Source organism: Danio rerio, chromosome 14 (assembly GCF_049306965.1).
Source record: "Danio rerio strain Tuebingen ecotype United States chromosome 14, GRCz12tu, whole genome shotgun sequence".
NCBI classification, from domain to species: domain Eukaryota; kingdom Metazoa; phylum Chordata; class Actinopteri; order Cypriniformes; family Danionidae; genus Danio; species Danio rerio.
In genome coordinates this window covers 14,779,892-14,924,070 of record NC_133189.1, presented here as the reverse complement: position 1 = coordinate 14,924,070, position 144,179 = coordinate 14,779,892, and positions in this window count along the sequence as shown.

The window sequence follows — 144,179 nt, the reverse complement described above, 5'->3', positions numbered from 1 at the left end:
GATCTGGTTTTATCACATTCTGAATTGAACGTTGAAAATGAGCTTTTCAGAGCCAGCAGAGGTCAAAATAAGCAGTAATGCAAACTCAGTCAGAGACATAGATTTTCACTTGCAACTTGCTTTAACATGTTTAACAGTGCATGAAATGTTGTCTAAAACAAAAAGAAAATGCTTTTTTGTGGCTGGATCTGGTTTTATCAAATTCTGAATTGAACGTTGAAAATGAGCTTTTCAGAGCCAGCAGAGGTCAAAATAAGCAGTAATGCAAACTCAGTCATAGACATAGATTTTCACTTGCAACTTTCTTAAACATATTTAACAGTGCATGAAATGTTGTCTAAAACAAAAAGAATGATGCATTTTAGTGGCTGGATCTGGTTTTATCACATTCTGAATTGAACGTTGAAAATGAGCTTTTCAGAGCCAGCAGAGGTCAAAATAAGCAGTAATGCAAACTCAGTCATAGACATAGATTTTCACTTGCAACTTGCTTTAACATGTTTAACAGTGCATGGAATGTTGTCTAAAACAAAAATAAAATGCTTTTTTGTGGCTGGATCTGGTTTTATCACATTCTGAATTGAACGTTGAAAATGAGCTTTTCAGAGCCAGCAGAGGTCAAAATAAGCAGTAATGCAAACTCAGTCATAGACATAGATTTTCACTTGCAACTTGCTTTAACATGTTTATCAGTGCATGAATGTTGTCTAAAACAAAAAGAAAATGCTTTTTAGTGGCTGGATCTGGTTTTATCACATTCTGAATTGAACGTTGAAAATGAGCTTTTCAGAGCCAGCAGAGGTCAAAATAAGCAGTAATGCAAACTCAGTCATAGACATAGATTTTCACTTGCAACTTTCTTAAACATATTTAACAGTGCATGAAATGTTGTCTAAAACAAAAAGAATGATGCATTTTAGTGGCTGGATCTGGTTTTATCACATTCTGAATTGAATGTTGAAAATGAGCTTTACAGAGCCAGCAGAGGTCAAAATAAGCAGTAATGCAAACTCAGTCATAGACATAGATTTTCACTTGCAACTTTCTTAAACATATTTAACAGTGCAAGAAATGTTGTCTAAAACAAAAAGAATGATGCATTTTAGTGGCTGGATCTGGTTTTATCACATTCTGAATTGAACTTTAAAAATGAGCTTTTCAGAGCCAGCAGAGGTCAAAATAAGCAGTAATGCAAACTCAGTCAGAGACATAGATTTTCACTTGCAACTTTCTTAAACATATTTAACAGTGCATGAAATGTTGTCTAAAACAAAAAGAATGATGCATTTTAGTGGCTGGATCTGGTTTTATCACATTCTGAATTGAACGTTGAAAATGAGCTTTTCAGAGCCCCAGCAGAGGTCAAAATAAGCAGTAATGCAAACTCAGTCATAGACATAGATTTTCACTTGCAACTTTCTTAAACATATTTAACAGTGCATGAAATGTTGTCTAAAACAAAAAGAATGATGCATTTTAGTGGCTGGATCTGATTTTATCACATTCTGAATTGAACGTTGAAAATGAGCTTTTCAGAGCCAGCAGAGGTCAAAATAAGCAGTAATGCAAACTCAGTCAGAGACATAGATTTTCACTTGCAACTTGCTTTAACATGTTTAACAGTGCATGAAATGTTGTCTAAAACAAAAAGAATGATGCATTTTAGTAGCTGGATCTGGTTTTATCACATTCTGAATTGAACGTTGAAAATGAGCTTTTCAGAGCCAGCAGAGGTCAAAATAAGCAGTAATGCAAACTCAGTCATAGACATAGATTTTCACTTGCAACTTTCTTAAACATATTTAACAGTGCATGAAATGTTGTCTAAAACAAAAAGAATGATGCATTTTAGTGGCTGGATCTGGTTTTATCACATTCTGAATTGAACGTTGAAAATGAGCTTTTCAGAGCCAGCAGAGGTCAAAATAAGCAGTAATGCAAACTCAGTCAGAGACATAGATTTTCACTTGCAACTTTCTTTAACATGTTTAACAGTGCATGAAATGTTGTCTAAAACAAAAAGAAAATGCTTTTTAGTGGCTGGATCTGGTTTTATCACATTCTGAATTGAACGTTGAAAATGAGCTTTTCAGAGCCAGCAGAGGTCAAAATAAGCAGTAATGCAAACTCAGTCATAGACATAGATTTTCACTTGCAACTTTCTTAAACATATTTAACAGTGCATGAAATGTTGTCTAAAACAAAAAGAATGATGCATTTTAGTGGCTGGATCTGGTTTTATCACATTCTGAATTGAACGTTGAAAATGAGCTTTTCAGAGCCAGCAGAGGTCAAAATAAGCAGTAATGCAAACTCAGTCAGAGACATAGATTTTCACTTGCAACTTTCTTTAACATGTTTAACAGTGCATGAAATGTTGTCTAAAACAAAAAGAAAATGCTTTTTAGTGGCTGGATCTGGTTTTATCACATTCTGAATTGAACGTTGAAAATGAGCTTTTCAGAGCCAGCAGAGGTCAAAATAAGCAGTAATGCAAACTCAGTCATAGACATAGATTTTCACTTGCAACTTTCTTAAACATATTTAACAGTGCATGAAATGTTGTCTAAAACAAAAAGAATGATGCATTTTAGTGGCTGGATCTGGTTTTATCACATTCTGAATTGAACTTTAAAAATGAGCTTTTCAGAGCCAGCAGAGGTCAAAATAAGCAGTAATGCAAACTCAGTCAGAGACATAGATTTTCACTTGCAACTTTCTTAAACATATTTAACAGTGCATGAAATGTTGTCTAAAACAAAAAGAATGATGCATTTTAGTGGCTGGATCTGGTTTTATCACATTCTGAATTGAACGTTGAAAATGAGCTTTTCAGAGCCAGCAGAGGTCAAAATAAGCAGTAATGCAAACTCAGTCATAGACATAGATTTTCACTTGCAACTTTCTTAAACATATTTAACAGTGCATGAAATGTTGTCTAAAACAAAAAGAATGATGCATTTTAGTGGCTGGATCTGGTTTTATCACATTCTGAATTGAACGTTGAAAATGAGCTTTTCAGAGCCCCAGCAGAGGTCAAAATAAGCAGTAATGCAAACTCAGTCATAGACATAGATTTTCACTTGCAACTTTCTTAAACATATTTAACAGTGCATGAAATGTTGTCTAAAACAAAAAGAATGATGCATTTTAGTGGCTGGATCTGGTTTTATCACATTCTGAATTGAACGTTGAAAATGAGCTTTTCAGAGCCAGCAGAGGTCAAAATAAGCAGTAATGCAAACTCAGTCAGAGACATAGATTTTCACTTGCAACTTGCTTTAACATGTTTAACAGCGCATGAAATGTTGTCTAAAACAAAAAGAATGATGCATTTTAGTAGCTGGATCTGGTTTTATCACATTCTGAATTGAACGTTGAAAATGAGCTTTTCAGAGCCAGCAGAGGTCAAAATAAGCAGTAATGCAAACTCAGTCATAGACATAGATTTTCACTTGCAACTTTCTTAAACATATTTAACAGTGCATGAAATGTTGTCTAAAACAAAAAGAATGATGCATTTTAGTGGCTGGATCTGGTTTTATCACATTCTGAATTGAACGTTGAAAATGAGCTTTTCAGAGCCAGCAGAGGTCAAAATAAGCAGTAATGCAAACTCAGTCAGAGACATAGATTTTCACTTGCAACTTTCTTTAACATATTTAACAGTGCATGAAATGTTGTCTAAAACAAAAAGAATGATGCATTTTAGTGGCTGGATCTGGTTTTATCACATTCTGAATTGAACGTTGAAAATAAGCTTTTCAGAGCCAGCAGAGGTCAAAATAAGCAGTAATGCAAACTCAGTCATAGACATAGATTTTCACTTGCAACTTGCTTTAACATGTTTAACAGTGCATGGAATGTTGTCTAAAACAAAAATAAAATGCTTTTTTGTGGCTGGATCTGGTTTTATCACATTCTGAATTGAACGTTGAAAATGAGCTTTTCAGAGCCAGCAGAGGTCAAAATAAGCAGTAATGCAAACTCAGTCATAGACATAGATTTTCACTTGCAACTTGCTTTAACATGTTTAACAGTGCATGAAATGTTGTCTAAAACAAAAAGAATGATGCATTTTAGTAGCTGGATCTGGTTTTATCACATTCTGAATTGAACGTTGAAAATGAGCTTTTCAGAGCCAGCAGAGGTCAAAATAAGCAGTAATGCAAACTCAGTCATAGACATAGATTTTCACTTGCAACTTGCTTTAACATGTTTAACAGTGCATGGAATGTTGTCTAAAACAAAAATAAAATGCTTTTTAGTGGCTGGATCTGGTTTTATCACATTCTGAATTGAACGTTGAAAATGAGCTTTTCAGAGCCAGCAGAGGTCAAAATAAGCAGTAATGCAAACTCAGTCATAGACATAGATTTTCACTTGCAACTTTCTTAAACATATTTAACAGTGCATGAAATGTTGTCTAAAACAAAAAGAATGATGCATTTTAGTGGCTGGATCTGGTTTTATCACATTCTGAATTGAACGTTGAAAATGAGCTTTTCAGAGCCCCAGCAGAGGTCAAAATAAGCAGTAATGCAAACTCAGTCATAGACATAGATTTTCACTTGCAACTTTCTTAAACATATTTAACAGTGCATGAAATGTTGTCTAAAACAAAAAGAATGATGCATTTTAGTGGCTGGATCTGGTTTTATCACATTCTGAATTGAACGTTGAAAATGAGCTTTTCAGAGCCAGCAGAGGTCAAAATAAGCAGTAATGCAAACTCAGTCAGAGACATAGATTTTCACTTGCAACTTGCTTTAACATGTTTAACAGTGCATGAAATGTTGTCTAAAACAAAAAGAATGATGCATTTTAGTAGCTGGATCTGGTTTTATCACATTCTGAATTGAACGTTGAAAATGAGCTTTTCAGAGCCAGCAGAGGTCAAAATAAGCAGTAATGCAAACTCAGTCATAGACATAGATTTTCACTTGCAACTTTCTTAAACATATTTAACAGTGCATGAAATGTTGTCTAAAACAAAAAGAATGATGCATTTTAGTGGCTGGATCTGGTTTTATCACATTCTGAATTGAACGTTGAAAATGAGCTTTTCAGAGCCAGCAGAGGTCAAAATAAGCAGTAATGCAAACTCAGTCAGAGACATAGATTTTCACTTGCAACTTGCTTTAACATGTTTAACAGTGCATGAAATGTTGTCTAAAACAAAAAGAAAATGCTTTTTAGTGGCTGGATCTGGTTTTATCACATTCTGAATTGAACGTTGAAAATGAGCTTTTCAGAGCCAGCAGAGGTCAAAATAAGCAGTAATGCAAACTCAGTCATAGACATAGATTTTCACTTGCAACTTTCTTAAACATATTTAACAGTGCATGAAATGTTGTCTAAAACAAAAAGAATGATGCATTTTAGTGGCTGGATCTGGTTTTATCACATTCTGAATTGAACGTTGAAAATGAGCTTTTCAGAGCCAGCAGAGGTCAAAATAAGCAGTAATGCAAACTCAGTCAGAGACATAGATTTTCACTTGCAACTTTCTTTAACATGTTTAACAGTGCATGAAATGTTGTCTAAAACAAAAAGAAAATGCTTTTTAGTGGCTGGATCTGGTTTTATCACATTCTGAATTGAACGTTGAAAATGAGCTTTTCAGAGCCAGCAGAGGTCAAAATAAGCAGTAATGCAAACTCAGTCATAGACATAGATTTTCACTTGCAACTTTCTTAAACATATTTAACAGTGCATGAAATGTTGTCTAAAACAAAAAGAATGATGCATTTTAGTGGCTGGATCTGGTTTTATCACATTCTGAATTGAACTTTAAAAATGAGCTTTTCAGAGCCAGCAGAGGTCAAAATAAGCAGTAATGCAAACTCAGTCAGAGACATAGATTTTCACTTGCAACTTTCTTAAACATATTTAACAGTGCATGAAATGTTGTCTAAAACAAAAAGAATGATGCATTTTAGTGGCTGGATCTGGTTTTATCACATTCTGAATTGAACGTTGAAAATGAGCTTTTCAGAGCCAGCAGAGGTCAAAATAAGCAGTAATGCAAACTCAGTCATAGACATAGATTTTCACTTGCAACTTTCTTAAACATATTTAACAGTGCATGAAATGTTGTCTAAAACAAAAAGAATGATGCATTTTAGTGGCTGGATCTGGTTTTATCACATTCTGAATTGAACGTTGAAAATGAGCTTTTCAGAGCCCCAGCAGAGGTCAAAATAAGCAGTAATGCAAACTCAGTCATAGACATAGATTTTCACTTGCAACTTTCTTAAACATATTTAACAGTGCATGAAATGTTGTCTAAAACAAAAAGAATGATGCATTTTAGTGGCTGGATCTGGTTTTATCACATTCTGAATTGAACGTTGAAAATGAGCTTTTCAGAGCCAGCAGAGGTCAAAATAAGCAGTAATGCAAACTCAGTCAGAGACATAGATTTTCACTTGCAACTTGCTTTAACATGTTTAACAGTGCATGAAATGTTGTCTAAAACAAAAAGAATGATGCATTTTAGTAGCTGGATCTGGTTTTATCACATTCTGAATTGAACGTTGAAAATGAGCTTTTCAGAGCCAGCAGAGGTCAAAATAAGCAGTAATGCAAACTCAGTCATAGACATAGATTTTCACTTGCAACTTTCTTAAACATATTTAACAGTGCATGAAATGTTGTCTAAAACAAAAAGAATGATGCATTTTAGTGGCTGGATCTGGTTTTATCACATTCTGAATTGAACGTTGAAAATGAGCTTTTCAGAGCCAGCAGAGGTCAAAATAAGCAGTAATGCAAACTCAGTCAGAGACATAGATTTTCACTTGCAACTTTCTTTAACATATTTAACAGTGCATGAAATGTTGTCTAAAACAAAAAGAATGATGCATTTTAGTGGCTGGATCTGGTTTTATCACATTCTGAATTGAACGTTGAAAATAAGCTTTTCAGAGCCAGCAGAGGTCAAAATAAGCAGTAATGCAAACTCAGTCATAGACATAGATTTTCACTTGCAACTTGCTTTAACATGTTTAACAGTGCATGGAATGTTGTCTAAAACAAAAATAAAATGCTTTTTTGTGGCTGGATCTGGTTTTATCACATTCTGAATTGAACGTTGAAAATGAGCTTTTCAGAGCCAGCAGAGGTCAAAATAAGCAGTAATGCAAACTCAGTCATAGACATAGATTTTCACTTGCAACTTGCTTTAACATGTTTAACAGTGCATGAAATGTTGTCTAAAACAAAAAGAATGATGCATTTTAGTAGCTGGATCTGGTTTTATCACATTCTGAATTGAACGTTGAAAATGAGCTTTTCAGAGCCAGCAGAGGTCAAAATAAGCAGTAATGCAAACTCAGTCATAGACATAGATTTTCACTTGCAACTTGCTTTAACATGTTTAACAGTGCATGTAATGTTGTCTAAAACAAAAATAAAATGCTTTTTTGTGGCTGGATCTGGTTTTATCACATTCTGAATTGAACGTTGAAAATGAGCTTTTCAGAGCCAGCAGAGGTCAAAATAAGCAGTAATGCAAACTCAGTCATATACATAGATTTTCACTTGCAACTTGCTTTAACATGTTTAACAGTGCATGAAATGTTGTCTAAAACAAAAAGAAAATGCTTTTTAGTGGCTGGATCTGGTTTTATCACATTCTGAATTGAACGTTGAAAATGAGCTTTTCAGAGCCAGCAGAGGTCAAAATAAGCAGTAATGCAAACTCAGTCAGAGACATAGATTTTCACTTGCAACTTTCTTAAACATATTTAACAGTGCATGAAATGTTGTCTAAAACAAAAAGAATGATGCATTTTAGTGGCTGGATCTGGTTTTATCACATTCTGAATTGAATGTTGAAAATGAGCTTTACAGAGCCAGCAGAGGTCAAAATAAGCAGTAATGCAAACTCAGTCATAGACATAGATTTTCACTTGCAACTTTCTTAAACATATTTAACAGTGCAAGAAATGTTGTCTAAAACAAAAAGAATGATGCATTTTAGTGGCTGGATCTGGTTTTATCACATTCTGAACTGAACGTTGAAAATGAGCTTTTCAGAGCCAGCAGAGGTCAAAATAAGCAGTAATGCAAACTCAGTCATAAACATAGATTTTCACTTGCAACTTTCTTAAACATATTTAACAGTGCATGAAATGTTATCTAAAACAAAAAGAATGATGCATTTTAGTGGCTGGATCTGGTTTTATCACATTCTGAATTGAACGTTGAAAATGAGCTTTTCAGAGCCAGCAGAGGTCAAAATAAGCAGTAATGCAAACTCAGTCATAGACATAGATTTTCACTTGCAACTTGCTTTAACATGTTTAACAGTGCATGGAATGTTGTCTAAAACAAAAATAAAATGCTTTTTTGTGGCTGGATCTGGTTTTATCACATTCTGAATTGAACGTTGAAAATGAGCTTTTCAGAGCCAGCAGAGGTCAAAATAAGCAGTAATGCAAACTCAGTCATAGACATAGATTTTCACTTGCAACTTGCTTTAACATGTTTAACAGTGCATGAAATGTTGTCTAAAAAAAAAGAAAATGCTTTTTAGTGGCTGGATCTGGTTTTATCACATTCTGAATTGAACGTTGAAAATGAGCTTTTCAGAGCCAGCAGAGGTCAAAATAAGCAGTAATGCAAACTTAGTCATATACATAGATTTTCACTTGCAACTTTCTTAAACATATTTAACAGTGCATGAAATGTTGTCTAAAACAAAAAGAATGATGCATTTTAGTGGCTGGATCTGGTTTTATCACATTCTGAATTGAACGTTGAAAATGAGCTTTTCAGAGCCAGCAGAGGTCAAAATAAGCAGTAATGCAAACTCAGTCATAGACATAGATTTTCACTTGCAACTATCTTAAACATATTTAACAGTGCATGAAATGTTGTCTAAAACAAAAAGAATGATGCATTTTAGTGGCTGGATCTGGTTTTATCACATTCTGAATTGAACGTTGAAAATGAGCTTTTCAGAGCCAGTAGAGGTCAAAATAAGCAGTAATGCAAACTCAGTCATAGACATAGATTTTCACTTGCAACTTGCTTTAACATGTTTAACAGTGCATGGAATGTTGTCTAAAACAAAAATAAAATGCTTTTTTGTGGCTGGATCTGGTTTTATCACATTCTGAATTGAACGTTGAAAATGAGCTTTTCAGAGCCAGCAGAGGTCAAAATAAGCAGTAATGCAAACTCAGTCATAGACATAGATTTTCACTTGCAACTTGCTTTAACATGTTTAACAGTGCATGAAATGTTGTCTAAAAAAAAAGAAAATGCTTTTTAGTGGCTGGATCTGGTTTTATAACATTCTGAATTGAACGTTGAAAATGAGCTTTTCAGAGCCAGCAGAGGTCAAAATAAGCAGTAATGCAAACTCAGTCATAGACATAGATTTTCACTTGCAACTTTCTTAAACATATTTAACAGTGCATGAAATGTTGTCTAAAACAAAAAGAATGATGCATTTTAGTGGCTGGATCTGGTTTTATCACATTCTGAATTGAACGTTGAAAATGAGCTTTTCAGAGCCAGCAGAGGTCAAAATAAGCAGTAATGCAAACTCAGTCATAGACATAGATTTTCACTTGCAACTTTCTTAAACATATTTAACAGTGCATGAAATGTTGTCTAAAACAAAAAGAATGATGCATTTTAGTGGCTGGATCTGGTTTTATCACATTCTGAATTGAACGTTGAAAATGAGCTTTTCAGAGCCCCAGCAGAGGTCAAAATAAGCAGTAATGCAAACTCAGTCATAGACATAGATTTTCACTTGCAACTTGCTTTAACATATTTAACAGTGCATGAAATGTTGTCTAAAACAAAAAGAATGATGCATTTTAGTAGCTGGATCTGGTTTTATCACATTCTGAATTGAACGTTGAAAATGAGCTTTTCAGAGCCAGCAGAGGTCAAAATAAGCAGTAATGCAAACTCAGTCATAGACATAGATTTTCACTTGCAACTTTCTTAAACATATTTAACAGTGCATGAAATGTTGTCTAAAACAAAAAGAATGATGCATTTTAGTGGCTGGATCTGGTTTTATCACATTCTGAATTGAACGTTGAAAATGAGCTTTTCAGAGCCAGCAGAGGTCAAAATAAGCAGTAATGCAAACTCAGTCAGAGACATAGATTTTCACTTGCAACTTTCTTTAACATGTTTAACAGTGCATGAAATGTTGTCTAAAACAAAAAGAAAATGCTTTTTAGTGGCTGGATCTGGTTTTATCACATTCTGAATTGAACGTTGAAAATGAGCTTTTCAGAGCCCCAGCAGAGGTCAAAATAAGCAGTAATGCAAACTCAGTCATAGACATAGATTTTCACTTGCAACTTTCTTAAACATATTTAACAGTGCATGAAATGTTGTCTAAAACAAAAAGAATGATGCATTTTAGTGGCTGGATCTGGTTTTATCACATTCTGAATTGAACGTTGAAAATGAGCTTTTCAGAGCCAGCAGAGGTCAAAATAAGCAGTAATGCAAACTCAGTCAGAGACATAGATTTTCACTTGCAACTTTCTTTAACATGTTTAACAGTGCATGAAATGTTGTCTAAAACAAAAAGAAAATGCTTTTTAGTGGCTGGATCTGGTTTTATCACATTCTGAATTGAACGTTGAAAATGAGCTTTTCAGAGCCAGCAGAGGTCAAAATAAGCAGTAATGCAAACTCAGTCATAGACATAGATTTTCACTTGCAACTTTCTTAAACATATTTAACAGTGCATGAAATGTTGTCTAAAACAAAAAGAATGATGCATTTTAGTGGCTGGATCTGGTTTTATCACATTCTGAATTGAACTTTAAAAATGAGCTTTTCAGAGCCAGCAGAGGTCAAAATAAGCAGTAATGCAAACTCAGTCAGAGACATAGATTTTCACTTGCAACTTTCTTAAACATATTTAACAGTGCATGAAATGTTGTCTAAAACAAAAAGAATGATGCATTTTAGTGGCTGGATCTGGTTTTATCACATTCTGAATTGAACGTTGAAAATGAGCTTTTCAGAGCCAGCAGAGGTCAAAATAAGCAGTAATGCAAACTCAGTCATAGACATAGATTTTCACTTGCAACTTTCTTAAACATATTTAACAGTGCATGAAATGTTGTCTAAAACAAAAAGAATGATGCATTTTAGTGGCTGGATCTGGTTTTATCACATTCTGAATTGAACGTTGAAAATGAGCTTTTCAGAGCCCAGCAGAGGTCAAAATAAGCAGTAATGCAAACTCAGTCATAGACATAGATTTTCACTTGCAACTTTCTTAAACATATTTAACAGTGCATGAAATGTTGTCTAAAACAAAAAGAATGATGCATTTTAGTGGCTGGATCTGGTTTTATCACATTCTGAATTGAACGTTGAAAATGAGCTTTTCAGAGCCAGCAGAGGTCAAAATAAGCAGTAATGCAAACTCAGTCAGAGACATAGATTTTCACTTGCAACTTGCTTTAACATGTTTAACAGTGCATGAAATGTTGTCTAAAACAAAAAGAATGATGCATTTTAGTAGCTGGATCTGGTTTTATCACATTCTGAATTGAACGTTGAAAATGAGCTTTTCAGAGCCAGCAGAGGTCAAAATAAGCAGTAATGCAAACTCAGTCATAGACATAGATTTTCACTTGCAACTTTCTTAAACATATTTAACAGTGCATGAAATGTTGTCTAAAACAAAAAGAATGATGCATTTTAGTGGCTGGATCTGGTTTTATCACATTCTGAATTGAACGTTGAAAATGAGCTTTTCAGAGCCAGCAGAGGTCAAAATAAGCAGTAATGCAAACTCAGTCAGAGACATAGATTTTCACTTGCAACTTTCTTTAACATGTTTAACAGTGCATGAAATGTTGTCTAAAACAAAAAGAAAATGCTTTTTAGTGGCTGGATCTGGTTTTATCACATTCTGAATTGAACGTTGAAAATGAGCTTTTCAGAGCCAGCAGAGGTCAAAATAAGCAGTAATGCAAACTCAGTCATAGACATAGATTTTCACTTGCAACTTTCTTAAACATATTTAACAGTGCATGAAATGTTGTCTAAAACAAAAAGAATGATGCATTTTAGTGGCTGGATCTGGTTTTATCACATTCTGAATTGAACGTTGAAAATGAGCTTTTCAGAGCCAGCAGAGGTCAAAATAAGCAGTAATGCAAACTCAGTCATAGACATAGATTTTCACTTGCAACTTGCTTTAACATGTTTAACAGTGCATGGAATGTTGTCTAAAACAAAAATAAAATGCTTTTTTGTGGCTGGATCTGGTTTTATCACATTCTGAATTGAACGTTGAAAATGAGCTTTTCAGAGCCAGCAGAGGTCAAAATAAGCAGTAATGCAAACTCAGTCATAGACATAGATTTTCACTTGCAACTTGCTTTAACATGTTTAACAGTGCATGAAATGTTGTCTAAAACAAAAAGAATGATGCATTTTAGTAGCTGGATCTGGTTTTATCACATTCTGAATTGAACGTTGAAAATGAGCTTTTCAGAGCCAGCAGAGGTCAAAATAAGCAGTAATGCAAACTCAGTCATAGACATAGATTTTCACTTGCAACTTGCTTTAACATGTTTAACAGTGCATGTAATGTTGTCTAAAACAAAAATAAAATGCTTTTTTGTGGCTGGATCTGGTTTTATCACATTCTGAATTGAACGTTGAAAATGAGCTTTTCAGAGCCAGCAGAGGTCAAAATAAGCAGTAATGCAAACTCAGTCATAGACATAGATTTTCACTTGCAACTTGCTTTAACATGTTTAACAGTGCATGAAATGTTGTCTAAAACAAAAAGAAAATGCTTTTTAGTGGCTGGATCTGGTTTTATCACATTCTGAATTGAACGTTGAAAATGAGCTTTTCAGAGCCAGCAGAGGTCAAAATAAGCAGTAATGCAAACTCAGTCATAGACATAGATTTTCACTTGCAACTTTCTTAAACATATTTAACAGTGCATGAAATGTTGTCTAAAACAAAAAGAATGATGCATTTTAGTGGCTGGATCTGGTTTTATCACATTCTGAATTGAATGTTGAAAATGAGCTTTACAGAGCCAGCAGAGGTCAAAATAAGCAGTAATGCAAACTCAGTCATAGACATAGATTTTCACATGCAACTTTCTTAAACATATTTAACAGTGCAAGAAATGTTGTCTAAAACAAAAAGAATGATGCATTTTAGTGGCTGGATCTGGTTTTATCACATTCTGAATTGAACTTTAAAAATGAGCTTTTCAGAGCCAGGAGAGGTCAAAATAAGCAGTAATGCAAACTCAGTCAGAGACATAGATTTTCACTTGCAACTTTCTTAAACATATTTAACAGTGCATGAAATGTTGTCTAAAACAAAAAGAATGATGCATTTTAGTGGCTGGATCTGGTTTTATCACATTCTGAATTGAACGTTGAAAATGAGCTTTTCAGAGCCAGTAGAGGTCAAAATAAGCAGTAATGCAAACTCAGTCATAGACATAGATTTTCACTTGCAACTTGCTTTAACATGTTTAACAGTGCATGGAATGTTGTCTAAAACAAAAATAAAATGCTTTTTTGTGGCTGGATCTGGTTTTATCACATTCTGAATTGAACGTTGAAAATGAGCTTTTCAGAGCCAGCAGAGGTCAAAATAAGCAGTAATGCAAACTCAGTCATAGACATAGATTTTCACTTGCAACTTTCTTTAACATGTTTAACAGTGCATGAAATGTTGTCTAAAAAAAAAGAAAATGCTTTTTAGTGGCTGGATCTGGTTTTATCACATTCTGAATTGAACGTTGAAAATGAGCTTTTCAGAGCCAGCAGAGGTCAAAATAAGCAGTAATGCAAACTCAGTCATAGACATAGATTTTCACTTGCAACTTTCTTAAACATATTTAACAGTGCATGAAATGTTGTCTAAAACAAAAAGAATGATGCATTTTAGTGGCTGGATCTGGTTTTATCACATTCTGAATTGAACGTTGAAAATGAGCTTTTCAGAGCCAGCAGAGGTCAAAATAAGCAGTAATGCAAACTCAGTCATAGACATAGATTTTCACTTGCAACTTTCTTAAACATATTTAACAGTGCATGAAATGTTGTCTAAAACAAAAAGAATGATGCATTTTAGTGGCTGGATCTGGTTTTATCACATTCTGAATTGAACGTTGAAAATGAGCTTTTCAGAGCCCCAGCAGAGGTCAAAATAAGCAGTAATGCAAACTCAGTCATAGACATAGATTTTCACTTGCAACTTGCTTTAACATATTTAACAGTGCATGAAATGTTGTCTAAAACAAAAAGAATGATGCATTTTAGTAGCTGGATCTGGTTTTATCACATTCTGAATTGAACGTTGAAAATGAGCTTTTCAGAGCCAGCAGAGGTCAAAATAAGCAGTAATGCAAACTCAGTCATAGACATAGATTTTCACTTGCAACTTTCTTAAACATATTTAACAGTGCATGAAATGTTGTCTAAAACAAAAAGAATGATGCATTTTAGTGGCTGGATCTGGTTTTATCACATTCTGAATTGAACGTTGAAAATGAGCTTTTCAGAGCCAGCAGAGGTCAAAATAAGCAGTAATGCAAACTCAGTCAGAGACATAGATTTTCACTTGCAACTTTCTTTAACATGTTTAAGAGTGCATGAAATGTTGTCTAAAACAAAAAGAAAATGCTTTTTAGTGGCTGGATCTGGTTTTATCACATTCTGAATTGAACGTTGAAAATGAGCTTTTCAGAGCCAGCAGAGGTCAAAATAAGCAGTAATGCAAACTCAGTCATAGACATAGATTTTCACTTGCAACTTTCTTAAACATATTTAACAGTGCATGAAATGTTGTCTAAAACAAAAAGAATGATGCATTTTAGTGGCTGGATCTGGTTTTATCACATTCTGAATTGAACGTTGAAAATGAGCTTTTCAGAGCCAGCAGAGGTCAAAATAAGCAGTAATGCAAACTCAGTCATAGACATAGATTTTCACTTGCAACTTGCTTTAACATGTTTAACAGTGCATGGAATGTTGTCTAAAACAAAAATAAAATGCTTTTTTGTGGCTGGATCTGGTTTTATCACATTCTGAATTGAACGTTGAAAATGAGCTTTTCAGAGCCAGCAGAGGTCAAAATAAGCAGTAATGCAAACTCAGTCAGAGACATAGATTTTCACTTGCAACTTGCTTTAACATGTTTAACAGTGCATGAAATGTTGTCTAAAACAAAAAGAATGATGCATTTTAGTAGCTGGATCTGGTTTTATCACATTCTGAATTGAACGTTGAAAATGAGCTTTTCAGAGCCAGCAGAGGTCAAAATAAGCAGTAATGCAAACTCAGTCATAGACATAGATTTTCACTTGCAACTTTCTTAAACATATTTAACAGTGCATGAAATGTTGTCTAAAACAAAAAGAATGATGCATTTTAGTGGCTGGATCTGGTTTTATCACATTCTGAATTGAACGTTGAAAATGAGCTTTTCAGAGCCAGCAGAGGTCAAAATAAGCAGTAATGCAAACTCAGTCAGAGACATAGATTTTCACTTGCAACTTTCTTTAACATGTTTAACAGTGCATGAAATGTTGTCTAAAACAAAAAGAAAATGCTTTTTAGTGGCTGGATCTGGTTTTATCACATTCTGAATTGAACGTTGAAAATGAGCTTTTCAGAGCCAGCAGAGGTCAAAATAAGCAGTAATGCAAACTCAGTCATAGACATAGATTTTCACTTGCAACTTTCTTAAACATATTTAACAGTGCATGAAATGTTGTCTAAAACAAAAAGAATGATGCATTTTAGTGGCTGGATCTGGTTTTATCACATTCTGAATTGAACGTTGAAAATGAGCTTTTCAGAGCCAGCAGAGGTCAAAATAAGCAGTAATGCAAACTCAGTCATAGACATAGATTTTCACTTGCAACTTGCTTTAACATGTTTAACAGTGCATGGAATGTTGTCTAAAACAAAAATAAAATGCTTTTTTGTGGCTGGATCTGGTTTTATCACATTCTGAATTGAACGTTGAAAATGAGCTTTTCAGAGCCAGCAGAGGTCAAAATAAGCAGTAATGCAAACTCAGTCATAGACATAGATTTTCACTTGCAACTTGCTTTAACATGTTTAACAGTGCATGAAATGTTGTCTAAAACAAAAAGAATGATGCATTTTAGTAGCTGGATCTGGTTTTATCACATTCTGAATTGAACGTTGAAAATGAGCTTTTCAGAGCCAGCAGAGGTCAAAATAAGCAGTAATGCAAACTCAGTCATAGACATAGATTTTCACTTGCAACTTTCTTAAACATATTTAACAGTGCATGAAATGTTGTCTAAAACAAAAAGAATGATGCATTTTAGTGGCTGGATCTGGTTTTATCACATTCTGAATTGAACGTTGAAAATGAGCTTTTCAGAGCCCCAGCAGAGGTCAAAATAAGCAGTAATGCAAACTCAGTCATAGACATAGATTTTCACTTGCAACTTGCTTTAACATATTTAACAGTGCATGAAATGTTGTCTAAAACAAAAAGAATGATGCATTTTAGTAGCTGGATCTGGTTTTATCACATTCTGAATTGAACGTTGAAAATGAGCTTTTCAGAGCCAGCAGAGGTCAAAATAAGCAGTAATGCAAACTCAGTCATAGACATAGATTTTCACTTGCAACTTTCTTAAACATATTTAACAGTGCATGAAATGTTGTCTAAAACAAAAAGAATGATGCATTTTAGTGGCTGGATCTGGTTTTATCACATTCTGAATTGAACGTTGAAAATGAGCTTTTCAGAGCCAGCAGAGGTCAAAATAAGCAGTAATGCAAACTCAGTCAGAGACATAGATTTTCACTTGCAACTTTCTTTAACATGTTTAACAGTGCATGGAATGTTGTCTAAAACAAAAAGAAAATGCTTTTTAGTGGCTGGATCTGGTTTTATCACATTCTGAATTGAACGTTGAAAATGAGCTTTTCAGAGCCAGCAGAGGTCAAAATAAGCAGTAATGCAAACTCAGTCATAGACATAGATTTTCACTTGCAACTTTCTTAAACATATTTAACAGTGCATGAAATGTTGTCTAAAACAAAAAGAATGATGCATTTTAGTGGCTGGATCTGGTTTTATCACATTCTGAATTGAACGTTGAAAATGAGCTTTTCAGAGCCAGCAGAGGTCAAAATAAGCAGTAATGCAAACTCAGTCAGAGACATAGATTTTCACTTGCAACTTTCTTTAACATGTTTAACAGTGCATGAAATGTTGTCTAAAACAAAAAGAAAATGCTTTTTAGTGGCTGGATCTGGTTTTATCACATTCTGAATTGAACGTTGAAAATGAGCTTTTCAGAGCCAGCAGAGGTCAAAATAAGCAGTAATGCAAACTCAGTCAGAGACATAGATTTTCACTTGCAACTTTCTTAAACATATTTAACAGTGCATGAAATGTTGTCTAAAACAAAAAGAATGATGCATTTTAGTGGCTGGATCTGGTTTTATCACATTCTGAATTGAACGTTGAAAATGAGCTTTTCAGAGCCAGCAGAGGTCAAAATAAGCAGTAATGCAAACTCAGTCATAGACATAGATTTTCACTTGCAACTTTCTTAAACATATTTAACAGTGCATGAAATGTTGTCTAAAACAAAAAGAATGATGCATTTTAGTGGCTGGATCTGGTTTTATCACATTCTGAATTGAACGTTGAAAATGAGCTTTTCAGAGCCCCAGCAGAGGTCAAAATAAGCAGTAATGCAAACTCAGTCATAGACATAGATTTTCACTTGCAACTTTCTTAAACATATTTAACAGTGCATGAAATGTTGTCTAAAACAAAAAGAATGATGCATTTTAGTGGCTGGATCTGGTTTTATCACATTCTGAATTGAACGTTGAAAATGAGCTTTTCAGAGCCAGCAGAGGTCAAAATAAGCAGTAATGCAAACTCAGTCAGAGACATAGATTTTCACTTGCAACTTTCTTAAACATATTTAACAGTGCATGAAATGTTGTCTAAAACAAAAAGAATGATGCATTTTAGTGGCTGGATCTGGTTTTATCACATTCTGAATTGAACGTTGAAAATGAGCTTTTCAGAGCCAGCAGAGGTCAAAATAAGCAGTAATGCAAACTCAGTCAGAGACATAGATTTTCACTTGCAACTTGCTTTAACATGTTTAACAGTGCATGAAATGTTGTCTAAAACAAAAAGAATGATGCATTTTAGTAGCTGGATCTGGTTTTATCACATTCTGAATTGAACGTTGAAAATGAGCTTTTCAGAGCCAGCAGAGGTCAAAATAAGCAGTAATGCAAACTCAGTCATAGACATAGATTTTCACTTGCAACTTTCTTAAACATATTTAACAGTGCATGAAATGTTGTCTAAAACAAAAAGAATGATGCATTTTAGTGGCTGGATCTGGTTTTATCACATTCTGAATTGAACGTTGAAAATGAGCTTTTCAGAGCCAGCAGAGGTCAAAATAAGCAGTAATGCAAACTCAGTCAGAGACATAGATTTTCACTTGCAACTTTCTTTAACATGTTTAACAGTGCATGAAATGTTGTCTAAAACAAAAAGAAAATGCTTTTTAGTGGCTGGATCTGGTTTTATCACATTCTGAATTGAACGTTGAAAATGAGCTTTTCAGAGCCAGCAGAGGTCAAAATAAGCAGTAATGCAAACTCAGTCATAGACATAGATTTTCACTTGCAACTTTCTTAAACATATTTAACAGTGCATGAAATGTTGTCTAAAACAAAAAGAATGATGCATTTTAGTGGCTGGATCTGGTTTTATCACATTCTGAATTGAACGTTGAAAATGAGCTTTTCAGAGCCAGCAGAGGTCAAAATAAGCAGTAATGCAAACTCAAACATAGACATAGATTTTCACTTGCAACTTGCTTTAACATGTTTAACAGTGCATGGAATGTTGTCTAAAACAAAAATAAAATGCTTTTTTGTGGCTGGATCTGGTTTTATCACATTCTGAATTGAACGTTGAAAATGAGCTTTTCAGAGCCAGCAGAGGTCAAAATAAGCAGTAATGCAAACTCAGTCATAGACATAGATTTTCACTTGCAACTTGCTTTAACATGTTTAACAGTGCATGAAATGTTGTCTAAAACAAAAAGAATGATGCATTTTAGTAGCTGGATCTGGTTTTATCACATTCTGAATTGAACGTTGAAAATGAGCTTTTCAGAGCCAGCAGAGGTCAAAATAAGCAGTAATGCAAACTCAGTCATAGACATAGATTTTCACTTGCAACTTGCTTTAACATGTTTAACAGTGCATGTAATGTTGTCTAAAACAAAAATAAAATGCTTTTTTGTGGCTGGATCTGGTTTTATCACATTCTGAATTGAACGTTGAAAATGAGCTTTTCAGAGCCAGCAGAGGTCAAAATAAGCAGTAATGCAAACTCAGTCATAGACATAGATTTTCACTTGCAACTTGCTTTAACATGTTTAACAGTGCATGAAATGTTGTCTAAAACAAAAAGAAAATGCTTTTTAGTGGCTGGATCTGGTTTTATCACATTCTGAATTGAACGTTGAAAATGAGCTTTTCAGAGCCAGCAGAGGTCAAAATAAGCAGTAATGCAAACTCAGTCATAGACATAGATTTTCACTTGCAACTTTCTTAAACATATTTAACAGTGCATGAAATGTTGTCTAAAACAAAAAGAATGATGCATTTCAGTGGCTGGATCTGGTTTTATCACATTCTGAATTGAATGTTGAAAATGAGCTTTACAGAGCCAGCAGAGGTCAAAATAAGCAGTAATGCAAACTCAGTCATAGACATAGATTTTCACTTGCAACTTTCTTAAACATATTTAACAGTGCAAGAAATGTTGTCTAAAACAAAAAGAATGATGCATTTTAGTGGCTGGATCTGGTTTTATCACATTCTGAATTGAACTTTAAAAATGAGCTTTTCAGAGCCAGCAGAGGTCAAAATAAGCAGTAATGCAAACTCAGTCAGAGACATAGATTTTCACTTGCAACTTTCTTAAACATATTTAACATTGCATGAAATGTTGTCTAAAACAAAAAGAATGATGCATTTTAGTGGCTGGATCTGGTTTTATCACATTCTGAATTGAACGTTGAAAATGAGCTTTTCAGAGCCAGTAGAGGTCAAAATAAGCAGTAATGCAAACTCAGTCATAGACATAGATTTTCACTTGCAACTTGCTTTAACATGTTTAACAGTGCATGGAATGTTGTCTAAAACAAAAATAAAATGCTTTTTTGTGGCTGGATCTGGTTTTATCACATTCTGAATTGAACGTTGAAAATGAGCTTTTCAGAGCCAGCAGAGGTCAAAATAAGCAGTAATGCAAACTCAGTCATAGACATAGATTTTCACTTGCAAGTTGCTTTAACATGTTTAACAGTGCATGAAATGTTGTCTAAAAAAAAAAGAAAATGCTTTTTAGTGGCTGGATCTGGTTTTATCACATTCTGAATTGAACGTTGAAAATGAGCTTTTCAGAGCCAGCAGAGGTCAAAATAAGCAGTAATGCAAACTCAGTCATAGACATAGATTTTCACTTGCAACTTTCTTAAACATATTTAACAGTGCATGAAATGTTGTCTAAAACAAAAAGAATGATGCATTTTAGTGGCTGGATCTGGTTTTATCACATTCTGAATTGAACGTTGAAAATGAGCTTTTCAGAGCCAGCAGAGGTCAAAATAAGCAGTAATGCAAACTCAGTCATAGACATAGATTTTCACTTGCAACTTTCTTAAACATATTTAACAGTGCATGAAATGTTGTCTAAAACAAAAAGAATGATGCATTTTAGTGGCTGGATCTGGTTTTATCACATTCTGAATTGAACGTTGAAAATGAGCTTTTCAGAGCCCCAGCAGAGGTCAAAATAAGCAGTAATGCAAACTCAGTCATAGACATAGATTTTCACTTGCAACTTGCTTTAACATATTTAACAGTGCATGAAATGTTGTCTAAAACAAAAAGAATGATGCATTTTAGTAGCTGGATCTGGTTTTATCACATTCTGAATTGAACGTTGAAAATGAGCTTTTCAGAGCCAGCAGAGGTCAAAATAAGCAGTAATGCAAACTCAGTCATAGACATAGATTTTCACTTGCAACTTTCTTAAACATATTTAACAGTGCATGAAATGTTGTCTAAAACAAAAAGAATGATGCATTTTAGTGGCTGGATCTGGTTTTATCACATTCTGAATTGAACGTTGAAAATGAGCTTTTCAGAGCCAGCAGAGGTCAAAATAAGCAGTAATGCAAACTCAGTCAGAGACATAGATTTTCACTTGCAACTTTCTTTAACATGTTTAACAGTGCATGAAATGTTGTCTAAAACAAAAAGAAAATGCTTTTTAGTGGCTGGATCTGGTTTTATCACATTCTGAATTGAACGTTGAAAATGAGCTTTTCAGAGCCAGCAGAGGTCAAAATAAGCAGTAATGCAAACTCAGTCATAGACATAGATTTTCACTTGCAACTTTCTTAAACATATTTAACAGTGCATGAAATGTTGTCTAAAACAAAAAGAATGATGCATTTTAGTGGCTGGATCTGGTTTTATCACATTCTGAATTGAACGTTGAAAATGAGCTTTTCAGAGCCAGCAGAGGTCAAAATAAGCAGTAATGCAAACTCAGTCAGAGACATAGATTTTCACTTGCAACTTTCTTTAACATGTTTAACAGTGCATGAAATGTTGTCTAAAACAAAAAGAAAATGCTTTTTAGTGGCTGGATCTGGTTTTATCACATTCTGAATTGAACGTTGAAAATGAGCTTTTCAGAGCCAGCAGAGGTCAAAATAAGCAGTAATGCAAACTCAGTCATAGACATAGATTTTCACTTGCAACTTTCTTAAACATATTTAACAGTGCATGAAATGTTGTCTAAAACAAAAAGAATGATGCATTTTAGTGGCTGGATCTGGTTTTATCACATTCTGAATTGAACTTTAAAAATGAGCTTTTCAGAGCCAGCAGAGGTCAAAATAAGCAGTAATGCAAACTCAGTCAGAGACATAGATTTTCACTTGCAACTTTCTTAAACATATTTAACAGTGCATGAAATGTTGTCTAAAACAAAAAGAATGATGCATTTTAGTGGCTGGATCTGGTTTTATCACATTCTGAATTGAACGTTGAAAATGAGCTTTTCAGAGCCAGCAGAGGTCAAAATAAGCAGTAATGCAAACTCAGTCATAGACATAGATTTTCACTTGCAACTTTCTTAAACATATTTAACAGTGCATGAAATGTTGTCTAAAACAAAAAGAATGATGCATTTTAGTGGCTGGATCTGGTTTTATCACATTCTGAATTGAACGTTGAAAATGACCTTTTCAGAGCCCCAGCAGAGGTCAAAATAAGCAGTAATGCAAACTCAGTCATAGACATAGATTTTCACTTGCAACTTTCTTAAACATATTTAACAGTGCATGAAATGTTGTCTAAAACAAAAAGAATGATGCATTTTAGTGGCTGGATCTGGTTTTATCACATTCTGAATTGAACGTTGAAAATGAGCTTTTCAGAGCCAGCAGAGGTCAAAATAAGCAGTAATGCAAACTCAGTCAGAGACATAGATTTTCACTTGCAACTTGCTTTAACATGTTTAACAGTGCATGAAATGTTGTCTAAAACAAAAAGAATGATGCATTTTAGTAGCTGGATCTGGTTTTATCACATTCTGAATTGAACGTTGAAAATGAGCTTTTCAGAGCCAGCAGAGGTCAAAATAAGCAGTAATGCAAACTCAGTCATAGACATAGATTTTCACTTGCAACTTTCTTAAACATATTTAACAGTGCATGAAATGTTGTCTAAAACAAAAAGAATGATGCATTTTAGTGGCTGGATCTGGTTTTATCACATTCTGAATTGAACGTTGAAAATGAGCTTTTCAGAGCCAGCAGAGGTCAAAATAAGCAGTAATGCAAACTCAGTCAGAGACATAGATTTTCACTTGCAACTTTCTTTAACATGTTTAACAGTGCATGAAATGTTGTCTAAAACAAAAAGAAAATGCTTTTTAGTGGCTGGATCTGGTTTTATCACATTCTGAATTGAACGTTGAAAATGAGCTTTTCAGAGCCAGCAGAGGTCAAAATAAGCAGTAATGCAAACTCAGTCATAGACATAGATTTTCACTTGCAACTTTCTTAAACATATTTAACAGTGCATGAAATGTTGTCTAAAACAAAAAGAATGATGCATTTTAGTGGCTGGATCTGGTTTTATCACATTCTGAATTGAACGTTGAAAATGAGCTTTTCAGAGCCAGCAGAGGTCAAAATAAGCAGTAATGCAAACTCAGTCATAGACATAGATTTTCACTTGCAACTTGCTTTAACATGTTTAACAGTGCATGGAATGTTGTCTAAAACAAAAATAAAATGCTTTTTTGTGGTTGGATCTGGTTTTATCACATTCTGAATTGAACGTTGAAAATGAGCTTTTCAGAGCCAGCAGAGGTCAAAATAAGCAGTAATGCAAACTCAGTCATAGACATAGATTTTCACTTGCAACTTGCTTTAACATGTTTAACAGTGCATGAAATGTTGTCTAAAACAAAAAGAATGATGCATTTTAGTAGCTGGATCTGGTTTTATCACATTCTGAATTGAACGTTGAAAATGAGCTTTTCAGAGCCAGCAGAGGTCAAAATAAGCAGTAATGCAAACTCAGTCATAGACATAGATTTTCACTTGCAACTTGCTTTAACATGTTTAACAGTGCATGTAATGTTGTCTAAAACAAAAATAAAATGCTTTTTTGTGGCTGGATCTGGTTTTATCACATTCTGAATTGAACGTTGAAAATGAGCTTTTCAGAGCCAGCAGAGGTCAAAATAAGCAGTAATGCAAACTCAGTCATAGACATAGATTTTCACTTGCAACTTGCTTTAACATGTTTAACAGTGCATGAAATGTTGTCTAAAACAAAAAGAAAATGCTTTTTAGTGGCTGGATCTGGTTTTATCACATTCTGAATTGAACGTTGAAAATGAGCTTTTCAGAGCCAGCAGAGGTCAAAATAAGCAGTAATGCAAACTCAGTCATAGACATAGATTTTCACTTGCAACTTTCTTAAACATATTTAACAGTGCATGAAATGTTGTCTAAAACAAAAAGAATGATGCATTTCAGTGGCTGGATCTGGTTTTATCACATTCTGAATTGAATGTTGAAAATGAGCTTTACAGAGCCAGCAGAGGTCAAAATAAGCAGTAATGCAAACTCAGTCATAGACATAGATTTTCACTTGCAACTTTCTTAAACATATTTAACAGTGCAAGAAATGTTGTCTAAAACAAAAAGAATGATGCATTTTAGTGGCTGGATCTGGTTTTATCACATTCTGAATTGAACTTTAAAAATGAGCTTTTCAGAGCCAGCAGAGGTCAAAATAAGCAGTAATGCAAACTCAGTCAGAGACATAGATTTTCACTTGCAACTTTCCTAAACATATTTAACATTGCATGAAATGTTGTCTAAAACAAAAAGAATGATGCATTTTAGTGGCTGGATCTGGTTTTATCACATTCTGAATTGAACGTTGAAAATGAGCTTTTCAGAGCCAGTAGAGGTCAAAATAAGCAGTAATGCAAACTCAGTCATAGACATAGATTTTCACTTGCAACTTGCTTTAACATGTTTAACAGTGCATGGAATGTTGTCTAAAACAAAAATAAAATGCTTTTTTGTGGCTGGATCTGGTTTTATCACATTCTGAATTGAACGTTGAAAATGAGCTTTTCAGAGCCAGCAGAGGTCAAAATAAGCAGTAATGCAAACTCAGTCATAGACATAGATTTTCACTTGCAACTTGCTTTAACATGTTTAACAGTGCATGAAATGTTGTCTAAAAAAAAAGAAAATGCTTTTTAGTGGCTGGATCTGGTTTTATCACATTCTGAATTGAACGTTGAAAATGAGCTTTTCAGAGCCAGCAGAGGTCAAAATAAGCAGTAATGCAAACTCAGTCATAGACATAGATTTTCACTTGCAACTTTCTTAAACATATTTAACAGTGCATGAAATGTTGTCTAAAACAAAAAGAATGATGCATTTTAGTGGCTGGATCTGGTTTTATCACATTCTGAATTGAACGTTGAAAATGAGCTTTTCAGAGCCAGCAGAGGTCAAAATAAGCAGTAATGCAAACTCAGTCATAGACATAGATTTTCACTTGCAACTTTCTTAAACATATTTAACAGTGCATGAAATGTTGTCTAAAACAAAAAGAATGATGCATTTTAGTGGCTGGATCTGGTTTTATCACATTCTGAATTGAACGTTGAAAATGAGCTTTTCAGAGCCCCAGCAGAGGTCAAAATAAGCAGTAATGCAAACTCAGTCATAGACATAGATTTTCACTTGCAACTTGCTTTAACATATTTAACAGTGCATGAAATGTTGTCTAAAACAAAAAGAATGATGCATTTTAGTAGCTGGATCTGGTTTTATCACATTCTGAATTGAACGTTGAAAATGAGCTTTTCAGAGCCAGCAGAGGTCAAAATAAGCAGTAATGCAAACTCAGTCATAGACATAGATTTTCACTTGCAACTTTCTTAAACATATTTAACAGTGCATGAAATGTTGTCTAAAACAAAAAGAATGATGCATTTTAGTGGCTGGATCTGGTTTTATCACATTCTGAATTGAACGTTGAAAATGAGCTTTTCAGAGCCAGCAGAGGTCAAAATAAGCAGTAATGCAAACTCAGTCAGAGACATAGATTTTCACTTGCAACTTTCTTTAACATGTTTAACAGTGCATGAAATGTTGTCTAAAACAAAAAGAAAATGCTTTTTAGTGGCTGGATCTGGTTTTATCACATTCTGAATTGAACGTTGAAAATGAGCTTTTCAGATCCAGCAGAGGTCAAAATAAGCAGTAATGCAAACTCAGTCATAGACATAGATTTTCACTTGCAACTTTCTTAAACATATTTAACAGTGCATGAAATGTTGTCTAAAACAAAAAGAATGATGCATTTTAGTGGCTGGATCTGGTTTTATCACATTCTGAATTGAACGTTGAAAATGAGCTTTTCAGAGCCAGCAGAGGTCAAAATAAGCAGTAATGCAAACTCAGTCAGAGACATAGATTTTCACTTGCAACTTTCTTTAACATGTTTAACAGTGCATGAAATGTTGTCTAAAACAAAAAGAAAATGCTTTTTAGTGGCTGGATCTGGTTTTATCACATTCTGAATTGAACGTTGAAAATGAGCTTTTCAGAGCCAGCAGAGGTCAAAATAAGCAGTAATGCAAACTCAGTCATAGACATAGATTTTCACTTGCAACTTTCTTAAACATATTTAACAGTGCATGAAATGTTGTCTAAAACAAAAAGAATGATGCATTTTAGTGGCTGGATCTGGTTTTATCACATTCTGAATTGAACTTTAAAAATGAGCTTTTCAGAGCCAGCAGAGGTCAAAATAAGCAGTAATGCAAACTCAGTCAGAGACATAGATTTTCACTTGCAACTTTCTTAAACATATTTAACAGTGCATGAAATGTTGTCTAAAACAAAAAGAATGATGCATTTTAGTGGCTGGATCTGGTTTTATCACATTCTGAATTGAACGTTGAAAATGAGCTTTTCAGAGCCAGCAGAGGTCAAAATAAGCAGTAATGCAAACTCAGTCATAGACATAGATTTTCACTTGCAACTTTCTTAAACATATTTAACAGTGCATGAAATGTTGTCTAAAACAAAAAGAATGATGCATTTTAGTGGCTGGATCTGGTTTTATCACATTCTGAATTGAACGTTGAAAATGACCTTTTCAGAGCCCCAGCAGAGGTCAAAATAAGCAGTAATGCAAACTCAGTCATAGACATAGATTTTCACTTGCAACTTTCTTAAACATATTTAACAGTGCATGAAATGTTGTCTAAAACAAAAAGAATGATGCATTTTAGTGGCTGGATCTGGTTTTATCACATTCTGAATTGAACGTTGAAAATGAGCTTTTCAGAGCCAGCAGAGGTCAAAATAAGCAGTAATGCAAACTCAGACAGAGACATAGATTTTCACTTGCAACTTGCTTTAACATGTTTAACAGTGCATGAAATGTTGTCTAAAACAAAAAGAATGATGCATTTTAGTAGCTGGATCTGGTTTTATCACATTCTGAATTGAACGTTGAAAATGAGCTTTTCAGAGCCAGCAGAGGTCAAAATAAGCAGTAATGCAAACTCAGTCATAGACATAGATTTTCACTTGCAACTTTCTTAAACATATTTAACAGTGCATGAAATGTTGTCTAAAACAAAAAGAAAATGCTTTTTAGTGGCTGGATCTGGTTTTATCACATTCTGAATTGAACGTTGAAAATGAGCTTTTCAGAGCCAGCAGAGGTCAAAATAAGCAGTAATGCAAACTCAGTCATAGACATAGATTTTCACTTGCAACTTTCTTAAACATATTTAACAGTGCATGAAATGTTGTCTAAAACAAAAAGAATGATGCATTTTAGTGGCTGGATCTGGTTTTATCACATTCTGAATTGAACGTTGAAAATGAGCTTTTCAGAGCCAGCAGAGGTCAAAATAAGCAGTAATGCAAACTCAGTCAGAGACATAGATTTTCACTTGCAACTTTCTTTAACATATTTAACAGTGCATGAAATGTTGTCTAAAACAAAAAGAATGATGCATTTTAGTGGCTGGATCTGGTTTTATCACATTCTGAATTGAACGTTGAAAATAAGCTTTTCAGAGCCAGCAGAGGTCAAAATAAGCAGTAATGCAAACTCAGTCATAGACATAGATTTTCACTTGCAACTTGCTTTAACATGTTTAACAGTGCATGGAATGTTGTCTAAAACAAAAATAAAATGCTTTTTTGTGGCTGGATCTGGTTTTATCACATTCTGAATTGAACGTTGAAAATGAGCTTTTCAGAGCCAGCAGAGGTCAAAATAAGCAGTAATGCAAACTCAGTCATAGACATAGATTTTCACTTGCAACTTGCTTTAACATGTTTAACAGTGCATGAAATGTTGTCTAAAACAAAAAGAAAATGCTTTTTAGTGGCTGGATCTGGTTTTATCACATTCTGAATTGAACGTTGAAAATGAGCTTTTCAGAGCCAGCAGAGGTCAAAATAAGCAGTAATGCAAACTCAGTCATAGACATAGATTTTCACTTGCAACTTTCTTAAACATATTTAACAGTGCATGAAATGTTGTCTAAAACAAAAAGAATGATGCATTTTAGTGGCTGGATCTGGTTTTATCACATTCTGAATTGAATGTTGAAAATGAGCTTTACAGAGCCAGCAGAGGTCAAAATAAGCAGTAATGCAAACTCAGTCATAGACATAGATTTTCACTTGCAACTTTCTTAAACATATTTAACAGTGCAAGAAATGTTGTCTAAAACAAAAAGAATGATGCATTTTAGTGGCTGGATCTGGTTTTATCACATTCTGAATTGAACTTTAAAAATGAGCTTTTCAGAGCCAGGAGAGGTCAAAATAAGCAGTAATGCAAACTCAGTCAGAGACATAGATTTTCACTTGCAACTTTCTTAAACATATTTAACAGTGCATGAAATGTTGTCTAAAACAAAAAGAATGATGCATTTTAGTGGCTGGATCTGGTTTTATCACATTCTGAATTGAACGTTGAAAATGAGCTTTTCAGAGCCAGCAGAGGTCAAAATAAGCAGTAATGCAAACTCAGTCATAGACATAGATTTTCACTTGCAACTTTCTTAAACATATTTAACAGTGCATGAAATGTTGTCTAAAACAAAAAGAATGATGCATTTTAGTGGCTGGATCTGGTTTTATCACATTCTGAATTGAACGTTGAAAATGACCTTTTCAGAGCCCCAGCAGAGGTCAAAATAAGCAGTAATGCAAACTCAGTCATAGACATAGATTTTCACTTGCAACTTTCTTAAACATATTTAACAGTGCATGAAATGTTGTCTAAAACAAAAAGAATGATGCATTTTAGTGGCTGGATCTGGTTTTATCACATTCTGAATTGAACGTTGAAAATGAGCTTTTCAGAGCCAGCAGAGGTCAAAATAAGCAGTAATGCAAACTCAGACAGAGACATAGATTTTCACTTGCAACTTGCTTTAACATGTTTAACAGTGCATGAAATGTTGTCTAAAACAAAAAGAATGATGCATTTTAGTAGCTGGATCTGGTTTTATCACATTCTGAATTGAACGTTGAAAATGAGCTTTTCAGAGCCAGCAGAGGTCAAAATAAGCAGTAATGCAAACTCAGTCATAGACATAGATTTTCACTTGCAACTTTCTTAAACATATTTAACAGTGCATGAAATGTTGTCTAAAACAAAAAGAAAATGCWTTTTAGTGGCTGGATCTGGTTTTATCACATTCTGAATTGAACGTTGAAAATGAGCTTTTCAGAGCCAGCAGAGGTCAAAATAAGCAGTAATGCAAACTCAGTCATAGACATAGATTTTCACTTGCAACTTTCTTAAACATATTTAACAGTGCATGAAATGTTGTCTAAAACAAAAAGAATGATGCATTTTAGTGGCTGGATCTGGTTTTATCACATTCTGAATTGAACGTTGAAAATGAGCTTTTCAGAGCCAGCAGAGGTCAAAATAAGCAGTAATGCAAACTCAGTCAGAGACATAGATTTTCACTTGCAACTTTCTTTAACATATTTAACAGTGCATGAAATGTTGTCTAAAACAAAAAGAATGATGCATTTTAGTGGCTGGATCTGGTTTTATCACATTCTGAATTGAACGTTGAAAATAAGCTTTTCAGAGCCAGCAGAGGTCAAAATAAGCAGTAATGCAAACTCAGTCATAGACATAGATTTTCACTTGCAACTTGCTTTAACATGTTTAACAGTGCATGGAATGTTGTCTAAAACAAAAATAAAATGCTTTTTTGTGGCTGGATCTGGTTTTATCACATTCTGAATTGAACGTTGAAAATGAGCTTTTCAGAGCCAGCAGAGGTCAAAATAAGCAGTAATGCAAACTCAGTCATAGACATAGATTTTCACTTGCAACTTGCTTTAACATGTTTAACAGTGCATGAAATGTTGTCTAAAACAAAAAGAAAATGCTTTTTAGTGGCTGGATCTGGTTTTATCACATTCTGAATTGAACGTTGAAAATGAGCTTTTCAGAGCCAGCAGAGGTCAAAATAAGCAGTAATGCAAACTCAGTCATAGACATAGATTTTCACTTGCAACTTTCTTAAACATATTTAACAGTGCATGAAATGTTGTCTAAAACAAAAAGAATGATGCATTTTAGTGGCTGGATCTGGTTTTATCACATTCTGAATTGAATGTTGAAAATGAGCTTTACAGAGCCAGCAGAGGTCAAAATAAGCAGTAATGCAAACTCAGTCATAGACATAGATTTTCACTTGCAACTTTCTTAAACATATTTAACAGTGCAAGAAATGTTGTCTAAAACAAAAAGAATGATGCATTTTAGTGGCTGGATCTGGTTTTATCACATTCTGAATTGAACTTTAAAAATGAGCTTTTCAGAGCCAGGAGAGGTCAAAATAAGCAGTAATGCAAACTCAGTCAGAGACATAGATTTTCACTTGCAACTTTCTTAAACATATTTAACAGTGCATGAAATGTTGTCTAAAACAAAAAGAATGATGCATTTTAGTGGCTGGATCTGGTTTTATCACATTCTGAATTGAACGTTGAAAATGAGCTTTTCAGAGCCAGTAGAGGTCAAAATAAGCAGTAATGCAAACTCAGTCATAGACATAGATTTTCACTTGCAACTTGCTTTAACATGTTTAACAGTGCATGGAATGTTGTCTAAAACAAAAATAAAATGCTTTTTTGTGGCTGGATCTGGTTTTATCACATTCTGAATTGAACGTTGAAAATGAGCTTTTCAGAGCCAGCAGAGGTCAAAATAAGCAGTAATGCAAACTCAGTCATAGACATAGATTTTCACTTGCAACTTTCTTTAACATGTTTAACAGTGCATGAAATGTTGTCTAAAAAAAAAGAAAATGCTTTTTAGTGGCTGGATCTGGTTTTATCACATTCTGAATTGAACGTTGAAAATGAGCTTTTCAGAGCCAGCAGAGGTCAAAATAAGCAGTAATGCAAACTCAGTCATAGACATAGATTTTCACTTGCAACTTTCTTAAACATATTTAACAGTGCATGAAATGTTGTCTAAAACAAAAAGAATGATGCATTTTAGTGGCTGGATCTGGTTTTATCACATTCTGAATTGAACGTTGAAAATGAGCTTTTCAGAGCCAGCAGAGGTCAAAATAAGCAGTAATGCAAACTCAGTCATAGACATAGATTTTCACTTGCAACTTTCTTAAACATATTTAACAGTGCATGAAATGTTGTCTAAAACAAAAAGAATGATGCATTTTAGTGGCTGGATCTGGTTTTATCACATTCTGAATTGAACGTTGAAAATGAGCTTTTCAGAGCCCCAGCAGAGGTCAAAATAAGCAGTAATGCAAACTCAGTCATAGACATAGATTTTCACTTGCAACTTGCTTTAACATATTTAACAGTGCATGAAATGTTGTCTAAAACAAAAAGAATGATGCATTTTAGTAGCTGGATCTGGTTTTATCACATTCTGAATTGAACGTTGAAAATGAGCTTTTCAGAGCCAGCAGAGGTCAAAATAAGCAGTAATGCAAACTCAGTCATAGACATAGATTTTCACTTGCAACTTTCTTAAACATATTTAACAGTGCATGAAATGTTGTCTAAAACAAAAAGAATGATGCATTTTAGTGGCTGGATCTGGTTTTATCACATTCTGAATTGAACGTTGAAAATGAGCTTTTCAGAGCCAGCAGAGGTCAAAATAAGCAGTAATGCAAACTCAGTCAGAGACATAGATTTTCACTTGCAACTTTCTTTAACATGTTTAAGAGTGCATGAAATGTTGTCTAAAACAAAAAGAAAATGCTTTTTAGTGGCTGGATCTGGTTTTATCACATTCTGAATTGAACGTTGAAAATGAGCTTTTCAGAGCCAGCAGAGGTCAAAATAAGCAGTAATGCAAACTCAGTCATAGACATAGATTTTCACTTGCAACTTTCTTAAACATATTTAACAGTGCATGAAATGTTGTCTAAAACAAAAAGAATGATGCATTTTAGTGGCTGGATCTGGTTTTATCACATTCTGAATTGAACGTTGAAAATGAGCTTTTCAGAGCCAGCAGAGGTCAAAATAAGCAGTAATGCAAACTCAGTCATAGACATAGATTTTCACTTGCAACTTGCTTTAACATGTTTAACAGTGCATGGAATGTTGTCTAAAACAAAAATAAAATGCTTTTTTGTGGCTGGATCTGGTTTTATCACATTCTGAATTGAACGTTGAAAATGAGCTTTTCAGAGCCAGCAGAGGTCAAAATAAGCAGTAATGCAAACTCAGTCATAGACATAGATTTTCACTTGCAACTTTCTTAAACATATTTAACAGTGCATGAAATGGTGTCTAAAACAAAAAGAATGATGCATTTTAGTGGCTGGATCTGGTTTTATCACATTCTGAATTGAACGTTGAAAATGAGCTTTTCAGAGCCCCAGCAGAGGTCAAAATAAGCAGTAATGCAAACTCAGTCATAGACATAGATTTTCACTTGCAACTTTCTTAAACATATTTAACAGTGCATGAAATGTTGTCTAAAACAAAAAGAATGATGCATTTTAGTGGCTGGATCTGGTTTTATCACATTCTGAATTGAACGTTGAAAATGAGCTTTTCAGAGCCAGCAGAGGTCAAAATAAGCAGTAATGCAAACTCAGTCAGAGACATAGATTTTCACTTGCAACTTGCTTTAACATGTTTAACAGTGCATGAAATGTTGTCTAAAACAAAAAGAATGATGCATTTTAGTAGCTGGATCTGGTTTTATCACATTCTGAATTGAACGTTGAAAATGAGCTTTTCAGAGCCAGCAGAGGTCAAAATAAGCAGTAATGCAAACTCAGTCATAGACATAGATTTTCACTTGCAACTTTCTTAAACATATTTAACAGTGCATGAAATGTTGTCTAAAACAAAAAGAATGATGCATTTTAGTGGCTGGATCTGGTTTTATCACATTCTGAATTGAACGTTGAAAATGAGCTTTTCAGAGCCAGCAGAGGTCAAAATAAGCAGTAATGCAAACTCAGTCAGAGACATAGATTTTCACTTGCAACTTTCTTTAACATGTTTAACAGTGCATGAAATGTTGTCTAAAACAAAAAGAAAATGCTTTTTAGTGGCTGGATCTGGTTTTATCACATTCTGAATTGAACGTTGAAAATGAGCTTTTCAGAGCCAGCAGAGGTCAAAATAAGCAGTAATGCAAACTCAGTCATAGACATAGATTTTCACTTGCAACTTTCTTAAACATATTTAACAGTGCATGAAATGTTGTCTAAAACAAAAAGAATGATGCATTTTAGTGGCTGGATCTGGTTTTATCACATTCTGAATTGAACGTTGAAAATGAGCTTTTCAGAGCCAGCAGAGGTCAAAATAAGCAGTAATGCAAACTCAGTCATAGACATAGATTTTCACTTGCAACTTGCTTTAACATGTTTAACAGTGCATGGAATGTTGTCTAAAACAAAAATAAAATGCATTTTTGTGGCTGGATCTGGTTTTATCACATTCTGAATTGAACGTTGAAAATGAGCTTTTCAGAGCCAGCAGAGGTCAAAATAAGCAGTAATGCAAACTCAGTCATAGACATAGATTTTCACTTGCAACTTGCTTTAACATGTTTAACAGTGCATGAAATGTTGTCTAAAACAAAAAGAATGATGCATTTTAGTAGCTGGATCTGGTTTTATCACATTCTGAATTGAACGTTGAAAATGAGCTTTTCAGAGCCAGCAGAGGTCAAAATAAGCAGTAATGCAAACTCAGTCATAGACATAGATTTTCACTTGCAACTTGCTTTAACATGTTTAACAGTGCATGTAATGTTGTCTAAAACAAAAATAAAATGCTTTTTTGTGGCTGGATCTGGTTTTATCACATTCTGAATTGAACGTTGAAAATGAGCTTTTCAGAGCCAGCAGAGGTCAAAATAAGCAGTAATGCAAACTCAGTCATAGACATAGATTTTCACTTGCAACTTGCTTTAACATGTTTAACAGTGCATGAAATGTTGTCTAAAACAAAAAGAAAATGCTTTTTAGTGGCTGGATCTGGTTTTATCACATTCTGAATTGAACGTTGAAAATGAGCTTTTCAGAGCCAGCAGAGGTCAAAATAAGCAGTAATGCAAACTCAGTCATAGACATAGATTTTCACTTGCAACTTTCTTAAACATATTTAACAGTGCATGAAATGTTGTCTAAAACAAAAAGAATGATGCATTTTAGTGGCTGGATCTGGTTTTATCACATTCTGAATTGAATGTTGAAAATGAGCTTTACAGAGCCAGCAGAGGTCAAAATAAGCAGTAATGCAAACTCAGTCATAGACATAGATTTTCACTTGCAACTTTCTTAAACATATTTAACAGTGCAAGAAATGTTGTCTAAAACAAAAAGAATGATGCATTTTAGTGGCTGGATCTGGTTTTATCACATTCTGAATTGAACTTTAAAAATGAGCTTTTCAGAGCCAGCAGAGGTCAAAATAAGCAGTAATGCAAACTCAGTCAGAGACATAGATTTTCACTTGCAACTTTCTTAAACATATTTAACAGTGCATGAAATGTTGTCTAAAACAAAAAGAATGATGCATTTTAGTGGCTGGATCTGGTTTTATCACATTCTGAATTGAACGTTGAAAATGAGCTTTTCAGAGCCAGTAGAGGTCAAAATAAGCAGTAATGCAAACTCAGTCATAGACATAGATTTTCACTTGCAACTTGCTTTAACATGTTTAACAGTGCATGGAATGTTGTCTAAAACAAAAATAAAATGCTTTTTTGTGGCTGGATCTGGTTTTATCACATTCTGAATTGAACGTTGAAAATGAGCTTTTCAGAGCCAGCAGAGGTCAAAATAAGCAGTAATGCAAACTCAGTCATAGACATAGATTTTCACTTGCAACTTGCTTTAACATGTTTAACAGTGCATGAAATGTTGTCTAAAAAAAAAGAAAATGCTTTTTAGTGGCTGGATCTGGTTTTATCACATTCTGAATTGAACGTTGAAAATGAGCTTTTCAGAGCCAGCAGAGGTCAAAATAAGCAGTAATGCAAACTCAGTCATAGACATAGATTTTCACTTGCAACTTTCTTAAACATATTTAACAGTGCATGAAATGTTGTCTAAAACAAAAAGAATGATGCATTTTAGTGGCTGGATCTGGTTTTATCACATTCTGAATTGAACGTTGAAAATGAGCTTTTCAGAGCCAGCAGAGGTCAAAATAAGCAGTAATGCAAACTCAGTCATAGACATAGATTTTCACTTGCAACTTTCTTAAACATATTTAACAGTGCATGAAATGTTGTCTAAAACAAAAAGAATGATGCATTTTAGTGGCTGGATCTGGTTTTATCACATTCTGAATTGAACGTTGAAAATGAGCTTTTCAGAGCCCCAGCAGAGGTCAAAATAAGCAGTAATGCAAACTCAGTCATAGACATAGATTTTCACTTGCAACTTGCTTTAACATATTTAACAGTGCATGAAATGTTGTCTAAAACAAAAAGAATGATGCATTTTAGTAGCTGGATCTGGTTTTATCACATTCTGAATTGAACGTTGAAAATGAGCTTTTCAGAGCCAGCAGAGGTCAAAATAAGCAGTAATGCAAACTCAGTCATAGACATAGATTTTCACTTGCAACTTTCTTAAACATATTTAACAGTGCATGAAATGTTGTCTAAAACAAAAAGAATGATGCATTTTAGTGGCTGGATCTGGTTTTATCACATTCTGAATTGAACGTTGAAAATGAGCTTTTCAGAGCCAGCAGAGGTCAAAATAAGCAGTAATGCAAACTCAGTCAGAGACATAGATTTTCACTTGCAACTTTCTTTAACATGTTTAACAGTGCATGAAATGTTGTCTAAAACAAAAAGAAAATGCTTTTTAGTGGCTGGATCTGGTTTTATCACATTCTGAATTGAACGTTGAAAATGAGCTTTTCAGAGCCAGCAGAGGTCAAAATAAGCAGTAATGCAAACTCAGTCATAGACATAGATTTTCACTTGCAACTTTCTTAAACATATTTAACAGTGCATGAAATGTTGTCTAAAACAAAAAGAATGATGCATTTTAGTGGCTGGATCTGGTTTTATCACATTCTGAATTGAACGTTGAAAATGAGCTTTTCAGAGCCAGCAGAGGTCAAAATAAGCAGTAATGCAAACTCAGTCAGAGACATAGATTTTCACTTGCAACTTTCTTTAACATGTTTAACAGTGCATGAAATGTTGTCTAAAACAAAAAGAAAATGCTTTTTAGTGGCTGGATCTGGTTTTATCACATTCTGAATTGAACGTTGAAAATGAGCTTTTCAGAGCCAGCAGAGGTCAAAATAAGCAGTAATGCAAACTCAGTCATAGACATAGATTTTCACTTGCAACTTTCTTAAACATATTTAACAGTGCATGAAATGTTGTCTAAAACAAAAAGAATGATGCATTTTAGTGGCTGGATCTGGTTTTATCACATTCTGAATTGAACTTTAAAAATGAGCTTTTCAGAGCCAGCAGAGGTCAAAATAAGCAGTAATGCAAACTCAGTCAGAGACATAGATTTTCACTTGCAACTTTCTTAAACATATTTAACAGTGCATGAAATGTTGTCTAAAACAAAAAGAATGATGCATTTTAGTGGCTGGATCTGGTTTTATCACATTCTGAATTGAACGTTGAAAATGAGCTTTTCAGAGCCAGCAGAGGTCAAAATAAGCAGTAATGCAAACTCAGTCATAGACATAGATTTTCACTTGCAACTTTCTTAAACATATTTAACAGTGCATGAAATGTTGTCTAAAACAAAAAGAATGATGCATTTTAGTGGCTGGATCTGGTTTTATCACATTCTGAATTGAACGTTGAAAATGACCTTTTCAGAGCCCCAGCAGAGGTCAAAATAAGCAGTAATGCAAACTCAGTCATAGACATAGATTTTCACTTGCAACTTTCTTAAACATATTTAACAGTGCATGAAATGTTGTCTAAAACAAAAAGAATGATGCATTTTAGTGGCTGGATCTGGTTTTATCACATTCTGAATTGAACGTTGAAAATGAGCTTTTCAGAGCCAGCAGAGGTCAAAATAAGCAGTAATGCAAACTCAGTCAGAGACATAGATTTTCACTTGCAACTTGCTTTAACATGTTTAACAGTGCATGAAATGTTGTCTAAAACAAAAAGAATGATGCATTTTAGTAGCTGGATCTGGTTTTATCACATTCTGAATTGAACGTTGAAAATGAGCTTTTCAGAGCCAGCAGAGGTCAAAATAAGCAGTAATGCAAACTCAGTCATAGACATAGATTTTCACTTGCAACTTTCTTAAACATATTTAACAGTGCATGAAATGTTGTCTAAAACAAAAAGAAAATGCTTTTTAGTGGCTGGATCTGGTTTTATCACATTCTGAATTGAACGTTGAAAATGAGCTTTTCAGAGCCAGCAGAGGTCAAAATAAGCAGTAATGCAAACTCAGTCATAGACATAGATTTTCACTTGCAACTTTCTTAAACATATTTAACAGTGCATGAAATGTTGTCTAAAACAAAAAGAATGATGCATTTTAGTGGCTGGATCTGGTTTTATCACATTCTGAATTGAACGTTGAAAATGAGCTTTTCAGAGCCAGCAGAGGTCAAAATAAGCAGTAATGCAAACTCAGTCATAGACATAGATTTTCACTTGCAACTTGCTTTAACATGTTTAACAGTGCATGGAATGTTGTCTAAAACAAAAATAAAATGCTTTTTTGTGGCTGGATCTGGTTTTATCACATTCTGAATTGAACRTTGAAAATGAGCTTTTCAGAGCCAGCAGAGGTCAAAATAAGCAGTAATGCAAACTCAGTCATAGACATAGATTTTCACTTGCAACTTGCTTTAACATGTTTAACAGTGCATGAAATGTTGTCTAAAACAAAAAGAATGATGCATTTTAGTAGCTGGATCTGGTTTKATCACATTCTGAATTGAACGTTGAAAATGAGCTTTTCAGAGCCAGCAGAGGTCAAAATAAGCAGTAATGCAAACTCAGTCATAGACATAGATTTTCACTTGCAACTTGCTTTAACATGTTTAACAGTGCATGTAATGTTGTCTAAAACAAAAATAAAATGCTTTTTTGTGGCTGGATCTGGTTTTATCACATTCTGAATTGAACGTTGAAAATGAGCTTTTCAGAGCCAGCAGAGGTCAAAATAAGCAGTAATGCAAACTCAGTCATAGACATAGATTTTCACTTGCAACTTGCTTTAACATGTTTAACAGTGCATGAAATGTTGTCTAAAACAAAAAGAAAATGCTTTTTAGTGGCTGGATCTGGTTTTATCACATTCTGAATTGAACGTTGAAAATGAGCTTTTCAGAGCCAGCAGAGGTCAAAATAAGCAGTAATGCAAACTCAGTCATAGACATAGATTTTCACTTGCAACTTTCTTAAACATATTTAACAGTGCATGAAATGTTGTCTAAAACAAAAAGAATGATGCATTTTAGTGGCTGGATCTGGTTTTATCACATTCTGAATTGAATGTTGAAAATGAGCTTTACAGAGCCAGCAGAGGTCAAAATAAGCAGTAATGCAAACTCAGTCATAGACATAGATTTTCACTTGCAACTTTCTTAAACATATTTAACAGTGCAAGAAATGGTGTCTAAAACAAAAAGAATGATGCATTTTAGTGGCTGGATCTGGTTTTATCACATTCTGAATTGAACTTTAAAAATGAGCTTTTCAGAGCCAGCAGAGGTCAAAATAAGCAGTAATGCAAACTCAGTCAGAGACATAGATTTTCACTTGCAACTTTCTTAAACATATTTAACAGTGCATGAAATGTTGTCTAAAACAAAAAGAATGATGCATTTTAGTGGCTGGATCTGGTTTTATCACATTCTGAATTGAACGTTGAAAATGAGCTTTTCAGAGCCAGCAGAGGTCAAAATAAGCAGTAATGCAAACTCAGTCATAGACATAGATTTTCACTTGCAACTTTCTTAAACATATTTAACAGTGCATGAAATGTTGTCTAAAACAAAAAGAATGATGCATTTTAGTGGCTGGATCTGGTTTTATCACATTCTGAATTGAACGTTGAAAATGAGCTTTTCAGAGCCAGCAGAGGTCAAAATAAGCAGTAATGCAAACTCAGTCAGAGACATAGATTTTCACTTGCAACTTTCTTTAACATGTTTAACAGTGCATGAAATGTTGTCTAAAACAAAAAGAAAATGCTTTTTAGTGGCTGGATCTGGTTTTATCACATTCTGAATTGAACGTTGAAAATGAGCTTTTCAGAGCCAGCAGAGGTCAAAATAAGCAGTAATGCAAACTCAGTCATAGACATAGATTTTCACTTGCAACTTTCTTAAACATATTTAACAGTGCATGAAATGTTGTCTAAAACAAAAAGAATGATGCATTTTAGTGGCTGGATCTGGTTTTATCACATTCTGAATTGAACGTTGAAAATGAGCTTTTCAGAGCCAGCAGAGGTCAAAATAAGCAGTAATGCAAACTCAGTCATAGACATAGATTTTCACTTGCAACTTGCTTTAACATGTTTAACAGTGCATGGAATGTTGTCTAAAACAAAAATAAAATGCTTTTTTGTGGCTGGATCTGGTTTTATCAMATTCTGAATTGAACGTTGAAAATGAGCTTTTCAGAGCCAGCAGAGGTCAAAATAAGCAGTAATGCAAACTCAGTCATAGACATAGATTTTCACTTGCAACTTGCTTTAACATGTTTAACAGTGCATGAAATGTTGTCTAAAACAAAAAGAATGATGCATTTTAGTAGCTGGATCTGGTTTTATCACATTCTGAATTGAACGTTGAAAATGAGCTTTTCAGAGCCAGCAGAGGTCAAAATAAGCAGTAATGCAAACTCAGTCATAGACATAGATTTTCACTTGCAACTTGCTTTAACATGTTTAACAGTGCATGGAATGTTGTCTAAAACAAAAATAAAATGCTTTTTAGTGGCTGGATCTGGTTTTATCACATTCTGAATTGAACGTTGAAAATGAGCTTTTCAGAGCCAGCAGAGGTCAAAATAAGCAGTAATGCAAACTCAGTCATAGACATAGATTTTCACTTGCAACTTGCTTTAACATGTTTAACAGTGCATGGAATGTTGTCTAAAACAAAAATAAAATGCTTTTTAGTGGCTGGATCTGGTTTTATCACATTCTGAATTGAACGTTGAAAATGAGCTTTTCAGAGCCAGCAGAGGTCAAAATAAGCAGTAATGCAAACTCAGTCATAGACATAGATTTTCACTTGCAACTTTCTTAAACATATTTAACAGTGCATGAAATGTTGTCTAAAACAAAAAGAATGATGCATTTTAGTGGCTGGATCTGGTTTTATCACATTCTGAATTGAACGTGAAAAATGAGCTTTTCAGAGCAAGCAGAGGTCAAAATAAGCAGTAATGCAAACTCAGTCATAGACATAGATTTTCACTTGCAACTTTCTTAAACATATTTAACAGTGCAAGAAATGTTGTCTAAAACAAAAAGAATGATGCATTTTAGTGGCTGGATCTGGTTTTATCACATTCTGAATTGAAATTTAAAAATGAGCTTTTCAGAGCCAGCAGARGTCAAAATAAGCAGTAATGCAAACTCAGTCAGAGACATAGATTTTCACTTGCAACTTTCTTAAACATATTTAACAGTGCATGAAATGTTGTCTAAAACAAAAAGAATGATGCATTTTAGTGGCTGGATCTGGTTTTATCACATTCTGAATTGAACGTTGAAAATGAGCTTTTCAGAGCCAGCAGAGGTCAAAATAAGCAGTAATGCAAACTCAGTCATAGACATAGATTTTCACTTGCAACTTGCTTTAACATGTTTAACAGTGCATGGAATGTTGTCTAAAATAAAAATAAAATGCTTTTTTGTGGCTGGATCTGGTTTTATCAAATTCTGAATTGAACGTTGAAAATGAGCTTTTCAGAGCCAGCAGAGGTCAAAATAAGCAGTAATGCAAACTCAGTCATAGACATAGATTTTCACTTGCAACTTTCTTAAACATATTTAACAGTGCATGAAATGTTGTCTAAAACAAAAAGAATGATGCATTTTAGTGGCTGGATCTGGTTTTATCACATTCTGAATTGAACGTTGAAAATGAGCTTTTCAGAGCCAGCAGAGGTCAAAATAAGCAGTAATGCAAACTCAGTCATAGACATAGATTTTCACTTGCAACTTGCTTTAACATGTTTAACAGTGCATGGAATGTTGTCTAAAACAAAAATAAAATGCTTTTTTGTGGCTGGATCTGGTTTTATCACATTCTGAATTGAACGTTGAAAATGAGCTTTTCAGAGCCAGCAGAGGTCAAAATAAGCAGTAATGCAAACTCAGTCATAGACATAGATTTTCACTTGCAACTTGCTTTAACATGTTTATCAGTGCATGAATGTTGTCTAAAACAAAAAGAAAATGCTTTTTAGTGGCTGGATCTGGTTTTATCACATTCTGAATTGAACGTTGAAAATGAGCTTTTCAGAGCCAGCAGAGGTCAAAATAAGCAGTAATGCAAACTCAGTCATAGACATAGATTTTCACTTGCAACTTTCTTAAACATATTTAACAGTGCATGAAATGTTGTCTAAAACAAAAAGAATGATGCATTTTAGTGGCTGGATCTGGTTTTATCACATTCTGAATTGAATGTTGAAAATGAGCTTTACAGAGCCAGCAGAGGTCAAAATAAGCAGTAATGCAAACTCAGTCATAGACATAGATTTTCACTTGCAACTTTCTTAAACATATTTAACAGTGCAAGAAATGTTGTCTAAAACAAAAAGAATGATGCATTTTAGTGGCTGGATCTGGTTTTATCACATTCTGAATTGAACTTTAAAAATGAGCTTTTCAGAGCCAGCAGAGGTCAAAATAAGCAGTAATGCAAACTCAGTCAGAGACATAGATTTTCACTTGCAACTTTCTTAAACATATTTAACAGTGCATGAAATGTTGTCTAAAACAAAAAGAATGATGCATTTTAGTGGCTGGATCTGGTTTTATCACATTCTGAATTGAACGTTGAAAATGAGCTTTTCAGAGCCAGCAGAGGTCAAAATAAGCAGTAATGCAAACTCAGTCATAGACATAGATTTTCACTTGCAACTTTCTTAAACATATTTAACAGTGCATGAAATGTTGTCTAAAACAAAAAGAATGATGCATTTTAGTGGCTGGATCTGGTTTTATCACATTCTGAATTGAACGTTGAAAATGAGCTTTTCAGAGCCCCAGCAGAGGTCAAAATAAGCAGTAATGCAAACTCAGTCATAGACATAGATTTTCACTTGCAACTTTCTTAAACATATTTAACAGTGCATGAAATGTTGTCTAAAACAAAAAGAATGATGCATTTTAGTGGCTGGATCTGGTTTTATCACATTCTGAATTGAACGTTGAAAATGAGCTTTTCAGAGCTAGCAGAGGTCAAAATAAGCAGTAATGCAAACTCAGTCAGAGACATAGATTTTCACTTGCAACTTGCTTTAACATGTTTAACAGTGCATGAAATGTTGTCTAAAACAAAAAGAATGATGCATTTTAGTAGCTGGATCTGTTTTTATCACATTCTGAATTGAACGTTGAAAATGAGCTTTTCAGAGCCAGCAGAGGTCAAAATAAGCAGTAATGCAAACTCAGTCATAGACATAGATTTTCACTTGCAACTTTCTTAAACATATTTAACAGTGCATAAAATGTTGTCTAAAACAAAAAGAATGATGCATTTTAGTGGCTGGATCTGGTTTTATCACATTCTGAATTGAACGTTGAAAATGAGCTTTTCAGAGCCAGCAGAGGTCAAAATAAGCAGTAATGCAAACTCAGTCAGAGACATAGATTTTCACTTGCAACTTTCTTTAACATGTTTAACAGTGCATGAAATGTTGTCTAAAACAAAAAGAAAATGCTTTTTAGTGGCTGGATCTGGTTTTATCACATTCTGAATTGAACGTTGAAAATGAGCTTTTCAGAGCCAGCAGAGGTCAAAATAAGCAGTAATGCAAACTCAGTCATAGACATAGATTTTCACTTGCAACTTTCTTAAACATATTTAACAGTGCATGAAATGTTGTCTAAAACAAAAAGAATGGTGCATTTTAGTGGCTGGATCTGGTTTTATCACATTCTGAATTGAACGTTGAAAATGAGCTTTTCAGAGCCAGCAGAGGTCAAAATAAGCAGTAATGCAAACTCAGTCAGAGACATAGATTTTCACTTGCAACTTGCTTTAACATATTTAACAGTGCATGAAATGTTGTCTAAAACAAAAAGAATGATGCATTTTAGTGGCTGGATCTGGTTTTATCACATTCTGAATTGAACGTTGAAAATGAGCTTTTCAGAGCCAGCAGAGGTCAAAATAAGCAGTAATGCAAACTCAGTCATAGACATAGATTTTCACTTGCAACTTTCTTAAACATATTTAACAGTGCATGAAATGTTGTCTAAAACAAAAAGAATGATGCATTTTAGTGGCTGGATCTGGTTTTATCACATTCTGAATTGAACGTTGAAAATGAGCTTTTCAGAGCCAGCAGAGGTCAAAATAAGCAGTAATGCAAACTCAGTCAGAGACATAGATTTTCACTTGCAACTTTCTTTAACATGTTTAACAGTGCATGAAATGTTGTCTAAAACAAAAAGAAAATGCTTTTTAGTGGCTGGATCTGGTTTTATCACATTCTGAATTGAACGTTGAAAATGAGCTTTTCAGAGCCAGCAGAGGTCAAAATAAGCAGTAATGCAAACTCAGTCATAGACATAGATTTTCACTTGCAACTTGCTTTAACATATTTAACAGTGCATGAAATGTTGTCTAAAACAAAAAGAATGATGCATTTTAGTGGCTGGATCTGGTTTTATCACATTCTGAATTGAACGTTGAAAATGAGCTTTTCAGAGCCAGCAGAGGTCAAAATAAGCAGTAATGCAAACTCAGTCATAGACATAGATTTTCACTTGCAACATTCTTAAACATATTTAACAGTGCATGAAATGTTGTCTAAAACAAAAAGAATGATGCATTTTAGTGGCTGGATCTGGTTTTATCACATTCTGAATTGAACGTTGAAAATGAGCTTTTCAGAGCCAGCAGAGGTCAAAATAAGCAGTAATGCAAACTCAGTCATAGACATAGATTTTCACTTGCAACTTTCTTAAACATATTTAACAGTGCATGAAATGTTGTCTAAAACAAAAAGAATGATGCATTTTAGTGGCTGGATCTGGTTTTATCACATTCTGAATTGAACGTTGAAAATGAGCTTTTCAGAGCCAGCAGAGGTCAAAATAAGCAGTAATGCAAACTCAGTCAGAGACATAGATTTTCACTTGCAACTTTCTTTAACATGTTTAACAGTGCATGAAATGTTGTCTAAAACAAAAAGAAAATGCTTTTTAGTTGCTGGATCTGGTTTTATCACATTCTGAATTGAACGTTGAAAATGAGCTTTTCAGAGCCAGCAGGGGTCAAAATAAGCAGTAATGCAAACTCAGTCATAGACATAGATTTTCACTTGCAACTTTCTTAAACATATTTAACAGTGCATGAAATGTTGTCTAAAACAAAAAGAATGATGCATTTTAGTGGCTGGATCTGGTTTTATCACATTCTGAATTGAACGTTGAAAATGAGCTTTTCAGAGCCAGCAGAGGTCAAAATAAGCAGTAATGCAAACTCAGTCAGAGACATAGATTTTCACTTGCAACTTTCTTTAACATGTTTAACAGTGCATGAAATGTTGTCTAAAACAAAAAGAAAATGCTTTTTAGTGGCTGGATCTGGTTTTATCACATTCTGAATTGAACGTTGAAAATGAGCTTTTCAGAGCCAGCAGAGGTCAAAATAAGCAGTAATGCAAACTCAGTCATAGACATAGATTTTCACTTGCAACTTTCTTAAACATATTTAACAGTGCATGAAATGTTGTCTAAAACAAAAAGAATGGTGCATTTTAGTGGCTGGATCTGGTTTTATCACATTCTGAATTGAACGTTGAAAATGAGCTTTTCAGAGCCAGCAGAGGTCAAAATAAGCAGTAATGCAAACTCAGTCAGAGACATAGATTTTCACTTGCAACTTGCTTTAACATATTTAACAGTGCATGAAATGTTGTCTAAAACAAAAAGAATGATGCATTTTAGTGGCTGGATCTGGTTTTATCACATTCTGAATTGAACGTTGAAAATGAGCTTTTCAGAGCCAGCAGAGGTCAAAATAAGCAGTAATGCAAACTCAGTCATAGACATAGATTTTCACTTGCAACTTTCTTAAACATATTTAACAGTGCATGAAATGTTGTCTAAAACAAAAAGAATGATGCATTTTAGTGGCTGGATCTGGTTTTATCACATTCTGAATTGAACGTTGAAAATGAGCTTTTCAGAGCCAGCAGAGGTCAAAATAAGCAGTAATGCAAACTCAGTCAGAGACATAGATTTTCACTTGCAACTTTCTTTAACATGTTTAACAGTGCATGAAATGTTGTCTAAAACAAAAAGAAAATGCTTTTTAGTGGCTGGATCTGGTTTTATCACATTCTGAATTGAACGTTGAAAATGAGCTTTTCAGAGCCAGCAGAGGTCAAAATAAGCAGTAATGCAAACTCAGTCATAGACATAGATTTTCACTTGCAACTTGCTTTAACATATTTAACAGTGCATGAAATGTTGTCTAAAACAAAAAGAATGATGCATTTTAGTGGCTGGATCTGGTTTTATCACATTCTGAATTGAACGTTGAAAATGAGCTTTTCAGAGCCAGCAGAGGTCAAAATAAGCAGTAATGCAAACTCAGTCATAGACATAGATTTTCACTTGCAACTTTCTTAAACATATTTAACAGTGCATGAAATGTTGTCTAAAACAAAAAGAATGATGCATTTTAGTGGCTGGATCTGGTTTTATCACATTCTGAATTGAACGTTGAAAATGAGCTTTTCAGAGCCAGCAGAGGTCAAAATAAGCAGTAATGCAAACTCAGTCATAGACATAGATTTTCACTTGCAACTTTCTTAAACATATTTAACAGTGCATGAAATGTTGTCTAAAACAAAAAGAATGATGCATTTTAGTGGCTGGATCTGGTTTTATCACATTCTGAATTGAACGTTGAAAATGAGCTTTTCAGAGCCAGCAGAGGTCAAAATAAGCAGTAATGCAAACTCAGTCAGAGACATAGATTTTCACTTGCAACTTTCTTTAACATGTTTAACAGTGCATGAAATGTTGTCTAAAACAAAAAGAAAATGCTTTTTAGTGGCTGGATCTGGTTTTATCACATTCTGAATTGAACGTTGAAAATGAGCTTTTCAGAGCCAGCAGGGGTCAAAATAAGCAGTAATGCAAACTCAGTCATAGACATAGATTTTCACTTGCAACTTTCTTAAACATATTTAACAGTGCATGAAATGTTGTCTAAAACAAAAAGAATGATGCATTTTAGTGGCTGGATCTGGTTTTATCACATTCTGAATTGAACGTTGAAAATGAGCTTTTCAGAGCCAGCAGAGGTCAAAATAAGCAGTAATGCAAACTCAGTCATAGACATAGATTTTCACTTGCAACTTTCTTAAACATATTTAACAGTGCATGAAATGTTGTCTAAAACAAAAAGAATGATGCATTTTAGTGGCTGGATCTGGTTTTATCACATTCTGAATTGAACGTTGAAAATGAGCTTTTCAGAGCCTGCAGAGGTCAAAATAAGCAGTAATGCAAACTCAGTCATAGACATAGATTTTCACTTGCAACTTTCTTAAACATATTTAACAGTGCATGAAATGTTGTCTAAAACAAAAAGAATGATGCATTTTAGTGGCTGGATCTGGTTTTATCACATTCTGAATTGAACGTTGAAAATGAGCTTTTCAGAGCCAGCAGAGGTCAAAATAAGCAGTAATGCAAACTCAGTCAGAGACATAGATTTTCACTTGCAACTTTCTTTAACATGTTTAACAGTGCATGAAATGTTGTCTAAAACAAAAAGAATGATGCATTTTAGTAGCTGGATCTGGTTTTATCACATTCTGAATTGAACGTTGAAAATGAGCTTTTCAGAGCCAGCAGAGGTCAAAATAAGCAGTAATGCAAACTCAGTCATAGACATAGATTTTCACTTGCAACTTTCTTAAACATATTTAACAGTGCATGAAATGTTGTCTAAAACAAAAAGAATGGTGCATTTTAGTGGCTGGATCTGGTTTTATCACATTCTGAATTGAACGTTGAAAATGAGCTTTTCAGAGCCAGCAGAGGTCAAAATAAGCAGTAATGCAAACTCAGTCAGAGACATAGATTTTCACTTGCAACTTGCTTTAACATATTTAACAGTGCATGAAATGTTGTCTAAAACAAAAAGAATGATGCATTTTAGTGGCTGGATCTGGTTTTATCACATTCTGAATTGAACGTTGAAAATGAGCTTTTCAGAGCCAGCAGAGGTCAAAATAAGCAGTAATGCAAACTCAGTCATAGACATAGATTTTCACTTGCAACTTTCTTAAACATATTTAACAGTGCATGAAATGTTGTCTAAAACAAAAAGAATGATGCATTTTAGTGGCTGGATCTGGTTTTATCACATTCTGAATTGAACGTTGAAAATGAGCTTTTCAGAGCCAGCAGAGGTCAAAATAAGCAGTAATGCAAACTCAGTCAGAGACATAGATTTTCACTTGCAACTTTCTTTAACATGTTTAACAGTGCATGAAATGTTGTCTAAAACAAAAAGAAAATGCTTTTTAGTGGCTGGATCTGGTTTTATCACATTCTGAATTGAACGTTGAAATTGAGCTTTTCAGAGCCAGCAGAGGCCAAAATAAGCAGTAATGCAAACTCAGTCATAGACATAGATTTTCACTTGCAACTTGCTTTAACATATTTAACAGTGCATGAAATGTTGTCTAAAACAAAAAGAATGATGCATTTTAGTGGCTGGATCTGGTTTTATCACATTCTGAATTGAACGTTGAAAATGAGCTTTTCAGAGCCAGCAGAGGTCAAAATAAGCAGTAATGCAAACTCAGTCATAGACATAGATTTTCACTTGCAACTTTCTTAAACATATTTAACAGTGCATGAAATGTTGTCTAAAACAAAAAGAATGATGCATTTTAGTGGCTGGATCTGGTTTTATCACATTCTGAATTGAACGTTGAAAATGAGCTTTTCAGAGCCAGCAGAGGTCAAAATAAGCAGTAATGCAAACTCAGTCATAGACATAGATTTTCACTTGCAACTTTCTTAAACATATTTAACAGTGCATGAAATGTTGTCTAAAACAAAAAGAATGATGCATTTTAGTGGCTGGATCTGGTTTTATCACATTCTGAATTGAACGTTGAAAATGAGCTTTTCAGAGCCAGCAGAGGTCAAAATAAGCAGTAATGCAAACTCAGTCAGAGACATAGATTTTCACTTGCAACTTTCTTTAACATGTTTAACAGTGCATGAAATGTTGTCTAAAACAAAAAGAAAATGCTTTTTAGTGGCTGGATCTGGTTTTATCACATTCTGAATTGAACGTTGAAAATGAGCTTTTCAGAGCCAGCAGAGGTCAAAATAAGCAGTAATGCAAACTCAGTCATAGACATAGATTTTCACTTGCAACTTTCTTAAACATATTTAACAGTGCATGAAATGTTGTCTAAAACAAAAAGAATGATGCATTTTAGTGGCTGGATCTGGTTTTATCACATTCTGAATTGAACGTTGAAAATGAGCTTTTCAGAGCCAGCAGAGGTCAAAATAAGCAGTAATGCAAACTCAGTCATAGACATAGATTTTCACTTGCAACTTGCTTTAACATGTTTAACAGTGCATGGAATGTTGTCTAAAACAAAAATAAAATGCTTTTTTGTGGCTGGATCTGGTTTTATCAAATTCTGAATTGAACGTTGAAAATGAGCTTTTCAGAGCCAGCAGAGGTCAAAATAAGCAGTAATGCAAACTCAGTCATAGACATAGATTTTCACTTGCAACTTGCTTTAACATGTTTAACAGTGCATGAAATGTTGTCTAAAACAAAAAGAATGATGCATTTTAGTAGCTGGATCTGGTTTTATCACATTCTGAATTGAACGTTGAAAATGAGCTTTTCAGAGCCAGCAGAGGTCAAAATAAGCAGTAATGCAAACTCAGTCATAGACATAGATTTTCACTTGCAACTTGCTTTAACATGTTTAACAGTGCATGGAATGTTGTCTAAAACAAAAATAAAATGCTTTTTAGTGGCTGGATCTGGTTTTATCACATTCTGAATTGAACGTTGAAAATGAGCTTTTCAGAGCCAGCAGAGGTCAAAATAAGCAGTAATGCAAACTCAGTCATAGACATAGATTTTCACTTGCAACTTGCTTTAACATGTTTAACAGTGCATGGAATGTTGTCTAAAACAAAAATAAAATGCTTTTTAGTGGCTGGATCTGGTTTTATCACATTCTGAATTGAACGTTGAAAATGAGCTTTTCAGAGCCAGCAGAGGTCAAAATAAGCAGTAATGCAAACTCAGTCATAGACATAGATTTTCACTTGCAACTTTCTTAAACATATTTAACAGTGCATGAAATGTTGTCTAAAACAAAAAGAATGATGCATTTTAGTGGCTGGATCTGGTTTTATCACATTCTGAATTGAACGTTGAAAATGAGCTTTTCAGAGCCAGCAGAGGTCAAAATAAGCAGTAATGCAAACTCAGTCAGAGACATAGATTTTCACTTGCAACTTGCTTTAACATGTTTAACAGTGCATGAAATGTTGTCTAAAACAAAAAGAATGATGCATTTTAGTAGCTGGATCTGGTTTTATCACATTCTGAATTGAACGTTGAAAATGAGCTTTTCAGAGCCAGCAGAGGTCAAAATAAGCAGTAATGCAAACTCAGTCATAGACATAGATTTTCACTTGCAACTTTCTTAAACATATTTAACAGTGCATGAAATGTTGTCTAAAACAAAAAGAATGATGCATTTTAGTGGCTGGATCTGGTTTTATCACATTCTGAATTGAACGTTGAAAATGAGCTTTTCAGAGCCAGCAGAGGTCAAAATAAGCAGTAATGCAAACTCAGTCAGAGACATAGATTTTCACTTGCAACTTTCTTTAACATGTTTAACAGTGCATGAAATGTTGTCTAAAACAAAAAGAAAATGCTTTTTAGTGGCTGGATCTGGTTTTATCACATTCTGATATGAACGTTGAAAATGAGCTTTTCAGAGCCAGCAGAGGTCAAAATAAGCAGTAATGCAAACTCAGTCATAGACATAGATTTTCACTTGCAACTTTCTTAAACATATTTAACAGTGCATGAAATGTTGTCTAAAACAAAAAGAATGATGCATTTTAGTGGCTGGATCTGGTTTTATCACATTCTGAATTGAACGTTGAAAATGAGCTTTTCAGAGCCAGCAGAGGTCAAAATAAGCAGTAATGCAAACTCAGTCAGAGACATAGATTTTCACTTGCAACTTTCTTTAACATGTTTAACAGTGCATGAAATGTTGTCTAAAACAAAAAGAAAATGCTTTTTAGTGGCTGGATCTGGTTTTATCACATTCTGAATTGAACGTTGAAAATGAGCTTTTCAGAGCCAGCAGAGGTCAAAATAAGCAGTAATGCAAACTCAGTCATAGACATAGATTTTCACTTGCAACTTTCTTAAACATATTTAACAGTGCATGAAATGTTGTCTAAAACAAAAAGAATGATGCATTTTAGTGGCTGGATCTGGTTTTATCACATTCTGAATTGAACTTTAAAAATGAGCTTTTCAGAGCCAGCAGAGGTCAAAATAAGCAGTAATGCAAACTCAGTCATAGACATAGATTTTCACTTGCAACTTTCTTAAACATATTTAACAGTGCATGAAATGTTGTCTAAAACAAAAAGAATGATGCATTTTAGTGGCTGGATCTGGTTTTATCACATTCTGAATTGAACGTTGAAAATGAGCTTTTCAGAGCCAGCAGAGGTCAAAATAAGCAGTAATGCAAACTCAGTCATAGACATAGATTTTCACTTGCAACTTTCTTAAACATATTTAACAGTGCATGAAATGTTGTCTAAAACAAAAAGAATGATGCATTTTAGTGGCTGGATCTGGTTTTATCACATTCTGAATTGAACGTTGAAAATGAGCTTTTCAGAGCCCCAGCAGAGGTCAAAATAAGCAGTAATGCAAACTCAGTCATAGACATAGATTTTCACTTGCAACTTTCTTAAACATATTTAACAGTGCATGAAATGTTGTCTAAAACAAAAAGAATGATGCATTTTAGTAGCTGGATCTGGTTTTATCACATTCTGAATTGAACGTTGAAAATGAGCTTTTCAGAGCCAGCAGAGGTCAAAATAAGCAGTAATGCAAACTCAGTCATAGACATAGATTTTCACTTGCAACTTTCTTAAACATATTTAACAGTGCATGAAATGTTGTCTAAAACAAAAAGAATGATGCATTTTAGTGGCTGGATCTGGTTTTATCACATTCTGAATTGAACGTTGAAAATGAGCTTTTCAGAGCCAGCAGAGGTCAAAATAAGCAGTAATGCAAACTCAGTCAGAGACATAGATTTTCACTTGCAACTTTCTTTAACATGTTTAACAGTGCATGAAATGTTGTCTAAAACAAAAAGAAAATGCTTTTTAGTGGCTGGATCTGGTTTTATCACATTCTGAATTGAACGTTGAAAATGAGCTTTTCAGAGCCAGCAGAGGTCAAAATAAGCAGTAATGCAAACTCAGTCATAGACATAGATTTTCACTTGCAACTTTCTTAAACATATTTAACAGTGCATGAAATGTTGTCTAAAACAAAAAGAATGATGCATTTTAGTGGCTGGATCTGGTTTTATCACATTCTGAATTGAACGTTGAAAATGAGCTTTTCAGAGCCAGCAGAGGTCAAAATAAGCAGTAATGCAAACTCAGTCATAGACATAGATTTTCACTTGCAACTTGCTTTAACATGTTTAACAGTGCACGGAATGTTGTCTAAAACAAAAATAAAATGCTTTTTTGTGGCTGGATCTGGTTTTATCACATTCTGAATTGAACGTTGAAAATGAGCTTTTCAGAGCCAGCAGAGGTCAAAATAAGCAGTAATGCAAACTCAGTCATAGACATAGATTTTCACTTGCAACTTGCTTTAACATGTTTAACAGTGCATGAAATGTTGTCTAAAACAAAAAGAATGATGCATTTTAGTAGCTGGATCTGGTTTTATCACATTCTGAATTGAACGTTGAAAATGAGCTTTTCAGAGCCAGCAGAGGTCAAAATAAGCAGTAATGCAAACTCAGTCATAGACATAGATTTTCACTTGCAACTTGCTTTAACATGTTTAACAGTGCATGTAATGTTGTCTAAAACAAAAATAAAATGCTTTTTTGTGGCTGGATCTGGTTTTATCACATTCTGAATTGAACGTTGAAAATGAGCTTTTCAGAGCCAGCAGAGGTCAAAATAAGCAGTAATGCAAACTCAGTCATAGACATAGATTTTCACTTGCAACTTGCTTTAACATGTTTAACAGTGCATGAAATGTTGTCTAAAACAAAAAGAAAATGCTTTTTAGTGGCTGGATCTGGTTTTATCACATTCTGAATTGAACGTTGAAAATGAGCTTTTCAGAGCCAGCAGAGGTCAAAATAAGCAGTAATGCAAACTCAGTCATAGACATAGATTTTCACTTGCAACTTTCTTAAACATATTTAACAGTGCATGAAATGTTGTCTAAAACAAAAAGAATGATGCATTTTAGTGGCTGGATCTGGTTTTATCACATTCTGAATTGAATGTTGAAAATGAGCTTTACAGAGCCAGCAGAGGTCAAAATAAGCAGTAATGCAAACTCAGTCATAGACATAGATTTTCACTTGCAACTTTCTTAAACATATTTAACAGTGCAAGAAATGTTGTCTAAAACAAAAAGAATGATGCATTTTAGTGGCTGGATCTGGTTTTATCACATTCTGAATTGAACTTTAAAAATGAGCTTTTCAGAGCCAGCAGAGGTCAAAATAAGCAGTAATGCAAACTCAGTCAGAGACATAGATTTTCACTTGCAACTTTCTTAAACATATTTAACAGTGCATGAAATGTTGTCTAAAACAAAAAGAATGATGCATTTTAGTGGCTGGATCTGGTTTTATCACATTCTGAATTGAACGTTGAAAATGAGCTTTTCAGAGCCAGAAGAGGTCAAAATAAGCAGTAATGCAAACTCAGTCATAAACATAGATTTTCACTTGCAACTTTCTTAAACATATTTAACAGTGCATGAAATGTTGTCTAAAACAAAAAGAATGATGCATTTTAGTGGCTGGATCTGGTTTTATCACATTCTGAATTGAACGTTGAAAATGAGCTTTTCAGAGCCAGCAGAGGTCAAAATAAGCAGTAATGCAAACTCAGTCATAGACATAGATTTTCACTTGCAACTTGCTTTAACATGTTTAACAGTGCATGGAATGTTGTCTAAAACAAAAATAAAATGCTTTTTTGTGGCTGGATCTGGTTTTATCACATTCTGAATTGAACGTTGAAAATGAGCTTTTCAGAGCCAGCAGAGGTCAAAATAAGCAGTAATGCAAACTCAGTCATAGACATAGATTTTCACTTGCAACTTGCTTTAACATGTTTAACAGTGCATGAAATGTTGTCTAAAAAAAAAGAAAATGCTTTTTAGTGGCTGGATCTGGTTTTATCACATTCTGAATTGAACGTTGAAAATGAGCTTTTCAGAGCCAGCAGAGGTCAAAATAAGCAGTAATGCAAACTCAGTCATAGACATAGATTTTCACTTGCAACTTTCTTAAACATATTTAACAGTGCATGAAATGTTGTCTAAAACAAAAAGAATGATGCATTTTAGTGGCTGGATCTGGTTTTATCACATTCTGAATTGAACGTTGAAAATGAGCTTTTCAGAGCCAGCAGAGGTCAAAATAAGCAGTAATGCAAACTCAGTCATAGACATAGATTTTCACTTGCAACTATCTTAAACATATTTAACAGTGCATGAAATGTTGTCTAAAACAAAAAGAATGATGCATTTTAGTGGCTGGATCTGGTTTTATCACATTCTGAATTGAACGTTGAAAATGAGCTTTTCAGAGCCAGTAGAGGTCAAAATAAGCAGTAATGCAAACTCAGTCATAGACATAGATTTTCACTTGCAACTTGCTTTAACATGTTTAACAGTGCATGGAATGTTGTCTAAAACAAAAATAAAATGCTTTTTTGTGGCTGGATCTGGTTTTATCACATTCTGAATTGAACGTTGAAAATGAGCTTTTCAGAGCCAGCAGAGGTCAAAATAAGCAGTAATGCAAACTCAGTCAGAGACATAGATTTTCACTTGCAACTTTCTTTAACATGTTTAACAGTGCATGAAATGTTGTCTAAAACAAAAAGAAAATGCTTTTTAGTGGCTGGATCTGGTTTTATCACATTCTGAATTGAACGTTGAAAATGAGCTTTTCAGAGCCAGCAGAGGTCAAAATAAGCAGTAATGCAAACTCAGTCATAGACATAGATTTTCACTTGCAACTTTCTTAAACATATTTAACAGTGCATGAAATGTTGTCTAAAACAAAAAGAATGATGCATTTTAGTGGCTGGATCTGGTTTTATCACATTCTGAATTGAACGTTGAAAATGAGCTTTTCAGAGCCAGCAGAGGTCAAAATAAGCAGTAATGCAAACTCAGTCATAGACATAGATTTTCACTTGCAACTTTCTTAAACATATTTAACAGTGCATGAAATGTTGTCTAAAACAAAAAGAATGATGCATTTTAGTGGCTGGATCTGGTTTTATCACATTCTGAATTGAACGTTGAAAATGAGCTTTTCAGAGCCAGCAGAGGTCAAAATAAGCAGTAATGCAAACTCAGTCAGAGACATAGATTTTCACTTGCAACTTTCTTTAACATGTTTAACAGTGCATGAAATGTTGTCTAAAACAAAAAGAAAATGCTTTTTAGTGGCTGGATCTGGTTTTATCACATTCTGAATTGAACGTTGAAAATGAGCTTTTCAGAGCCAGCAGAGGTCAAAATAAGCAGTAATGCAAACTCAGTCATAGACATAGATTTTCACTTGCAACTTTCTTAAACATATTTAACAGTGCATGAAATGTTGTCTAAAACAAAAAGAATGATGCATTTTAGTGGCTGGATCTGGTTTTATCACATTCTGAATTGAACTTTAAAAATGAGCTTTTCAGAGCCAGCAGAGGTCAAAATAAACAGTAATGCAAACTCAGTCAGAGACATAGATTTTCACTTGCAACTTTCTTAAACATATTTAACAGTGCATGAAATGTTGTCTAAAACAAAAAGAATGATGCATTTTAGTGGCTGGATCTGGTTTTATCACATTCTGAATTGAACGTTGAAAATGAGCTTTTCAGAGCCAGCAGAGGTCAAAATAAGCAGTAATGCAAACTCAGTCATAGACATAGATTTTCACTTGCAACTTTCTTAAACATATTTAACAGTGCATGAAATGTTGTCTAAAACAAAAAGAATGATGCATTTTAGTGGCTGGATCTGGTTTTATCACATTCTGAATTGAACGTTGAAAATGAGCTTTTCAGAGCCCCAGCAGAGGTCAAAATAAGCAGTAATGCAAACTCAGTCATAGACATAGATTTTCACTTGCAACTTGCTTTAACATGTTTAACAGTGCATGAAATGTTGTCTAAAACAAAAAGAATGATGCATTTTAGTAGCTGGATCTGGTTTTATCACATTCTGAATTGAACGTTGAAAATGAGCTTTTCAGAGCCAGCAGAGGTCAAAATAAGCAGTAATGCAAACTCAGTCATAGACATAGATTTTCACTTGCAACTTTCTTAAACATATTTAACAGTGCATGAAATGTTGTCTAAAACAAAAAGAATGATGCATTTTAGTGGCTGGATCTGGTTTTATCACATTCTGAATTGAACGTTGAAAATGAGCTTTTCAGAGCCAGCAGAGGTCAAAATAAGCAGTAATGCAAACTCAGTCAGAGACATAGATTTTCACTTGCAACTTTCTTAAACATATTTAACAGTGCATGAAATGTTGTCTAAAACAAAAAGAATGATGCATTTTAGTGGCTGGATCTGGTTTTATCACATTCTGAATTGAACGTTGAAAATGAGCTTTTCAGAGCCAGCAGAGGTCAAAATAAGCAGTAATGCAAACTCAGTCATAGACATAGATTTTCACTTGCAACTTGCTTTAACATGTTTAACAGTGCATGGAATGTTGTCTAAAACAAAAATAAAATGCTTTTTTGTGGCTGGATCTGGTTTTATCACATTCTGAATTGAACGTTGAAAATGAGCTTTTCAGAGCCAGCAGAGGTCAAAATAAGCAGTAATGCAAACTCAGTCATAGACATAGATTTTCACTTGCAACTTGCTTTAACATGTTTAACAGTGCATGAAATGTTGTCTAAAACAAAAAGAATGATGCATTTTAGTAGCTGGATCTGGTTTTATCACATTCTGAATTGAACGTTGAAAATGAGCTTTTCAGAGCCAGCAGAGGTCAAAATAAGCAGTAATGCAAACTCAGTCATAGACATAGATTTTCACTTGCAACTTGCTTTAACATGTTTAACAGTGCATGTAATGTTGTCTAAAACAAAAATAAAATGCTTTTTTGTGGCTGGATCTGGTTTTATCACATTCTGAATTGAACGTTGAAAATGAGCTTTTCAGAGCCAGCAGAGGTCAAAATAAGCAGTAATGCAAACTCAGTCATAGACATAGATTTTCACTTGCAACTTGCTTTAACATGTTTAACAGTGCATGGAATGTTGTCTAAAACAAAAATAAAATGCTTTTTTGTGGCTGGATCTGGTTTTATCACATTCTGAATTGAACGTTGAAAATGAGCTTTTCAGAGCCAGCAGAGGTCAAAATAAGCAGTAATGCAAACTCAGTCATAGACATAGATTTTCACTTGCAACTTGCTTTAACATGTTTAACAGTGCATGAAATGTTGTCTAAAAAAAAAGAAAATGCTTTTTAGTGGCTGGATCTGGTTTTATCACATTCTGAATTGAACGTTGAAAATGAGCTTTTCAGAGCCAGCAGAGGTCAAAATAAGCAGTAATGCAAACTCAGTCATAGACATAGATTTTCACTTGCAACTTTCTTAAACATATTTAACAGTGCATGAAATGTTGTCTAAAACAAAAAGAATGATGCATTTTAGTGGCTGGATCTGGTTTTATCACATTCTGATTTGAACGTTGAAAATGAGCTTTTCAGAGCCAGCAGAGGTCAAAATAAGCAGTAATGCAAACTCAGTCATAGACATAGATTTTCACTTGCAACTTTCTTAAACATATTTAACAGTGCATGAAATGTTGTCTAAAACAAAAAGAATGATGCATTTTAGTGGCTGGATCTGGTTTTATCACATTCTGAATTGAACGTTGAAAATGAGCTTTTCAGAGCCCCAGCAGAGGTCAAAATAAGCAGTAATGCAAACTCAGTCATAGACATAGATTTTCACTTGCAACTTGCTTTAACATATTTAACAGTGCATGAAATGTTGTCTAAAACAAAAAGAATGATGCATTTTAGTGGCTGGATCTGGTTTTATCACATTCTGAATTGAACGTTGAAAATGAGCTTTTCAGAGCCAGCAGAGGTCAAAATAAGCAGTAATGCAAACTCAGTCATAGACATAGATTTTCACTTGCAACTTGCTTTAACATGTTTAACAGTGCATGGAATGTTGTCTAAAACAAAAATAAAATGCTTTTTTGTGGCTGGATCTGGTTTTATCACATTCTGAATTGAACGTTGAAAATGAGCTTTTCAGAGCCAGCAGAGGTCAAAATAAGCAGTAATGCAAACTCAGTCATAGACATAGATTTTCACTTGCAACTTGCTTTAACATGTTTAACAGTGCATGAAATGTTGTCTAAAACAAAAAGAATGATGCATTTTAGTAGCTGGATCTGGTTTTATCACATTCTGAATTGAACGTTGAAAATGAGCTTTTCAGAGCCAGCAGAGGTCAAAATAAGCAGTAATGCAAACTCAGTCATAGACATAGATTTTCACTTGCAACTTGCTTTAACATGTTTAACAGTGCATGTAATGTTGTCTAAAACAAAAATAAAATGCTTTTTTGTGGCTGGATCTGGTTTTATCACATTCTGAATTGAACGTTGAAAATGAGCTTTTCAGAGCCAGCAGAGGTCAAAATAAGCAGTAATGCAAACTCAGTCATAGACATAGATTTTCACTTGCAACTTGCTTTAACATGTTTAACAGTGCATGGAATGTTGTCTAAAACAAAAATAAAATGCTTTTTTGTGGCTGGATCTGGTTTTATCACATTCTGAATTGAACGTTGAAAATGAGCTTTTCAGAGCCAGCAGAGGTCAAAATAAGCAGTAATGCAAACTCAGTCATAGACATAGATTTTCACTTGCAACTTGCTTTAACATGTTTAACAGTGCATGAAATGTTGTCTAAAAAAAAAGAAAATGCTTTTTAGTGGCTGGATCTGGTTTTATCACATTCTGAATTGAACGTTGAAAATGAGCTTTTCAGAGCCAGCAGAGGTCAAAATAAGCAGTAATGCAAACTCAGTCATAGACATAGATTTTCACTTGCAACTTTCTTAAACATATTTAACAGTGCATGAAATGTTGTCTAAAACAAAAAGAATGATGCATTTTAGTGGCTGGATCTGGTTTTATCACATTCTGAATTGAACGTTGAAAATGAGCTTTTCAGAGCCAGCAGAGGTCAAAATAAGCAGTAATGCAAACTCAGTCATAGACATAGATTTTCACTTGCAACTTTCTTAAACATATTTAACAGTGCATGAAATGTTGTCTAAAACAAAAAGAATGATGCATTTTAGTGGCTGGATCTGGTTTTATCACATTCTGAATTGAACGTTGAAAATGAGCTTTTCAGAGCCCCAGCAGAGGTCAAAATAAGCAGTAATGCAAACTCAGTCATAGACATAGATTTTCACTTGCAACTTGCTTTAACATATTTAACAGTGCATAAAATGTTGTCTAAAACAAAAAGAATGATGCATTTTAGTAGCTGGATCTGGTTTTATCACATTCTGAATTGAACGTTGAAAATGAGCTTTTCAGAGCCAGCAGAGGTCAAAATAAGCAGTAATGCAAACTCAGTCATAGACATAGATTTTCACTTGCAACTTTCTTAAACATATTTAACAGTGCATGAAATGTTGTCTAAAACAAAAAGAATGATGCATTTTAGTGGCTGGATCTGGTTTTATCACATTCTGAATTGAACGTTGAAAATGAGCTTTTCAGAGCCAGCAGAGGTCAAAATAAGCAGTAATGCAAACTCAGTCAGAGACATAGATTTTCACTTGCAACTTTCTTTAACATGTTTAACAGTGCATGAAATGTTGTCTAAAACAAAAAGAAAATGCTTTTTAGTGGCTGGATCTGGTTTTATCACATTCTGAATTGAACGTTGAAAATGAGCTTTTCAGAGCCAGCAGAGGTCAAAATAAGCAGTAATGCAAACTCAGTCATAGACATAGATTTTCACTTGCAACTTTCTTAAACATATTTAACAGTGCATGAAATGTTGTCTAAAACAAAAAGAATGATGCATTTTAGTGGCTGGATCTGGTTTTATCACATTCTGAATTGAACGTTGAAAATGAGCTTTTCAGAGCCAGCAGAGGTCAAAATAAGCAGTAATGCAAACTCAGTCAGAGACATAGATTTTCACTTGCAACTTTCTTTAACATGTTTAACAGTGCATGAAATGTTGTCTAAAACAAAAAGAAAATGCTTTTTAGTGGCTGGATCTGGTTTTATCACATTCTGAATTGAACGTTGAAAATGAGCTTTTCAGAGCCAGCAGAGGTCAAAATAAGCAGTAATGCAAACTCAGTCATAGACATAGATTTTCACTTGCAACTTTCTTAAACATATTTAACAGTGCATGAAATGTTGTCTAAAACAAAAAGAATGATGCATTTTAGTGGCTGGATCTGGTTTTATCACATTCTGAATTGAACTTTAAAAATGAGCTTTTCAGAGCCAGCAGAGGTCAAAATAAGCAGTAATGCAAACTCAGTCAGAGACATAGATTTTCACTTGCAACTTTCTTAAACATATTTAACAGTGCATGAAATGTTGTCTAAAACAAAAAGAATGATGCATTTTAGTGGCTGGATCTGGTTTTATCACATTCTGAATTGAACGTTGAAAATGAGCTTTTCAGAGCCAGCAGAGGTCAAAATAAGCAGTAATGCAAACTCAGTCATAGACATAGATTTTCACTTGCAACTTTCTTAAACATATTTAACAGTGCATGAAATGTTGTCTAAAACAAAAAGAATGATGCATTTTAGTGGCTGGATCTGGTTTTATCACATTCTGAATTGAACGTTGAAAATGAGCTTTTCAGAGCCAGCAGAGGTCAAAATAAGCAGTAATGCAAACTCAGTCATAGACATAGATTTTCACTTGCAACTTTCTTAAACATATTTAACAGTGCATGAAATGTTGTCTAAAACAAAAAGAATGATGCATTTTAGTGGCTGGATCTGGTTTTATCACATTCTGAATTGAACGTTGAAAATGAGCTTTTCAGAGCCAGCAGAGGTCAAAATAAGCAGTAATGCAAACTCAGTCATAGACATAGATTTTCACTTGCAACTTGCTTTAACATGTTTAACAGTGCATGGAATGTTGTCTAAAACAAAAATAAAATGCTTTTTTGTGGCTGGATCTGGTTTTATCACATTCTGAATTGAACGTTGAAAATGAGCTTTTCAGAGCCAGCAGAGGTCAAAATAAGCAGTAATGCAAACTCAGTCATAGACATAGATTTTCACTTGCAACTTGCTTTAACATGTTTAACAGTGCATGAAATGTTGTCTAAAACAAAAAGAATGATGCATTTTAGTAGCTGGATCTGGTTTTATCACATTCTGAATTGAACGTTGAAAATGAGCTTTTCAGAGCCAGCAGAGGTCAAAATAAGCAGTAATGCAAACTCAGTCATAGACATAGATTTTCACTTGCAACTTGCTTTAACATGTTTAACAGTGCATGTAATGTTGTCTAAAACAAAAATAAAATGCTTTTTTGTGGCTGGATCTGGTTTTATCACATTCTGAATTGAACGTTGAAAATGAGCTTTTCAGAGCCAGCAGAGGTCAAAATAAGCAGTAATGCAAACTCAGTCATAGACATAGATTTTCACTTGCAACTTTCTTAAACATATTTAACAGTGCAAGAAATGTTGTCTAAAACAAAAAGAATGATGCATTTTAGTGGCTGGATCTGGTTTTATCACATTCTGAATTGAACTTTAAAAATGAGCTTTTCAGAGCCAGCAGAGGTCAAAATAAGCAGTAATGCAAACTCAGTCAGAGACATAGATTTTCACTTGCAACTTTCTTAAACATATTTAACAGTGCATGAAATGTTGTCTAAAACAAAAAGAATGATGCATTTTAGTGGCTGGATCTGGTTTTATCACATTCTGAATTGAACGTTGAAAATGAGCTTTTCAGAGCCAGCAGAGGTCAAAATAAGCAGTAATGCAAACTCAGTCATAAACATAGATTTTCACTTGCAACTTTCTTAAACATATTTAACAGTGCATGAAATGTTGTCTAAAACAAAAAGAATGATGCATTTTAGTGGCTGGATCTGGTTTTATCACATTCTGAATTGAACGTTGAAAATGAGCTTTTCAGAGCCAGCAGAGGTCAAAATAAGCAGTAATGCAAACTCAGTCATAGACATAGATTTTCACTTGCAACTTGCTTTAACATGTTTAACAGTGCATGGAATGTTGTCTAAAACAAAAATAAAATGCTTTTTTGTGGCTGGATCTGGTTTTATCACATTCTGAATTGAACGTTGAAAATGAGCTTTTCAGAGCCAGCAGAGGTCAAAATAAGCAGTAATGCAAACTCAGTCATAGACATAGATTTTCACTTGCAACTTGCTTTAACATGTTTAACAGTGCATGAAATGTTGTCTAAAAAAAAGAAAATGCTTTTTAGTGGCTGGATCTGGTTTTATCACATTCTGAATTGAACGTTGAAAATGAGCTTTTCAGAGCCAGCAGAGGTCAAAATAAGCAGTAATGCAAACTCAGTCATAGACATAGATTTTCACTTGCAACTTTCTTAAACATATTTAACAGTGCATGAAATGTTGTCTAAATCAAAAAGAATGATGCATTTTAGTGGCTGGATCTGGTTTTATCACATTCTGAATTGAACGTTGAAAATGAGCTTTTCAGAGCCAGCAGAGGTCAAAATAAGCAGTAATGCAAACTCAGTCATAGACATAGATTTTCACTTGCAACTATCTTAAACATATTTAACAGTGCATGAAATGTTGTCTAAAACAAAAAGAATGATGCATTTTAGTGGCTGGATCTGGTTTTATCACATTCTGAATTGAACGTTGAAAATGAGCTTTTCAGAGCCAGTAGAGGTCAAAATAAGCAGTAATGCAAACTCAGTCATAGACATAGATTTTCACTTGCAACTTGCTTTAACATGTTTAACAGTGCATGGAATGTTGTCTAAAACAAAAATAAAATGCTTTTTTGTGGCTGGATCTGGTTTTATCACATTCTGAATTGAACGTTGAAAATGAGCTTTTCAGAGCCAGCAGAGGTCAAAATAAGCAGTAATGCAAACTCAGTCATAGACATAGATTTTCACTTGCAACTTGCTTTAACATGTTTAACAGTGCATGAAATGTTGTCTAAAAAAAAGAAAATGCTTTTTAGTGGCTGGATCTGGTTTTATCACATTCTGAATTGAACGTTGAAAATGAGCTTTTCAGAGCCAGCAGAGGTCAAAATAAGCAGTAATGCAAACTCAGTCATAGACATAGATTTTCACTTGCAACTTTCTTAAACATATTTAACAGTGCATGAAATGTTGTCTAAAACAAAAAGAATGATGCATTTTAGTGGCTGGATCTGGTTTTATCACATTCTGAATTGAACGTTGAAAATGAGCTTTTCAGAGCCAGCAGAGGTCAAAATAAGCAGTAATGCAAACTCAGTCATAGACATAGATTTTCACTTGCAACTTTCTTAAACATATTTAACAGTGCATGAAATGTTGTCTAAAACAAAAAGAATGATGCATTTTAGTGGCTGGATCTGGTTTTATCACATTCTGAATTGAACGTTGAAAATGAGCTTTTCAGAGCCCCAGCAGAGGTCAAAATAAGCAGTAATGCAAACTCAGTCATAGACATAGATTTTCACTTGCAACTTTCTTAAACATATTTAACAGTGCATGAAATGTTGTCTAAAACAAAAAGAATGATGCATTTTAGTGGCTGGATCTGGTTTTATCACATTCTGAATTGAACGTTGAAAATGAGCTTTTCAGAGCCAGCAGAGGTCAAAATAAGCAGTAATGCAAACTCAGTCAGAGACATAGATTTTCACTTGCAACTTGCTTTAACATGTTTAACAGTGCATGAAATGTTGTCTAAAACAAAAAGAATGATGCATTTTAGTAGCTGGATCTGGTTTTATCACATTCTGAATTGAACGTTGAAAATGAGCTTTTCAGAGCCAGCAGAGGTCAAAATAAGCAGTAATGCAAACTCAGTCATAGACATAGATTTTCACTTGCAACTTTCTTAAACATATTTAACAGTGCATGAAATGTTGTCTAAAACAAAAAGAATGGTGCATTTTAGTGGCTGGATCTGGTTTTATCACATTCTGAATTGAACGTTGAAAATGAGCTTTTCAGAGCCAGCAGAGGTCAAAATAAGCAGTAATGCAAACTCAGTCAGAGACATAGATTTTCACTTGCAACTTTCTTTAACATGTTTAACAGTGCATGAAATGTTGTCTAAAACAATAAGAAAATGCTTTTTAGTGGCTGGATCTGGTTTTATCACATTCTGAATTGAACGTTGAAATTGAGCTTTTCAGAGCCAGCAGAGGTCAAAATAAGCAGTAATGCAAACTCAGTCATAGACATAGATTTTCACTTGCAACTTGCTTTAACATATTTAACAGTGCATGAAATGTTGTCTAAAACAAAAAGAATGATGCATTTTAGTGGCTGGATCTGGTTTTATCACATTCTGAATTGAACGTTGAAAATGAGCTTTTCAGAGCTAGCAGAGGTCAAAATAAGCAGTAATGCAAACTCAGTCATAGACATAGATTTTCACTTGCAACTTTCTTAAACATATTTAACAGTGCATGAAATGTTGTCTAAAACAAAAAGAATGATGCATTTTAGTGGCTGGATCTGGTTTTATCACATTCTGAATTGAACGTTGAAAATGAGCTTTTCAGAGCCAGCAGAGGTCAAAATAAGCAGTAATGCAAACTCAGTCATAGACATAGATTTTCACTTGCAACTTTCTTAAACATATTTAACAGTGCATGAAATGTTGTCTAAAACAAAAAGAATGATGCATTTTAGTGGCTGGATCTGGTTTTATCACATTCTGAATTGAACGTTGAAAATGAGCTTTTCAGAGCCAGCAGAGGTCAAAATAAGCAGTAATGCAAACTCAGTCAGAGACATAGATTTTCACTTGCAACTTTCTTTAACATGTTTAACAGTGCATGAAATGTTGTCTAAAACAAAAAGAAAATGCTTTTTAGTGGCTGGATCTGGTTTTATCACATTCTGAATTGAACGTTGAAAATGAGCTTTTCAGAGCCAGCAGAGGTCAAAATAAGCAGTAATGCAAACTCAGTCATAGACATAGATTTTCACTTGCAACTTTCTTAAACATATTTAACAGTGCATGAAATGTTGTCTAAAACAAAAAGAATGATGCATTTTAGTGGCTGGATCTGGTTTTATCACATTCTGAATTGAACGTTGAAAATGAGCTTTTCAGAGCCAGCAGAGGTCAAAATAAGCAGTAATGCAAACTCAGTCATAGACATAGATTTTCACTTGCAACTTGCTTTAACATGTTTAACAGTGCATGGAATGTTGTCTAAAACAAAAATAAAATGCTTTTTTGTGGCTGGATCTGGTTTTATCAAATTCTGAATTGAACGTTGAAAATGAGCTTTTCAGAGCCAGCAGAGGTCAAAATAAGCAGTAATGCAAACTCAGTCATAGACATAGATTTTCACTTGCAACTTGCTTTAACATGTTTAACAGTGCATGAAATGTTGTCTAAAACAAAAAGAATGATGCATTTTAGTAGCTGGATCTGGTTTTATCACATTCTGAATTGAACGTTGAAAATGAGCTTTTCAGAGCCAGCAGAGGTCAAAATAAGCAGTAATGCAAACTCAGTCATAGACATAGATTTTCACTTGCAACTTGCTTTAACATGTTTAACAGTGCATGGAATGTTGTCTAAAACAAAAATAAAATGCTTTTTAGTGGCTGGATCTGGTTTTATCACATTCTGAATTGAACGTTGAAATTGAGCTTTTCAGAGCCAGCAGAGGTCAAAATAAGCAGTAATGCAAACTCAGTCATAGACATAGATTTTCACTTGCAACTTGCTTTAACATGTTTAACAGTGCATGGAATGTTGTCTAAAACAAAAATAAAATGCTTTTTAGTGGCTGGATCTGGTTTTATCACATTCTGAATTGAACGTTGAAAATGAGCTTTTCAGAGCCAGCAGAGGTCAAAATAAGCAGTAATGCAAACTCAGTCATAGACATAGATTTTCACTTGCAACTTTCTTAAACATATTTAACAGTGCATGAAATGTTGTCTAAAACAAAAAGAATGATGCATTTTAGTGGCTGGATCTGGTTTTATCACATTCTGAATTGAACGTGAAAAATGAGCTTTTCAGAGCAAGCAGAGGTCAAAATAAGCAGTAATGCAAACTCAGTCATAGACATAGATTTTCACTTGCAACTTTCTTAAACATATTTAACAGTGCAAGAAATGTTGTCTAAAACAAAAAGAATGATGCATTTTAGTGGCTGGATCTGGTTTTATCACATTCTGAATTGAAATTTAAAAATGAGCTTTTCAGAGCCAGCAGAAGTCAAAATAAGCAGTAATGCAAACTCAGTCAGAGACATAGATTTTCACTTGCAACTTTTTTAAACATATTTAACAGTGCATGAAATGTTGTCTAAAACAAAAAGAATGATGCATTTTAGTGGCTGGATCTGGTTTTATCACATTCTGAATTGAACGTTGAAAATGAGCTTTTCAGAGCCAGCAGAGGTCAAAATAAGCAGTAATGCAAACTCAGTCATAGACATAGATTTTCCACTTGCAACTTTCTTAAACATATTTAACAGTGCATGAAATGTTGTCTAAAACAAAAAGAATGATGCATTTTAGTGGCTGGATCTGGTTTTATCACATTCTGAATTGAACGTTGAAAATGAGCTTTTCAGAGCCCCAGCAGAGGTCAAAATAAGCAGTAATGCAAACTCAGTCATAGACATAGATTTTCACTTGCAACTTTCTTAAACATATTTAACAGTGCATGAAATGTTGTCTAAAACAAAAAGAATGATGCATTTTAGTGGCTGGATCTGGTTTTATCACATTCTGAATTGAACGTTGAAAATGAGCTTTTCAGAGCCAGCAGAGGTCAAAATAAGCAGTAATGCAAACTCAGTCAGAGACATAGATTTTCACTTGCAACTTTCTTTAACATGTTTAACAGTGCATGAAATGTTGTCTAAAACAAAAAGAAAATGCTTTTTAGTGGCTGGATCTGGTTTTATCACATTCTGAATTGAACGTTGAAAATGAGCTTTTCAGAGCCAGCAGAGGTCAAAATAAGCAGTAATGCAAACTCAGTCATAGACATAGATTTTCACTTGCAACTTTCTTAAACATATTTAACAGTGCATGAAATGTTGTCTAAAACAAAAAGAATGATGCATTTTAGTGGCTGGATCTGGTTTTATCACATTCTGAATTGAACGTTGAAAATGAGCTTTTCAGAGCCAGCAGAGGTCAAAATAAGCAGTAATGCAAACTCAGTCATAGACATAGATTTTCACTTGCAACTTGCTTTAACATGTTTAACAGTGCATGGAATGTTGTCTAAAACAAAAATAAAATGCTTTTTTGTGGCTGGATCTGGTTTTATCACATTCTGAATTGAACGTTGAAAATGAGCTTTTCAGAGCCAGCAGAGGTCAAAATAAGCAGTAATGCAAACTCAGTCATAGACATAGATTTTCACTTGCAACTTGCTTTAACATGTTTATCAGTGCATGAATGTTGTCTAAAACAAAAAGAAAATGCTTTTTAGTGGCTGGATCTGGTTTTATCACATTCTGAATTGAACGTTGAAAATGAGCTTTTCAGAGCCAGCAGAGGTCAAAATAAGCAGTAATGCAAACTCAGTCATAGACATAGATTTTCACTTGCAACTTTCTTAAACATATTTAACAGTGCATGAAATGTTGTCTAAAACAAAAAGAATGATGCATTTTAGTGGCTGGATCTGGTTTTATCACATTCTGAATTGAATGTTGAAAATGAGCTTTACAGAGCCAGCAGAGGTCAAAATAAGCAGTAATGCAAACTCAGTCATAGACATAGATTTTCACTTGCAACTTTCTTAAACATATTTAACAGTGCAAGAAATGTTGTCTAAAACAAAAAGAATGATGCATTTTAGTGGCTGGATCTGGTTTTATCACATTCTGAATTGAACTTTAAAAATGAGCTTTTCAGAGCCAGCAGAGGTCAAAATAAGCAGTAATGCAAACTCAGTCAGAGACATAGATTTTCACTTGCAACTTTCTTAAACATATTTAACAGTGCATGAAATGTTGTCTAAAACAAAAAGAATGATGCATTTTAGTGGCTGGATCTGGTTTTATCACATTCTGAATTGAACGTTGAAAATGAGCTTTTCAGAGCCAGCAGAGGTCAAAATAAGCAGTAATGCAAACTCAGTCATAGACATAGATTTTCACTTGCAACTTTCTTAAACATATTTAACAGTGCATGAAATGTTGTCTAAAACAAAAAGAATGATGCATTTTAGTGGCTGGATCTGGTTTTATCACATTCTGAATTGAACGTTGAAAATGAGCTTTTCAGAGCCCCAGCAGAGGTCAAAATAAGCAGTAATGCAAACTCAGTCATAGACATAGATTTTCACTTGCAACTTTCTTAAACATATTTAACAGTGCATGAAATGTTGTCTAAAACAAAAAGAATGATGCATTTTAGTGGCTGGATCTGGTTTTATCACATTCTGAATTGAACGTTGAAAATGAGCTTTTCAGAGCTAGCAGAGGTCAAAATAAGCAGTAATGCAAACTCAGTCAGAGACATAGATTTTCACTTGCAACTTGCTTTAACATGTTTAACAGTGCATGAAATGTTGTCTAAAACAAAAAGAATGATGCATTTTAGTAGCTGGATCTGGTTTTATCACATTCTGAATTGAACGTTGAAAATGAGCTTTTCAGAGCCAGCAGAGGTCAAAATAAGCAGTAATGCAAACTCAGTCATAGACATAGATTTTCACTTGCAACTTTCTTAAACATATTTAACAGTGCATGAAATGTTGTCTAAAACAAAAAGAATGATGCATTTTAGTGGCTGGATCTGGTTTTATCACATTCTGAATTGAACGTTGAAAATGAGCTTTTCAGAGCCAGCAGAGGTCAAAATAAGCAGTAATGCAAACTCAGTCAGAGACATAGATTTTCACTTGCAACTTTCTTTAACATGTTTAACAGTGCATGAAATGTTGTCTAAAACAAAAAGAAAATGCTTTTTAGTGGCTGGATCTGGTTTTATCACATTCTGAATTGAACGTTGAAAATGAGCTTTTCAGAGCCAGCAGAGGTCAAAATAAGCAGTAATGCAAACTCAGTCATAGACATAGATTTTCACTTGCAACTTTCTTAAACATATTTAACAGTGCATGAAATGTTGTCTAAAACAAAAAGAATGATGCATTTTAGTGGCTGGATCTGGTTTTATCACATTCTGAATTGAACGTTGAAAATGAGCTTTTCAGAGCCAGCAGAGGTCAAAATAAGCAGTAATGCAAACTCAGTCATAGACATAGATTTTCACTTGCAACTTTCTTAAACATATTTAACAGTGCATGAAATGTTGTCTAAAACAAAAAGAATGATGCATTTTAGTGGCTGGATCTGGTTTTATCACATTCTGAATTGAACGTTGAAAATGAGCTTTTCAGAGCCCCAGCAGAGGTCAAAATAAGCAGTAATGCAAACTCAGTCAGAGACATAGATTTTCACTTGCAACTTGCTTTAACATGTTTAACAGTGCATGAAATGTTGTCTAAAACAAAAAGAATGATGCATTTTAGTAGCTGGATCTGGTTTTATCACATTCTGAATTGAACGTTGAAAATGAGCTTTTCAGAGCCAGCAGAGGTCAAAATAAGCAGTAATGCAAACTCAGTCATAGACATAGATTTTCACTTGCAACTTTCTTAAACATATTTAACAGTGCATGAAATGTTGTCTAAAACAAAAAGAATGGTGCATTTTAGTGGCTGGATCTGGTTTTATCACATTCTGAATTGAACGTTGAAAATGAGCTTTTCAGAGCCAGCAGAGGTCAAAATAAGCAGTAATGCAAACTCAGTCAGAGACATAGATTTTCACTTGCAACTTGCTTTAACATATTTAACAGTGCATGAAATGTTGTCTAAAACAAAAAGAATGATGCATTTTAGTGGCTGGATCTGGTTTTATCACATTCTGAATTGAACGTTGAAAATGAGCTTTTCAGAGCCAGCAGAGGTCAAAATAAGCAGTAATGCAAACTCAGTCATAGACATAGATTTTCACTTGCAACTTTCTTAAACATATTTAACAGTGCATGAAATGTTGTCTAAAACAAAAAGAATGATGCATTTTAGTGGCTGGATCTGGTTTTATCACATTCTGAATTGAACGTTGAAAATGAGCTTTTCAGAGCCAGCAGAGGTCAAAATAAGCAGTAATGCAAACTCAGTCATAGACATAGATTTTCACTTGCAACTTTCTTAAACATATTTAACAGTGCATGAAATGTTGTCTAAAACAAAAAGAATGATGCATTTTAGTGGCTGGATCTGGTTTTATCACATTCTGAATTGAACGTTGAAAATGAGCTTTTCAGAGCCCCAGCAGAGGTCAAAATAAGCAGTAATGCAAACTCAGTCATAGACATAGATTTTCACTTGCAACTTTCTTAAACATATTTAACAGTGCATGAAATGTTGTCTAAAACAAAAAGAATGATGCATTTTAGTGGCTGGATCTGGTTTTATCACATTCTGAATTGAACGTTGAAAATGAGCTTTTCAGAGCCAGCAGAGGTCAAAATAAGCAGTAATGCAAACTCAGTCAGAGACATAGATTTTCACTTGCAACTTTCTTTAACATGTTTAACAGTGCATGAAATGTTGTCTAAAACAAAAAGAAAATGCTTTTTAGTGGCTGGATCTGGTTTTATCACATTCTGAATTGAACGTTGAAAATGAGCTTTTCAGAGCCAGCAGAGGTCAAAATAAGCAGTAATGCAAACTCAGTCATAGACATAGATTTTCACTTGCAACTTTCTTAAACATATTTAACAGTGCATGAAATGTTGTCTAAAACAAAAAGAATGATGCATTTTAGTGGCTGGATCTGGTTTTATCACATTCTGAATTGAACGTTGAAAATGAGCTTTTCAGAGCCAGCAGAGGTCAAAATAAGCAGTAATGCAAACTCAGTCATAGACATAGATTTTCACTTGCAACTTGCTTTAACATGTTTAACAGTGCATGGAATGTTGTCTAAAACAAAAATAAAATGCTTTTTTGTGGCTGGATCTGGTTTTATCACATTCTGAATTGAACGTTGAAAATGAGCTTTTCAGAGCCAGCAGAGGTCAAAATAAGCAGTAATGCAAACTCAGTCATAGACATAGATTTTCACTTGCAACTTGCTTTAACATGTTTATCAGTGCATGAATGTTGTCTAAAACAAAAAGAAAATGCTTTTTAGTGGCTGGATCTGGTTTTATCACATTCTGAATTGAACGTTGAAAATGAGCTTTTCAGAGCCAGCAGAGGTCAAAATAAGCAGTAATGCAAACTCAGTCATAGACATAGATTTTCACTTGCAACTTTCTTAAACATATTTAACAGTGCATGAAATGTTGTCTAAAACAAAAAGAATGATGCATTTTAGTGGCTGGATCTGGTTTTATCACATTCTGAATTGAATGTTGAAAATGAGCTTTACAGAGCCAGCAGAGGTCAAAATAAGCAGTAATGCAAACTCAGTCATAGACATAGATTTTCACTTGCAACTTTCTTAAACATATTTAACAGTGCAAGAAATGTTGTCTAAAACAAAAAGAATGATGCATTTTAGTGGCTGGATCTGGTTTTATCACATTCTGAATTGAACTTTAAAAATGAGCTTTTCAGAGCCAGCAGAGGTCAAAATAAGCAGTAATGCAAACTCAGTCAGAGACATAGATTTTCACTTGCAACTTTCTTAAACATATTTAACAGTGCATGAAATGTTGTCTAAAACAAAAAGAATGATGCATTTTAGTGGCTGGATCTGGTTTTATCACATTCTGAATTGAACGTTGAAAATGAGCTTTTCAGAGCCAGCAGAGGTCAAAATAAGCAGTAATGCAAACTCAGTCATAGACATAGATTTTCACTTGCAACTTTCTTAAACATATTTAACAGTGCATGAAATGTTGTCTAAAACAAAAAGAATGATGCATTTTAGTGGCTGGATCTGGTTTTATCACATTCTGAATTGAACGTTGAAAATGAGCTTTTCAGAGCCCCAGCAGAGGTCAAAATAAGCAGTAATGCAAACTCAGTCATAGACATAGATTTTCACTTGCAACTTTCTTAAACATATTTAACAGTGCATGAAATGTTGTCTAAAACAAAAAGAATGATGCATTTTAGTGGCTGGATCTGGTTTTATCACATTCTGAATTGAACGTTGAAAATGAGCTTTTCAGAGCTAGCAGAGGTCAAAATAAGCAGTAATGCAAACTCAGTCAGAGACATAGATTTTCACTTGCAACTTGCTTTAACATGTTTAACAGTGCATGAAATGTTGTCTAAAACAAAAAGAATGATGCATTTTAGTAGCTGGATCTGGTTTTATCACATTCTGAATTGAACGTTGAAAATGAGCTTTTCAGAGCCAGCAGAGGTCAAAATAAGCAGTAATGCAAACTCAGTCATAGACATAGATTTTCACTTGCAACTTTCTTAAACATATTTAACAGTGCATGAAATGTTGTCTAAAACAAAAAGAATGATGCATTTTAGTGGCTGGATCTGGTTTTATCACATTCTGAATTGAACGTTGAAAATGAGCTTTTCAGAGCCAGCAGAGGTCAAAATAAGCAGTAATGCAAACTCAGTCAGAGACATAGATTTTCACTTGCAACTTTCTTTAACATGTTTAACAGTGCATGAAATGTTGTCTAAAACAAAAAGAAAATGCTTTTTAGTGGCTGGATCTGGTTTTATCACATTCTGAATTGAACGTTGAAAATGAGCTTTTCAGAGCCAGCAGAGGTCAAAATAAGCAGTAATGCAAACTCAGTCATAGACATAGATTTTCACTTGCAACTTTCTTAAACATATTTAACAGTGCATGAAATGTTGTCTAAAACAAAAAGAATGATGCATTTTAGTGGCTGGATCTGGTTTTATCACATTCTGAATTGAACGTTGAAAATGAGCTTTTCAGAGCCAGCAGAGGTCAAAATAAGCAGTAATGCAAACTCAGTCATAGACATAGATTTTCACTTGCAACTTTCTTAAACATATTTAACAGTGCATGAAATGTTGTCTAAAACAAAAAGAATGATGCATTTTAGTGGCTGGATCTGGTTTTATCACATTCTGAATTGAACGTTGAAAATGAGCTTTTCAGAGCCAGCAGAGGTCAAAATAAGCAGTAATGCAAACTCAGTCAGAGACATAGATTTTCACTTGCAACTTGCTTTAACATGTTTAACAGTGCATGAAATGTTGTCTAAAACAAAAAGAATGATGCATTTTAGTAGCTGGATCTGGTTTTATCACATTCTGAATTGAACGTTGAAAATGAGCTTTTCAGAGCCAGCAGAGGTCAAAATAAGCAGTAATGCAAACTCAGTCATAGACATAGATTTTCACTTGCAACTTTCTTAAACATATTTAACAGTGCATGAAATGTTGTCTAAAACAAAAAGAATGGTGCATTTTAGTGGCTGGATCTGGTTTTATCACATTCTGAATTGAACGTTGAAAATGAGCTTTTCAGAGCCAGCAGAGGTCAAAATAAGCAGTAATGCAAACTCAGTCAGAGACATAGATTTTCACTTGCAACTTGCTTTAACATATTTAACAGTGCATGAAATGTTGTCTAAAACAAAAAGAATGATGCATTTTAGTGGCTGGATCTGGTTTTATCACATTCTGAATTGAACGTTGAAAATGAGCTTTTCAGAGCCAGCAGAGGTCAAAATAAGCAGTAATGCAAACTCAGTCATAGACATAGATTTTCACTTGCAACTTTCTTAAACATATTTAACAGTGCATGAAATGTTGTCTAAAACAAAAAGAATGATGCATTTTAGTGGCTGGATCTGGTTTTATCACATTCTGAATTGAACGTTGAAAATGAGCTTTTCAGAGCCAGCAGAGGTCAAAATAAGCAGTAATGCAAACTCAGTCATAGACATAGATTTTCACTTGCAACTTGCTTTAACATGTTTAACAGTGCATGGAATGTTGTCTAAAACAAAAATAAAATGCTTTTTTGTGGCTGGATCTGGTTTTATCAAATTCTGAATTGAACGTTGAAAATGAGCTTTTCAGAGCCAGCAGAGGTCAAAATAAGCAGTAATGCAAACTCAGTCATAGACATAGATTTTCACTTGCAACTTGCTTTAACATGTTTAACAGTGCATGAAATGTTGTCTAAAACAAAAAGAATGATGCATTTTAGTAGCTGGATCTGGTTTTATCACATTCTGAATTGAACGTTGAAAATGAGCTTTTCAGAGCCAGCAGAGGTCAAAATAAGCAGTAATGCAAACTCAGTCATAGACATAGATTTTCACTTGCAACTTGCTTTAACATGTTTAACAGTGCATGGAATGTTGTCTAAAACAAAAATAAAATGCTTTTTAGTGGCTGGATCTGGTTTTATCACATTCTGAATTGAACGTTGAAAATGAGCTTTTCAGAGCCAGCAGAGGTCAAAATAAGCAGTAATGCAAACTCAGTCATAGACATAGATTTTCACTTGCAACTTGCTTTAACATGTTTAACAGTGCATGGAATGTTGTCTAAAACAAAAATAAAATGCTTTTTAGTGGCTGGATCTGGTTTTATCACATTCTGAATTGAACGTTGAAAATGAGCTTTTCAGAGCCAGCAGAGGTCAAAATAAGCAGTAATGCAAACTCAGTCATAGACATAGATTTTCACTTGCAACTTTCTTAAACATATTTAACAGTGCATGAAATGTTGTCTAAAACAAAAAGAATGATGCATTTTAGTGGCTGGATCTGGTTTTATCACATTCTGAATTGAATGTTGAAAATGAGCTTTACAGAGCCAGCAGAGGTCAAAATAAGCAGTAATGCAAACTCAGTCATAGACATAGATTTTCACTTGCAACTTTCTTAAACATATTTAACAGTGCAAGAAATGTTGTCTAAAACAAAAAGAATGATGCATTTTAGTGGCTGGATCTGGTTTTATCACATTCTGAATTGAACKTTAAAAATGAGCTTTTCAGAGCCAGCAGAGGTCAAAATAAGCAGTAATGCAAACTCAGTCAGAGACATAGATTTTCACTTGCAACTTTCTTAAACATATTTAACAGTGCATGAAATGTTGTCTAAAACAAAAAGAATGATGCATTTTAGTGGCTGGATCTGGTTTTATCACATTCTGAATTGAACGTTGAAAATGAGCTTTTCAGAGCCAGCAGAGGTCAAAATAAGCAGTAATGCAAACTCAGTCATAAACATAGATTTTCACTTGCAACTTTCTTAAACATATTTAACAGTGCATGAAATGTTGTCTAAAACAAAAAGAATGATGCATTTTAGTGGCTGGATCTGGTTTTATCACATTCTGAATTGAACGTTGAAAATGAGCTTTTCAGAGCCAGCAGAGGTCAAAATAAGCAGTAATGCAAACTCAGTCATAGACATAGATTTTCACTTGCAACTTGCTTTAACATGTTTAACAGTGCATGGAATGTTGTCTAAAACAAAAATAAAATGCTTTTTTGTGGCTGGATCTGGTTTTATCACATTCTGAATTGAACGTTGAAAATGAGCTTTTCAGAGCCAGCAGAGGTCAAAATAAGCAGTAATGCAAACTCAGTCATAGACATAGATTTTCACTTGCAACTTGCTTTAACATGTTTAACAGTGCATGAAATGTTGTCTAAAAAAAAAGAAAATGCTTTTTAGTGGCTGGATCTGGTTTTATCACATTCTGAATTGAACGTTGAAAATGAGCTTTTCAGAGCCAGCAGAGGTCAAAATAAGCAGTAATGCAAACTCAGTCATAGACATAGATTTTCACTTGCAACTTTCTTAAACATATTTAACAGTGCATGAAATGTTGTCTAAAACAAAAAGAATGATGCATTTTAGTGGCTGGATCTGGTTTTATCACATTCTGAATTGAACGTTGAAAATGAGCTTTTCAGAGCCAGCAGAGGTCAAAATAAGCAGTAATGCAAACTCAGTCATAGACATAGATTTTCACTTGCAACTATCTTAAACATATTTAACAGTGCATGAAATGTTGTCTAAAACAAAAAGAATGATGCATTTTAGTGGCTGGATCTGGTTTTATCACATTCTGAATTGAACGTTGAAAATGAGCTTTTCAGAGCCAGTAGAGGTCAAAATAAGCAGTAATGCAAACTCAGTCATAGACATAGATTTTCACTTGCAACTTGCTTTAACATGTTTAACAGTGCATGGAATGTTGTCTAAAACAAAAATAAAATGCTTTTTTGTGGCTGGATCTGGTTTTATCACATTCTGAATTGAACGTTGAAAATGAGCTTTTCAGAGCCAGCAGAGGTCAAAATAAGCAGTAATGCAAACTCAGTCATAGACATAGATTTTCACTTGCAACTTTCTTAAACATATTTAACAGTGCATGAAATGTTGTCTAAAACAAAAAGAATGATGCATTTTAGTGGCTGGATCTGGTTTTATCACATTCTGAATTGAACTTTAAAAATGAGCTTTTCAGAGCCAGCAGAGGTCAAAATAAGCAGTAATGCAAACTCAGTCAGAGACATAGATTTTCACTTGCAACTTTCTTAAACATATTTAACAGTGCATGAAATGTTGTCTAAAACAAAAAGAATGATGCATTTTAGTGGCTGGATCTGGTTTTATCACATTCTGAATTGAACGTTGAAAATGAGCTTTTCAGAGCCAGCAGAGGTCAAAATAAGCAGTAATGCAAACTCAGTCATAGACATAGATTTTCACTTGCAACTTTCTTAAACATATTTAACAGTGCATGAAATGTTGTCTAAAACAAAAAGAATGATGCATTTTAGTGGCTGGATCTGGTTTTATCACATTCTGAATTGAACGTTGAAAATGAGCTTTTCAGAGCCCCAGCAGAGGTCAAAATAAGCAGTAATGCAAACTCAGTCATAGACATAGATTTTCACTTGCAACTTTCTTAAACATATTTAACAGTGCATGAAATGTTGTCTAAAACAAAAAGAATGATGCATTTTAGTGGCTGGATCTGGTTTTATCACATTCTGAATTGAACGTTGAAAATGAGCTTTTCAGAGCCAGCAGAGGTCAAAATAAGCAGTAATGCAAACTCAGTCAGAGACATAGATTTTCACTTGCAACTTGCTTTAACATGTTTAACAGTGCATGAAATGTTGTCTAAAACAAAAAGAATGATGCATTTTAGTAGCTGGATCTGGTTTTATCACATTCTGAATTGAACGTTGAAAATGAGCTTTTCAGAGCCAGCAGAGGTCAAAATAAGCAGTAATGCAAACTCAGTCATAGACATAGATTTTCACTTGCAACTTTCTTAAACATATTTAACAGTGCATGAAATGTTGTCTAAAACAAAAAGAATGATGCATTTTAGTGGCTGGATCTGGTTTTATCACATTCTGAATTGAACGTTGAAAATGAGCTTTTCAGAGCCAGCAGAGGTCAAAATAAGCAGTAATGCAAACTCAGTCAGAGACATAGATTTTCACTTGCAACTTTCTTTAACATGTTTAACAGTGCATGAAATGTTGTCTAAAACAAAAAGAAAATGCTTTTTAGTGGCTGGATCTGGTTTTATCACATTCTGAATTGAACGTTGAAAATGAGCTTTTCAGAGCCAGCAGAGGTCAAAATAAGCAGTAATGCAAACTCAGTCATAGACATAGATTTTCACTTGCAACTTTCTTAAACATATTTAACAGTGCATGAAATGTTGTCTAAAACAAAAAGAATGATGCATTTTAGTGGCTGGATCTGGTTTTATCACATTCTGAATTGAACGTTGAAAATGAGCTTTTCAGAGCCAGCAGAGGTCAAAATAAGCAGTAATGCAAACTCAGTCTTAGACATAGATTTTCACTTGCAACTTGCTTTAACATGTTTAACAGTGCATGGAATGTTGTCTAAAACAAAAATAAAATGCTTTTTTGTGGCTGGATCTGGTTTTATCACATTCTGAATTGAACGTTGAAAATGAGCTTTTCAGAGCCAGCAGAGGTCAAAATAAGCAGTAATGCAAACTCAGTCATAGACATAGATTTTCACTTGCAACTTGCTTTAACATGTTTAACAGTGCATGAAATGTTGTCTAAAACAAAAAGAATGATGCATTTTAGTAGCTGGATCTGGTTTTATCACATTCTGAATTGAACGTTGAAAATGAGCTTTTCAGAGCCAGCAGAGGTCAAAATAAGCAGTAATGCAAACTCAGTCATAGACATAGATTTTCACTTGCAACTTGCTTTAACATGTTTAACAGTGCATGTAATGTTGTCTAAAACAAAAATAAAATGCTTTTTTGTGGCTGGATCTGGTTTTATCACATTCTGAATTGAACGTTGAAAATGAGCTTTTCAGAGCCAGCAGAGGTCAAAATAAGCAGTAATGCAAACTCAGTCATAGACATAGATTTTCACTTGCAACTTGCTTTAACATGTTTAACAGTGCATGAAATGTTGTCTAAAACAAAAAGAAAATGCTTTTTAGTGGCTGGATCTGGTTTTATCACATTCTGAATTGAACGTTGAAAATGAGCTTTTCAGAGCCAGCAGAGGTCAAAATAAGCAGTAATGCAAACTCAGTCATAGACATAGATTTTCACTTGCAACTTTCTTAAACATATTTAACAGTGCATGAAATGTTGTCTAAAACAAAAAGAATGATGCATTTTAGTGGCTGGATCTGGTTTTATCACATTCTGAATTGAATGTTGAAAATGAGCTTTACAGAGCCAGCAGAGGTCAAAATAAGCAGTAATGCAAACTCAGTCATAGACATAGATTTTCACTTGCAACTTTCTTAAACATATTTAACAGTGCAAGAAATGTTGTCTAAAACAAAAAGAATGATGCATTTTAGTGGCTGGATCTGGTTTTATCACATTCTGAATTGAACTTTAAAAATGAGCTTTTCAGAGCCAGCAGAGGTCAAAATAAGCAGTAATGCAAACTCAGTCAGAGACATAGATTTTCACTTGCAACTTTCTTAAACATATTTAACAGTGCATGAAATGTTGTCTAAAACAAAAAGAATGATGCATTTTAGTGGCTGGATCTGGTTTTATCACATTCTGAATTGAACGTTGAAAATGAGCTTTTCAGAGCCAGCAGAGGTCAAAATAAGCAGTAATGCAAACTCAGTCATAGACATAGATTTTCACTTGCAACTTGCTTTAACATGTTTAACAGTGCATGGAATGTTGTCTAAAACAAAAATAAAATGCTTTTTTGTGGCTGGATCTGGTTTTATCACATTCTGAATTGAACGTTGAAAATGAGCTTTTCAGAGCCAGCAGAGGTCAAAATAAGCAGTAATGCAAACTCAGTCATAGACATAGATTTTCACTTGCAACTTGCTTTAACATGTTTAACAGTGCATGAAATGTTGTCTAAAAAAAAGAAAATGCTTTTTAGTGGCTGGATCTGGTTTTATCACATTCTGAATTGAACGTTGAAAATGAGCTTTTCAGAGCCAGCAGAGGTCAAAATAAGCAGTAATGCAAACTCAGTCATAGACATAGATTTTCACTTGCAACTATCTTAAACATATTTAACAGTGCATGAAATGTTGTCTAAAACAAAAAGAATGATGCATTTTAGTGGCTGGATCTGGTTTTATCACATTCTGAATTGAACGTTGAAAATGAGCTTTTCAGAGCCAGTAGAGGTCAAAATAAGCAGTAATGCAAACTCAGTCATAGACATAGATTTTCACTTGCAACTTGCTTTAACATGTTTAACAGTGCATGGAATGTTGTCTAAAACAAAAATAAAATGCTTTTTTGTGGCTGGATCTGGTTTTATCACATTCTGAATTGAACGTTGAAAATGAGCTTTTCAGAGCCAGCAGAGGTCAAAATAAGCAGTAATGCAAACTCAGTCATAGACATAGATTTTCACTTGCAACTTTCTTAAACATATTTAACAGTGCATGAAATGTTGTCTAAAACAAAAAGAATGATGCATTTTAGTGGCTGGATCTGGTTTTATCACATTCTGAATTGAACTTTAAAAATGAGCTTTTCAGAGCCAGCAGAGGTCAAAATAAGCAGTAATGCAAACTCAGTCAGAGACATAGATTTTCACTTGCAACTTTCTTAAACATATTTAACAGTGCATGAAATGTTGTCTAAAACAAAAAGAATGATGCATTTTAGTGGCTGGATCTGGTTTTATCACATTCTGAATTGAACGTTGAAAATGAGCTTTTCAGAGCCAGCAGAGGTCAAAATAAGCAGTAATGCAAACTCAGTCATAGACATAGATTTTCACTTGCAACTTTCTTAAACATATTTAACAGTGCATGAAATGTTGTCTAAAACAAAAAGAATGATGCATTTTAGTGGCTGGATCTGGTTTTATCACATTCTGAATTGAACGTTGAAAATGAGCTTTTCAGAGCCCCAGCAGAGGTCAAAATAAGCAGTAATGCAAACTCAGTCATAGACATAGATTTTCACTTGCAACTTTCTTAAACATATTTAACAGTGCATGAAATGTTGTCTAAAACAAAAAGAATGATGCATTTTAGTGGCTGGATCTGGTTTTATCACATTCTGAATTGAACGTTGAAAATGAGCTTTTCAGAGCCAGCAGAGGTCAAAATAAGCAGTAATGCAAACTCAGTCAGAGACATAGATTTTCACTTGCAACTTGCTTTAACATGTTTAACAGTGCATGAAATGTTGTCTAAAACAAAAAGAATGATGCATTTTAGTAGCTGGATCTGGTTTTATCACATTCTGAATTGAACGTTGAAAATGAGCTTTTCAGAGCCAGCAGAGGTCAAAATAAGCAGTAATGCAAACTCAGTCATAGACATAGATTTTCACTTGCAACTTTCTTAAACATATTTAACAGTGCATGAAATGTTGTCTAAAACAAAAAGAATGATGCATTTTAGTGGCTGGATCTGGTTTTATCACATTCTGAATTGAACGTTGAAAATGAGCTTTTCAGAGCCAGCAGAGGTCAAAATAAGCAGTAATGCAAACTCAGTCAGAGACATAGATTTTCACTTGCAACTTTCTTTAACATGTTTAACAGTGCATGAAATGTTGTCTAAAACAAAAAGAAAATGCTTTTTAGTGGCTGGATCTGGTTTTATCACATTCTGAATTGAACGTTGAAAATGAGCTTTTCAGAGCCAGCAGAGGTCAAAATAAGCAGTAATGCAAACTCAGTCATAGACATAGATTTTCACTTGCAACTTTCTTAAACATATTTAACAGTGCATGAAATGTTGTCTAAAACAAAAAGAATGATGCATTTTAGTGGCTGGATCTGGTTTTATCACATTCTGAATTGAACGTTGAAAATGAGCTTTTCAGAGCCAGCAGAGGTCAAAATAAGCAGTAATGCAAACTCAGTCTTAGACATAGATTTTCACTTGCAACTTGCTTTAACATGTTTAACAGTGCATGGAATGTTGTCTAAAACAAAAATAAAATGCTTTTTTGTGGCTGGATCTGGTTTTATCACATTCTGAATTGAACGTTGAAAATGAGCTTTTCAGAGCCAGCAGAGGTCAAAATAAGCAGTAATGCAAACTCAGTCATAGACATAGATTTTCACTTGCAACTTGCTTTAACATGTTTAACAGTGCATGAAATGTTGTCTAAAACAAAAAGAATGATGCATTTTAGTAGCTGGATCTGGTTTTATCACATTCTGAATTGAACGTTGAAAATGAGCTTTTCAGAGCCAGCAGAGGTCAAAATAAGCAGTAATGCAAACTCAGTCATAGACATAGATTTTCACTTGCAACTTGCTTTAACATGTTTAACAGTGCATGTAATGTTGTCTAAAACAAAAATAAAATGCTTTTTTGTGGCTGGATCTGGTTTTATCACATTCTGAATTGAACGTTGAAAATGAGCTTTTCAGAGCCAGCAGAGGTCAAAATAAGCAGTAATGCAAACTCAGTCATAGACATAGATTTTCACTTGCAACTTGCTTTAACATGTTTAACAGTGCATGAAATGTTGTCTAAAACAAAAAGAAAATGCTTTTTAGTGGCTGGATCTGGTTTTATCACATTCTGAATTGAACGTTGAAAATGAGCTTTTCAGAGCCAGCAGAGGTCAAAATAAGCAGTAATGCAAACTCAGTCATAGACATAGATTTTCACTTGCAACTTTCTTAAACATATTTAACAGTGCATGAAATGTTGTCTAAAACAAAAAGAATGATGCATTTTAGTGGCTGGATCTGGTTTTATCACATTCTGAATTGAATGTTGAAAATGAGCTTTACAGAGCCAGCAGAGGTCAAAATAAGCAGTAATGCAAACTCAGTCATAGACATAGATTTTCACTTGCAACTTTCTTAAACATATTTAACAGTGCAAGAAATGTTGTCTAAAACAAAAAGAATGATGCATTTTAGTGGCTGGATCTGGTTTTATCACATTCTGAATTGAACTTTAAAAATGAGCTTTTCAGAGCCAGCAGAGGTCAAAATAAGCAGTAATGCAAACTCAGTCAGAGACATAGATTTTCACTTGCAACTTTCTTAAACATATTTAACAGTGCATGAAATGTTGTCTAAAACAAAAAGAATGATGCATTTTAGTGGCTGGATCTGGTTTTATCACATTCTGAATTGAACGTTGAAAATGAGCTTTTCAGAGCCAGCAGAGGTCAAAATAAGCAGTAATGCAAACTCAGTCATAGACATAGATTTTCACTTGCAACTTGCTTTAACATGTTTAACAGTGCATGGAATGTTGTCTAAAACAAAAATAAAATGCTTTTTTGTGGCTGGATCTGGTTTTATCACATTCTGAATTGAACGTTGAAAATGAGCTTTTCAGAGCCAGCAGAGGTCAAAATAAGCAGTAATGCAAACTCAGTCATAGACATAGATTTTCACTTGCAACTTGCTTTAACATGTTTAACAGTGCATGAAATGTTGTCTAAAAAAAAGAAAATGCTTTTTAGTGGCTGGATCTGGTTTTATCACATTCTGAATTGAACGTTGAAAATGAGCTTTTCAGAGCCAGCAGAGGTCAAAATAAGCAGTAATGCAAACTCAGTCATAGACATAGATTTTCACTTGCAACTTTCTTAAACATATTTAACAGTGCATGAAATGTTGTCTAAAACAAAAAGAATGATGCATTTTAGTGGCTGGATCTGGTTTTATCACATTCTGAATTGAACGTTGAAAATGAGCTTTTCAGAGCCAGCAGAGGTCAAAATAAGCAGTAATGCAAACTCAGTCATAGACATAGATTTTCACTTGCAACTATCTTAAACATATTTAACAGTGCATGAAATGTTGTCTAAAACAAAAAAAATGATGCATTTTAGTGGCTGGATCTGGTTTTATCACATTCTGAATTGAACGTTGAAAATGAGCTTTTCAGAGCCAGTAGAGGTCAAAATAAGCAGTAATGCAAACTCAGTCATAGACATAGATTTTCACTTGCAACTTGCTTTAACATGTTTAACAGTGCATGGAATGTTGTCTAAAACAAAAATAAAATGCTTTTTTGTGGCTGGATCTGGTTTTATCACATTCTGAATTGAACGTTGAAAATGAGCTTTTCAGAGCCAGCAGAGGTCAAAATAAGCAGTAATGCAAACTCAGTCATAGACATAGATTTTCACTTGCAACTTGCTTTAACATGTTTAACAGTGCATGAAATGTTGTCTAAAAAAAAAGAAAATGCTTTTTAGTGGCTGGATCTGGTTTTATCACATTCTGAATTGAACGTTGAAAATGAGCTTTTCAGAGCCAGCAGAGGTCAAAATAAGCAGTAATGCAAACTCAGTCATAGACATAGATTTTCACTTGCAACTTTCTTAAACATATTTAACAGTGCATGAAATGTTGTCTAAAACAAAAAGAATGATGCATTTTAGTGGCTGGATCTGGTTTTATCACATTCTGAATTGAACGTTGAAAATGAGCTTTTCAGAGCCAGCAGAGGTCAAAATAAGCAGTAATGCAAACTCAGTCATAGACATAGATTTTCACTTGCAACTTTCTTAAACATATTTAACAGTGCATGAAATGTTGTCTAAAACAAAAAGAATGATGCATTTTAGTGGCTGGATCTGGTTTTATCACATTCTGAATTGAACGTTGAAAATGAGCTTTTCAGAGCCCCAGCAGAGGTCAAAATAAGCAGTAATGCAAACTCAGTCATAGACATAGATTTTCACTTGCAACTTGCTTTAACATATTTAACAGTGCATGAAATGTTGTCTAAAACAAAAAGAATGATGCATTTTAGTAGCTGGATCTGGTTTTATCACATTCTGAATTGAACGTTGAAAATGAGCTTTTCAGAGCCAGCAGAGGTCAAAATAAGCAGTAATGCAAACTCAGTCATAGACATAGATTTTCACTTGCAACTTTCTTAAACATATTTAACAGTGCATGAAATGTTGTCTAAAACAAAAAGAATGATGCATTTTAGTGGCTGGATCTGGTTTTATCACATTCTGAATTGAACGTTGAAAATGAGCTTTTCAGAGCCAGCAGAGGTCAAAATAAGCAGTAATGCAAACTCAGTCAGAGACATAGATTTTCACTTGCAACTTTCTTTAACATGTTTAACAGTGCATGAAATGTTGTCTAAAACAAAAAGAAAATGCTTTTTAGTGGCTGGATCTGGTTTTATCACATTCTGAATTGAACGTTGAAAATGAGCTTTTCAGAGCCAGCAGAGGTCAAAATAAGCAGTAATGCAAACTCAGTCATAGACATAGATTTTCACTTGCAACTTTCTTAAACATATTTAACAGTGCATGAAATGTTGTCTAAAACAAAAAGAATGATGCATTTTAGTGGCTGGATCTGGTTTTATCACATTCTGAATTGAACGTTGAAAATGAGCTTTTCAGAGCCAGCAGAGGTCAAAATAAGCAGTAATGCAAACTCAGTCAGAGACATAGATTTTCACTTGCAACTTTCTTTAACATGTTTAACAGTGCATGAAATGTTGTCTAAAACAAAAAGAAAATGCTTTTTAGTGGCTGGATCTGGTTTTATCACATTCTGAATTGAACGTTGAAAATGAGCTTTTCAGAGCCAGCAGAGGTCAAAATAAGCAGTAATGCAAACTCAGTCATAGACATAGATTTTCACTTGCAACTTTCTTAAACATATTTAACAGTGCATGAAATGTTGTCTAAAACAAAAAGAATGATGCATTTTAGTGGCTGGATCTGGTTTTATCACATTCTGAATTGAACTTTAAAAATGAGCTTTTCAGAGCCAGCAGAGGTCAAAATAAGCAGTAATGCAAACTCAGTCAGAGACATAGATTTTCACTTGCAACTTTCTTAAACATATTTAACAGTGCATGAAATGTTGTCTAAAACAAAAAGAATGATGCATTTTAGTAGCTGGATCTGGTTTTATCACATTCTGAATTGAACGTTGAAAATGAGCTTTTCAGAGCCAGCAGAGGTCAAAATAAGCAGTAATGCAAACTCAGTCATAGACATAGATTTTCACTTGCAACTTTCTTAAACATATTTAACAGTGCATGAAATGTTGTCTAAAACAAAAAGAATGATGCATTTTAGTGGCTGGATCTGGTTTTATCACATTCTGAATTGAACGTTGAAAATGAGCTTTTCAGAGCCCCAGCAGAGGTCAAAATAAGCAGTAATGCAAACTCAGTCATAGACATAGATTTTCACTTGCAACTTGCTTTAACATGTTTAACAGTGCATGAAATGTTGTCTAAAACAAAAAGAAAATGCTTTTTAGTGGCTGGATCTGGTTTTATCACATTCTGAATTGAACGTTGAAAATGAGCTTTTCAGAGCCAGCAGAGGTCAAAATAAGCAGTAATGCAAACTCAGTCATAGACATAGATTTTCACTTGCAACTTTCTTAAACATATTTAACAGTGCATGAAATGTTGTCTAAAACAAAAAGAATGATGCATTTTAGTGGCTGGATCTGGTTTTATCACATTCTGAATTGAACTTTAAAAATGAGCTTTTCAGAGCCAGCAGAGGTCAAAATAAGCAGTAATGCAAACTCAGTCAGAGACATAGATTTTCACTTGCAACTTTCTTAAACATATTTAACAGTGCATGAAATGTTGTCTAAAACAAAAAGAATGATGCATTTTAGTGGCTGGATCTGGTTTTATCACATTCTGAATTGAACGTTGAAAATGAGCTTTTCAGAGCCAGCAGAGGTCAAAATAAGCAGTAATGCAAACTCAGTCATAGACATAGATTTTCACTTGCAACTTTCTTAAACATATTTAACAGTGCATGAAATGTTGTCTAAAACAAAAAGAATGATGCATTTTAGTGGCTGGATCTGGTTTTATCACATTCTGAATTGAACGTTGAAAATGAGCTTTTCAGAGCCCCAGCAGAGGTCAAAATAAGCAGTAATGCAAACTCAGTCATAGACATAGATTTTCACTTGCAACTTGCTTTAACATGTTTAACAGTGCATGAAATGTTGTCTAAAACAAAAAGAAAATGCTTTTTAGTGGCTGGATCTGGTTTTATCACATTCTGAATTGAACGTTGAAAATGAGCTTTTCAGAGCCAGCAGAGGTCAAAATAAGCAGTAATGCAAACTCAGTCATAGACATAGATTTTCACTTGCAACTTTCTTAAACATATTTAACAGTGCATGAAATGTTGTCTAAAACAAAAAGAATGATGCATTTTAGTGGCTGGATCTGGTTTTACCACATTCTGAATTGAACTTTAAAAATGAGCTTTTCAGAGCCAGCAGAGGTCAAAATAAGCAGTAATGCAAACTCAGTCAGAGACATAGATTTTCACTTGCAACTTTCTTAAACATATTTAACAGTGCATGAAATGTTGTCTAAAACAAAAAGAATGATGCATTTTAGTGGCTGGATCTGGTTTTATCACATTCTGAATTGAACGTTGAAAATGAGCTTTTCAGAGCCAGCAGAGGTCAAAATAAGCAGTAATGCAAACTCAGTCATAGACATAGATTTTCACTTGCAACTTTCTTAAACATATTTAACAGTGCATGAAATGTTGTCTAAAACAAAAAGAATGATGCATTTTAGTGGCTGGATCTGGTTTTATCACATTCTGAATTGAACGTTGAAAATGAGCTTTTCAGAGCCCCAGCAGAGGTCAAAATAAGCAGTAATGCAAACTCAGTCATAGACATAGATTTTCACTTGCAACTTGCTTTAACATGTTTAACAGTGCATGAAATGTTGTCTAAAACAAAAAGAATGATGCATTTTAGTAGCTGGATCTGGTTTTATCACATTCTGAATTGAACGTTGAAAATGAGCTTTTCAGAGCCAGCAGAGGTCAAAATAAGCAGTAATGCAAACTCAGTCATAGACATAGATTTTCACTTGCAACTTTCTTAAACATATTTAACAGTGCATGAAATGTTGTCTAAAACAAAAAGAATGATGCATTTTAGTGGCTGGATCTGGTTTTATCACATTCTGAATTGAACGTTGAAAATGAGCTTTTCAGAGCCAGCAGAGGTCAAAATAAGCAGTAATGCAAACTCAGTCAGAGACATAGATTTTCACTTGCAACTTTCTTTAACATGTTTAACAGTGCATGAAATGTTGTCTAAAACAAAAAGAAAATGCTTTTTAGTGGCTGGATCTGGTTTTATCACATTCTGAATTGAACGTTGAAAATGAGCTTTTCAGAGCCAGCAGAGGTCAAAATAAGCAGTAATGCAAACTCAGTCATAGACATAGATTTTCACTTGCAACTTTCTTAAACATATTTAACAGTGCATGAAATGTTGTCTAAAACAAAAAGAATGATGCATTTTAGTGGCTGGATCTGGTTTTATCACATTCTGAATTGAACGTTGAAAATGAGCTTTTCAGAGCCAGCAGAGGTCAAAATAAGCAGTAATGCAAACTCAGTCATAGACATAGATTTTCACTTGCAACTTGCTTTAACATGTTTAACAGTGCATGGAATGTTGTCTAAAAAAAAAATAAAATGCTTTTTTGTGGCTGGATCTGGTTTTATCACATTCTGAATTGAACGTTGAAAATGAGCTTTTCAGAGCCAGCAGAGGTCAAAATAAGCAGTAATGCAAACTCAGTCATAGACATAGATTTTCACTTGCAACTTGCTTTAACATGTTTAACAGTGCATGAAATGTTGTCTAAAACAAAAAGAATGATGCATTTTAGTAGCTGGATCTGGTTTTATCACATTCTGAATTGAACGTTGAAAATGAGCTTTTCAGAGCCAGCAGAGGTCAAAATAAGCAGTAATGCAAACTCAGTCATAGACATAGATTTTCACTTGCAACTTGCTTTAACATGTTTAACAGTGCATGTAATGTTGTCTAAAACAAAAATAAAATGCTTTTTTGTGGCTGGATCTGGTTTTATCACATTCTGAATTGAACGTTGAAAATGAGCTTTTCAGAGCCAGCAGAGGTCAAAATAAGCAGTAATGCAAACTCAGTCATAGACATAGATTTTCACTTGCAACTTGCTTTAACATGTTTAACAGTGCATGAAATGTTGTCTAAAACAAAAAGAAAATGCTTTTTAGTGGCTGGATCTGGTTTTATCACATTCTGAATTGAACGTTGAAAATGAGCTTTTCAGAGCCAGCAGAGGTCAAAATAAGCAGTAATGCAAACTCAGTCATAGACATAGATTTTCACTTGCAACTTTCTTAAACATATTTAACAGTGCATGAAATGTTGTCTAAAACAAAAAGAATGATGCATTTTAGTGGCTGGATCTGGTTTTATCACATTCTGAATTGAATGTTGAAAATGAGCTTTACAGAGCCAGCAGAGGTCAAAATAAGCAGTAATGCAAACTCAGTCATAGACATAGATTTTCACTTGCAACTTTCTTAAACATATTTAACAGTGCAAGAAATGTTGTCTAAAACAAAAAGAATGATGCATTTTAGTGGCTGGATCTGGTTTTATCACATTCTGAATTGAACTTTAAAAATAAGCTTTTCAGAGCCAGCAGAGGTCAAAATAAGCAGTAATGCAAACTCAGTCAGAGACATAGATTTTCACTTGCAACTTTCTTAAACATATTTAACAGTGCATGAAATGTTGTCTAAAACAAAAAGAATGATGCATTTTAGTGGCTGGATCTTGTTTTATCACATTCTGAATTAAACGTTGAAAATGAGCTTTTCAGAGCCAGCAGAGGTCAAAATAAGCAGTAATGCAAACTCAGTCATAAACATAGATTTTCACTTGCAACTTTCTTAAACATATTTAACAGTGCATGAAATGTTGTCTAAAACAAAAAGAATGATGCATTTTAGTGGCTGGATCTGGTTTTATCACATTCTGAATTGAACGTTGAAAATGAGCTTTTCAGAGCCAGCAGAGGTCAAAATAAGCAGTAATGCAAACTCAGTCATAGACATAGATTTTCACTTGCAACTTGCTTTAACATGTTTACCAGTGCATGGAATGTTGTCTAAAACAAAAATAAAATGCTTTTTTGTGGCTGGATCTGGTTTTATCACATTCTGAATTGAACGTTGAAAATGAGCTTTTCAGAGCCAGCAGAGGTCAAAATAAGCAGTAATGCAAACTCAGTCATAGACATAGATTTTCACTTGCAACTTTCTTAAACATATTTAACAGTGCATGAAATGTTGTCTAAAACAAAAAGAATGATGCATTTTAGTGGCTGGATCTGGTTTTATCACATTCTGAATTGAACGTTGAAAATGAGCTTTTCAGAGCCAGCAGAGGTCAAAATAAGCAGTAATGCAAACTCAGTCAGAGACATAGATTTTAGCTTGCAACTTTCTTTAACATGTTTAACAGTGCATGAAATGTTGTCTAAAACAAAAAGAAAATGCTTTTTAGTGGCTGGATCTGGTTTTATCACATTCTGAATTGAACGTTGAAAATGAGCTTTTCAGAGCCAGCAGAGGTCAAAATAAGCAGTAATGCAAACTCAGTCATAGACTTAGATTTTCACTTGCAACTTTCTTAAACATATTTAACAGTGCATGAAATGTTGTCTAAAACAAAAAGAATGATGCATTTTAGTGGCTGGATCTGGTTTTATCACATTCTGAATTGAACTTTAAAAATGAGCTTTTCAGAGCCAGCAGAGGTCAAAATAAGCAGTAATGCAAACTCAGTCAGAGACATAGATTTTCACTTGCAACTTTCTTAAACATATTTAACAGTGCATGAAATGTTGTCTAAAACAAAAAGAATGATGCATTTTAGTGGCTGGATCTGGTTTTATCACATTCTGAATTGAACGTTGAAAATGAGCTTTTCAGAGCCAGCAGAGGTCAAAATAAGCAGTAATGCAAACTCAGTCATAGACATAGATTTTCACTTGCAACTTTCTTAAACATATTTAACAGTGCATGAAATGTTGTCTAAAACAAAAAGAATGATGCATTTTAGTGGCTGGATCTGGTTTTATCACATTCTGAATTGAACGTTGAAAATGAGCTTTTCAGAGCCCCAGCAGAGGTCAAAATAAGCAGTAATGCAAACTCAGTCATAGACATAGATTTTCACTTGCAACTTGCTTTAACATGTTTAACAGTGCATGGAATGTTGTCTAAAACAAAAATAAAATGCTTTTTTGTGGCTGGATCTGGTTTTATCACATTCTGAATTGAACGTTGAAAATGAGCTTTTCAGAGCCAGCAGAGGTCAAAATAAGCAGTAATGCAAACTCAGTCATAGACATAGATTTTCACTTGCAACTTGCTTTAACATGTTTAACAGTGCATGAAATGTTGTCTAAAAAAAAAGAAAATGCTTTTTAGTGGCTGGATCTGGTTTTATCACATTCTGAATTGAACGTTGAAAATGAGCTTTTCAGAGCCAGCAGAGGTCAAAATAAGCAGTAATGCAAACTCAGTCATAGACATAGATTTTCACTTGCAACTTTCTTAAACATATTTAACAGTGCATGAAATGTTGTCTAAAACAAAAAGAATGATGCATTTTAGTGGCTGGATCTGGTTTTATCACATTCTGAATTGAACGTTGAAAATGAGCTTTTCAGAGCCAGCAGAGGTCAAAATAAGCAGTAATGCAAACTCAGTCATAGACATAGATTTTCACTTGCAACTTTCTTAAACATATTTAACAGTGCATGAAATGTTGTCTAAAACAAAAAGAATGATGCATTTTAGTGGCTGGATCTGGTTTTATCACATTCTGAATTGAACGTTGAAAATGAGCTTTTCAGAGCCCCAGCAGAGGTCAAAATAAGCAGTAATGCAAACTCAGTCATAGACATAGATTTTCACTTGCAACTTGCTTTAACATATTTAACAGTGCATGAAATGTTGTCTAAAACAAAAAGAATGATGCATTTTAGTAGCTGGATCTGGTTTTATCACATTCTGAATTGAACGTTGAAAATGAGCTTTTCAGAGCCAGCAGAGGTCAAAATAAGCAGTAATGCAAACTCAGTCATAGACATAGATTTTCACTTGCAACTTTCTTAAACATATTTAACAGTGCATGAAATGTTGTCTAAAACAAAAAGAATGATGCATTTTAGTGGCTGGATCTGGTTTTATCACATTCTGAATTGAACGTTGAAAATGAGCTTTTCAGAGCCAGCAGAGGTCAAAATAAGCAGTAATGCAAACTCAGTCAGAGACATAGATTTTCACTTGCAACTTTCTTTAACATGTTTAACAGTGCATGAAATGTTGTCTAAAACAAAAAGAAAATGCTTTTTAGTGGCTGGATCTGGTTTTATCACATTCTGAATTGAACGTTGAAAATGAGCTTTTCAGAGCCAGCAGAGGTCAAAATAAGCAGTAATGCAAACTCAGTCATAGACATAGATTTTCACTTGCAACTTTCTTAAACATATTTAACAGTGCATGAAATGTTGTCTAAAACAAAAAGAATGATGCATTTTAGTGGCTGGATCTGGTTTTATCACATTCTGAATTGAACGTTGAAAATGAGCTTTTCAGAGCCAGCAGAGGTCAAAATAAGCAGTAATGCAAACTCAGTTAGAGACATAGATTTTCACTTGCAACTTTCTTTAACATGTTTAACAGTGCATGAAATGTTGTCTAAAACAAAAAGAAAATGCTTTTTAGTGGCTGGATCTGGTTTTATCACATTCTGAATTGAACGTTGAAAATGAGCTTTTCAGAGCCAGCAGAGGTCAAAATAAGCAGTAATGCAAACTCAGTCATAGACATAGATTTTCACTTGCAACTTTCTTAAACATATTTAACAGTGCATGAAATGTTGTCTAAAACAAAAAGAATGATGCATTTTAGTGGCTGGATCTGGTTTTATCACATTCTGAATTGAACTTTAAAAATGAGCTTTTCAGAGCCAGCAGAGGTCAAAATAAGCAGTAATGCAAACTCAGTCAGAGACATAGATTTTCACTTGCAACTTTCTTAAACATATTTAACAGTGCATGAAATGTTGTCTAAAACAAAAAGAATGATGCATTTTAGTGGCTGGATCTGGTTTTATCACATTCTGAATTGAACGTTGAAAATGAGCTTTTCAGAGCCAGCAGAGGTCAAAATAAGCAGTAATGCAAACTCAGTCATAGACATAGATTTTCACTTGCAACTTTCTTAAACATATTTAACAGTGCATGAAATGTTGTCTAAAACAAAAAGAATGATGCATTTTAGTGGCTGGATCTGGTTTTATCACATTCTGAATTGAACGTTGAAAATGAGCTTTTCAGAGCCCCAGCAGAGGTCAAAATAAGCAGTAATGCAAACTCAGTCATAGACATAGATTTTCACTTGCAACTTGCTTTAACATGTTTAACAGTGCATGAAATGTTGTCTAAAACAAAAAGAAAATGCTTTTTAGTGGCTGGATCTGGTTTTATCACATTCTGAATTGAACGTTGAAAATGAGCTTTTCAGAGCCAGCAGAGGTCAAAATAAGCAGTAATGCAAACTCAGTCATAGACATAGATTTTCACTTGCAACTTTCTTAAACATATTTAACAGTGCATGAAATGTTGTCTAAAACAAAAAGAATGATGCATTTTAGTGGCTGGATCTGGTTTTATCACATTCTGAATTGAACTTTAAAAATGAGCTTTTCAGAGCCAGCAGAGGTCAAAATAAGCAGTAATGCAAACTCAGTCAGAGACATAGATTTTCACTTGCAACTTTCTTAAACATATTTAACAGTGCATGAAATGTTGTCTAAAACAAAAAGAATGATGCATTTTAGTGGCTGGATCTGGTTTTATCACATTCTGAATTGAACGTTGAAAATGAGCTTTTCAGAGCCAGCAGAGGTCAAAATAAGCAGTAATGCAAACTCAGTCATAGACATAGATTTTCACTTGCAACTTTCTTGAACATATTTAACAGTGCATGAAATGTTGTCTAAAACAAAAAGAATGATGCATTTTAGTGGCTGGATCTGGTTTTATCACATTCTGAATTGAACGTTGAAAATGAGCTTTTCAGAGCCCCAGCAGAGGTCAAAATAAGCAGTAATGCAAACTCAGTCATAGACATAGATTTTCACTTGCAACTTGCTTTAACATGTTTAACAGTGCATGAAATGTTGTCTAAAACAAAAAGAATGATGCATTTTAGTAGCTGGATCTGGTTTTATCACATTCTGAATTGAACGTTGAAAATGAGCTTTTCAGAGCCAGCAGAGGTCAAAATAAGCAGTAATGCAAACTCAGTCATAGACATAGATTTTCACTTGCAACTTTCTTAAACATATTTAACAGTGCATGAAATGTTGTCTAAAACAAAAAGAATGATGCATTTTAGTGGCTGGATCTGGTTTTATCACATTCTGAATTGAACGTTGAAAATGAGCTTTTCAGAGCCAGCAGAGGTCAAAATAAGCAGTAATGCAAACTCAGTCAGAGACATAGATTTTCACTTGCAACTTTCTTTAACATGTTTAACAGTGCATGAAATGTTGTCTAAAACAAAAAGAAAATGCTTTTTAGTGGCTGGATCTGGTTTTATCACATTCTGAATTGAACGTTGAAAATGAGCTTTTCAGAGCCAGCAGAGGTCAAAATAAGCAGTAATGCAAACTCAGTCATAGACATAGATTTTCACTTGCAACTTTCTTAAACATATTTAACAGTGCATGAAATGTTGTCTAAAACAAAAAGAATGATGCATTTTAGTGGCTGGATCTGGTTTTATCACATTCTGAATTGAACGTTGAAAATGAGCTTTTCAGAGCCAGCAGAGGTCAAAATAAGCAGTAATGCAAACTCAGTCATAGACATAGATTTTCACTTGCAACTTGCTTTAACATGTTTAACAGTGCATGGAATGTTGTCTAAAAAAAAAATAAAATGCTTTTTTGTGGCTGGATCTGGTTTTATCACATTCTGAATTGAACGTTGAAAATGAGCTTTTCAGAGCCAGCAGAGGTCAAAATAAGCAGTAATGCAAACTCAGTCATAGACATAGATTTTCACTTGCAACTTGCTTTAACATGTTTAACAGTGCATGAAATGTTGTCTAAAACAAAAAGAATGATGCATTTTAGTAGCTGGATCTGGTTTTATCACATTCTGAATTGAACGTTGAAAATGAGCTTTTCAGAGCCAGCAGAGGTCAAAATAAGCAGTAATGCAAACTCAGTCATAGACATAGATTTTCACTTGCAACTTGCTTTAACATGTTTAACAGTGCATGTAATGTTGTCTAAAACAAAAATAAAATGCTTTTTTGTGGCTGGATCTGGTTTTATCACATTCTGAATTGAACGTTGAAAATGAGCTTTTCAGAGCCAGCAGAGGTCAAAATAAGCAGTAATGCAAACTCAGTCATAGACATAGATTTTCACTTGCAACTTGCTTTAACATGTTTAACAGTGCATGAAATGTTGTCTAAAACAAAAAGAAAATGCTTTTTAGTGGCTGGATCTGGTTTTATCACATTCTGAATTGAACGTTGAAAATGAGCTTTTCAGAGCCAGCAGAGGTCAAAATAAGCAGTAATGCAAACTCAGTCATAGACATAGATTTTCACTTGCAACTTTCTTAAACATATTTAACAGTGCATGAAATGTTGTCTAAAACAAAAAGAATGATGCATTTTAGTGGCTGGATCTGGTTTTATCACATTCTGAATTGAATGTTGAAAATGAGCTTTACAGAGCCAGCAGAGGTCAAAATAAGCAGTAATGCAAACTCAGTCATAGACATAGATTTTCACTTGCAACTTTCTTAAACATATTTAACAGTGCAAGAAATGTTGTCTAAAACAAAAAGAATGATGCATTTTAGTGGCTGGATCTGGTTTTATCACATTCTGAATTGAACTTTAAAAATGAGCTTTTCAGAGCCAGCAGAGGTCAAAATAAGCAGTAATGCAAACTCAGTCAGAGACATAGATTTTCACTTGCAACTTTCTTAAACATATTTAACAGTGCATGAAATGTTGTCTAAAACAAAAAGAATGATGCATTTTAGTGGCTGGATCTGGTTTTATCACATTCTGAATTGAACGTTGAAAATGAGCTTTTCAGAGCCAGCAGAGGTCAAAATAAGCAGTAATGCAAACTCAGTCATAAACATAGATTTTCACTTGCAACTTTCTTAAACATATTTAACAGTGCATGAAATGTTGTCTAAAACAAAAAGAATGATGCATTTTAGTGGCTGGATCTGGTTTTATCACATTCTGAATTGAACGTTGAAAATGAGCTTTTCAGAGCCAGCAGAGGTCAAAATAAGCAGTAATGCAAACTCAGTCATAGACATAGATTTTCACTTGCAACTTGCTTTAACATGTTTAACAGTGCATGGAATGTTGTCTAAAACAAAAATAAAATGCTTTTTTGTGGCTGGATCTGGTTTTATCACATTCTGAATTGAACGTTGAAAATGAGCTTTTCAGAGCCAGCAGAGGTCAAAATAAGCAGTAATGCAAACTCAGTCATAGACATAGATTTTCACTTGCAACTTTCTTAAACATATTTAACAGTGCATGAAATGTTGTCTAAAACAAAAAGAATGATGCATTTTAGTGGCTGGATCTGGTTTTATCACATTCTGAATTGAACGTTGAAAATGAGCTTTTCAGAGCCAGCAGAGGTCAAAATAAGCAGTAATGCAAACTCAGTCAGAGACATAGATTTTTACTTGCAACTTTCTTTAACATGTTTAACAGTGCATGAAATGTTGTCTAAAACAAAAAGAAAATGCTTTTTAGTGGCTGGATCTGGTTTTATCACATTCTGAATTGAACGTTGAAAATGAGCTTTTCAGAGCCAGCAGAGGTCAAAATAAGCAGTAATGCAAACTCAGTCATAGACATAGATTTTCACTTGCAACTTTCTTAAACATATTTAACAGTGCATGAAATGTTGTCTAAAACAAAAAGAATGATGCATTTTAGTGGCTGGATCTGGTTTTATCACATTCTGAATTGAACTTTAAAAATGAGCTTTTCAGAGCCAGCAGAGGTCAAAATAAGCAGTAATGCAAACTCAGTCAGAGACGTAGATTTTCACTTGCAACTTTCTTAAACATATTTAACAGTGCATGAAATGTTGTCTAAAACAAAAAGAATGATGCATTTTAGTGGCTGGATCTGGTTTTATCACATTCTGAATTGAACGTTGAAAATGAGCTTTTCAGAGCCAGCAGAGGTCAAAATAAGCAGTAATGCAAACTCAGTCATAGACATAGATTTTCACTTGCAACTTTCTTAAACATATTTAACAGTGCATGAAATGTTGTCTAAAACAAAAAGAATGATGCATTTTAGTGGCTGGATCTGGTTTTATCACATTCTGAATTGAACGTTGAAAATGAGCTTTTCAGAGCCCCAGCAGAGGTCAAAATAAGCAGTAATGCAAACTCAGTCATAGACATAGATTTTCACTTGCAACTTGCTTTAACATGTTTAACAGTGCATGAAATGTTGTCTAAAACAAAAAGAATGATGCATTTTAGTAGCTGGATCTGGTTTTATCACATTCTGAATTGAACGTTGAAAATGAGCTTTTCAGAGCCAGCAGAGGTCAAAATAAGCAGTAATGCAAACTCAGTCATAGACATAGATTTTCACTTGCAACTTTCTTAAACATATTTAACAGTGCATGAAATGTTGTCTAAAACAAAAAGAATGATGCATTTTAGTGGCTGGATCTGGTTTTATCACATTCTGAATTGAACGTTGAAAATGAGCTTTTCAGAGCCAGCAGAGGTCAAAATAAGCAGTAATGCAAACTCAGTCAGAGACATAGATTTTCACTTGCAACTTTCTTTAACATGTTTAACAGTGCATGAAATGTTGTCTAAAACAAAAAGAAAATGCTTTTTAGTGGCTGGATCTGGTTTTATCACATTCTGAATTGAACGTTGAAAATGAGCTTTTCAGAGCCAGCAGAGGTCAAAATAAGCAGTAATGCAAACTCAGTCATAGACATAGATTTTCACTTGCAACTTTCTTAAACATATTTAACAGTGCATGAAATGTTGTCTAAAACAAAAAGAATGATGCATTTTAGTGGCTGGATCTGGTTTTATCACATTCTGAATTGAACGTTGAAAATGAGCTTTTCAGAGCCAGCAGAGGTCAAAATAAGCAGTAATGCAAACTCAGTCATAGACATAGATTTTCACTTGCAACTTTCTTAAACATATTTAACAGTGCATGAAATGTTGTCTAAAACAAAAAGAATGATGCATTTTAGTGGCTGGATCTGGTTTTATCACATTCTGAATTGAACGTTGAAAATGAGCTTTTCAGAGCCCCAGCAGAGGTCAAAATAAGCAGTAATGCAAACTCAGTCATAGACATAGATTTTCACTTGCAACTTGCTTTAACATGTTTAACAGTGCATGAAATGTTGTCTAAAACAAAAAGAAAATGCTTTTTAGTGGCTGGATCTGGTTTTATCACATTCTGAATTGAACGTTGAAAATGAGCTTTTCAGAGCCAGCAGAGGTCAAAATAAGCAGTAATGCAAACTCAGTCATAGACATAGATTTTCACTTGCAACTTTCTTAAACATATTTAACAGTGCATGAAATGTTGTCTAAAACAAAAAGAATGATGCATTTTAGTGGCTGGATCTGGTTTTATCACATTCTGAATTGAACTTTAAAAATGAGCTTTTCAGAGCCAGCAGAGGTCAAAATAAGCAGTAATGCAAACTCAGTCAGAGACATAGATTTTCACTTGCAACTTTCTTAAACATATTTAACAGTGCATGAAATGTTGTCTAAAACAAAAAGAATGATGCATTTTAGTGGCTGGATCTGGTTTTATCACATTCTGAATTGAACGTTGAAAATGAGCTTTTCAGAGCCAGCAGAGGTCAAAATAAGCAGTAATGCAAACTCAGTCATAGACATAGATTTTCACTTGCAACTTTCTTGAACATATTTAACAGTGCATGAAATGTTGTCTAAAACAAAAAGAATGATGCATTTTAGTGGCTGGATCTGGTTTTATCACATTCTGAATTGAACGTTGAAAATGAGCTTTTCAGAGCCCCAGCAGAGGTCAAAATAAGCAGTAATGCAAACTCAGTCATAGACATAGATTTTCACTTGCAACTTGCTTTAACATGTTTAACAGTGCATGAAATGTTGTCTAAAACAAAAAGAATGATGCATTTTAGTAGCTGGATCTGGTTTTATCACATTCTGAATTGAACGTTGAAAATGAGCTTTTCAGAGCCAGCAGAGGTCAAAATAAGCAGTAATGCAAACTCAGTCATAGACATAGATTTTCACTTGCAACTTTCTTAAACATATTTAACAGTGCATGAAATGTTGTCTAAAACAAAAAGAATGATGCATTTTAGTGGCTGGATCTGGTTTTATCACATTCTGAATTGAACGTTGAAAATGAGCTTTTCAGAGCCAGCAGAGGTCAAAATAAGCAGTAATGCAAACTCAGTCAGAGACATAGATTTTCACTTGCAACTTTCTTTAACATGTTTAACAGTGCATGAAATGTTGTCTAAAACAAAAAGAAAATGCTTTTTAGTGGCTGGATCTGGTTTTATCACATTCTGAATTGAACGTTGAAAATGAGCTTTTCAGAGCCAGCAGAGGTCAAAATAAGCAGTAATGCAAACTCAGTCATAGACATAGATTTTCACTTGCAACTTTCTTAAACATATTTAACAGTGCATGAAATGTTGTCTAAAACAAAAAGAATGATGCATTTTAGTGGCTGGATCTGGTTTTATCACATTCTGAATTGAACGTTGAAAATGAGCTTTTCAGAGCCAGCAGAGGTCAAAATAAGCAGTAATGCAAACTCAGTCATAGACATAGATTTTCACTTGCAACTTGCTTTAACATGTTTAACAGTGCATGGAATGTTGTCTAAAAAAAAAATAAAATGCTTTTTTGTGGCTGGATCTGGTTTTATCACATTCTGAATTGAACGTTGAAAATGAGCTTTTCAGAGCCAGCAGAGGTCAAAATAAGCAGTAATGCAAACTCAGTCATAGACATAGATTTTCACTTGCAACTTGCTTTAACATGTTTAACAGTGCATGAAATGTTGTCTAAAACAAAAAGAATGATGCATTTTAGTAGCTGGATCTGGTTTTATCACATTCTGAATTGAACGTTGAAAATGAGCTTTTCAGAGCCAGCAGAGGTCAAAATAAGCAGTAATGCAAACTCAGTCATAGACATAGATTTTCACTTGCAACTTGCTTTAACATGTTTAACAGTGCATGTAATGTTGTCTAAAACAAAAATAAAATGCTTTTTTGTGGCTGGATCTGGTTTTATCACATTCTGAATTGAACGTTGAAAATGAGCTTTTCAGAGCCAGCAGAGGTCAAAATAAGCAGTAATGCAAACTCAGTCATAGACATAGATTTTCACTTGCAACTTGCTTTAACATGTTTAACAGTGCATGAAATGTTGTCTAAAACAAAAAGAAAATGCTTTTTAGTGGCTGGATCTGGTTTTATCACATTCTGAATTGAACGTTGAAAATGAGCTTTTCAGAGCCAGCAGAGGTCAAAATAAGCAGTAATGCAAACTCAGTCATAGACATAGATTTTCACTTGCAACTTTCTTAAACATATTTAACAGTGCATGAAATGTTGTCTAAAACAAAAAGAATGATGCATTTTAGTGGCTGGATCTGGTTTTATCACATTCTGAATTGAATGTTGAAAATGAGCTTTACAGAGCCAGCAGAGGTCAAAATAAGCAGTAATGCAAACTCAGTCATAGACATAGATTTTCACTTGCAACTTTCTTAAACATATTTAACAGTGCAAGAAATGTTGTCTAAAACAAAAAGAATGATGCATTTTAGTGGCTGGATCTGGTTTTATCACATTCTGAATTGAACTTTAAAAATGAGCTTTTCAGAGCCAGCAGAGGTCAAAATAAGCAGTAATGCAAACTCAGTCAGAGACATAGATTTTCACTTGCAACTTTCTTAAACATATTTAACAGTGCATGAAATGTTGTCTAAAACAAAAAGAATGATGCATTTTAGTGGCTGGATCTGGTTTTATCACATTCTGAATTGAACGTTGAAAATGAGCTTTTCAGAGCCAGCAGAGGTCAAAATAAGCAGTAATGCAAACTCAGTCATAAACATAGATTTTCACTTGCAACTTTCTTAAACATATTTAACAGTGCATGAAATGTTGTCTAAAACAAAAAGAATGATGCATTTTAGTGGCTGGATCTGGTTTTATCACATTCTGAATTGAACGTTGAAAATGAGCTTTTCAGAGCCAGCAGAGGTCAAAATAAGCAGTAATGCAAACTCAGTCATAGACATAGATTTTCACTTGCAACTTGCTTTAACATGTTTAACAGTGCATGGAATGTTGTCTAAAACAAAAATAAAATGCTTTTTTGTGGCTGGATCTGGTTTTATCACATTCTGAATTGAACGTTGAAAATGAGCTTTTCAGAGCCAGCAGAGGTCAAAATAAGCAGTAATGCAAACTCAGTCATAGACATAGATTTTCACTTGCAACTTTCTTAAACATATTTAACAGTGCATGAAATGTTGTCTAAAACAAAAAGAATGATGCATTTTAGTGGCTGGATCTGGTTTTATCACATTCTGAATTGAACGTTGAAAATGAGCTTTTCAGAGCCAGCAGAGGTCAAAATAAGCAGTAATGCAAACTCAGTCAGAGACATAGATTTTCACTTGCAACTTTCTTTAACATGTTTAACAGTGCATGAAATGTTGTCTAAAACAAAAAGAAAATGCTTTTTAGTGGCTGGATCTGGTTTTATCACATTCTGAATTGAACGTTGAAAATGAGCTTTTCAGAGCCAGCAGAGGTCAAAATAAGCAGTAATGCAAACTCAGTCATAGACATAGATTTTCACTTGCAACTTTCTTAAACATATTTAACAGTGCATGAAATGTTGTCTAAAACAAAAAGAATGATGCATTTTAGTGGCTGGATCTGGTTTTATCACATTCTGAATTGAACTTTAAAAATGAGCTTTTCAGAGCCAGCAGAGGTCAAAATAAGCAGTAATGCAAACTCAGTCAGAGACATAGATTTTCACTTGCAACTTTCTTAAACATATTTAACAGTGCATGAAATGTTGTCTAAAACAAAAAGAATGATGCATTTTAGTGGCTGGATCTGGTTTTATCACATTCTGAATTGAACGTTGAAAATGAGCTTTTCAGAGCCAGCAGAGGTCAAAATAAGCAGTAATGCAAACTCAGTCATAGACATAGATTTTCACTTGCAACTTTCTTAAACATATTTAACAGTGCATGAAATGTTGTCTAAAACAAAAAGAATGATGCATTTTAGTGGCTGGATCTGGTTTTATCACATTCTGAATTGAACGTTGAAAATGAGCTTTTCAGAGCCAGCAGAGGTCAAAATAAGCAGTAATGCAAACTCAGTCATAGACATAGATTTTCACTTGCAACTTGCTTTAACATGTTTAACAGTGCATGAAATGTTGTCTAAAACAAAAAGAATGATGCATTTTAGTAGCTGGATCTGGTTTTATCACATTCTGAATTGAACGTTGAAAATGAGCTTTTCAGAGCCAGCAGAGGTCAAAATAAGCAGTAATGCAAACTCAGTCATAGACATAGATTTTCACTTGCAACTTTCTTAAACATATTTAACAGTGCATGAAATGTTGTCTAAAACAAAAAGAATGATGCATTTTAGTGGCTGGATCTGGTTTTATCACATTCTGAATTGAACGTTGAAAATGAGCTTTTCAGAGCCAGCAGAGGTCAAAATAAGCAGTAATGCAAACTCAGTCAGAGACATAGATTTTCACTTGCAACTTTCTTTAACATGTTTAACAGTGCATGAAATGTTGTCTAAAACAAAAAGAAAATGCTTTTTAGTGGCTGGATCTGGTTTTATCACATTCTGAATTGAACGTTGAAAATGAGCTTTTCAGAGCCAGCAGAGGTCAAAATAAGCAGTAATGCAAACTCAGTCATAGACATAGATTTTCACTTGCAACTTTCTTAAACATATTTAACAGTGCATGAAATGTTGTCTAAAACAAAAAGAATGATGCATTTTAGTGGCTGGATCTGGTTTTATCACATTCTGAATTGAACGTTGAAAATGAGCTTTTCAGAGCCAGCAGAGGTCAAAATAAGCAGTAATGCAAACTCAGTCATAGACATAGATTTTCACTTGCAACTTGCTTTAACATGTTTAACAGTGCATGGAATGTTGTCTAAAACAAAAATAAAATGCTTTTTTGTGGCTGCATCTGGTTTTATCACATTCTGAATTGAACGTTGAAAATGAGCTTTTCAGAGCCAGCAGAGGTCAAAATAAGCAGTAATGCAAACTCAGTCATAGACATAGATTTTCACTTGCAACTTGCTTTAACATGTTTAACAGTGCATGAAATGTTGTCTAAAACAAAAAGAATGATGCATTTTAGTAGCTGGATCTGGTTTTATCACATTCTGAATTGAAAGTTGAAAATGAGCTTTTCAGAGCCAGCAGAGGTCAAAATAAGCAGTAATGCAAACTCAGTCATAGACATAGATTTTCACTTGCAACTTGCTTTAACATGTTTAACAGTGCATGAAATGTTGTCTAAAACAAAAAGAAAATGCTTTTTAGTGGCTGGATCTGGTTTTATCACATTCTGAATTGAACGTTGAAAATGAGCTTTTCAGAGCCAGCAGAGGTCAAAATAAGCAGTAATGCAAACTCAGTCATAGACATAGATTTTCACTTGCAACTTTCTTAAACATATTTAACAGTGCATGAAATGTTGTCTAAAACAAAAAGAATGATGCATTTTAGTGGCTGGATCTGGTTTTATCACATTCTGAATTGAATGTTGAAAATGAGCTTTACAGAGCCAGCAGAGGTCAAAATAAGCAGTAATGCAAACTCAGTCATAGACATAGATTTTCACTTGCAACTTTCTTAAACATATTTAACAGTGCAAGAAATGTTGTCTAAAACAAAAAGAATGATGCATTTTAGTGGCTGGATCTGGTTTTATCACATTCTGAATTGAACTTTAAAAATGAGCTTTTCAGAGCCAGCAGAGGTCAAAATAAGCAGTAATGCAAACTCAGTCAGAGACATAGATTTTCACTTGCAACTTTCTTAAACATATTTAACAGTGCATGAAATGTTGTCTAAAACAAAAAGAATGATGCATTTTAGTGGCTGGATCTGGTTTTATCACATTCTGAATTGAACGTTGAAAATGAGCTTTTCAGAGCCAGCAGAGGTCAAAATAAGCAGTAATGCAAACTCAGTCATAAACATAGATTTTCACTTGCAACTTTCTTAAACATATTTAACAGTGCATGAAATGTTGTCTAAAACAAAAAGAATGATGCATTTTAGTGGCTGGATCTGGTTTTATCACATTCTGAATTGAACGTTGAAAATGAGCTTTTCAGAGCCAGCAGAGGTCAAAATAAGCAGTAATGCAAACTCAGTCATAGACATAGATTTTCACTTGCAACTTTCTTAAACATATTTAACAGTGCATGAAATGTTGTCTAAAACAAAAAGAATGATGCATTTTAGTGGCTGGATCTGGTTTTATCACATTCTGAATTGAACGTTGAAAATGAGCTTTTCAGAGCCAGCAGAGGTCAAAATAAGCAGTAATGCAAACTCAGTCATAGACATAGATTTTCACTTGCAACTTGCTTTAACATGTTTAACAGTGCATGGAATGTTGTCTAAAACAAAAATAAAATGCTTTTTTGTGGCTGGATCTGGTTTTATCAAATTCTGAATTGAACGTTGAAAATGAGCTTTTCAGAGCCAGCAGAGGTCAAAATAAGCAGTAATGCAAACTCAGTCATAGACATAGATTTTCACTTGCAACTTGCTTTAACATGTTTAACAGTGCATGAAATGATGTCTAAAACAAAAAGAATGATGCATTTTAGTAGCTGGATCTGGTTTTATCACATTCTGAATTGAACGTTGAAAATGAGCTTTTCAGAGCCAGCAGAGGTCAAAATAAGCAGTAATGCAAACTCAGTCATAGACATAGATTTTCACTTGCAACTTGCTTTAACATGTTTAACAGTGCATGGAATGTTGTCTAAAACAAAAATAAAATGCTTTTTAGTGGCTGGATCTGGTTTTATCACATTCTGAATTGAACGTTGAAAATGAGCTTTTCAGAGCCAGCAGAGGTCAAAATAAGCAGTAATGCAAACTCAGTCATAGACATAGATTTTCACTTGCAACTTTCTTAAACATATTTAACAGTGCATGAAATGTTGTCTAAAACAAAAAGAATGATGCATTTTAGTGGCTGGATCTGGTTTTATCACATTCTGAATTGAATGTTGAAAATGAGCTTTACAGAGCCAGCAGAGGTCAAAATAAGCAGTAATGCAAACTCAGTCATAGACATAGATTTTCACTTGCAACTTTCTTAAACATATTTAACAGTGCAAGAAATGTTGTCTAAAACAAAAAGAATGATGCATTTTAGTGGCTGGATCTGGTTTTATCACATTCTGAATTGAACTTTAAAAATGAGCTTTTCAGAGCCAGCAGAGGTCAAAATAAGCAGTAATGCAAACTCAGTCAGAGACATAGATTTTCACTTGCAACTTTCTTAAACATATTTAACAGTGCATGAAATGTTGTCTAAAACAAAAAGAATGATGCATTTTAGTGGCTGGATCTGGTTTTATCACATTCTGAATTGAACGTTGAAAATGAGCTTTTCAGAGCCAGCAGAGGTCAAAATAAGCAGTAATGCAAACTCAGTCATAAACATAGATTTTCACTTGCAACTTTCTTAAACATATTTAACAGTGCATGAAATGTTGTCTAAAACAAAAAGAATGATGCATTTTAGTGGCTGGATCTGGTTTTATCACATTCTGAATTGAACGTTGAAAATGAGCTTTTCAGAGCCAGCAGAGGTCAAAATAAGCAGTAATGCAAACTCAGTCATAGACATAGATTTTCACTTGCAACTTGCTTTAACATGTTTAACAGTGCATGGAATGTTGTCTAAAACAAAAATAAAATGCTTTTTTGTGGCTGGATCTGGTTTTATCACATTCTGAATTGAACGTTGAAAATGAGCTTTTCAGAGCCAGCAGAGGTCAAAATAAGCAGTAATGCAAACTCAGTCATAGACATAGATTTTCACTTGCAACTTGCTTTAACATGTTTAACAGTGCATGAAATGTTGTCTAAAAAAAAAGAAAATGCTTTTTAGTGGCTGGATCTGGTTTTATCACATTCTGAATTGAACGTTGAAATTGAGCTTTTCAGAGCCAGCAGAGGTCAAAATAAGCAGTAATGCAAACTCAGTCATAGACATAGATTTTCACTTGCAACTTTCTTAAACATATTTAACAGTGCATGAAATGTTGTCTAAAACAAAAAGAATGATGCATTTTAGTGGCTGGATCTGGTTTTATCACATTCTGAATTGAACGTTGAAAATGAGCTTTTCAGAGCCAGCAGAGGTCAAAATAAGCAGTAATGCAAACTCAGTCATAGACATAGATTTTCACTTGCAACTATCTTAAACATATTTAACAGTGCATGAAATGTTGTCTAAAACAAAAAGAATGATGCATTTTAGTGGCTGGATCTGGTTTTATCACATTCTGAATTGAACGTTGAAAATGAGCTTTTCAGAGCCAGTAGAGGTCAAAATAAGCAGTAATGCAAACTCAGTCATAGACATAGATTTTCACTTGCAACTTGCTTTAACATGTTTAACAGTGCATGGAATGTTGTCTAAAACAAAAATAAAATGCTTTTTTGTGGCTGGATCTGGTTTTATCACATTCTGAATTGAACGTTGAAAATGAGCTTTTCAGAGCCAGCAGAGGTCAAAATAAGCAGTAATGCAAACTCAGTCATAGACATAGATTTTCACTTGCAACTTGCTTTAACATGTTTAACAGTGCATGAAATGTTGTCTAAAAAAAAGAAAATGCTTTTTAGTGGCTGGATCTGGTTTTATCACATTCTGAATTGAACGTTGAAAATGAGCTTTTCAGAGCCAGCAGAGGTCAAAATAAGCAGTAATGCAAACTCAGTCATAGACATAGATTTTCACTTGCAACTTTCTTAAACATATTTAACAGTGCATGAAATGTTGTCTAAAACAAAAAGAATGATGCATTTTAGTGGCTGGATCTGGTTTTATCACATTCTGAATTGAACGTTGAAAATGAGCTTTTCAGAGCCAGCAGAGGTCAAAATAAGCAGTAATGCAAACTCAGTCATAGACATAGATTTTCACTTGCAACTTGCTTTAACATGTTTAACAGTGCATGAAATGTTGTCTAAAACAAAAAGAAAATGCTTTTTAGTGGCTGGATCTGGTTTTATCACATTCTGAATTGAACTTTAAAAATGAGCTTTTCAGAGCCAGCAGAGGTCAAAATAAGCAGTAATGCAAACTCAGTCAGAGACATAGATTTTCACTTGCAACTTTCTTAAACATATTTAACAGTGCATGAAATGTTGTCTAAAACAAAAAGAATGATGCATTTTAGTGGCTGGATCTGGTTTTATCACATTCTGAATTGAACGTTGAAAATGAGCTTTTCAGAGCCAGCAGAGGTCAAAATAAGCAGTAATGCAAACTCAGTCATAAACATAGATTTTCACTTGCAACTTTCTTAAACATATTTAACAGTGCATGAAATGTTGTCTAAAACAAAAAGAATGATGCATTTTAGTGGCTGGATCTGGTTTTATCACATTCTGAATTGAACGTTGAAAATGAGCTTTTCAGAGCCAGCAGAGGTCAAAATAAGCAGTAATGCAAACTCAGTCATAGACATAGATTTTCACTTGCAACTTGCTTTAACATGTTTAACAGTGCATGGAATGTTGTCTAAAACAAAAATAAAATGCTTTTTTGTGGCTGGATCTGGTTTTATCACATTCTGAATTGAACGTTGAAAATGAGCTTTTCAGAGCCAGCAGAGGTCAAAATAAGCAGTAATGCAAACTCAGTCATAGACATAGATTTTCACTTGCAACTTGCTTTAACATGTTTAACAGTGCATGAAATGTTGTCTAAAAAAAAGAAAATGCTTTTTAGTGGCTGGATCTGGTTTTATCACATTCTGAATTGAACGTTGAAAATGAGCTTTTCAGAGCCAGCAGAGGTCAAAATAAGCAGTAATGCAAACTCAGTCATAGACATAGATTTTCACTTGCAACTTTCTTAAACATATTTAACAGTGCATGAAATGTTGTCTAAAACAAAAAGAATGATGCATTTTAGTGGCTGGATCTGGTTTTATCACATTCTGAATTGAACGTTGAAAATGAGCTTTTCAGAGCCAGCAGAGGTCAAAATAAGCAGTAATGCAAACTCAGTCATAGACATAGATTTTCACTTGCAACTATCTTAAACATATTTAACAGTGCATGAAATGTTGTCTAAAACAAAAAGAATGATGCATTTTAGTGGCTGGATCTGGTTTTATCACATTCTGAATTGAACGTTGAAAATGAGCTTTTCAGAGCCAGTAGAGGTCAAAATAAGCAGTAATGCAAACTCAGTCATAGACATAGATTTTCACTTGCAACTTGCTTTAACATGTTTAACAGTGCATGGAATGTTGTCTAAAACAAAAATAAAATGCTTTTTTGTGGCTGGATCTGGTTTTATCACATTCTGAATTGAACGTTGAAAATGAGCTTTTCAGAGCCAGCAGAGGTCAAAATAAGCAGTAATGCAAACTCAGTCATAGACATAGATTTTCACTTGCAACTTGCTTTAACATGTTTAACAGTGCATGAAATGTTGTCTAAAAAAAAGAAAATGCTTTTTAGTGGCTGGATCTGGTTTTATCACATTCTGAATTGAACGTTGAAAATGAGCTTTTCAGAGCCAGCAGAGGTCAAAATAAGCAGTAATGCAAACTCAGTCATAGACATAGATTTTCACTTGCAACTTTCTTAAACATATTTAACAGTGCATGAAATGTTGTCTAAAACAAAAAGAATGATGCATTTTAGTGGCTGGATCTGGTTTTATCACATTCTGAATTGAACGTTGAAAATGAGCTTTTCAGAGCCAGCAGAGGTCAAAATAAGCAGTAATGCAAACTCAGTCATAGACATAGATTTTCACTTGCAACTTTCTTAAACATATTTAACAGTGCATGAAATGTTGTCTAAAACAAAAAGAATGATGCATTTTAGTGGCTGGATCTGGTTTTATCACATTCTGAATTGAACGTTGAAAATGAGCTTTTCAGAGCCCCAGCAGAGGTCAAAATAAGCAGTAATGCAAACTCAGTCATAGACATAGATTTTCACTTGCAACTTTCTTAAACATATTTAACAGTGCATGAAATGTTGTCTAAAACAAAAAGAATGATGCATTTTAGTGGCTGGATCTGGTTTTATCACATTCTGAATTGAACGTTGAAAATGAGCTTTTCAGAGCCAGCAGAGGTCAAAATAAGCAGTAATGCAAACTCAGTCAGAGACATAGATTTTCACTTGCAACTTGCTTTAACATGTTTAACAGTGCATGAAATGTTGTCTAAAACAAAAAGAATGATGCATTTTAGTAGCTGGATCTGGTTTTATCACATTCTGAATTGAACGTTGAAAATGAGCTTTTCAGAGCCAGCAGAGGTCAAAATAAGCAGTAATGCAAACTCAGTCATAGACATAGATTTTCACTTGCAACTTTCTTAAACATATTTAACAGTGCATGAAATGTTGTCTAAAACAAAAAGAATGGTGCATTTTAGTGGCTGGATCTGGTTGTATCACATTCTGAATTGAACGTTGAAAATGAGCTTTTCAGAGCCAGCAGAGGTCAAAATAAGCAGTAATGCAAACTCAGTCATAGACATAGATTTTCACTTGCAACTTTCTTAAACATATTTAACAGTGCATGAAATGTTGTCTAAAACAAAAAGAATGATGCATTTTAGTGGCTGGATCTGGTTTTATCACATTCTGAATTGAACGTTGAAAATGAGCTTTTCAGAGCCCCAGCAGAGGTCAAAATAAGCAGTAATGCAAACTCAGTCATAGACATAGATTTTCACTTGCAACTTGCTTTAACATGTTTAACAGTGCATGAAATGTTGTCTAAAACAAAAAGAATGATGCATTTTAGTAGCTGGATCTGGTTTTATCACATTCTGAATTGAACGTTGAAAATGAGCTTTTCAGAGCCAGCAGAGGTCAAAATAAGCAGTAATGCAAACTCAGTCATAGACATAGATTTTCACTTGCAACTTTCTTAAACATATTTAACAGTGCATGAAATGTTGTCTAAAACAAAAAGAATGATGCATTTTAGTGGCTGGATCTGGTTTTATCACATTCTGAATTGAACGTTGAAAATGAGCTTTTCAGAGCCAGCAGAGGTCAAAATAAGCAGTAATGCAAACTCAGTCAGAGACATAGATTTTCACTTGCAACTTTCTTTAACATGTTTAACAGTGCATGAAATGTTGTCTAAAACAAAAAGAAAATGCTTTTTAGTGGCTGGATCTGGTTTTATCACATTCTGAATTGAATGTTGAAAATGAGCTTTTCAGAGCCAGCAGAGGTCAAAATAAGCAGTAATGCAAACTCAGTCATAGACATAGATTTTCACTTGCAACTTTCTTAAACATATTTAACAGTGCATGAAATGTTGTCTAAAACAAAAAGAATGATGCATTTTAGTGGCTGGATCTGGTTTTATCACATTCTGAATTGAACGTTGAAAATGAGCTTTTCAGAGCCAGCAGAGGTCAAAATAAGCAGTAATGCAAACTCAGTCATAGACATAGATTTTCACTTGCAACTTGCTTTAACATGTTTAACAGTGCTTGGAATGTTGTCTAAAACAAAAATAAAATGCTTTTTTGTGGCTGGATCTGGTTTTATCAAATTCTGAATTGAACGTTGAAAATGAGCTTTTCAGAGCCAGCAGAGGTCAAAATAAGCAGTAATGCAAACTCAGTCATAGACATAGATTTTCACTTGCAACTTGCTTTAACATGTTTAACAGTGCATGAAATGTTGTCTAAAACAAAAAGAATGATGCATTTTAGTAGCTGGATCTGGTTTTATCACATTCTGAATTGAACGTTGAAAATGAGCTTTTCAGAGCCAGCAGAGGTCAAAATAAGCAGTAATGCAAACTCAGTCATAGACATAGATTTTCACTTGCAACTTGCTTTAACATGTTTAACAGTGCATGGAATGTTGTCTAAAACAAAAATAAAATGCTTTTTAGTGGCTGGATCTGGTTTTATCACATTCTGAATTGAACGTTGAAAATGAGCTTTTCAGAGCCAGCAGAGGTCAAAATAAGCAGTAATGCAAACTCAGTCATAGACATAGATTTTCACTTGCAACTTGCTTTAACATGTTTAACAGTGCATGGAATGTTGTCTAAAACAAAAATAAAATGCTTTTTAGTGGCTGGATCTGGTTTTATCACATTCTGAATTGAACGTTGAAAATGAGCTTTTCAGAGCCAGCAGAGGTCAAAATAAGCAGTAATGCAAACTCAGTCATAGACATAGATTTTCACTTGCAACTTTCTTAAACATATTTAACAGTGCATGAAATGTTGTCTAAAACAAAAAGAATGATGCATTTTAGTGGCTGGATCTGGTTTTATCACATTCTGAATTGAACGTGAAAAATGAGCTTTTCAGAGCAAGCAGAGGTCAAAATAAGCAGTAATGCAAACTCAGTCATAGACATAGATTTTCACTTGCAACTTTCTTAAACATATTTAACAGTGCAAGAAATGTTGTCTAAAACAAAAAGAATGATGCATTTTAGTGGCTGGATCTGGTTTTATCACATTCTGAATTGAAATTTAAAAATGAGCTTTTCAGAGCCAGCAGAAGTCAAAATAAGCAGTAATGCAAACTCAGTCAGAGACATAGATTTTCACTTGCAACTTTTTTAAACATATTTAACAGTGCATGAAATGTTGTCTAAAACAAAAAGAATGATGCATTTTAGTGGCTGGATCTGGTTTTATCACATTCTGAATTGAACGTTGAAAATGAGCTTTTCAGAGCCAGCAGAGGTCAAAATAAGCAGTAATGCAAACTCAGTCATAGACATAGATTTTCACTTGCAACTTGCTTTAACATGTTTAACAGTGCATGGAATGTTGTCTAAAATAAAAATAAAATGCTTTTTTGTGGCTGGATCTGGTTTTATCAAATTCTGAATTGAACGTTGAAAATGAGCTTTTCAGAGCCAGCAGAGGTCAAAATAAGCAGTAATGCAAACTCAGTCATAGACATAGATTTTCACTTGCAACTTTCTTAAACATATTTAACAGTGCATGAAATGTTGTCTAAAACAAAAAGAATGGTGCATTTTAGTGGCTGGATCTGGTTTTATCACATTCTGAATTGAACGTTGAAAATGAGCTTTTCAGAGCCAGCAGAGGTCAAAATAAGCAGTAATGCAAACTCAGTCAGAGACATAGATTTTCACTTGCAACTTTCTTTAACATGTTTAACAGTGCATGAAATGTTGTCTAAAACAAAAAGAAAATGCTTTTTAGTGGCTGGATCTGGTTTTATCACATTCTGAATTGAACGTTGAAATTGAGCTTTTCAGAGCCAGCAGAGGTCAAAATAAGCAGTAATGCAAACTCAGTCATAGACATAGATTTTCACTTGCAACTTGCTTTAACATATTTAACAGTGCATGAAATGTTGTCTAAAACAAAAAGAATGATGCATTTTAGTGGCTGGATCTGGTTTTATCACATTCTGAATTGAACGTTGAAAATGAGCTTTTCAGAGCCAGCAGAGGTCAAAATAAGCAGTAATGCAAACTCAGTCATAGACATAGATTTTCACTTGCAACTTTCTTAAACATATTTAACAGTGCATGAAATGTTGTCTAAAACAAAAAGAATGATGCATTTTAGTGGCTGGATCTGGTTTTATCACATTCTGAATTGAACGTTGAAAATGAGCTTTTCAGAGCCAGCAGAGGTCAAAATAAGCAGTAATGCAAACTCAGTCATAGACATAGATTTTCACTTGCAACTTTCTTAAACATATTTAACAGTGCATGAAATGTTGTCTAAAACAAAAAGAATGATGCATTTTAGTGGCTGGATCTGGTTTTATCACATTCTGAATTGAACGTTGAAAATGAGCTTTTCAGAGCCAGCAGAGGTCAAAATAAGCAGTAATGCAAACTCAGTCAGAGACATAGATTTTCACTTGCAACTTTCTTTAACATGTTTAACAGTGCATGAAATGTTGTCTAAAACAAAAAGAAAATGCTTTTTAGTGGCTGGATCTGGTTTTATCACATTCTGAATTGAACGTTGAAAATGAGCTTTTCAGAGCCAGCAGAGGTCAAAATAAGCAGTAATGCAAACTCAGTCATAGACATAGATTTTCACTTGCAACTTTCTTAAACATATTTAACAGTGCATGAAATGTTGTCTAAAACAAAAAGAATGATGCATTTTAGTGGCTGGATCTGGTTTTATCACATTCTGAATTGAACGTTGAAAATGAGCTTTTCAGAGCCAGCAGAGGTCAAAATAAGCAGTAATGCAAACTCAGTCATAGACATAGATTTTCACTTGCAACTTGCTTTAACATGTTTAACAGTGCATGGAATGTTGTCTAAAACAAAAATAAAATGCTTTTTTGTGGCTGGATCTGGTTTTATCAAATTCTGAATTGAACGTTGAAAATGAGCTTTTCAGAGCCAGCAGAGGTCAAAATAAGCAGTAATGCAAACTCAGTCATAGACATAGATTTTCACTTGCAACTTGCTTTAACATGTTTAACAGTGCATGAAATGTTGTCTAAAACAAAAAGAATGATGCATTTTAGTAGCTGGATCTGGTTTTATCACATTCTGAATTGAACGTTGAAAATGAGCTTTTCAGAGCCAGCAGAGGTCAAAATAAGCAGTAATGCAAACTCAGTCATAGACATAGATTTTCACTTGCAACTTGCTTTAACATGTTTAACAGTGCATGGAATGTTGTCTAAAATAAAAATAAAATGCTTTTTTGTGGCTGGATCTGGTTTTATCAAATTCTGAATTGAACGTTGAAAATGAGCTTTTCAGAGCCAGCAGAGGTCAAAATAAGCAGTAATGCAAACTCAGTCATAGACATAGATTTTCACTTGCAACTTTCTTAAACATATTTAACAGTGCATGAAATGTTGTCTAAAACAAAAAGAATGGTGCATTTTAGTGGCTGGATCTGGTTTTATCACATTCTGAATTGAACGTTGAAAATGAGCTTTTCAGAGCCAGCAGAGGTCAAAATAAGCAGTAATGCAAACTCAGTCAGAGACATAGATTTTCACTTGCAACTTTCTTTAACATGTTTAACAGTGCATGAAATGTTGTCTAAAACAAAAAGAAAATGCTTTTTAGTGGCTGGATCTGGTTTTATCACATTCTGAATTGAACGTTGAAATTGAGCTTTTCAGAGCCAGCAGAGGTCAAAATAAGCAGTAATGCAAACTCAGTCATAGACATAGATTTTCACTTGCAACTTGCTTTAACATATTTAACAGTGCATGAAATGTTGTCTAAAACAAAAAGAATGATGCATTTTAGTGGCTGGATCTGGTTTTATCACATTCTGAATTGAACGTTGAAAATGAGCTTTTCAGAGCCAGCAGAGGTCAAAATAAGCAGTAATGCAAACTCAGTCATAGACATAGATTTTCACTTGCAACTTTCTTAAACATATTTAACAGTGCATGAAATGTTGTCTAAAACAAAAAGAATGATGCATTTTAGTGGCTGGATCTGGTTTTATCACATTCTGAATTGAACGTTGAAAATGAGCTTTTCAGAGCCAGCAGAGGTCAAAATAAGCAGTAATGCAAACTCAGTCATAGACATAGATTTTCACTTGCAACTTTCTTAAACATATTTAACAGTGCATGAAATGTTGTCTAAAACAAAAAGAATGATGCATTTTAGTGGCTGGATCTGGTTTTATCACATTCTGAATTGAACGTTGAAAATGAGCTTTTCAGAGCCAGCAGAGGTCAAAATAAGCAGTAATGCAAACTCAGTCAGAGACATAGATTTTCACTTGCAACTTTCTTTAACATGTTTAACAGTGCATGAAATGTTGTCTAAAACAAAAAGAAAATGCTTTTTAGTGGCTGGATCTGGTTTTATCACATTCTGAATTGAACGTTGAAAATGAGCTTTTCAGAGCCAGCAGAGGTCAAAATAAGCAGTAATGCAAACTCAGTCATAGACATAGATTTTCACTTGCAACTTTCTTAAACATATTTAACAGTGCATGAAATGTTGTCTAAAACAAAAAGAATGATGCATTTTAGTGGCTGGATCTGGTTTTATCACATTCTGAATTGAACGTTGAAAATGAGCTTTTCAGAGCCAGCAGAGGTCAAAATAAGCAGTAATGCAAACTCAGTCATAGACATAGATTTTCACTTGCAACTTGCTTTAACATGTTTAACAGTGCATGGAATGTTGTCTAAAACAAAAATAAAATGCTTTTTTGTGGCTGGATCTGGTTTTATCAAATTCTGAATTGAACGTTGAAAATGAGCTTTTCAGAGCCAGCAGAGGTCAAAATAAGCAGTAATGCAAACTCAGTCATAGACATAGATTTTCACTTGCAACTTGCTTTAACATGTTTAACAGTGCATGAAATGTTGTCTAAAACAAAAAGAATGATGCATTTTAGTAGCTGGATCTGGTTTTATCACATTCTGAATTGAACGTTGAAAATGAGCTTTTCAGAGCCAGCAGAGGTCAAAATAAGCAGTAATGCAAACTCAGTCATAGACATAGATTTTCACTTGCAACTTGCTTTAACATGTTTAACAGTGCATGGAATGTTGTCTAAAACAAAAATAAAATGCTTTTTAGTGGCTGGATCTGGTTTTATCACATTCTGAATTGAACGTTGAAAATGAGCTTTTCAGAGCCAGCAGAGGTCAAAATAAGCAGTAATGCAAACTCAGTCATAGACATAGATTTTCACTTGCAACTTGCTTTAACATGTTTAACAGTGCATGGAATGTTGTCTAAAACAAAAATAAAATGCTTTTTAGTGGCTGAATCTGGTTTTATCACATTCTGAATTGAACGTTGAAAATGAGCTTTTCAGAGCCAGCAGAGGTCAAAATAAGCAGTAATGCAAACTCAGTCATAGACATAGATTTTCACTTGCAACTTTCTTAAACATATTTAACAGTGCATGAAATGTTGTCTAAAACAAAAAGAATGATGCATTTTAGTGGCTGGATCTGGTTTTATCACATTCTGAATTGAACGTGAAAAATGAGCTTTTCAGAGCAAGCAGAGGTCAAAATAAGCAGTAATGCAAACTCAGTCATAGACATAGATTTTCACTTGCAACTTTCTTAAACATATTTAACAGTGCAAGAAATGTTGTCTAAAACAAAAAGAATGATGCATTTTAGTGGCTGGATCTGGTTTTATCACATTCTGAATTGAAATTTAAAAATGAGCTTTTCAGAGCCAGCAGAAGTCAAAATAAGCAGTAATGCAAACTCAGTCAGAGACATAGATTTTCACTTGCAACTTTTTTAAACATATTTAACAGTGCATGAAATGTTGTCTAAAACAAAAAGAATGATGCATTTTAGTGGCTGGATCTGGTTTTATCACATTCTGAATTGAACGTTGAAAATGAGCTTTTCAGAGCCAGCAGAGGTCAAAATAAGCAGTAATGCAAACTCAGTCATAGACATAGATTTTCACTTGCAACTTGCTTTAACATGTTTAACAGTGCATGGAATGTTGTCTAAAATAAAAATAAAATGCTTTTTTGTGGCTGGATCTGGTTTTATCAAATTCTGAATTGAACGTTGAAAATGAGCTTTTCAGAGCCAGCAGAGGTCAAAATAAGCAGTAATGCAAACTCAGTCATAGACATAGATTTTCACTTGCAACTTTCTTAAACATATTTAACAGTGCATGAAATGTTGTCTAAAACAAAAAGAATGATGCATTTTAGTGGCTGGATCTGGTTTTATCACATTCTGAATTGAACGTTGAAAATGAGCTTTTCAGAGCCAGCAGAGGTCAAAATAAGCAGTAATGCAAACTCAGTCATAGACATAGATTTTCACTTGCAACTTGCTTTAACATGTTTAACAGTGCATGGAATGTTGTCTAAAACAAAAATAAAATGCTTTTTTGTGGCTGGATCTGGTTTTATCACATTCTGAATTGAACGTTGAAAATGAGCTTTTCAGAGCCAGCAGAGGTCAAAATAAGCAGTAATGCAAACTCAGTCATAGACATAGATTTTCACTTGCAACTTGCTTTAACATGTTTATCAGTGCATGAATGTTGTCTAAAACAAAAAGAAAATGCTTTTTAGTGGCTGGATCTGGTTTTATCACATTCTGAATTGAACGTTGAAAATGAGCTTTTCAGAGCCAGCAGAGGTCAAAATAAGCAGTAATGCAAACTCAGTCATAGACATAGATTTTCACTTGCAACTTTCTTAAACATATTTAACAGTGCATGAAATGTTGTCTAAAACAAAAAGAATGATGCATTTTAGTGGCTGGATCTGGTTTTATCACATTCTGAATTGAACGTTGAAAATGAGCTTTTCAGAGCCAGCAGAGGTCAAAATAAGCAGTAATGCAAACTCAGTCATAGACATAGATTTTCACTTGCAACTTTCTTAAACATATTTAACAGTGCATGAAATGTTGTCTAAAACAAAAAGAATGATGCATTTTAGTGGCTGGATCTGGTTTTATCACATTCTGAATTGAACGTTGAAAATGAGCTTTTCAGAGCCAGCAGAGGTCAAAATAAGCAGTAATGCAAACTCAGTCAGAGACATAGATTTTCACTTGCAACTTTCTTTAACATGTTTAACAGTGCATGAAATGTTGTCTAAAACAAAAAGAAAATGCTTTTTAGTGGCTGGATCTGGTTTTATCACATTCTGAATTGAACGTTGAAAATGAGCTTTTCAGAGCCAGCAGAGGTCAAAATAAGCAGTAATGCAAACTCAGTCATAGACATAGATTTTCACTTGCAACTTTCTTAAACATATTTAACAGTGCATGAAATGTTGTCTAAAACAAAAAGAATGATGCATTTTAGTGGCTGGATCTGGTTTTATCACATTCTGAATTGAACGTTGAAAATGAGCTTTTCAGAGCCAGCAGAGGTCAAAATAAGCAGTAATGCAAACTCAGTCATAGACATAGATTTTCACTTGCAACTTTCTTAAACATATTTAACAGTGCATGAAATGTTGTCTAAAACAAAAAGAATGATGCATTTTAGTGGCTGGATCTGGTTTTATCACATTCTGAATTGAACGTTGAAAATGAGCTTTTCAGAGCCAGCAGAGGTCAAAATAAGCAGTAATGCAAACTCAGTCAGAGACATAGATTTTCACTTGCAACTTGCTTTAACATGTTTAACAGTGCATGAAATGTTGTCTAAAACAAAAAGAATGATGCATTTTAGTAGCTGGATCTGGTTTTATCACATTCTGAATTGAACGTTGAAAATGAGCTTTTCAGAGCCAGCAGAGGTCAAAATAAGCAGTAATGCAAACTCAGTCATAGACATAGATTTTCACTTGCAACTTTCTTAAACATATTTAACAGTGCATGAAATGTTGTCTAAAACAAAAAGAATGGTGCATTTTAGTGGCTGGATCTGGTTTTATCACATTCTGAATTGAACGTTGAAAATGAGCTTTTCAGAGCCAGCAGAGGTCAAAATAAGCAGTAATGCAAACTCAGTCAGAGACATAGATTTTCACTTGCAACTTGCTTTAACATATTTAACAGTGCATGAAATGTTGTCTAAAACAAAAAGAATGATGCATTTTAGTGGCTGGATCTGGTTTTATCACATTCTGAATTGAACGTTGAAAATGAGCTTTTCAGAGCCAGCAGAGGTCAAAATAAGCAGTAATGCAAACTCAGTCATAGACATAGATTTTCACTTGCAACTTTCTTAAACATATTTAACAGTGCATGAAATGTTGTCTAAAACAAAAAGAATGATGCATTTTAGTGGCTGGATCTGGTTTTATCACATTCTGAATTGAACGTTGAAAATGAGCTTTTCAGAGCCAGCAGAGGTCAAAATAAGCAGTAATGCAAACTCAGTCAGAGACATAGATTTTCACTTGCAACTTTCTTTAACATGTTTAACAGTGCATGAAATGTTGTCTAAAACAAAAAGAAAATGCTTTTTAGTGGCTGGATCTGGTTTTATCACATTCTGAATTGAACGTTGAAATTGAGCTTTTCAGAGCCAGCAGAGGTCAAAATAAGCAGTAATGCAAACTCATTCATAGACATAGATTTTCACTTGCAACTTGCTTTAACATATTTAACAGTGCATGAAATGTTGTCTAAAACAAAAAGAATGATGCATTTTAGTGGCTGGATCTGGTTTTATCACATTCTGAATTGAACGTTGAAAATGAGCTTTTCAGAGCCAGCAGAGGTCAAAATAAGCAGTAATGCAAACTCAGTCATAGACATAGATTTTCACTTGCAACTTTCTTAAACATATTTAACAGTGCATGAAATGTTGTCTAAAACAAAAAGAATGATGCATTTTAGTGGCTGGATCTGGTTTTATCACATTCTGAATTGAACGTTGAAAATGAGCTTTTCAGAGCCAGCAGAGGTCAAAATAAGCAGTAATGCAAACTCAGTCATAGACATAGATTTTCACTTGCAACTTTCTTAAACATATTTAACAGTGCATGAAATGTTGTCTAAAACAAAAAGAATGATGCATTTTAGTGGCTGGATCTGGTTTTATCACATTCTGAATTGAACGTTGAAAATGAGCTTTTCAGAGCCAGCAGAGGTCAAAATAAGCAGTAATGCAAACTCAGTCAGAGACATAGATTTTCACTTGGAACTTTCTTTAACATGTTTAACAGTGCATGAAATGTTGTCTAAAACAAAAAGAAAATGCTTTTTAGTGGCTGGATCTGGTTTTATCACATTCTGAATTGAACGTTGAAAATGAGCTTTTCAGAGCCAGCAGAGGTCAAAATAAGCAGTAATGCAAACTCAGTCATAGACATAGATTTTCACTTGCAACTTTCTTAAACATATTTAACAGTGCATGAAATGTTGTCTAAAACAAAAAGAATGATGCATTTTAGTGGCTGGATCTGGTTTTATCACATTCTGAATTGAACGTTGAAAATGAGCTTTTCAGAGCCAGCAGAGGTCAAAATAAGCAGTAATGCAAACTCAGTCATAGACATAGATTTTCACTTGCAACTTGCTTTAACATGTTTAACAGTGCATGGAATGTTGTCTAAAACAAAAATAAAATGCTTTTTTGTGGCTGGATCTGGTTTTATCAAATTCTGAATTGAACGTTGAAAATGAGCTTTTCAGAGCCAGCAGAGGTCAAAATAAGCAGTAATGCAAACTCAGTCATAGACATAGATTTTCACTTGCAACTTGCTTTAACATGTTTAACAGTGCATGAAATGTTGTCTAAAACAAAAAGAATGATGCATTTTAGTAGCTGGATCTGGTTTTATCACATTCTGAATTGAACGTTGAAAATGAGCTTTTCAGAGCCAGCAGAGGTCAAAATAAGCAGTAATGCAAACTCAGTCATAGACATAGATTTTCACTTGCAACTTGCTTTAACATGTTTAACAGTGCATGGAATGTTGTCTAAAACAAAAATAAAATGCTTTTTAGTGGCTGGATCTGGTTTTATCACATTCTGAATTGAACGTTGAAAATGAGCTTTTCAGAGCCAGTAGAGGTCAAAATAAGCAGTAATGCAAACTCAGTCATAGACATAGATTTTCACTTGCAACTTGCTTTAACATGTTTAACAGTGCATGGAATGTTGTCTAAAACAAAAATAAAATGCTTTTTTGTGGCTGGATCTGGTTTTATCACATTCTGAATTGAACGTTGAAAATGAGCTTTTCAGAGCCAGCAGAGGTCAAAATAAGCAGTAATGCAAACTCAGTCATAGACATAGATTTTCACTTGCAACTTGCTTTAACATGTTTAACAGTGCATGAAATGTTGTCTAAAAAAAAGAAAATGCTTTTTAGTGGCTGGATCTGGTTTTATCACATTCTGAATTGAACGTTGAAAATGAGCTTTTCAGAGCCAGCAGAGGTCAAAATAAGCAGTAATGCAAACTCAGTCATAGACATAGATTTTCACTTGCAACTTTCTTAAACATATTTAACAGTGCATGAAATGTTGTCTAAAACAAAAAGAATGATGCATTTTAGTGGCTGGATCTGGTTTTATCACATTCTGAATTGAACGTTGAAAATGAGCTTTTCAGAGCCAGCAGAGGTCAAAATAAGCAGTAATGCAAACTCAGTCATAGACATAGATTTTCACTTGCAACTTTCTTAAACATATTTAACAGTGCATGAAATGTTGTCTAAAACAAAAAGAATGATGCATTTTAGTGGCTGGATCTGGTTTTATCACATTCTGAATTGAACGTTGAAAATGAGCTTTTCAGAGCCAGCAGAGGTCAAAATAAGCAGTAATGCAAACTCAGTCAGAGACATAGATTTTCACTTGCAACTTTCTTTAACATGTTTAACAGTGCATGAAATGTTGTCTAAAACAAAAAGAAAATGCTTTTTAGTGGCTGGATCTGGTTTTATCACATTCTGAATTGAACGTTGAAAATGAGCTTTTCAGAGCCAGCAGAGGTCAAAATAAGCAGTAATGCAAACTCAGTCATAGACATAGATTTTCACTTGCAACTTTCTTAAACATATTTAACAGTGCATGAAATGTTGTCTAAAACAAAAAGAATGATGCATTTTAGTGGCTGGATCTGGTTTTATCACATTCTGAATTGAACGTTGAAAATGAGCTTTTCAGAGCCAGCAGAGGTCAAAATAAGCAGTAATGCAAACTCAGTCATAGACATAGATTTTCACTTGCAACTTGCTTTAACATGTTTAACAGTGCATGGAATGTTGTCTAAAACAAAAATAAAATGCTTTTTTGTGGCTGGATCTGGTTTTATCACATTCTGAATTGAACGTTGAAAATGAGCTTTTCAGAGCCAGCAGAGGTCAAAATAAGCAGTAATGCAAACTCAGTCATAGACATAGATTTTCACTTGCAACTTGCTTTAACATGTTTAACAGTGCATGAAATGTTGTCTAAAACAAAAAGAATGATGCATTTTAGTAGCTGGATCTGGTTTTATTACATTCTGAATTGAACGTTGAAAATGAGCTTTTCAGAGCCAGCAGAGGTCAAAATAAGCAGTAATGCAAACTCAGTCATAGACATAGATTTTCACTTGCAACTTGCTTTAACATGTTTAACAGTGCATGAAATGTTGTCTAAAACAAAAAGAAAATGCTTTTTAGTGGCTGGATCTGGTTTTATCACATTCTGAATTGAACGTTAAAATGAGCTTTTCAGAGCCAGCAGAGGTCAAAATAAGCAGTAATGCAAACTCAGTCATAGACATAGATTTTCACTTGCAACTTTCTTAAACATATTTAACAGTGCATGAAATGTTGTCTAAAACAAAAAGAATGATGCATTTTAGTGGCTGGATCTGGTTTTATCACATTCTGAATTGAATGTTGAAAATGAGCTTTACAGAGCCAGCAGAGGTCAAAATAAGCAGTAATGCAAACTCAGTCATAGACATAGATTTTCACTTGCAACTTTCTTAAACATATTTAACAGTGCAAGAAATGTTGTCTAAAACAAAAAGAATGATGCATTTTAGTGGCTGGATCTGGTTTTATCACATTCTGAATTGAACTTTAAAAATGAGCTTTTCAGAGCCAGCAGAGGTCAAAATAAGCAGTAATGCAAACTCAGTCAGAGACATAGATTTTCACTTGCAACTTTCTTAAACATATTTAACAGTGCATGAAATGTTGTCTAAAACAAAAAGAATGATGCATTTTAGTGGCTGGATCTGGTTTTATCACATTCTGAATTTAACGTTGAAAATGAGCTTTTCAGAGCCAGCAGAGGTCAAAATAAGCAGTAATGCAAACTCAGTCATAAACATAGATTTTCACTTGCAACTTTCTTAAACATATTTAACAGTGCATGAAATGTTGTCTAAAACAAAAAGAATGATGCATTTTAGTGGCTGGATCTGGTTTTATCACATTCTGAATTGAACGTTGAAAATGAGCTTTTCAGAGCCAGCAGAGGTCAAAATAAGCAGTAATGCAAACTCAGTCATAGACATAGATTTTCACTTGCAACTTGCTTTAACATGTTTAACAGTGCATGAAATGTTGTCTAAAAAAAAAGAAAATGCTTTTTAGTGGCTGGATCTGGTTTTATCACATTCTGAATTGAACGTTGAAAATGAGCTTTTCAGAGCCAGCAGAGGTCAAAATAAGCAGTAATGCAAACTCAGTCATAGACATAGATTTTCACTTGCAACTTTCTTAAACATATTTAACAGTGCATGAAATGTTGTCTAAAACAAAAAGAATGATGCATTTTAGTGGCTGGATCTGGTTTTATCACATTCTGAATTGAACGTTGAAAATGAGCTTTTCAGAGCCAGCAGAGGTCAAAATAAGCAGTAATGCAAACTCAGTCATAGACATAGATTTTCACTTGCAACTATCTTAAACATATTTAACAGTGCATGAAATGTTGTCTAAAACAAAAAGAATGATGCATTTTAGTGGCTGGATCTGGTTTTATCACATTCTGAATTGAACGTTGAAAATGAGCTTTTCAGAGCCAGTAGAGGTCAAAATAAGCAGTAATGCAAACTCAGTCATAGACATAGATTTTCACTTGCAACTTGCTTTAACATGTTTAACAGTGCATGGAATGTTGTCAAAAACAAAAATAAAATGCTTTTTTGTGGCTGGATCTGGTTTTATCACATTCTGAATTGAACGTTGAAAATGAGCTTTTCAGAGCCAGCAGAGGTCAAAATAAGCAGTAATGCAAACTCAGTCATAGACATAGATTTTCACTTGCAACTTGCTTTAACATGTTTAACAGTGCATGAAATGTTGTCTAAAAAAAAGAAAATGCTTTTTAGTGGCTGGATCTGGTTTTATCACATTCTGAATTGAACGTTGAAAATGAGCTTTTCAGAGCCAGCAGAGGTCAAAATAAGCAGTAATGCAAACTCAGTCATAGACATAGATTTTCACTTGCAACTTTCTTAAACATATTTAACAGTGCATGAAATGTTGTCTAAAACAAAAAGAATGATGCATTTTAGTGGCTGGATCTGGTTTTATCACATTCTGAATTGAACGTTGAAAATGAGCTTTTCAGAGCCAGCAGAGGTCAAAATAAGCAGTAATGCAAACTCAGTCATAGACATAGATTTTCACTTGCAACTTTCTTAAACATATTTAACAGTGCATGAAATGTTGTTTAAAACAAAAAGAATGATGCATTTTAGTGGCTGGATCTGGTTTTATCACATTCTGAATTGAACGTTGAAAATGAGCTTTTCAGAGCCCCAGCAGAGGTCAAAATAAGCAGTAATGCAAACTCAGTCATAGACATAGATTTTCACTTGCAACTTTCTTAAACATATTTAACAGTGCATGAAATGTTGTCTAAAACAAAAAGAATGATGCATTTTAGTGGCTGGATCTGGTTTTATCACATTCTGAATTGAACGTTGAAAATGAGCTTTTCAGAGCCAGCAGAGGTCAAAATAAGCAGTAATGCAAACTCAGTCAGAGACATAGATTTTCACTTGCAACTTGCTTTAACATGTTTAACAGTGCATGAAATGTTGTCTAAAACAAAAAGAATGATGCATTTTAGTAGCTGGATCTGGTTTTATCACATTCTGAATTGAACGTTGAAAATGAGCTTTTCAGAGCCAGCAGAGGTCAAAATAAGCAGTAATGCAAACTCAGTCATAGACATAGATTTTCACTTGCAACTTTCTTAAACATATTTAACAGTGCATGAAATGTTGTCTAAAACAAAAAGAATGGTGCATTTTAGTGGCTGGATCTGGTTTTATCACATTCTGAATTGAACGTTGAAAATGAGCTTTTCAGAGCCAGCAGAGGTCAAAATAAGCAGTAATGCAAACTCAGTCAGAGACATAGATTTTCACTTGCAACTTTCTTTAACATGTTTAACAGTGCATGAAATGTTGTCTAAAACAAAAAGAAAATGCTTTTTAGTGGCTGGATCTGGTTTTATCACATTCTGAATTGAACGTTGAAATTGAGCTTTTCAGAGCCAGCAGAGGTCAAAATAAGCAGTAATGCAAACTCAGTCATAGACATAGATTTTCACTTGCAACTTGCTTTAACATATTTAACAGTGCATGAAATGTTGTCTAAAACAAAAAGAATGATGCATTTTAGTGGCTGGATCTGGTTTTATCACATTCTGAATTGAACGTTGAAAATGAGCTTTTCAGAGCCAGCAGAGGTCAAAATAAGCAGTAATGCAAACTCAGTCATAGACATAGATTTTCACTTGCAACTTTCTTAAACATATTTAACAGTGCATGAAATGTTGTCTAAAACAAAAAGAATGATGCATTTTAGTGGCTGGATCTGGTTTTATCACATTCTGAATTGAACGTTGAAAATGAGCTTTTCAGAGCCAGCAGAGGTCAAAATAAGCAGTAATGCAAACTCAGTCATAGACATAGATTTTCACTTGCAACTTTCTTAAACATATTTAACAGTGCATGAAATGTTGTCTAAAACAAAAAGAATGATGCATTTTAGTGGCTGGATCTGGTTTTATCACATTCTGAATTGAACGTTGAAAATGAGCTTTTCAGAGCCAGCAGAGGTCAAAATAAGCAGTAATGCAAACTCAGTCAGAGACATAGATTTTCACTTGCAACTTTCTTTAACATGTTTAACAGTGCATGAAATGTTGTCTAAAACAAAAAGAAAATGCTTTTTAGTGGCTGGATCTGGTTTTATCACATTCTGAATTGAATGTTGAAAATGAGCTTTTCAGAGCCAGCAGAGGTCAAAATAAGCAGTAATGCAAACTCAGTCATAGACATAGATTTTCACTTGCAACTTTCTTAAACATATTTAACAGTGCATGAAATGTTGTCTAAAACAAAAAGAATGATGCATTTTAGTGGCTGGATCTGGTTTTATCACATTCTGAATTGAACGTTGAAAATGAGCTTTTCAGAGCCAGCAGAGGTCAAAATAAGCAGTAATGCAAACTCAGTCATAGACATAGATTTTCACTTGCAACTTGCTTTAACATGTTTAACAGTGCTTGGAATGTTGTCTAAAACAAAAATAAAATGCTTTTTTGTGGCTGGATCTGGTTTTATCAAATTCTGAATTGAACGTTGAAAATGAGCTTTTCAGAGCCAGCAGAGGTCAAAATAAGCAGTAATGCAAACTCAGTCATAGACATAGATTTTCACTTGCAACTTGCTTTAACATGTTTAACAGTGCATGAAATGTTGTCTAAAACAAAAAGAATGATGCATTTTAGTAGCTGGATCTGGTTTTATCACATTCTGAATTGAACGTTGAAAATGAGCTTTTCAGAGCCAGCAGAGGTCAAAATAAGCAGTAATGCAAACTCAGTCATAGACATAGATTTTCACTTGCAACTTGCTTTAACATGTTTAACAGTGCATGGAATGTTGTCTAAAACAAAAATAAAATGCTTTTTAGTGGCTGGATCTGGTTTTATCACATTCTGAATTGAACGTTGAAAATGAGCTTTTCAGAGCCAGCAGAGGTCAAAATAAGCAGTAATGCAAACTCAGTCATAGACATAGATTTTCACTTGCAACTTGCTTTAACATGTTTAACAGTGCATGGAATGTTGTCTAAAACAAAAATAAAATGCTTTTTAGTGGCTGGATCTGGTTTTATCACATTCTGAATTGAACGTTGAAAATGAGCTTTTCAGAGCCAGCAGAGGTCAAAATAAGCAGTAATGCAAACTCAGTCATAGACATAGATTTTCACTTGCAACTTTCTTAAACATATTTAACAGTGCATGAAATGTTGTCTAAAACAAAAAGAATGATGCATTTTAGTGGCTGGATCTGGTTTTATCACATTCTGAATTGAACGTGAAAAATGAGCTTTTCAGAGCAAGCAGAGGTCAAAATAAGCAGTAATGCAAACTCAGTCATAGACATAGATTTTCACTTGCAACTTTCTTAAACATATTTAACAGTGCAAGAAATGTTGTCTAAAACAAAAAGAATGATGCATTTTAGTGGCTGGATCTGGTTTTATCACATTCTGAATTGAAATTTAAAAATGAGCTTTTCAGAGCCAGCAGAAGTCAAAATAAGCAGTAATGCAAACTCAGTCAGAGACATAGATTTTCACTTGCAACTTTTTTAAACATATTTAACAGTGCATGAAATGTTGTCTAAAACAAAAAGAATGATGCATTTTAGTGGCTGGATCTGGTTTTATCACATTCTGAATTGAACGTTGAAAATGAGCTTTTCAGAGCCAGCAGAGGTCAAAATAAGCAGTAATGCAAACTCAGTCATAGACATAGATTTTCACTTGCAACTTGCTTTAACATGTTTAACAGTGCATGGAATGTTGTCTAAAATAAAAATAAAATGCTTTTTTGTGGCTGGATCTGGTTTTATCAAATTCTGAATTGAACGTTGAAAATGAGCTTTTCAGAGCCAGCAGAGGTCAAAATAAGCAGTAATGCAAACTCAGTCATAGACATAGATTTTCACTTGCAACTTTCTTAAACATATTTAACAGTGCATGAAATGTTGTCTAAAACAAAAAGAATGGTGCATTTTAGTGGCTGGATCTGGTTTTATCACATTCTGAATTGAACGTTGAAAATGAGCTTTTCAGAGCCAGCAGAGGTCAAAATAAGCAGTAATGCAAACTCAGTCAGAGACATAGATTTTCACTTGCAACTTTCTTTAACATGTTTAACAGTGCATGAAATGTTGTCTAAAACAAAAAGAAAATGCTTTTTAGTGGCTGGATCTGGTTTTATCACATTCTGAATTGAACGTTGAAATTGAGCTTTTCAGAGCCAGCAGAGGTCAAAATAAGCAGTAATGCAAACTCAGTCATAGACATAGATTTTCACTTGCAACTTGCTTTAACATATTTAACAGTGCATGAAATGTTGTCTAAAACAAAAAGAATGATGCATTTTAGTGGCTGGATCTGGTTTTATCACATTCTGAATTGAACGTTGAAAATGAGCTTTTCAGAGCCAGCAGAGGTCAAAATAAGCAGTAATGCAAACTCAGTCATAGACATAGATTTTCACTTGCAACTTTCTTAAACATATTTAACAGTGCATGAAATGTTGTCTAAAACAAAAAGAATGATGCATTTTAGTGGCTGGATCTGGTTTTATCACATTCTGAATTGAACGTTGAAAATGAGCTTTTCAGAGCCAGCAGAGGTCAAAATAAGCAGTAATGCAAACTCAGTCATAGACATAGATTTTCACTTGCAACTTTCTTAAACATATTTAACAGTGCATGAAATGTTGTCTAAAACAAAAAGAATGATGCATTTTAGTGGCTGGATCTGGTTTTATCACATTCTGAATTGAACGTTGAAAATGAGCTTTTCAGAGCCAGCAGAGGTCAAAATAAGCAGTAATGCAAACTCAGTCAGAGACATAGATTTTCACTTGCAACTTTCTTTAACATGTTTAACAGTGCATGAAATGTTGTCTAAAACAAAAAGAAAATGCTTTTTAGTGGCTGGATCTGGTTTTATCACATTCTGAATTGAACGTTGAAAATGAGCTTTTCAGAGCCAGCAGAGGTCAAAATAAGCAGTAATGCAAACTCAGTCATAGACATAGATTTTCACTTGCAACTTTCTTAAACATATTTAACAGTGCATGAAATGTTGTCTAAAACAAAAAGAATGATGCATTTTAGTGGCTGGATCTGGTTTTATCACATTCTGAATTGAACGTTGAAAATGAGCTTTTCAGAGCCAGCAGAGGTCAAAATAAGCAGTAATGCAAACTCAGTCATAGACATAGATTTTCACTTGCAACTTGCTTTAACATGTTTAACAGTGCATGGAATGTTGTCTAAAACAAAAATAAAATGCTTTTTTGTGGCTGGATCTGGTTTTATCAAATTCTGAATTGAACTTTGAAAATGAGCTTTTCAGAGCCAGCAGAGGTCAAAATAAGCAGTAATGCAAACTCAGTCATAGACATAGATTTTCACTTGCAACTTGCTTTAACATGTTTAACAGTGCATGAAATGTTGTCTAAAACAAAAAGAATGATGCATTTTAGTAGCTGGATCTGGTTTTATCACATTCTGAATTGAACGTTGAAAATGAGCTTTTCAGAGCCAGCAGAGGTCAAAATAAGCAGTAATGCAAACTCAGTCATAGACATAGATTTTCACTTGCAACTTGCTTTAACATGTTTAACAGTGCATGGAATGTTGTCTAAAACAAAAATAAAATGCTTTTTAGTGGCTGGATCTGGTTTTATCACATTCTGAATTGAACGTTGAAAATGAGCTTTTCAGAGCCAGCAGAGGTCAAAATAAGCAGTAATGCAAACTCAGTCATAGACATAGATTTTCACTTGCAACTTTCTTAAACATATTTAACAGTGCATGAAATGTTGTCTAAAACAAAAAGAATGATGCATTTTAGTGGCTGGATCTGGTTTTATCACATTCTGAATTGAACGTGAAAAATGAGCTTTTCAGAGCAAGCAGAGGTCAAAATAAGCAGTAATGCAAACTCAGTCATAGACATAGATTTTCACTTGCAACTTTCTTAAACATATTTAACAGTGCAAGAAATGTTGTCTAAAACAAAAAGAATGATGCATTTTAGTGGCTGGATCTGGTTTTATCACATTCTGAATTGAAATTTAAAAATGAGCTTTTCAGAGCCAGCAGAAGTCAAAATAAGCAGTAATGCAAACTCAGTCAGAGACATAGATTTTCACTTGCAACTTTTTTAAACATATTTAACAGTGCATGAAATGTTGTCTAAAACAAAAAGAATGATGCATTTTAGTGGCTGGATCTGGTTTTATCACATTCTGAATTGAACGTTGAAAATGAGCTTTTCAGAGCCAGCAGAGGTCAAAATAAGCAGTAATGCAAACTCAGTCATAGACATAGATTTTCACTTGCAACTTGCTTTAACATGTTTAACAGTGCATGGAATGTTGTCTAAAATAAAAATAAAATGCTTTTTTGTGGCTGGATCTGGTTTTATCAAATTCTGAATTGAACGTTGAAAATGAGCTTTTCAGAGCCAGCAGAGGTCAAAATAAGCAGTAATGCAAACTCAGTCATAGACATAGATTTTCACTTGCAACTTTCTTAAACATATTTAACAGTGCATGAAATGTTGTCTAAAACAAAAAGAATGGTGCATTTTAGTGGCTGGATCTGGTTTTATCACATTCTGAATTGAACGTTGAAAATGAGCTTTTCAGAGCCAGCAGAGGTCAAAATAAGCAGTAATGCAAACTCAGTCAGAGACATAGATTTTCACTTGCAACTTTCTTTAACATGTTTAACAGTGCATGAAATGTTGTCTAAAACAAAAAGAAAATGCTTTTTAGTGGCTGGATCTGGTTTTATCACATTCTGAATTGAACGTTGAAATTGAGCTTTTTAGAGCCAGCAGAGGTCAAAATAAGCAGTAATGCAAACTCAGTCATAGACATAGATTTTCACTTGCAACTTGCTTTAACATATTTAACAGTGCATGAAATGTTGTCTAAAACAAAAAGAATGATGCATTTTAGTGGCTGGATCTGGTTTTATCACATTCTGAATTGAACGTTGAAAATGAGCTTTTCAGAGCCAGCAGAGGTCAAAATAAGCAGTAATGCAAACTCAGTCATAGACATAGATTTTCACTTGCAACTTTCTTAAACATATTTAACAGTGCATGAAATGTTGTCTAAAACAAAAAGAATGATGCATTTTAGTGGCTGGATCTGGTTTTATCACATTCTGAATTGAACGTTGAAAATGAGCTTTTCAGAGCCAGCAGAGGTCAAAATAAGCAGTAATGCAAACTCAGTCATAGACATAGATTTTCACTTGCAACTTTCTTAAACATATTTAACAGTGCATGAAATGTTGTCTAAAACAAAAAGAATGATGCATTTTAGTGGCTGGATCTGGTTTTATCACATTCTGAATTGAACGTTGAAAATGAGCTTTTCAGAGCCAGCAGAGGTCAAAATAAGCAGTAATGCAAACTCAGTCAGAGACATAGATTTTCACTTGCAACTTTCTTTAACATGTTTAACAGTGCATGAAATGTTGTCTAAAACAAAAAGAAAATGCTTTTTAGTGGCTGGATCTGGTTTTATCACATTCTGAATTGAACGTTGAAAATGAGCTTTTCAGAGCCAGCAGAGGTCAAAATAAGCAGTAATGCAAACTCAGTCATAGACATAGATTTTCACTTGCAACTTTCTTAACCCTTAAAGACCGAGACAGCCGCCCGCGGCTAAAAATAAGTATTGCTCTTAAATGTTTAATAACTTTTGATCCGCTGATCCGATTCATACAATTCAAAGATTGGCATAAAGTAGAGAATCTCAGCTTTACATCGCTGTATCACAATACATTCACGGACTTTCAGAGGCTCCGGAATCAGTGTGGTTACGTCATCAAATTTTGACAACGCTGATTTGACAAAGGAACGCTCGTCACTTGTCTCTCCGGACAAACCAGACATGATATATGGATGCATTGTCCCTCCTCCATGCCCAGATTGGTTCAAACTCGCTCTATCTCAACCAATAAGCATAGGTTTCGCTTTGTGAACCAACAATCAGCTATTTGAACAACACGGAATGAGAGATAGGCTGCACATTTACGCGCGGCTAAATAAAACGCTAAATAAAAGTTTTGCATGAAATAATTCTCATACTAAGTACTTTTGCATGCACAACAGCACAAAAACATGACAAAACAGTGACACAGCAAAGACGAAGTGCTGCTCTTGTTGTTTTCAAAGGACGCAAATAAAGGTTGGGCTGTTTGTCTGCATTGCACGCGAACCATATACATATCCGCAGACAACCATATCCATGCTGGCACATAAAACCTAAAGATGTTCCATATTGAATCTAGTTTAGTTATGTAACTATTTATAGTATAGTAAATATTTATATCTATTTTATTTACTGAGGATTTGCACCATGTTTATTAGGACTTTGACGCATTATTTATTATTTTCTTATTTTATATTTGTTTATTATAAGTGGTGTTGTTTATGGTAACTAAAAATATATTATTTATAAAAAAGTCAAATTTGCTTCAGTGTTCTGTTATTTTGTAACATTTTTTTTCTGTTTAGTTCATTCCCAGAACTTTTGGGCAAATACATTGTCAGTAAATAAATGCATTTTTCCCCCCATTGAAAAACGCCTTGGAATAACATTGAAATAAATTGCTATAACTTGCTCAGGGAATGGTGGATGTAGACAAAATTTATTTTGGAAGTATAAAACATTATAATATGTATTTCTAAAGAAAGAAAAACAAACTTCATAAGGTTTTGTTTGTAATAACTAGAAAATGTCACTTTTTTAAAAAATCGTTTCTGGAAAATTCTGGAATATTTTCTGTCTGTTCATATGTTTTTGGACCAAATAAAGTTTTAAACTGGACCTTTAAATGATACAGATTGAAACTTCAGGTTCTCCTGTTTAAAATAATATATGACACTTGAGTCTGACTGCTAAAATAAAAATAAAACTGCTTTAAAAAAAAAATAATAATATAGGCCCATTAGGTGCACACAAAATACCTCTAGGTCTTTAAGGGTTAAACATATTTAACAGTGCATGAAATGTTGTCTAAAACAAAAAGAATGATGCATTTTAGTGGCTGGATCTGGTTTTATCACATTCTGAATTGAACGTTGAAAATGAGCTTTTCAGAGCCAGCAGAGGTCAAAATAAGCAGTAATGCAAACTCAGTCATAGACATAGATTTTCACTTGCAACTTGCTTTAACATGTTTAACAGTGCATGGAATGTTGTCTAAAACAAAAATAAAATGCTTTTTTGTGGCTGGATCTGGTTTTATCAAATTCTGAATTGAACGTTGAAAATGAGCTTTTCAGAGCCAGCAGAGGTCAAAATAAGCAGTAATGCAAACTCAGTCATAGACATAGATTTTCACTTGCAACTTGCTTTAACATGTTTAACAGTGCATGAAATGATGTCTAAAACAAAAAGAATGATGCATTTTAGTAGCTGGATCTGGTTTTATCACATTCTGAATTGAACGTTGAAAATGAGCTTTTCAGAGCCAGCAGAGGTCAAAATAAGCAGTAATGCAAACTCAGTCATAGACATAGATTTTCACTTGCAACTTGCTTTAACATGTTTAACAGTGCATGGAATGTTGTCTAAAACAAAAATAAAATGCTTTTTAGTGGCTGGATCTGGTTTTATCACATTCTGAATTGAACGTTGAAAATGAGCTTTTCAGAGCCAGCAGAGGTCAAAATAAGCAGTAATGCAAACTCAGTCATAGACATAGATTTTCACTTGCAACTTGCTTTAACATGTTTAACAGTGCATGGAATGTTGTCTAAAACAAAAATAAAATGCTTTTTAGTGGCTGGATCTGGTTTTATCACATTCTGAATTGAACGTTGAAAATGAGCTTTTCAGAGCCAGCAGAGGTCAAAATAAGCAGTAATGCAAACTCAGTCATAGACATAGATTTTCACTTGCAACTTTCTTAAACATATTTAACAGTGCATGAAATGTTGTCTAAAACAAAAAGAATGATGCATTTTAGTGGCTGGATCTGGTTTTATCACATTCTGAATTGAACGTGAAAAATGAGCTTTTCAGAGCAAGCAGAGGTCAAAATAAGCAGTAATGCAAACTCAGTCATAGACATAGATTTTCACTTGCAACTTTCTTAAACATATTTAACAGTGCAAGAAATGTTGTCTAAAACAAAAAGAATGATGCATTTTAGTGGCTGGATCTGGTTTTATCACATTCTGAATTGAAATTTAAAAATGAGCTTTTCAGAGCCAGCAGAAGTCAAAATAAGCAGTAATGCAAACTCAGTCAGAGACATAGATTTTCACTTGCAACTTTTTTAAACATATTTAACAGTGCATGAAATGTTGTCTAAAACAAAAAGAATGATGCATTTTAGTGGCTGGATCTGGTTTTATCACATTCTGAATTGAACGTTGAAAATGAGCTTTTCAGAGCCAGCAGAGGTCAAAATAAGCAGTAATGCAAACTCAGTCATAGACATAGATTTTCACTTGCAACTTGCTTTAACATGTTTAACAGTGCATGGAATGTTGTCTAAAATAAAAATAAAATGCTTTTTTGTGGCTGGATCTGGTTTTATCAAATTCTGAATTGAACGTTGAAAATGAGCTTTTCAGAGCCAGCAGAGGTCAAAATAAGCAGTAATGCAAACTCAGTCATAGACATAGATTTTCACTTGCAACTTTCTTAAACATATTTAACAGTGCATGAAATGTTGTCTAAAACAAAAAGAATGATGCATTTTAGTGGCTGGATCTGGTTTTATCACATTCTGAATTGAACGTTGAAAATGAGCTTTTCAGAGCCAGCAGAGGTCAAAATAAGCAGTAATGCAAACTCAGTCATAGACATACATTTTCACTTGCAACTTGCTTTAACATGTTTAACAGTGCATGGAATGTTGTCTAAAACAAAAATAAAAAGCTTTTTTGTGGCTGGATCTGGTTTTATCACATTCTGAATTGAACGTTGAAAATGAGCTTTTCAGAGCCAGCAGAGGTCAAAATAAGCAGTAATGCAAACTCAGTCATAGACATAGATTTTCACTTGCAACTTGCTTTAACATGTTTATCAGTGCATGAATGTTGTCTAAAACAAAAAGAAAATGCTTTTTAGTGGCTGGATCTGGTTTTATCACATTCTGAATTGAACGTTGAAAATGAGCTTTTCAGAGCCAGCAGAGGTCAAAATAAGCAGTAATGCAAACTCAGTCATAGACATAGATTTTCACTTGCAACTTTCTTAAACATATTTAACAGTGCATGAAATGTTGTCTAAAACAAAAAGAATGATGCATTTTAGTGGCTGGATCTGGTTTTATCACATTCTGAATTGAATGTTGAAAATGAGCTTTACAGAGCCAGCAGAGGTCAAAATAAGCAGTAATGCAAACTCAGTCATAGACATAGATTTTCACTTGCAACTTTCTTAAACATATTTAACAGTGCAAGAAATGTTGTCTAAAACAAAAAGAATGATGCATTTTAGTGGCTGGATCTGGTTTTATCACATTCTGAATTGAACTTTAAAAATGAGCTTTTCAGAGCCAGCAGAGGTCAAAATAAGCAGTAATGCAAACTCAGTCAGAGACATAGATTTTCACTTGCAACTTTCTTAAACATATTTAACAGTGCATGAAATGTTGTCTAAAACAAAAAGAATGATGCATTTTAGTGGCTGGATCTGGTTTTATCACATTCTGAATTGAACGTTGAAAATGAGCTTTTCAGAGCCAGCAGAGGTCAAAATAAGCAGTAATGCAAACTCAGTCATAGACATAGATTTTCACTTGCAACTTTCTTAAACATATTTAACAGTGCATGAAATGTTGTCTAAAACAAAAAGAATGATGCATTTTAGTGGCTGGATCTGGTTTTATCACATTCTGAATTGAACGTTGAAAATGAGCTTTTCAGAGCCAGCAGAGGTCAAAATAAGCAGTAATGCAAACTCAGTCATAGACATAGATTTTCACTTGCAACTTTCTTAAACATATTTAACAGTGCATGAAATGTTGTCTAAAACAAAAAGAATGATGCATTTTAGTGGCTGGATCTGGTTTTATCACATTCTGAATTGAACGTTGAAAATGAGCTTTTCAGAGCTAGCAGAGGTCAAAATAAGCAGTAATGCAAACTCAGTCAGAGACATAGATTTTCACTTGCAACTTGCTTTAACATGTTTAACAGTGCATGAAATGTTGTCTAAAACAAAAAGAATGATGCATTTTAGTAGCTGGATCTGGTTTTATCACATTCTGAATTGAACGTTGAAAATGAGCTTTTCAGAGCCAGCAGAGGTCAAAATAAGCAGTAATGCAAACTCAGTCATAGACATAGATTTTCACTTGCAACTTTCTTAAACATATTTAACAGTGCATGAAATGTTGTCTAAAACAAAAAGAATGATGCATTTTAGTGGCTGGATCTGGTTTTATCACATTCTGAATTGAACGTTGAAAATGAGCTTTTCAGAGCCAGCAGAGGTCAAAATAAGCAGTAATGCAAACTCAGTCAGAGACATAGATTTTCACTTGCAACTTTCTTTAACATGTTTAACAGTGCATGAAATGTTGTCTAAAACAAAAAGAAAATGCTTTTTAGTGGCTGGATCTGGTTTTATCACATTCTGAATTGAACGTTGAAAATGAGCTTTTCAGAGCCAGCAGAGGTCAAAATAAGCAGTAATGCAAACTCAGTCATAGACATAGATTTTCACTTGCAACTTTCTTAAACATATTTAACAGTGCATGAAATGTTGTCTAAAACAAAAAGAATGATGCATTTTAGTGGCTGGATCTGGTTTTATCACATTCTGAATTGAACGTTGAAAATGAGCTTTTCAGAGCCAGCAGAGGTCAAAATAAGCAGTAATGCAAACTCAGTCATAGACATAGATTTTCACTTGCAACTTTCTTAAACATATTTAACAGTGCATGAAATGTTGTCTAAAACAAAAAGAATGATGCATTTTAGTGGCTGGATCTGGTTTTATCACATTCTGAATTGAACGTTGAAAATGAGCTTTTCAGAGCCAGCAGAGGTCAAAATAAGCAGTAATGCAAACTCAGTCAGAGACATAGATTTTCACTTGCAACTTGCTTTAACATGTTTAACAGTGCATGAAATGTTGTCTAAAACAAAAAGAATGATGCATTTTAGTAGCTGGATCTGGTTTTATCACATTCTGAATTGAACGTTGAAAATGAGCTTTTCAGAGCCAGCAGAGGTCAAAATAAGCAGTAATGCAAACTCAGTCATAGACATAGATTTTCACTTGCAACTTTCTTAAACATATTTAACAGTGCATGAAATGTTGTCTAAAACAAAAAGAATGGTGCATTTTAGTGGCTGGATCTGGTTTTATCACATTCTGAATTGAACGTTGAAAATGAGCTTTTCAGAGCCAGCAGAGGTCAAAATAAGCAGTAATGCAAACTCAGTCAGAGACATAGATTTTCACTTGCAACTTGCTTTAACATATTTAACAGTGCATGAAATGTTGTCTAAAACAAAAAGAATGATGCATTTTAGTGGCTGGATCTGGTTTTATCACATTCTGAATTGAACGTTGAAAATGAGCTTTTCAGAGCCAGCAGAGGTCAAAATAAGCAGTAATGCAAACTCAGTCATAGACATAGATTTTCACTTGCAACTTTCTTAAACATATTTAACAGTGCATGAAATGTTGTCTAAAACAAAAAGAATGATGCATTTTAGTGGCTGGATCTGGTTTTATCACATTCTGAATTGAACGTTGAAAATGAGCTTTTCAGAGCCAGCAGAGGTCAAAATAAGCAGTAATGCAAACTCAGTCAGAGACATAGATTTTCACTTGCAACTTTCTTTAACATGTTTAACAGTGCATGAAATGTTGTCTAAAACAAAAAGAAAATGCTTTTTAGTGGCTGGATCTGGTTTTATCACATTCTGAATTGAACGTTGAAATTGAGCTTTTCAGAGCCAGCAGAGGTCAAAATAAGCAGTAATGCAAACTCATTCATAGACATAGATTTTCACTTGCAACTTGCTTTAACATATTTAACAGTGCATGAAATGTTGTCTAAAACAAAAAGAATGATGCATTTTAGTGGCTGGATCTGGTTTTATCACATTCTGAATTGAACGTTGAAAATGAGCTTTTCAGAGCCAGCAGAGGTCAAAATAAGCAGTAATGCAAACTCAGTCATAGACATAGATTTTCACTTGCAACTTTCTTAAACATATTTAACAGTGCATGAAATGTTGTCTAAAACAAAAAGAATGATGCATTTTAGTGGCTGGATCTGGTTTTATCACATTCTGAATTGAACGTTGAAAATGAGCTTTTCAGAGCCAGCAGAGGTCAAAATAAGCAGTAATGCAAACTCAGTCATAGACATAGATTTTCACTTGCAACTTTCTTAAACATATTTAACAGTGCATGAAATGTTGTCTAAAACAAAAAGAATGATGCATTTTAGTGGCTGGATCTGGTTTTATCACATTCTGAATTGAACGTTGAAAATGAGCTTTTCAGAGCTAGCAGAGGTCAAAATAAGCAGTAATGCAAACTCAGTCAGAGACATAGATTTTCACTTGCAACTTGCTTTAACATGTTTAACAGTGCATGAAATGTTGTCTAAAACAAAAAGAATGATGCATTTTAGTAGCTGGATCTGGTTTTATCACATTCTGAATTGAACGTTGAAAATGAGCTTTTCAGAGCCAGCAGAGGTCAAAATAAGCAGTAATGCAAACTCAGTCATAGACATAGATTTTCACTTGCAACTTTCTTAAACATATTTAACAGTGCATGAAATGTTGTCTAAAACAAAAAGAATGATGCATTTTAGTGGCTGGATCTGGTTTTATCACATTCTGAATTGAACGTTGAAAATGAGCTTTTCAGAGCCAGCAGAGGTCAAAATAAGCAGTAATGCAAACTCAGTCAGAGACATAGATTTTCACTTGCAACTTTCTTTAACATGTTTAACAGTGCATGAAATGTTGTCTAAAACAAAAAGAAAATGCTTTTTAGTGGCTGGATCTGGTTTTATCACATTCTGAATTGAACGTTGAAAATGAGCTTTTCAGAGCCAGCAGAGGTCAAAATAAGCAGTAATGCAAACTCAGTCATAGACATAGATTTTCACTTGCAACTTTCTTAAACATATTTAACAGTGCATGAAATGTTGTCTAAAACAAAAAGAATGATGCATTTTAGTGGCTGGATCTGGTTTTATCACATTCTGAATTGAACGTTGAAAATGAGCTTTTCAGAGCCAGCAGAGGTCAAAATAAGCAGTAATGCAAACTCAGTCATAGACATAGATTTTCACTTGCAACTTTCTTAAACATATTTAACAGTGCATGAAATGTTGTCTAAAACAAAAAGAATGATGCATTTTAGTGGCTGGATCTGGTTTTATCACATTCTGAATTGAACGTTGAAAATGAGCTTTTCAGAGCCAGCAGAGGTCAAAATAAGCAGTAATGCAAACTCAGTCAGAGACATAGATTTTCACTTGCAACTTGCTTTAACATGTTTAACAGTGCATGAAATGTTGTCTAAAACAAAAAGAATGATGCATTTTAGTAGCTGGATCTGGTTTTATCACATTCTGAATTGAACGTTGAAAATGAGCTTTTCAGAGCCAGCAGAGGTCAAAATAAGCAGTAATGCAAACTCAGTCATAGACATAGATTTTCACTTGCAACTTTCTTAAACATATTTAACAGTGCATGAAATGTTGTCTAAAACAAAAAGAATGGTGCATTTTAGTGGCTGGATCTGGTTTTATCACATTCTGAATTGAACGTTGAAAATGAGCTTTTCAGAGCCAGCAGAGGTCAAAATAAGCAGTAATGCAAACTCAGTCAGAGACATAGATTTTCACTTGCAACTTGCTTTAACATATTTAACAGTGCATGAAATGTTGTCTAAAACAAAAAGAATGATGCATTTTAGTGGCTGGATCTGGTTTTATCACATTCTGAATTGAACGTTGAAAATGAGCTTTTCAGAGCCAGCAGAGGTCAAAATAAGCAGTAATGCAAACTCAGTCATAGACATAGATTTTCACTTGCAACTTTCTTAAACATATTTAACAGTGCATGAAATGTTGTCTAAAACAAAAAGAATGATGCATTTTAGTGGCTGGATCTGGTTTTATCACATTCTGAATTGAACGTTGAAAATGAGCTTTTCAGAGCCAGCAGAGGTCAAAATAAGCAGTAATGCAAACTCAGTCAGAGACATAGATTTTCACTTGCAACTTTCTTTAACATGTTTAACAGTGCATGAAATGTTGTCTAAAACAAAAAGAAAATGCTTTTTAGTGGCTGGATCTGGTTTTATCACATTCTGAATTGAACGTTGAAATTGAGCTTTTCAGAGCCAGCAGAGGTCAAAATAAGCAGTAATGCAAACTCATTCATAGACATAGATTTTCACTTGCAACTTGCTTTAACATATTTAACAGTGCATGAAATGTTGTCTAAAACAAAAAGAATGATGCATTTTAGTGGCTGGATCTGGTTTTATCACATTCTGAATTGAACGTTGAAAATGAGCTTTTCAGAACCAGCAGAGGTCAAAATAAGCAGTAATGCAAACTCAGTCATAGACATAGATTTTCACTTGCAACTTTCTTAAACATATTTAACAGTGCATGAAATGTTGTCTAAAACAAAAAGAATGATGCATTTTAGTGGCTGGATCTGGTTTTATCACATTCTGAATTGAACGTTGAAAATGAGCTTTTCAGAGCCAGCAGAGGTCAAAATAAGCAGTAATGCAAACTCAGTCATAGACATAGATTTTCACTTGCAACTTTCTTAAACATATTTAACAGTGCATGAAATGTTGTCTAAAACAAAAAGAATGATGCATTTTAGTGGCTGGATCTGGTTTTATCACATTCTGAATTGAACGTTGAAAATGAGCTTTTCAGAGCCAGCAGAGGTCAAAATAAGCAGTAATGCAAACTCAGTCAGAGACATAGATTTTCACTTGCAACTTTCTTTAACATGTTTAACAGTGCATGAAATGTTGTCTAAAACAAAAAGAAAATGCTTTTTAGTGGCTGGATCTGGTTTTATCACATTCTGAATTGAACGTTGAAAATGAGCTTTTCAGAGCCAGCAGAGGTCAAAATAAGCAGTAATGCAAACTCAGTCATAGACATAGATTTTCACTTGCAACTTTCTTAAACATATTTAACAGTGCATGAAATGTTGTCTAAAACAAAAAGAATGATGCATTTTAGTGGCTGGATCTGGTTTTATCACATTCTGAATTGAACGTTGAAAATGAGCTTTTCAGAGCCAGCAGAGGTCAAAATAAGCAGTAATGCAAACTCAGTCATAGACATAGATTTTCACTTGCAACTTGCTTTAACATGTTTAACAGTGCATGGAATGTTGTCTAAAACAAAAATAAAATGCTTTTTTGTGGCTGGATCTGGTTTTATCAAATTCTGAATTGAACGTTGAAAATGAGCTTTTCAGAGCCAGCAGAGGTCAAAATAAGCAGTAATGCAAACTCAGTCATAGACATAGATTTTCACTTGCAACTTGCTTTAACATGTTTAACAGTGCATGAAATGTTGTCTAAAACAAAAAGAATGATGCATTTTAGTAGCTGGATCTGGTTTTATCACATTCTGAATTGAACGTTGAAAATGAGCTTTTCAGAGCCAGCAGAGGTCAAAATAAGCAGTAATGCAAACTCAGTCATAGACATAGATTTTCACTTGCAACTTGCTTTAACATGTTTAACAGTGCATGGAATGTTGTCTAAAACAAAAATAAAATGCTTTTTAGTGGCTGGATCTGGTTTTATCACATTCTGAATTGAACGTTGAAAATGAGCTTTTCAGAGCCAGCAGAGTTCAAAATAAGCAGTAATGCAAACTCAGTCATAGACATAGATTTTCACTTGCAACTTGCTTTAACATGTTTAACAGTGCATGGAATGTTGTCTAAAACAAAAATAAAATGCTTTTTAGTGGCTGGATCTGGTTTTATCACATTCTGAATTGAACGTTGAAAATGAGCTTTTCAGAGCCAGCAGAGGTCAAAATAAGCAGTAATGCAAACTCAGTCATAGACATAGATTTTCACTTGCAACTTTCTTAAACATATTTAACAGTGCATGAAATGTTGTCTAAAACAAAAAGAATGATGCATTTTAGTGGCTGGATCTGGTTTTATCACATTCTGAATTGAACGTGAAAAATGAGCTTTTCAGAGCAAGCAGAGGTCAAAATAAGCAGTAATGCAAACTCAGTCATAGACATAGATTTTCACTTGCAACTTTCTTAAACATATTTAACAGTGCAAGAAATGTTGTCTAAAACAAAAAGAATGATGCATTTTAGTGGCTGGATCTGGTTTTATCACATTCTGAATTGAAATTTAAAAATGAGCTTTTCAGAGCCAGCAGAAGTCAAAATAAGCAGTAATGCAAACTCAGTCAGAGACATAGATTTTCACTTGCAACTTTCTTAAACATATTTAACAGTGCATGAAATGTTGTCTAAAACAAAAAGAATGATGCATTTTAGTGGCTGGATCTGGTTTTATCACATTCTGAATTGAACGTTGAAAATGAGCTTTTCAGAGCCAGCAGAGGTCAAAATAAGCAGTAATGCAAACTCAGTCATAGACATAGATTTTCACTTGCAACTTGCTTTAACATGTTTAACAGTGCATGGAATGTTGTCTAAAATAAAAATAAAATGCTTTTTTGTGGCTGGATCTGGTTTTATCAAATTCTGAATTGAACGTTGAAAATGAGCTTTTCAGAGCCAGCAGAGGTCAAAATAAGCAGTAATGCAAACTCAGTCATAGACATAGATTTTCACTTGCAACTTTCTTAAACATATTTAACAGTGCATGAAATGTTGTCTAAAACAAAAAGAATGATGCATTTTAGTGGCTGGATCTGGTTTTATCACATTCTGAATTGAACGTTGAAAATGAGCTTTTCAGAGCCAGCAGAGGTCAAAATAAGCAGTAATGCAAACTCAGTCATAGACATAGATTTTCACTTGCAACTTGCTTTAACATGTTTAACAGTGCATGGAATGTTGTCTAAAACAAAAATAAAAAGCTTTTTTGTGGCTGGATCTGGTTTTATCACATTCTGAATTGAACGTTGAAAATGAGCTTTTCAGAGCCAGCAGAGGTCAAAATAAGCAGTAATGCAAACTCAGTCATAGACATAGATTTTCACTTGCAACTTGCTTTAACATGTTTATCAGTGCATGAATGTTGTCTAAAACAAAAAGAAAATGCTTTTTAGTGGCTGGATCTGGTTTTATCACATTCTGAATTGAACGTTGAAAATGAGCTTTTCAGAGCCAGCAGAGGTCAAAATAAGCAGTAATGCAAACTCAGTCATAGACATAGATTTTCACTTGCAACTTTCTTAAACATATTTAACAGTGCATGAAATGTTGTCTAAAACAAAAAGAATGATGCATTTTAGTGGCTGGATCTGGTTTTATCACATTCTGAATTGAATGTTGAAAATGAGCTTTACAGAGCCAGCAGAGGTCAAAATAAGCAGTAATGCAAACTCAGTCATAGACATAGATTTTCACTTGCAACTTTCTTAAACATATTTAACAGTGCAAGAAATGTTGTCTAAAACAAAAAGAATGATGCATTTTAGTGGCTGGATCTGGTTTTATCACATTCTGAATTGAACTTTAAAAATGAGCTTTTCAGAGCCAGCAGAGGTCAAAATAAGCAGTAATGCAAACTCAGTCAGAGACATAGATTTTCACTTGCAACTTTCTTAAACATATTTAACAGTGCATGAAATGTTGTCTAAAACAAAAAGAATGATGCATTTTAGTGGCTGGATCTGGTTTTATCACATTCTGAATTGAACGTTGAAAATGAGCTTTTCAGAGCCAGCAGAGGTCAAAATAAGCAGTAATGCAAACTCAGTCATAGACATAGATTTTCACTTGCAACTTTCTTAAACATATTTAACAGTGCATGAAATGTTGTCTAAAACAAAAAGAATGATGCATTTTAGTGGCTGGATCTGGTTTTATCACATTCTGAATTGAACGTTGAAAATGAGCTTTTCAGAGCCAGCAGAGGTCAAAATAAGCAGTAATGCAAACTCAGTCATAGACATAGATTTTCACTTGCAACTTGCTTTAACATGTTTAACAGTGCATGGAATGTTGTCTAAAACAAAAATAAAATGCTTTTTTGTGGCTGGATCTGGTTTTATCAAATTCTGAATTGAACGTTGAAAATGAGCTTTTCAGAGCCAGCAGAGGTCAAAATAAGCAGTAATGCAAACTCAGTCATAGACATAGATTTTCACTTGCAACTTGCTTTAACATGTTTAACAGTGCATGAAATGTTGTCTAAAACAAAAAGAAAATGCTTTTTAGTGGCTGGATCTGGTTTTATCACATTCTGAATTGAACGTTGAAAATGAGCTTTTCAGAGCCAGCAGAGGTCAAAATAAGCAGTAATGCAAACTCAGTCATAGACATAGATTTTCACTTGCAACTTTCTTAAACATATTTAACAGTGCATGAAATGTTGTCTAAAACAAAAAGAATGATGCATTTTAGTGGCTGGATCTGGTTTTATCACATTCTGAATTGAACGTTGAAAATGAGCTTTTCAGAGCCAGCAGAGGTCAAAATAAGCAGTAATGCAAACTCAGTCATAGACATAGATTTTCACTTGCAACTTGCTTTAACATGTTTAACAGTGCATGAAATGTTGTCTAAAACAAAAAGAAAATGCTTTTTAGTGGCTGGATCTGGTTTTATCACATTCTGAATTGAACGTTGAAATTGAGCTTTTCAGAGCCAGCAGAGGTCAAAATAAGCAGTAATGCAAACTCAGTCATAGACATAGATTTTCACTTGCAACTTGCTTTAACATATTTAACAGTGCATGAAATGTTGTCTAAAACAAAAAGAATGATGCATTTTAGTGGCTGGATCTGGTTTTATCACATTCTGAATTGAACGTTGAAAATGAGCTTTTCAGAGCCAGCAGAGGTCAAAATAAGCAGTAATGCAAACTCAGTCATAGACATAGATTTTCACTTGCAACTTTCTTAAACATATTTAACAGTGCATGAAATGTTGTCTAAAACAAAAAGAATGATGCA